This window comes from Talpa europaea (genome assembly GCF_964194135.1).
Source record: "Talpa europaea genome assembly, chromosome: 9".
In the NCBI taxonomy this organism is placed as follows: domain Eukaryota; kingdom Metazoa; phylum Chordata; class Mammalia; order Eulipotyphla; family Talpidae; genus Talpa; species Talpa europaea.
In genome coordinates, this window is record NC_140076.1 from 13,911,209 (window position 1) to 14,019,137 (window position 107,929).

The 107,929-nt window shown below is 54.5% G+C and overlaps 1 protein-coding gene across 1 annotated transcript; it reads right to left on the bottom strand.

Moving 5' to 3' along the window:
* Positions 1-28,322: 28,322 nt before the first annotated feature.
* Positions 28,323-81,534, bottom strand: RUNX3 (RUNX family transcription factor 3; the record flags this gene model as incomplete). Its single annotated transcript, XM_084242598.1, has 6 exons — positions 81,462-81,534; positions 51,692-51,954; positions 49,665-49,821; positions 42,138-42,242; positions 33,754-33,909; positions 28,323-28,858 (listed from the first exon to the last, which is right to left on the bottom strand). The coding sequence occupies exons 1-6, from the start codon at positions 81,517-81,519 to the stop codon at positions 28,323-28,325; spliced, it is 1,275 nt and encodes a 424-aa protein (XP_084098724.1). The 5' UTR covers positions 81,520-81,534.
* Positions 81,535-107,929: the final 26,395 nt, after the last annotated feature.

A 107,929-nucleotide genomic window follows, 5' to 3' on the forward strand; every position in this document is an offset into this window, starting at 1 on the left:
AGTGTATTTCAGTAGATCTGCCTGTTCTGCTCCCTGTCTTTGGTGAGTCCTCTCACCCCCACATCTCTGGCCTGTACCCCGGCTCTTGTACGCATAAATAAATCTTAAAAAAAAATACCAATTATATTCTCTGACCATAACAGAATTAATGATTGAAATTAATGATTGAAAAATGGCAAGAAAATCCCCAGAATAAGGTACCAGTTACAGCGACAAGCCTACAACCTACACTGAAGATTTTAAGGACATTAACAAACATACTTTTTATGGGCCAGGAGCTATTCTAAGCGCTTTACATATTTTAACTATGATTCCCAACCATTTAATTATGGTTGGAAACTGAGGCAAGACAGAAACTGGCTTACTCCAGGGGCAGGAAGGACACAGGGCAGTTTTCTGATCCAGCAGACCGGGTAAAGGAGGACTCAGAGTCCTCAGTGGTCTTTGCAGGTCTTTTATTTAGATTTACCAGGCACACGGCAGGCAGGGGTGCTGGGGGGCCAGGAGGCTGGCAGGCCTCCCAGCCCCCAGCAAGTCTTCACTCTATCTGGGCTCTCGGGCCTTCCTTAGTGTTCTCTCTGCTTCTCTGCTCTCCTGCTTCCATTCATTCTTGGTTTCTGCTGGCGTCCCCGTGACGCCGCCCTTATAAACTCAGTCTCTCAGCGCAGGTGGACCCACTCCAGGTGCCCGCCATCAGGCATGTGTTCAGGACCACAGGGTTCCCTCATCTATCCTAATGGTGGGAGGGCAGAAAAGCCTGATACTTTTACCTTCCCCTACAATCCACGCCCTCAGGGTTTTCTGCCAGACAGTCTATACAAGTCGTATATGTTTTTCTTGGCAACAGAACACTGCAGCCATGGCCCACAAAAACAAATAATACACATCACAATAGAACAACAAAATACATAAAATACAACAGAACACAAAGAAGTCCAGGCAGGGCCCCAACCTAGTGGCAAAAGACAATTATTGGTACCAGCAGATGAGCCACCAAATCTGCTGCCGAAGGCACTGCTCATACGAGACAGGGGAACCACTCACGGCATCTACTGTAACACACCAGGAGCCGTCGGGCTTCCTGGTCTTCTCTGGCTGTAGTCTCGGCTACAAGCCACACACCGCATCCACCCCCAGGATGCACTACCTCTATTCTGTTGGGGGTAATCGCCAACCCTCAGGGTTTCTGTCTGCTGTCGCTCCAACACTCGGCCTTCATAGCCACCCATGCGACTCACAGACCCCTGCACTCAGGCCAACCTACTGCACAAGCACAAGGGTCGGGGACCCACAATCCACATGTGGCCTCTCTTGAGTCCCCTCTTTGGCTTGGGCTCCACCCCAAGCCATGTTCCCCACCCGTCCCCCAAGGACAGGTTCCTCAGCTCCTCACCCTCACTCAAGAACGAGCAGGGCATCACCCACAGGTGATTTTAAGAAACTCACCGGTCTTCAGCATACTCAGGCTGCTTAACAGCCTCTCAGGGCTTCTCAACTTAGCACCAGCTTTTGCCTTCTCAAAACTGGCTTTTCTCCTCCGCCTGGCTGCTGGGCATACACAGGCTGCTTTTGGCCACTGAGGTCCACTGGCCACCCCCAGATTCCCAAAAAACATAACCTGCCAAGGTCCTACACCTTCTGGGGGGATTGTCAGTCCAAGTCCATTAGTCCCAAGTCCACAGGCTTCTTGCTTGTGTCAGCACCGGCGAGCTCTGGATCGTGGTCCTCTTTCTTTCCCCAACAATTCTGTTGCCTTGGGGGTTGTTGGCTGGTCCTCTTGGGCGTCTCCTCCATGCGAGTTCTCGGCCCGCAGCTCCTGGACCTTGTCCATCTCCTGTGCTGCCATGACACCTCCAGCATCGTCACAGGCAAACACAGTCTGTTACTCCTGAGTCTCTCCAGGTCTTCGGAGGCCTCCACACCCGTCTGCAGGGATCATCTTGCCAACTTACACCAATTGTAGGGGCAGGAAGGGGCACTGAGCAGGTTTTCTGATCCAGCAGACCGGGTAAAGGAGGACTCAGAGTCCTCAGTGGTCTTTGCAGGTCTTTTATTTAGATTTACCAGGTACACGGCAGGCAGGGGTGCTGGGGGGCCAGAAGGCTGGCAGGCCTCCCAGCCCCCAGCAACTCTTCACTCTGTCTGGGCTCTCGGGCCTTCTCTAGTGTTCTCTCTGCATCTCTGCTCTCCTGCTTCCATTCGTTCTTGGCTTCTGCTGGCGTCCCCGTGACGCGGCTCCTATAATCTCAGTCTCTCAGCCCAGGTGTCCCCACGCCAGGTGCCCGCCATCAGGCATGCATTCAGGACCACAGGGTTCCCTCATCTATCCTAATGGTGGGAGGGCAGAAAAGCCTGATACTTTTTCCTTCCCCTGCAGGGCACACAGCTGGTTAATGACAAAGCCAAGACTGGAACCCAAGGAAGGTGGGCACGTGCAGATCTTGCTCTGCAATGGACTGGGTTTCTGGCTCCTCATTCTCCTGGCTTTGGCTCATCCGCCCTCAAGCGGCGGGGTACCTGGGTCTCCAGGAAGGCAGAACACCTGTGTTTGTTCCCGGGGCAGGGCTCCTGAAACGAGCAGCAGCCAGAGCCCGTGTCACCGGGTCAGCTGAGCCCCGCAGGGGGCGGAGGGCAGACGCGCAGCCTGCGGGAGGCTCGGCCCTGCGGCGGGTCCCAGAGGCCTCCCGACTGGCCGCCAGGGGGCGCCCGCGCCCGCCTCCCGCCCCGACGGCGCGCGCGGCGGCAGCTGCAGGACCCGCCGGTTTGGCGAGTTGTCAGCTCTGTGCAGCCCGCCGTGGGCTTCCTTCCTCTTTATCAGATCTGTGAGGGCTGCTGCGCGCTGTGGAGGCACCTCCGGCCTCCTGGCCTCCTTCCCCTCCTTCCTGTGTCGAACGGACGCTCGCGCGCAGCCCCCGGCACACACCTTCGCGCCCGCGCGCCCCGCCCCGTCCCGCCCGCGCGCGCCCTGGGGGTGGCGTGAGGGGCCCCGCTTTGAAGTCCGGTTGCCCCCAGCTTCGGCTTCCGTCCGATCCAGGGCCCGGCGTGCGCCTTGAGCGCGTCAGCCTTGCACACCCTGCGCCCTTCTGCAAGCCTGAGCTCTGCGGGCCCCGGGCGCGCGGAGAGGAAGCGCCTCGGAAGCAAAACTAACAGGTCTGGTGGCGGTTGGGTCGAGGCAGACGAGGGGCTCTGCTGCGGTTAGTGCCGGGGCTCCCTCCTCCTCGCCTGCCCCAGGGGGTGCAGAGGCCCCTCCACGCCCTCCTGGCCGAGCCTTTCGCGGGGGCCTGCTGCTGCGCGCGCCCCCGGGCCAGGGCCGTGTGCCCCGCGATCCCCGCGGACAGCGCGCGCCCCGGGAGCAGGGACCCGGCGCGGCGCCCCAAGAGGAGGCTCTGTGGGGAAAGAGGTTCCCAGAGGGGACTGGCTCCCCACCGGTAGGCTTCCCGGGAGGGAGGGGGGCTTGCAGGGAGGGGGGCTTGCAGGGAGGGGGGCTTGCAGGGAGGGGGCTTGCAGGGAGGCGAGCTTGCAGGGGCGCCGCGGGAGGAAAGCGGGAAAACCATCCTGCACTTCTGATCCGGTTTCTTGTGACTCTGAGCTGCATCGACGTCGTTCCTGCGAGCGTTCCCGCTGTCGCTGATTGCCCCAGCCAAATAATAAATACGTTTCATTAAACACTTCGTGCCAGCCACTGAACTGTACATATAATGCAAATAAAAATGCGTGCTGTAAATATTTATTATTTAAAAGCATGCATCTCAGATATGCTTCAAATCTCTTATCAAAGGCCGGTTGAGGTAGGATGGTTACCAACCTCCCCCCTTTTTTTTAGATAAGGACACTTGAGTATGAGGAGTTTGAATAGCTTGCCAAGGTCACATGCCAGGAACTGAGGAGCAGGGTGACCCCAGAGCTGAACCCCTGCACCTACTGTCACCCCCACTGTGTCTGGGGGCTCAGGTGGTCAGGCAAGAGGCTGATTTCTTGGTCCAGGGGTGGAGCGGCCAAGAGGACTTTCCCAGTGGGAAGCTCAGGGCTCCCTGGCTGTGCGCCCAGCTCCGTGTTCTGGGGAGAAGGAAGGGTCCTGTTTGGCGGGATGGGGCTCAGGGAGGCCAGGGACAGCAGAAGGGGCCTCTCCAGCTCCTCAGCTCAGAGAGAGGCAGCAGCACCCTGTGGCCTCAGCCCTCACTGTGAGCGGGCGGGCACCAGCCTGCTGCGGGTGTGAGGAGCTTCCTGACCCAGGAAGAGGCAGGGAGAAGTCCAGGTCTCTCCCCCCATGGAAACACTGATATTTCGGTGATTTCATCTCATTCTCTTAAACAGTTGACTGCACCGGAAATGTTCCTAATCGCTACAGATTCCAAGAATCCTATAGTCCTTGCCTCCATCTTGAGGTCGCTTATTGTCATCGAGTTATTTTTTAATTGACCATAAAGGCAAAAATACAAATAAAAGAAGCCGAGCCCAAAACACGGTAGACTTTGCAGAGGTTGGGTTTGATCATCAACAATTTTTTTTTGAACAAGAATTCTGCCATGTGTGAGAGATACCTTTCAACTTGATGTTCTAAACCAACTTTCATTATCAGGTGCTTTTTTGATAGCAAGCTGTCCCTACCCCAGCAGCCCTGGCCCAAGGAAAGAACTAAGGGTGAGCGAGGCACCCATCTAGGCCCTGGTTAGCTGCAGAAGGGGGGTTCCTAGGCCAGTGAATCAGCGGGTGCTGCCCCCAGGTGGGGGGAGAGTTGCCGTGGAGGCACATCTTGGTCCTCTCCTTGGCTTCTGAGGCTGTCCCTGACTCCTAAACCATGGGCTTAACAACCCTGGCGCCCACACCCTTTATCTCATGTTAACCATTCTTTATCTCATGTTCAGAGACACTGAACTGGGCCTCCCTGGTGGTGCAAGGAGTTAAGTTTCAGGCTCTATGAAGCTATCTGCAGCCACTGCAGCACGAGTTCGATCCCCAGCCTGGGAGCTACCCACATGACTCAGCAGACCTCTCCTGACTCGCCCGCTGCTCCCTTCAGCAGTGTATGTCAGTAGATCTGCCTGTTCGGTTCCCCACTCTGTCTCTGGTGAATCCTCTCACCCACCACACCTCAGGCCTACACTCCGGTTCTTCTATGCATAAATAAGTAAAATAAATCTTAAAAAAAAAAAAAAGACACTGAACTGTAGGAGGTGCTCAGTCATTAAAAAATAACAGCGTTCAGTGTCCCCTGGGTGCAAAGCACTGGCTGAATGGGACTGAGTAGAGTCACGTGACAATCAGCCTTCCAGGAGCTTCCAGGCTCACAAGGGAGAACAGAGAAACACAAATAGCCAGGCAATAAAAGCAGGTGAGAAACAATTCACAAGAGACTTAGAAGTGCTGTTCATTCATTCACTCATGAATATTTATTGCACCTACCTTCTGCCCCCTCATAAAGGGAATAATGGCTTTCCTTAGGAAAATCAACAGTGAATGGGGAGAGTAGGGCTTTTTGAAAAAGGTTTTAACTACTTAAATAATTATCAGAATAATTCTACTCAGGAAGAAATTTTGGAATATTCAGAAAAGAGGAAAGAAGCTCATAATACAAATTTCCCCCCAATTCACCACCCACAGGCAACCAGTTTATGTTTTCCAACCATGTTAGCTGGAATTCTTTTTTCCTTTAAGAATTTTGGGGCTTACTTTCTATTGTAAATCTATGACGTCAGAAGCATTTTCTCACGTCATCTGAACGCTCGCTGACGAGACTGTTGCTCCCGCGTTGTTCACAATCCCAGAAGCGCTGCAGCTGCTCCCGGGAAGGCCGCTCCTGCTCCAGCTTCTCATGCTCCTGCATCCGCATCTGCAGCGGGAATCCCTGTACGTGCATTTTCCGCCGTTTTCAGCTTCTAGGTTCAGAGGAAATAATCAGAAATGTAAAGAAAATGTACGAGCATCTTAAGAAATTGATTAATATCATCAAGTTCTTCGCCGGAAAGTTTCTAAGGAAATGGCTTTTTAAAAATGAGGACAAAAGGAAGGAACATTTTCAGGCTTCTGATAAATGTCACCGCGGCTTACCAGAACCATTTCACCAGTACGTCCCCCCTGACCCCCCGCACCTGTGCGGATGTCACCTCTCCAGCGCCAGCGAGTGGGGAGCGGCCTCTCCCCTAACGCCCCGTTATCTCGCTGCTATCTGCTTTTCTTTGGTCTTAGAGCACCCCCCACCCCCAAATGCTTTTTTGGCCCTTCCATGGGCTTTTGAGTATGTCCTTTGCCCTTTTATCCACAGGCATCTTTGTGTGTCCCCCAACGTATGTGGGTTCTGTCTAAATTGAGGGTTCTACCCAACTCTCTGTGGTCTCGGCTGCAAACATCTTTCCAGTTTATCTCTTTAATTTGCTTGTGTTTTTTAATCACACCGGAATTTTTTGTTTTTAGGTAGCACGAATCTGTCAAACATTTCCTCTGTGGTTTCTTCCACAAACGTAGACACTTCGAAAGGCCTTCCCCAGTGGAGGTGAGTGAGTGAAGGGAGTTCCCAGGGAGGGCACAGAGGGGTCTCGGCCTGGAGGCCCAGGCGGCAGATACTGGGAGCACGGGTTGCACTTGTATTTGGGGGGCAGACCAGAGACCCCTTTTAAGGCTGTCAGCGGGGTTCCAGGGTGGGAAGCTCCCCGGTTTTGGAGCTGGGAGAAGGAAGGCCTCTGAGAAAGTTCCAAAATATCCGTGTCCTCAGGACTCAACCAGAATACTGGAGTATTTCATTTCTGCCGAGAACTGTGTGGCACCCCTTGTGGAAAGCCACCAGGGGAAATCCCAAATTCACGGCTCAGTGAAACTAAAGAATTTTCTCTGCTATCTTCTGAATCTGCAGCTGCGTCAAGGTGATGTCTGCCCTGATTCTGTCCTGCCAGTCCCGGGAAGGCGCCCCCAGGCCTGCAAATTCCCTTCTTCCTTCACTGCAAATTGCTGCTTAGGGTCTCTTGGTGCATCCTGCTGCCGAGCCTTCTCCCTGCCCTGGGGGTTCCAGGTCCCGCCCCCCATGGGCAGCCACCTCTATGCCTTCATGAAAACGGTCGTTTCAAGAACCCACTCGCTAGAGAAACCGCACTTGAACAATTTGTAAAATCTCTGGGAAGGAGCTATTCTGGGTGGCCGGATTTTTGGTGAATAAGAAGCTTACTCCTTAGAGGACTGTATTTTAGTTTAGTTTCTGGTTAGACATCCTGTGGAAATGAATTCTACCTCCTGGCCTTTTTTTTTTTTTTTTTTTTCATTCTCTTTCACAACACAGAATTATATATTCTTCAATGAAAAATGGCAAGGTTTGTAAGGCACCGGGACTACCTGCCTCCCTGCACAGACATTTTGTTTTTTTCCATCCTACCTCCCTGTGTGCATTTTACAAGCTGCAGATCCGGGGGCAGGCTCCTGAGGTCCTGCCCTTTTCTCTGACCACAGCATCTAGATTCTATACACAGTGCATAAAATCATCATTGAAATTTTGGGGAGGCGGAACCAGAGTGCACAAATCATTCATGTGCAGCTTGATGAATTTCTGCAAACTAAATATATCCATGACCTAAACCAAACTGCCAAACATCAGAGCGAGAGCAGTGCTGGGCCCTCCTGACCATGCCCAGCCATTGACCTCCCCCAACCAACCCCAAACTTCTGGGGCCCACAGCCATTTTGGCTGTTTCAGACCTTTGATTCACTAAGATCCCCTCGGTAAGCGGCTTCTTGCGCTGAGCATGACAGTTGTGAAATCCATCCACCCTGCTGTGAGCTAGTCCATTCTACGGGGCCTTGTCTACTTATTGCTGTGCGCCAAATTACCCCAAACCTGTGACTTGGAACAACAGCATTTATTATCTCTCGTCGTTTCTGTGGGTTAAGGATTTCAGGAGCAGCTTCATGGGGCGGTTCCAGATCAGGGACTGTGATGGGTCACTCTGGGATGCCAGGCCAGCTGGGGTGACTGAAGTCTTGGGGGTGTCCACTCCCTGGCTGCTGGCAGGAGGCCTCCCTCCTTCACGCACGCTCCTCCCCACTTGCTCCTCTGGTCGGCTTGAGCCTTCCTGAGGATGGCTGGCTTCCCCAAAGTAAGCGATCATGAGCCTGAGGCAGGAGGTGCGACATGTCTTATGGGGTCTCCTTGGGGTCACACGGGGTCCTTCCCCAGCACCCTGCTGGCCACCAACAGCACTGTGCCCTGTGCAGAGGGGCTTCACCAGGAAGGACCACCGGGAGCTGAGCAACGCGGGGGCCTGGAGGAGGCTGGCCAGCGCCTGGGTGGGCGGGTTCTCTGGTGTAAAAGGCCGCTTTTTACAGCGTCTCCCGTCACCTGGCTGCGATATGAATTGTTGGTATAGCTAATACTGACAAAAGCTGCTTCACGCGGGTGGCTTTTTACGTTGGCCTACATTGTTCTTAGAACATATCCCTGGGAGTGGAATTCCTGAGCCCAAAGGCGCCAACCTGCTTGTAATGCCCTTTCCACTGCTACCCGTTCCCCCCTGAAGGGAGGCATCAATTTTCAGAGCTGCTGACCATGGGCGTGGACCGAGTCCTCCTCAGCTTTGCCTGCTCCCGGCCCTCACACCGCCGACAAAGCCTTGTACTGGAGGGAAAGTGATTCCTCCTCATCAAGAAACTAGCAAAACGACAGACACCCTTCAAACATCTGGGCTACAGAGGAGGAGCCCCGGGGGGCCTGTTTCATGAATGATGTAATATTTCACAGCCAGGCCCCCGATATTAGGTAGCCTGGTTTTGAAACCCAACCAGGTTTTTTTTTGTAAGTTTTATTTTATTTATACAAGAGCTGGGGTACAGGCCAGAGTTGCAGGAGGGTGAGAGGATTCACCAGAGACAGAGCAGGGAGCAGAATAGGCAGATGGACCGAAATACACTGCTGAGGGGAGCAGCAGGGAGACAGAAGGGGTCTGCTGCGCCATGTGGGACCCTCGCTGGCTGGCTGGGGTCGAACCGGCGCTGCAGAGGCTGCGGACAGCTTCACAGCACTGCGCTCAACCCGCTGCGCCACCAGGGAGGCCCTAAACCCAACCAGTTTTGAAGCAGCGTTTTCTGCCATGATGTGGAGAGGGACTGTGGTGAGTGAAAAGAGCAAGTTGCCTTCTTTGCACGTGACTCGGTTTCCCTGTGTGTAAAATGGGGATCACGGCACCAAACTCCCAGGGTACTTGTGAGGCTGGAGGAGGTGATGGAGGTAGCAGGCCTCCACCCCACACATCGCAAGCCCCTGACAACTGTTTGCTGCTCCTTCCCCCATTTCCTCTTCCTGGTTTAATAAGGGGTACGCATTTTACCCCTTGGCTGAAATATTTCCTGTCTTCGGTTTCTCCTGGAGGGAAAAAAAAAAAAAGCCCAGTATTTTTATTCTAATTGTAACAGCGATGCCTGTTTGCCAAATAAAAATTTGGAAACTGGGCCTCCCCGGTGGCGCAGCGGTTGAGCGCTGGGTTGCGAAGCTGCCCGCGGCCTCTGCGGCGCCGGTTCGATCCCCGGCTGCTCCCCGGCCAGCGGAGGAGGGTCCCGCATGGCGCGCAGACCTCTCCTGCCGCCCGCTGCTCCCCTCAGCAGTGTACTTCGGTCCTTCTGCCTGCTCTGCTCCCCGCTCTGGCTCTGGTGAATTCTCTCGCCCTCCCGCACTTCTGACTGTACCCAGTGCTTGTGTAAACAAAACAAACAAACAAATAAATAAATAAAAAAAAAAAAAAAAAAAAAAAAATTTGGAAACTGTGGGAAAGTACAAAGAAGGAAATAAAAATCACCCACAATTTCACGCCCCAGATCTGCCTCTGCTCACATTTGGGTGTGTTTCCTCCGGGGTGTTGGGCCACCTATTCTCAGAATCGGCGGGTGTGGCTCCAGGCAGCGTGCCACCTCGGTCCAGGTGGGGATGGGGTGAACTGGCGGGGTCCTCAGGGCGGCCCCCCTTTTGCTGCACATGGGGAAGCAGCTAGAATGTCAAGACTCAGGCCTCGGCCCCGGGAGAGTAAAACCAAGAGCACCGGGGTGGACAGCCTGGCTCGACTCTTCCTCTTCTGCCAGCCCCGGCCAAACTCATCCAGCTGGGCCACTTTCTGTCTTGGGGCCTCGGTTTCCTCATCTGCCAGCTGAGCAGCTGGCCCTGGTTTCCACGTGCGCACGAGAGGGGACTGTGAAAGGGAAAGTGCTTTTTTTTTTGTGGCTTGCAGGGTCCTGGCTGTCTCTATTCCCTGGGCACCCTCTCCTTCTCCCTCTCAGAAGAGGGCAACCTCCCCCAGCTTCAGGTGCCCAGGCCGTCTCACCTCTCACATCGGTCTAATCACCTGCTCGAGGAAAGGAATCCCCTAGAGCCTTGGGAGGAGTAAGTGAAACCACACACAGAGAGCTCTGAGGTGACACCATGGAGTTGTTGTTGTGGTTCCATTGTGGAGAGGCACGGCTGAGGTTCAAATCCCAGCTCTGCCACTTGCGGGCTGTGTGGCCTTGGGCACGATACCTAAGTGTTCTGTGCCTCCTTCATCTCTCTACCAGGAAAGATGGCGATAAGAAAGTCCTATTAGATTGCAGCTGTAGTAAATTGTAATTGTAGTAAATGGTGGCCGAGCAGGGGCTGGAGGACGGCCCTTGGCCAATGCAGATCTAGGTTCTGGGGGCAGCAGGGCCAGCCGGCTGCACAGCCACTGCCCATGGGGCCTCCAGGGCCAGCACGCTGGGCTCGGTGGTGGAGTCAGGTGGATCTGATCCCTGCCCAGTTCCAGCAACAGCACTTTGCACGGTGCTCACGCTGTGCCCCCGCATCTGGCAATCCTGGAGGAGGTGGCGGGGCAGAGTGGGGGCTGACTGGAGACCAGGGTGCTGCTGACACAGCAGTGGTGCAAGTGCAGCTGGAGCTTATGTGGTATCTGTACCTCTAGGAGGGAGAGCACAGGCTCAGGGAGGCACCTTATTTCCCAGGCCCCAACCTGCAGCTACCGCCCACTGCCCAGATCTTAGCTTGGGGGCCGCAGGCTGGGACCAGCACATCCTTCTGGCAGAACCTCCTGTTATGGACAAATTCCATATTCACCACAGAGGCCCCAGAGTTTGGGGGGGTGCCAAGGACTAGGTGCAGCGTCGGATCATTCAGACACGCACTTAAAAACCTGTACCAGGTGCTGTGGGCTGCACCTGAGCTCAGCGCTGTTCTCAGGTGTCAAGTAGGGTAAGGTGCTGTGCACCTGGGCAGAGAAGAAATCAGACAGGGCTGAAGGGAGATCAGGCAGCAGAACAGATCCTGTGTTCTCCCTCCTCCACGCTCAGATGGCGCTCTTGTCCACACCCAATTTTCTTCCCTGGCGGCCAGTGTGCGTGACCTGCAGTGACTTCAACCCCACACCAGCTTCCTCCATGGCATGAGGCCTCACCCTGTGGGGGTGCTGGCCTGGGCCCTTGGGGTAGGCCCTGCTGGGCTCTGCTCCCCTCTCCCACCCTGGCCATGCCTGCTCCGGCTGCCTGTTCTCCCCTCCCCATGCACCCTCAGGCCCTCCTGAGACCCCTGCAGATGATAATAACAGTGATATGTAGACAACACCTCCAGCTACCGAGACTGCCCAGTGCCCCAGAGCCCCACAAGTGGGGGGGGACTGTCTCCTTCAGTAGCCCGGCGGGTGGAAGCTGGAAACCTTGGAAAACACGGAGGGCTTTGGGAGGGCATGGCCACCAATCAAGGTGTGCCCCCCACAGCCTCCCCAGAAGGAGAGAAATCAGTGTAGTGCGTGTAAATGAGTGTGAGTTCGTGCGTGTGCATGTGTGTGTGTGTGAGAGAGACAAAGAGGCAGAGAGACAGACAAAGGGACCATGTCTTGCACCAGGCCAGCTCCTAGGCCCTCCGGGGTAGGGGCAGTGGGAGACACAAAGTGAGGCCCCAGTGTCCCCAGGTGACTGTGAGCCTGGGGAGTTTTCAGGAGCTGCTGGGCATCCAGTGGGGAAACCTCTCCTTCCCTCGCTGCCCCAGCTCGTCCATGGAAGGCTCTCCACAAAGGCTCCTCTATGGGGGGGCAGATTTCTCACCTGGCAGGGTACATTCCCCAAACCCCTTTTCTCAGGCCTGAGCCCTGTGTGTGTGTGTGTGTGTGTGTAGCCAGCACATATGCCTTCTACCCTGGTCCTTCACCCCGCTCCCTGCAGCTCCTCAGCTCCCCTCCCTAAACTTTCCTGAGTCATCCTCCCTGGGACCAGACACTGAGGGAGCATTGGCAGGTAACCCTGGCTCACCTTGCTTCCCTTCCCCCCTCTTTCCCCAAGGCCTGAGCTTCTCCCCTGTATTTGGCCAGATCTGTAAAATAAATACATCCTCTGTGTGGGAGGAAACGACCTCTGGGTTTGGGGTCTCTTTAATGGGGCCTGAGTGCTGCTGACAGCTCCATGCTCCCTGGTTTTACCACCTCACCGTTGGAGACTCTGAGGGTCTGGGCACCTCAGAGCTGGGGTGTTTGGGGACCCCCTCACAGAGCCATTCAGTCATCCTGTTTCTCACCAGCCTTACCTCTATCTCTGGACTTCCGCTGGCTCTGTTTATTTTTCTAGAAACAGAAGAAATGCATGTGTGTCTCTAAAGCCATAAACAGGTAGACCTCTAGCTTGACTCTCCCTCCCGGCAGGAGACCTTGCTTATGACAGGCCCTTCGTGGAGGTCAACGAGCAAGAAGAAGACAGCAGCGCCCGTCCAGCACGGGCTCATGTCCAAAAGATATGAGGAACTCCGACAGCTCTGCATCAGAAAGACAACCCAAACCAAAAGTGAACAAAAGACCCAACAGACACATCTCCCAACACGTACAGATGGGCTGGGCCACAGGTGTGTGTACGCATGTGCACGCGCGCGCACACACACCACACACACACACATCCTCCCCACACCACACACACACACACACACACACACACCCTCCCCATACCCCACACATACACACACACACACACCCTCCCCATACCCCACACATACACGCACACACACACCCTCCCCATACCACACACACACACCCTCACACTACATACACACCACATACCACACACATACCATACACACACCCCCACACCCTCCCCACACCACACACCACACACATACTCACACACGCCCTTCTCACATCACATACCACACACAGCCACACACCCTCCCCACTCCACACACACATACACACACACACCCTCCTCACACCACACCCCACACACATCCCCCCCACACCCTCCTCTCCCTACACACACACATCACACACCACACCGCACACACCCCCACACCCTCCCCACACCCTCCCCACACCCTCCCCACACCACACCACATACATCCTCCCACACCCCCCTCACACCACACACACACCACACAACCCCCACACCACACACCCCACACCATACACACAGCCCTTCACACCCTACTCCACACACCCCCACACTACACTCACACACCCCCACACCACACACACCACACCCCTCCATACCACATACCACACACACACACCACATATCCTCCACACCACACACTACACACACACATACCACACACATACCACACACCCCCCACACCACACAATCCACACACACACACCCCACCCCACCTACCCCGCCCCCCACACACATGCATTGCTCAGTGTCACCTCTCAGGAGGGATGCAAAACATGATGGGCTGTCGCCTCACCCCAATGAGTGTTATTTTTAAAAAGATTGGAAAAGCAGCGTTGGGGAAGGTGTGGAGGAAAAGGAACTTTTGTACGCTGTGGGTGGCGATGTCCATTGGTGCAGCCTCTATGGAAAACGGTACGGAAAATTCTTAAAAAGCGGATAATGGAAAGAACATAAGATCCAGAAATGCCACTTTCAGGTCTTTACCCAGAGAATATGGAAAACAGAATTCCAGAAGATTTTGGCCTCCTGAGCTCCGAGCAGCGCTCCTCACAGGGGCCCAGACCCGCAGCCAACCTAGATGCCCGTGGACAGAGGGGCGGGCTGGCCACGGGGACTCAGCCACTACTGTGATCCCCACTTCGCAGAGGGAGAATCTGAAGCCCCGTGGGAGGGCGCCCGGGCCACTCACCTCGCAAGAGACAGAGCCAGCTGGGATCTGAACCTGGGGCCACGTGGGCGCCCCAGCACAGCAGGGGGGCTGCGAGCTTCTGTCCCAGCCCGGGCTCAGCCCAGCACTGACCCGAGAGGCTCTTCCCGCAGCCACTTCTCTATTCTCAAATGACCTGAGGCGGGCTGGGCGGAGGGTCTAATCACGATCCACAGATGTTTCAATGTGTGGAAGTGGGGTGTTAGCTCAGGTGCATGCTGAGTTGGCTCCCCGTTTTCTGTTTCCCTTGGACGCCTCGCCCAGCCATGGCCTGTGGCTCTGAGAGGTCTCTGGCGGAGGGTGCACCACCTTCACCTTCTCCCCAGTGCGTTCTGTCACGCCAGGTCCCTGCTGGCCTGCTCTTCTGCAGATCCCGCTGGCAGGGGCTGGGGCGGGGGCAAGGGTGGGGGCTGTCAGCAGGGACCCCAGCCAAGCAGCCCCTCCTGAGTTCCCAGCCTGGAGCTAGAATGAGCCACACCCAGTATTACTTTCATCTTCCCGACAGCTCCAAGAGGTAGAGGTAGTATTGTCCATACTTGAGAGAGACCAGGGCCCAGAGGAGGGCGCTGACTTGCTCAAGGTCACACAGGGCAAATCCTCGCCTGTAACCAGGCCTTGGGCTCCTGGTCCTGTGTTCTCACCACCTCTTGGGAGCACCTATGAAACGTACACGTTGCTAGATGCCAACAGGCCTAGGACATCACTGGGTGTACAAAGCACTATTTACACCCCCCAGGAAATAATCACACTGTCAATTAAATGAAGATACAGTACTGTCTTATCACATGGCATTTTTTTCCACACTTAGGAAAAAGCTCTTTTAATCCCAGGTCTTGCATAGACATGAAAGGATTCTTTCTATGAAAATAAATTCATATGGAAGGAAACTATGCTTATATAAAAATAAAGTATAACATTAACCACCACCATAAATAAAGCATAACACTAATCTCCAGCATAACACCAACCACCACTGGGATCCGGAGAGACATTTCCAGCACCTCTGTGCCCTCCCAACCCCCCTCCACCGAGGGCATCACTCTGAAGCAGGATTTCTTAGAATCCACAGAGGACCTGGAGTCCCTGGTGCTGGACCCTGCCTGGCTCTGCTCCCCATTTTTGACTCCCAGGTGAGGAATGCAACAGAACAGGTCTGATTCCAGCTTCCCGCCCTGTCCCCACCACCACTTGGTTTCTAGAGGTTAGAAGAATACTCTTCTATTGTCTCCAAGATTTTCTTCCAAGCCACAGAAACCCATTCTAGAGTGATATCTGGCATGTGCAGGCAGTGACAACTCTATCCAGAGGGCCTCTGGCCAAGGGCTAATGTGAGACACACCCAGGTTCGGAGATATTCAAGTATGAGAAACAGTGCCTCTTAGAATCTATGTTTCCCTTTGAAGCCCAGCGCCCCGCCCCACTGACCCAGGGCAGGGCCGTGAGTGATGTCAGGCCTTGAGGGGAGAGACTTCATCCTGACGCCTGCCTGGGTGAAGGTCCTCTCTGCAAATCCCCAGGAGCAGGCTCAGTGTGAGCCTGTCCATCATCCTTACGTGATCCTTTTGGAGACCTCAGGACCTCAGTGGGCCAGGCTGACGCCTGCTCTGGGGCTGAGGAATTGGGTGGCACTAAGCAGGATGCAGAGCGGTGGGTGTAGATAAACCTCCAAGTGGGTTGGGAGATTGGAATGAGCTTGCAGAGGATGGAGTGAGGGGGTTGAAGTGTGGGGTGTGTGGAATGGACCTAAGTGTGTCTCAGGGACTGTGGGGAACACCAAGGGACGCGTGTCTGCTCCTGCCTGGCACAGACTACTTCGGCTCTAGTCCCAGACCTGCCACGTCCCGTTCTAGACTCCAGGTAGCTACTGCCTTCTCTGGGCCTCGGTTTCCCCAGCTGGATAACCAAGATAACCCAGGATTAACTGGGAATAATTGAAGCATGCTCGGGGTGGGGATACTGAACCCTTGCTCTGCGTGTGACCCAGGGCACTTTACATGGATTAGTTTAGTGGTTTTCAAAGTGTGGTCCAGAGCTCAGCAGCATCCACATTACTGGGGAACTTATAGGAAATAAAAATTAAAAATTAAACCCAATAAAAATTATTGGGTTCCTGTTGACTCTGAATCTGGCTAGTAATGTGGCTAGTAATGTGTATTTTAACAAGCCTTCCAGGAGATTCTGCAGAAACCTAAACTTGGAGAACCACAGCACTTGCTCCTCAGGCTGCCCATGAGCAGGGAGGTGTTGCTGTCTCTCCCCACTCCCTCCTCCTCCCACCCTTGAAAACCACTAATCTATGGCCTGTCTCTCTGGATTTTTATATTCTGGATATTTAATACAAATAGAATCTTATGTGTGATATTTTGTTTCACTTAGGAAAGCATAATGTCTCCAGGGTTCATCATGTTGTAGCAGGTATCAGTACTTCTTTTCATTTTCGGGGCAAATAATATTCCTTTGAATGGATCTACCACAGTTTGTTTACCCCTTCATCCAGTAATGGGCACTTGGGTTGTTTCTGTTATTTGCTATTTCCACGTATACTGATATACAATCCAGTAGCATTTAACACATTTACAATGTTGTATAACCATCACCTCTACTTCCAAAACATGCCCTATATCCATCAAACAGTCACTCCTCTTCCACCATCTTCTAGAAACCTCTAACATGCTTTCTGTCTCCATGGATTTAATTATTCTGGATATTTCATATAAATGAATCATACAATAAGTGATCTTTTGTGTCTAACTTATTTGACTTGGTAAAATATTTCAAGTTTATCTGTTGTAATGTCATTCCTTTTTACTGATGAATTACATTAGCTTTGTCCATTAATCCACTGATAGACATTTGGATTATCTTTACATTCTGGATCATCTCTACTGAGAATAGTGCTGTTACGATTGTTTGTGTGTAAAGAGTATAAGTAGATTCTTTATTCTTCAATTACAGCCATTTTGGTGGATGTGACATGGCATCTCGTTGCGGTTTTCTGGTTTTCACTCTCATTTCCCTTTATTGCTGATGTTGAGCTTCTTTTCATGTCCTCCTTGGCCTCTTGTTTATCTTCTTTGGATAAATGTCTAGTTAAGTTCTTGGCTCATTTTTGAATTGGGTTGTTTTTGTTGTTGTTGAGTTTTAAGAGTTCTGTCATTAGTCTGGATATTAATTCCTTATCAGATATTTGTCTTGTAAATGTTTTCCCCACTTCTGTGGGTTGCCTTTTTATTCTATTGCTAATGTCTCTTGAAACACAAATTAATTTTGATGAAGTCCAATTTATCTATTTTTTTCCCTTTGTTGCTTGTTCTGTGGCACCATAGCTAAGAATCCATTGACAAATTCAGGGTTTGAAGATTTAATCTCTACATTTTCTTCTGAGAGTTTTATAGCTCTAGTGCTTTTTCAGTTTCACATTTAGGTCTTTGATCCTTTTTTAAAAAAAATTATTTATTTATGCATACAAGAGCTGGGGTACTGGTAAGAGATGTGGGGGGTGAGAGGATATTCCAGAGACAGAGTGGGGAACAGAACAGGAGACTGACTGAAACACACTGCTGAGGGGAGCAGCGGGTGAAACAGGAGAGGTCTGTGCCATGTGGGTAGCTCCTTGGCCAGGGATCGAACTTGTGCTGCAGAGGCTGCGGATTGCTTCATAGTGCGGTGCTTAACCCCTTGCGCCACCAGGGAGGCCCTCTTTAATCTATTTTGAGTTGGCTTTTGCATGTGGTCTGAGGTAGGGACCCACCTTCCCTCTTCCTTGCATGTGGACTTCCAGTTGCCCCAACACTTTTTGTTGAAGAGACCAAGAAGAGGCAACATTGCAAAGGAAAAATGTCAAGGAAAACACTAATGTGACTGATATGGGCCAGATACGACAAAGAGCAGAAAGGTAGGATTCGAGTGAATGAAGTTTGGGGAGCTGCTGTTTCTAGAGGGTTCTTGCTCCTTGAAGATTTCCTCCGCTCTGGGTTGATGCTCCTCTATGGCCACGGGTCTTTGGCTCAGGTCACCAGTGTGGCAAGACCCCAACCAGGCTGCTCCTCCTCTGCTCTTCATAGACCACATTCACGGACAAGGGGTCTTGGGAACAAAGAGTACAATTCCCCTCTTTGCTTGCCTGGTACCCAGATGCTCTCGTGTCTTCCCTTCACTGGGCCTTGGCCCAACTGCCAGCCCCGGCACCTCTCCCATATGGCACGATGTGGTTCCAAAAACAACTTCAGGAACATTTGGATATGTTTTCCACCTCAGACTGGTGGTGCTCCTGTCCACAACCCAGACCAGGTTCCTGCTGGGTGGGGCGGCAGCTCCTCACTCCTGGAAGGAGGTGCGAGTGTGTGGTTTTTCCTTTTCTCGTTTCTTTTTTGGAACGTAAGTGTCTTTCCGAGTCTCTTGGCCAGATGATGGTGGTGCGGGCCTGCTGGCCTCCTGGACAAAGCCGGGTGGCTCTGTGCTCGTCCCCATCCTACAGATGTCCCCAGATGCATTTGTTTCCCAGAATTATTTGTAACAAAGTGCATCCAATGGAGTGGCTTAAAAGAACAGATATGTAATAGCTCACAGTTTTGAGAGCTAGAAATCTGAAATCAAGGTGTTGGCAGAGTCATTCTTTCTGAGGCCTGGGGGTACGCTGCTCCCTGCTTCTCTCCTGGCTTTGGGTGGTGCCGGCCTCGGTGTCTTCTGACTTGTAGACATATCCTTTCAAGGCTGCCTTCTTCACAGGGCCTTCTCCCCATTCTCTGTCTCAGGATCGCCTCTCCTTGGTGAGGACGGCAGCCATATTGGATAAAGGGCCCAGTCGGACTTCATCTGAACTGATTCCATCAGCAGGGACCCGATTTCCACGTAAGGTCACATTCTGGGGTTCCGAAAAGGACACATGTTTAGAGGGGGTCACTATGTAAACCAGCATATCAGGCAATGCCAAGAGCAAAACCGGGAGGAAGGCTGTGGAAGACACCCATTACTGTGAGCCCCTACATGCCCTTGCTTCTAACAGCCTGCACCTGGGTTTCTAGCGGCCTCTGCTTGAGCAACTAGAGCTGCTTTGAGCATGATGCACTCGTGCAAGCACGCATGCATGCACGCACACACACACACAGTGCCTGGGTATTGATGTCCCCTAGGGTGGCCGTAGCATGATAACAACTAACAGTTATGCAGGCAGCGCATGAAAGCCCAGCTCACTTGCTTGGGGTTAGGAGCAAACTCTGAGCCCCCACACTGCAGGGGCCCCTCTGCCTCTCAGGCCAGCCTCACCCTGGCTTTCTTGTGTTCCCTGGCAGCTCATGGTTTCTCAAAGGAGCACTTCAAGAAATTCACTTTCATATGAATCCTCTTCTCAACTCTGCCCCGGGCAGCCCAGCTGAAGACAGGTACCCATAGGGGGTGTGGGGGGCAGGCCTGACAGGCGGGAAAGCCTTGAAGGGACCTGCCTCACAGGGCCTTGTGATTCTTCATGGGCTGCATCTTTGAGCCTCTGGCATGCATGGGGGTCACTCTCCAGTAGTGTCCACTACAATGTCCTTGGTTGTCTTGACATTCCGTGGCCTCACTCAGGCCCACCATGTTGGCATCAGTAGCCTTGGCTGCTGGCAGCTCATATCTGCCACCTTCTCTGGAGGACTGAGCTCCTCCAAATCGCAGGGCTCTCCCCAGGGATGTCGTACCCCTCCAGGACCCACCTGCCACACAGTCTGGCTGACTGACAGGAGCACAGCAGGTTGGTTCCAGGAGGCCACCCAGGTGGCACAGTTCTTGCTCCAGAGGTCACCGTGGGACCGGCCTGAGGATAGCCTCCAGCCTAGCGATACCACGATTATCTGTCTGCCAGTGCGCTGTCCTGCTTTTCTCATGCCACGTCTCCTGAAAGCCCACTCCACAAAACCCCCACCTCTGGATCCAGGGAGCCTACCTAAGATGGCCGCTGTGATGACACCTTGACAGGGAGCGGAGGTGCGGGCCATGGGCAGGGCACAGAGGTGTCTGCTGTGCCACAGGCAAAGTGCAGCTGCCTCGGCGCCTCTGCTGTGCCCGTCACAAGGACTCTCAGCCAAGCCAAGAGCTGCATTCCCAGTTCCAGGCGCTGTTGACCAGCCCCGGAAAAGCAGCCCCTGCAGCACGCTAGCCGGGCCTGCTGTACCTGCTCAGTCACGGCGCCCACAGACACCTCCTGAGAGGCTTTGCCTGACCCATGAGCCACCATTGCCATCTTCCTCCATCGTTCCCGTTTATTTCTTATTGTGCTCTTCCTCCCTGAAGTCATGTCCTAATCGTCAGGTCTGCACAGGGCCGTTCTCTCCAACCTGTGGTTAAGTGCCGGTCGGGGGGGTGCAGCAGTTAAGCTTCCTGCACCCAACACCCAGCACCACACAGGGGCCCAACCAGTATGTATCGACCAAATAAAAGCACAGGCTCGTGTTCTTTTGCTTAAAGTAGACAGAGGGAAAGAGAGAGCGGGGTTTTCTGTGGAGTTTCTAAAGGGGAGGCCATTTTGGGGGGCCACTGGGGTGGGAGAAAGCAGGTCAAGGTGGGCTGTCTTCCAGGTGGTGAAAGTCCCTTGGCCTGTGCCAGCCCCTCACCGGTCGGTCTTCTTGTTGGGTCTGGCACAGCCCTCAAGGAAACATAACATTTTTAATAAAACCTCAGAGTCAATAAAGCAGAATGGTCTCGGTGCCTCTCCTGCCCGCCCCAGCTGTTGACTTTAGAAGTCAAGAGGTTGGGGTGTTGCCCAATTCCCGTGTAGTTCAGGGAGATATAAGCTGGAAGGGCCTGGCCCATTTTATATGAAAAAAACAAAACAAAACAAAACTCCCTGAGTCCTGGAAAGATTCCACCGCCAGCCAGAATCAAAGGTCCATTCAGAGCGACAGAACTCCTCACATTCGCGCTAATGAAAACCAAATTTCTTGTCCCTCTGAGCCTTCTCTGGGGCTGCGACTGGAAGGGGTTGCCATGGCCTCCCGGCCACCCCTTCTGCCACCAAGAGGGCCCCGCCGTGTTAAAATAGTTTTATGATAATATGGACCTCGTATTTTTCTAATTTCAGGCGTCAGTGATTGAGGACTGAGTTGTTTTCATGGGAAAAGAAACAGAACTTGTTTGAGGCAGAGAGAGGCTGCCACCTCGGCAGATACTCCCACTGTGCGCAGAGCGGGGAGTGTGGCCCTGCCAGCAAGGCCCGGGCCATCTCCAGGAGGCCTCCCCCCAGGGCACCCTCCACTGGCGTCGCCGGAGGGGACAGGGTGATTTCTGTCTTTCCATCCTGTGCTCTGAGAAGCCTGACAAGGGGGTGGGCACGTTACCCCAAAGCCTCGTGTCCTCGCTGCTCCTGCTTATGGAAAAGACAGTCCTCACCTCTTTTGATCAGACTTGATAGCAAGTCTGAGGCAGCCAGCACAAACTCAGGTGTGCTTTTGCCTAAAGCTGACTTAATTCATGTGCCAAGCCTCCAGGACCTTTAGCTGATGGGAAATTAAAACTCCACCTTTTGGGGTATTGTTCTGCCTCGATTAGGACTGGGAAGGAATTCTGTGCTCACCCTTCAGTCTGCAAAATAGATATAATGACAGTACGTGCCCCAATGAGCTGAGTGTAAAAAGGCAAAATACTTTATAATAGTGACTGGCATGTAGTATTAGCTGTTATTTTATTATAATTATTCTAAAGATGCAAAGAGAAGGCACCAAACCCAGCATGGGTTATCAGGGAGGGCTCCCTGGAAGAGGTGACACCTGAGTTAATTACAAGCATGCACTGAACACCTCTGCCTGCGTATGTATCAAGGTCTAGGCGTCTAATGAACTAGACCCCTAAGAAATGTGCTCATTTTAGAAAACTTATAAAACAGAAAAATATAACGATGCAACAGAAACAGCTATAATCCCATCATTCCAGTGTTCCCATTCTTTGACTTTACTTTTTATTTCTGTTTGAATTACACTAATTGATTTACTGTATATGTACTATATATAGACTGACTAGAAAAGTGTTTATTCCTAGAAAAACATTCACATATTTATAGATTAAAAAAAAGAGTTGGATGGGGGAAAACCTGAAAATATTATCAGTTGTTCTCTTTGGAGGGGGGGTGAAACTATGGTTAGTTTTTCCTGTGTCCTTTTTGGTGGTCTGTATATCCATTTTTTTCTCTAATACCTCTATATTATTTTGTGTAGTTTGGAAATGTGTTCTTCAAATTTAATACCTAGAGCTCAGGAACCTCGGATTCAGGGCCTTATTTATAATCATAACATCCTTGGGCCGTGGAGAGTGCGGTGTCTGGATTGAACTCAGTCCTGAATCCTTAAGTGTGAGGGGCTGTGTGTGGCCATGGGTGTGATCTGAGGGTGGGCATGCAATGGGGCCAGTGGGCCCAGGCTTCCTGGGGGAGGGGGCAAAGCCAAAAACTATCATTAAGACCTGATCCCAGGGCCTCCCCTGGTGGCGCAGCGGGTTGAGCGCTGCACTGTGAAGCTGTCCGCAGCCTCTGCAGCGCGGGTTTGATCCTGGCAGCCCGGCGAGGCTCCCGCATGGCGCAGCAGACCTCTCCTGACTCGACCGCTGCTCCCCTCAGCAGTGTGTTTCGTCAGTCTACCTGTTTTGCTCCCCGCTCTGTCTCTGGTGAACCGTCTCACCCTCCCGCAATTCTGGCCTGTACCCTGGTTCTTGTATAAATAAATAAATCAATCTTAAAAAAAAAAGGACCCGATCCCAGTGGCTCCATCTCCTGCCAGGAGCCCTGAGCACCAGAGAGGCTTCGCCCTGAGGTTTCGGCTGGGTCTTTCCTGTGACTCTAATGCTAACGAGGCTGTAGGGATGTTAGCTCCTCCTCCTACCACTTGGCCTGGGCTGCTTCACAGCCTGTGGGCAGGTCTCTGCGCCTCTGCACCCCATGCACCACGGCGATGCCCTCCAGCACACAGCTACCTCAGTGTGCCAACGCCCCATAGCCTGACTCCCTGGTGCCCGCAGCCCCCAATCCAAGTCCCACAGCTCGACCTCCAGTGCCCAGACCCACACCTGCACCTGCCCCATCCCGTTACCATGACTCCACTGCCGCTCTGCCTTCTGCCTCGCACCACATCCCTGTCCTCCAGGCCTTGGCCCACAGGGCTCCCTCCCCTTAGAAGGCCCTCCTGCTGCACCTCTGCCCTGAGAATTTCTACTCATCTTTCCATCTCTTATCTACACCAGGTAGCCCAAGGCTCAGCGTACCTGTTTGCCGGCCCTCCTGCCCTAGGAGCTCTTCCAGGGCTCGGCAGTGACTTATTCTTGTGGTCCTCACTGTCTAGCACCTGGGGTGGCATGGGCTTGGGCCTTTGTTTGGCAAAGAACTGTGGTCAGGGCCTGCAGACACCAAGCTCGAAAGCGGGGTGGTGTGGCCCAAACAGCTGCTGCCCATTAGGACACCAAAGAGGCCACAACTGTTTCCAGCAGTGGGCGTGGGCCCAAAGGGAGAGAGGCTCCAGCAAGCTGGCTCGAGGGTGCTCTGCTCCCCACCACCGGAGGGCTTCCTCCGGGCTGGGCTCAGGGCAGGCGCTCTCTGCGGGTGAATATAAATATATAAAACAAACAGTGTGCATTTAGCTGCAAAACTAAAAATAGGAAGCCTGGAATCCGGCTCCCCCGACTCCTCGAGCTGCTGGACCACACAGGTGTGGATGCGGATATTGGGGGGGATGTGGCTCCTCACCCCCTCCCAGCTCCCAGCCCTCATGGGGAGGAGTGGGGGGCATTCTGGGTTTCCGTGAGGAACAGTCCATTCTTTCACTCTGGCTCCCCCCATCCCCATCTGCTTGACAGCTCATTTCATTTACGATCCCAAAATGAACCGACCTACCGAGATGCAGTCCCCACTCACGGGGCCGGCCGGCTGGTGTCTGCTGCGGCTGAGGGCTGTGCGCTGGCCATGCTGGGGGGCGGGGCTGGGGCCGAATGGCTGTGTTTATGGGCTACAGCCTGGGGCAATTCCTCATATCAGCAGCATCTGACCCAACTCCCCCCTTGTGCGCATGCCATTAACTCAGGCCTGAAAACCCCCTAGGATGTCCGTTTCTCTGAATAAAAGCTCAGGTTATCTCTGCAGCTGGAAGCCCAGCAGTGCAGGGCTGCTCCCTAAGCCTGGAGGGGTGAGGGCAGGTTTCCCTGGAGGTTACCGCAACTTTAGGAGGTGCCTAGAACAGCCTTGGGGCCAGGATGCTACTCTGGGAGCCCCGAGGCCTGCACCAGGCCAGCTGTGGGCCGTGAGTGAACTGGTGAGACTACAGGCATTGCTAAAACTGAGGGACTCCTATCATCTTTAAAATGGAATTCCCAGTCTCAGATGCTGGAGCAAAATGGCTGCCTCTCTCTGGATCGGCTGCTTCTGGTCCTAAGCTCCAGCTGGTGGCTTGGGTGGTGGATGAACCCGGGTCCTGGCTCCAGGTGGCTGGGGTTGCTAGACTGGGATGTCAACCCTGCCTTTAAGTCAACCTTTCTTTTAAGTCGGGTAAACCCCTATTCAAAGCAGGGCTTTAGGACCTGTGATTCTACTATCCGCCTGCCACATAGCAGGTGTTCATGTCACAGATGAATTAAAAGGGAGGCGCAGAAAGGGACAGGGATCTCCGGCAGCCACGAGCTAAAGAAGGAAGGACACTTCCTACATACCAAGACGTCTCCGGGTCCTTCCAGGGATGAAACTGCGGAGGGCTGGAAGGTCTAATACCTGACCTGAATTCTGGCAGCTAAGTCTTCAAGGCACGGCGCACTTGTCCCACCTGCTGCCACCTGCAGGCTGCTTTGGTTACTGCGCACTTAGGCCCACAGCCCTCCTACTCTCACCCAGGCCAGCCCCGGACATCCCTGAGCGCTGTTTTCCACTTAGGAGGCTGGTGCTGGTCTGTGTGGCTCTGTGCCTGCTGAGGTGAAAGTGATGGGGCTTTGGGTCAAGAGTTCCGGAGGCCACAGTTCCTCTCCCGTCGGCTGTGGCTCCAAAATGTGGCCAGTGGGGAGACTTACACTGTGGTCCCCTCCAGTCCCTATCACTTCCTACAAAGTCACTCCAAATAAATACATATATGGAAGCAGAGTTTTGACCTGTCGATGCTGCTTCAGGATTAGCACTGCTCGCCCAGGCAGACACCACACAGAGCTGCCCACAGAGAATCTGAGGCCCCTGGGCCAGGCTGCTGCTGGGGTGAGGCCAGGGACTGGGGTCTAAACGTGACCATGAGCCTTCACTGCTTTTTGGTTGTTGGGTTTAGGCAGACCAAGCCAAGTGAACAGGGCACAGATGTAGCAGCAGGTTTTGAAATATTTTCACTTGAAAATAAGGTCTATTTTATGAAAATCCGCCCCCCCCACCCCCGTCCAGACCTCCCTGCTGGCAGGATGGGGGTAGGGTGAGAAGGCAAGACTATCATCACACCCCAGCTCCCATCATCAGCCACAAACAACTCCAGAGAGATGTGGAGCCAGATGACACCCCCTCTTTGCACCTCGGTGGCCTCATCTGCAAAACGAGGGAGCTGATGTAGCTGCTTGCTTTGTAGTTCTGACTGCTGCGAGCTTGCCACTGTTCCAGCAAACATGGGCCTCCTCTCACCCAGGCTGCTTTATGCTCCCCACTCCCCCCCAACTCTGAGGCTGGGGACCAAGCTGGAAGAGGGGCGCTACTTCTATTTGCTTGTGAAAAAACCAGGGCTGCATGTGTGGGCACTTGAAGACTTGACATCCCTCTGGGTTTCCAGCCCCCCAACCCCTCTGCCCAGGCTAGTCTCTGTGGCAGGTGCTGATGGAGGTGGACGCAGAGAAGTCAAGGCACTGGTGGGGGCAGAGGGTCTCCAAAACATTGGGTTTTGTCCTTCCCTTGCCCCCAGGCCCTGCCTCAGGGACAGTGGGAGGTGCTGTCCTCGCCCACCCCATGCACACAGCCCAGAAGCCTGGCATTGGGATCCTTCAACATCTCAGTTATATTATTGTAACAAATCAGTCAAAATTCCATCTTACAGTTAAATAGTACAGAAGACAGACAGTTTACTGTACAAGCAAGTTGTGCATTAAAAACAAACACACCAAGCAAATTATAGTGCAAAGCAATTTCCACCCCTCCCCACCCTCTTCCCAGTTCTGGGATGGAAGAGCCGAGTGTAGCAGGTGCCATGGACACCGTGGCATGACAATATGTCACAAAGGCTCCGCACCCACCACCAACAGGCTTAGAGGGAGACCAGAGCCTCTCTGCTTCCTTGTGCTTTCTAAGTCAGGGTGCTTGCCCGGTACAGCTTCACAGCAGCCTTGTAAGGAAGGACCCGTCTCCCAGGCCAGCCGTCCGCACCGGCCATGGGCCTTCAGACAGACTGAGCAGGCTGCTATCACTTTTAGTCAGGGGTGGAAGGAGGGAGGGTGGCTTATTCCTGCCCCTGGCCCCACCAGGGCCTGGATGTCAGGAAGGGGTAGTAATCTGGGGTGGGGCTACAAAGTGCTGGGCACTGGGAACCCAAGGGCGGCCCCATGCGGGCCTGGGGCCAGTTTGCAACCACAGAGAAGGGGAGCAAAGAAGGCAGCGGGGCAATGGGTAGTAGCCGCTTCCTGAGAAGGGGTGGAGAGCTTCCTGGGTGAAGGGAGCCAGCAGGACACCCCCGGCAGCTATATGGAAGAGATGGAGACTGCTTTTTCCAGTGAGGGCCAGACAAGAGAAACTGCAGCAAGAGGGGTTCGAGTAAGACCATCAGAATGACTTCCTAGCCTGCCAGAGTGCACAAAGGTGTGCACTTCGCCCTTGTTCCAGGTTGGGGAGGGGGTGCAGCAGGGCAGGTGCTATTACAGGGGCAACCACTGGGACCTTGGGGGGGGCAGCTTCCACATCCACAGAGGACCCATCTGAAACAATTCTGAAAACCACGTGCTGTCTAGCTCTCATGAGAGCTTTCTTGTCCTTTTCCATGTAAGCCTTTCGGGAACTAAAGAACTCAGACCAGAGAATTCATGCAGCCTGAACCCTCGACAAGGCCTGCTTTTCCCCCTGCAAACCAAGGGGCACCCTGCACCTCAGAGCCTGGGGCGGGAGGGGGGCAGGCAGAACTGACCACTGAGGCCTCGTCACTCCACCACCCGCACCTGCCTCTCCTGGGGCACCGGCCCTGCCACATGTGTGATGTGCTGGCACTGCCCGTGGTGCCCAGCAGGGTCAGCCGGTGCTGGAAGTTGGCTGGACGCTGCTGAAGGGACGCAGCCCTAGAGGCGGCACCGAGAGCCTTGCCGGATAGGGGAAGGGTCTTGTTCATGACAAAGGGCTTTACCTGTCAGAGGTCATGTGTTTGAACATGTTTGACTGAAGCTTCTTTTCCTCAGATCAGCTTTAAAACTGAATTCTGTCAAGGCTGCGCTGGAGCACAGACTGACGTGAGACGGGAGCACTGGCACTCCTGCTGCTGCTAGGACCTAGCTGGTCCCATGCTCTCCAACAATGGCGAGTGTGAGACCAGCCTCGGAGAAGGGGGATCCCCAGCCCCCCACTAAGAGATCAGAGGGTGAATGCCTTGGGCTGGTAAAGTGCATGGAGAACCCACCTGCAGGCTTCCCCCTACTTGGAGGTGCCTGATGCCGTAGGCTGCTCTACTCTGAGGCCTGGGGCCCACGACCACTGGGACGGGACGGGCTTCTGAGCTGTCAGGACTTGGGGGGAAGCAGATCTGGGAATACTGGCGGAGGAGGGGAGGGTTGTGTTTTCACCCCATCTCTGCCACTGACTCCCTGGGTCCTCTGGATGGGCCCATCCCATCGACAAAATGAATGAAGGGAACCCCTCTTGGGGGCGGGGACCTTCCAGTTCTGACTCAATTTGTGTAAATGCAGAGGGAGGGTTGGGTCCAGGGGGTGCAGGGTCTCTGAGGAAGGTGGAGGGTGAGAGAGTCTCCCCAGGGCCCCTGGCCGCTCTCCCTGGAGCAGAGATGACCAATCAGGTCATTCCAGGGGAGAGGAGAGGAAGAGGAACATTCCTCAGGAACGTGGGATGAGATGACTAGGATGTGGCTGGGCCTGGTGTCCTGGGGGAGGTCCTGGCCCCTCTGTAAAAAGACATGGCCGGGGCGCTGGATGCTTCAGAGCCGCCCACAGCTCAGGGTACCCCTGCCCTGGGCCCATGGTCGCCCGAAGCCTAAGTCCCATTCCTGCCCTGAGCCTCAGAGCAGGGCCAGCCACTTGTTGGGAAAGTCCTTGGGGTCCCTGCCGCCGCCGGGGGCCATCCGCTTCCACCCGGCAGTCAGTAGGGCCGCCACACGGCCTCGTCCATGCGGCCTGGCGTGCTCAGCGCGGTAGGCGAGTTGCTGTGGCTGCCGTCAGCCTCCACGCCGTCACTCTGGCCACCCAGGCTGGGGTTCATGAGGTTGCCGGCGGCCACGGAGGCGGCGCTGCTGGTGCAGGAGGCCAGCATGCGGGTGGGGGAGCGGTCGCCCCCGCTGCTGCTGCCCGCCACCATGGAGAACTGATAGGAGCCGGAGGACGCGCCGTAGTAGAGGTGGTAGGGGGACGGGTTGGCCTGGAAGGGCCCGCTCTGGTTCTGCGGGGCCCCGGGGTAGGGGGGCGGGAGGTAGGTGTGGTGGAAGCGGCTGGTGGCCGGCATGCTGAGGCTGCTGATGCTCGTGCCCGAGGGCGTGGCGCTGTAGGGGAAGGCGGCCGACATGGCACCAGGATAATGCATCCTGGGGTCTGGGAAGCGGCTCTCTGTGAGGGTTGGCAGTGCCGGGAAGGAGCGGTCAAACTGGCGGGGGTCGGAGAAAGGGTTCAGGTCCGAGGTGCCTGTGGGACAGCAAAGAGCATGGTCAGTTGCAGCCTGACGCCACCCTGGGGGTCTTTCTCCACGGACGACCTCTGAGGGCTGGTTGACCAGGCCTGTTTGGGGACCCCTGATTCTAAAGCTGGCTCTGCGGGCTCTGCCAAGGGCTGCTCGGAAGCTGGAGCCAGCTTGACTCAGAACAGGACCCCACCTGGGGGCAGGTGGCTCAGGTGCCTGGGCCAGAAGGGGCCGTGCGGCCTTCCCACCTGGGAGAGCAGGGGGAGGAGGAGGAAGATTTTCTTCCTCCTTGTGGAATCGTCTTCACACCTAGCAGAGCACAGGCCTGTTGAAATGGTGAAGGTAGGACCCCAGTTGGACTGTTGGGAATGGGGAACACTGAGCAAAGACAGGTCAGGCCTCCCAGCAGGCCTGGCCCAGCAGTTTCTACCTCTCTCGGCTCGTGGTTAAGAGCTGGCAAGACAACACAGGGGTGGATTAATGAGATGTGGTATATCTGCATGATGGAATACTACTAAGCCATAAAAAAGATGAGCTCTTGCCATTTGCCACAACATGGGTGGAACTAGAGGTGATGAGGGAGGGGATGATGCGAAGCCAAAGTCAGAAGGAGGAAGACAAAGATGGGATTTCACGCGTATGTGGAATACAGAGAAACAAAACAAAGGAACTGGCAAACCTAAACCAAAACAAACCCTAGAGAGATGACTGCAGAACTGAGGCTGCTAGAGGGGAAGAGAGGGTGGGATGGGGGCCAATGGGAAGTGACCCAATGGTCTGGGCTAAAGGACCATGGGTGCTCTGGTGACATGCACAGGACGAGGTATGGGCCCGTACCTTAAACCATGTAGTGCTGTAAAGCAATGTTTCCTCAATAAAACAAAAGAGTTACAAGACCGGGGGTGTGAAGAGGGTCTCCAGTGACTCAGTGAGATTGGGGATTGGACCTTGCTTTTTCAGATAAGGAAACTGAGGCAGAGAGAGAAAGCTCATGATGCTGTATAGAAAGGACTGGAACTAATCACGAGGTCTCTCGGGGGCCCTCTCCTGGCCAGGTAGAGCTCAGCTGGGTTATAGGAACTTGTGTTTGTGTTGTGGGGGCAGCTCTGTCTGATTCCCCATGCCTGGCCTGTATCTCCTGCGCTCCCCATAGGCTGGAGCTGACCGGTGGCCAATGATGAGAAGCACTCCCGCCTGCCTCAGGAGCAGAGCAAGACAGTAGCTACTGGGGCTTAGTGGTCCAGACCCTGCCTGTCACCTTGTCACGGAGAGACCCAGTGTCCAGCGCAGGCCGGGCCCCGGCCCCCCTGGAGCATGACTTCTCACTAGGCTCCAAGGCAAGAGCTTCCCAACCTCTGCCTCAGCCCCGGGATCAGACACCCCCGAAACCTTAGCATTCTGAGTCTTCAGGACCTAGTCTAACCCCCTTTAGGAGGAAAGTTGAGGCCCAGCAAAGGTGCAGCACCTATCTAAGGGTCACACAGCACACTGACCTGGCACAAAGCCCCAGGCCCTCTGGTCCTGAGCCCCACACATGCCTGATGGGCAGCTGTCCCACTTTGAGGGCTCCCAGAATGGAGGCTAACTGTGTGGTCTCTGCAACTGGATACTTATCCTGGTCCCGCCACTTACTACCTGTGTGTCCCTGGGCTAGTCATGTAACCCTCTCTGTGCATCTGCCTTCCCATAAGAACAATGGAGACAATAACAGCTCCTGGGGTTTCATTAGCTGATACATGGGACAGCACTTCGAGGGAGCACAGAGGCTGGTGGGGCCTGCGCTGCTGTGGTGGCCGTGACACCTGGGGAGCTGGAGCAAGGCCTGTTCAGGGCCCTCCTTATACCCTCCCAAAGGGGTGACCCTGGGCAGTGCTGGGGGGGGGGTGGGCAGCCCCAGCAGCGGTCCTGAGGTAAAGTTAGTCTGGCTCGAACCCCAGGACACACAGGGCTGGGAGAGACCTCAGGAGATCCGCCTCTGGCCCCAGTGTCCCAGATGGGCACTGTCTGCAGTAGCTGAGGACTTGCTGAGGATGGAGAGCGGTGGGTGCCCTCAGGCCTCTGATTTCCCCAGATCTGCTGGAGGTGGCATGTGGCCTCAGGTCAGACATCACTTGTGTGGGCTTCCAGGTCTTCCTGACGCAGCTGGGGGTGTTTTCTTAGCATCAGGCTCTGAGTCAGAATAGAATGATGCTTTGGGGCTCAAGGTGGGGAGATGTGGGTGAGGGTCCGGTGCCTGGGGCCTTCTGGAACACATTGGTCCCTCCCTATAAGGTCAGAGGGGCTTGGCCTGCATCTCAGAGCCCCCGGGGAGAAGGCCTTGTCGGCAGTACCTGGCACCCCAAGTACAGTGGGCATGAGGTAGACACCTCCTCTCTGGGCCCTGAAAGTGAGTGCTGCCTACCTGACAGGAACGCCATTCACAAAACAAAGGAAACCCAGACAGGGCCCCAGGATTGGAGGGCAGGAGGCACAGCACCACAGCTGGTGGGCTTAGGTGGGTAGGCAGGCTCACCTGGAATGCGGGCTCTGCGCTGACCTGCCCAGGCCTGCCGTTGACCCCTGGGGCCTCCTGCTCGGGTCCCCCACTCCTCCTCCAGGGTGGCGGGGAAGTGACTGCCCTCCTGTCCCCTGCACCCCCAGCCCAGTAGCCCTGGGAAACCCGAGCCCGCCGGATTGCTGTCGAGCAGCCAATCCCAACACTGGAAGGAAATGTTTATTTTCTTCTCCAAATTGCCCCAGCTGCTGCGTGGCTGAATGAGCCCTTTGAGCGGTGAGAAGCCCCCATTGTGGGCGGCCACAGCCTGGGGGCCGGGGCCCGGGCATGGAGGCTTTGGGGCCTCCGTACTGCTTGCCAGTGACCAAAGCTGGGGGTCATAGCTATTAACAGGCACCAAGAGGTGGTGGGGTGTCTTAAGGGGGATGTCCAGGATGGAGTCTGAGGGCAGAGGCTTCTCCCACCAGTGAGAAGATCCCTAAACCTGGTTCTGCCAACACCACTCTGGAGCAGGTATTCCCTTCTTCCCACTTTACAGATGAGAAAACTGAGGCTCAGGGAGGTGAAGTAACTTGTCCAGGGCCACACAGCCAGTGCCTGGCAGCCACAACTCCTAGCCAGGTCCATCTGGCTGCAAAGTTCATGCTCCTTCCCTGGCCCTGGTTGTCAAGAGCCCTTCTTCTTGCTCCAAAGGGGACAGGCCAGGGGAGAGGAAGGCCTGGCTGGAGCAGAGGGCGACACAGGCTACTGAGGCCTGGTGCAGTGGATGTTAGGGGTGCTGGGGGTGCCCACTCAGGATGTGGCAGAAGGGGCAGGACTGAATCAGCCATGCCCCACAGGTCCTCTCTTCTCCTCCCAGTCCAGAGTGGAAGCAGGGATCTGGCTGCTACTGAGATAGCCGGGCCCTGTGGAGCTGGCTGAGGGCTGGGAGACCTGCCTCAGGCTCCTCTGTGCACGGGTCCCCAAGCCACAGGGGGGCTTTCCTTCCAAAGGAGCTGCTGGACAGGCAGCCACTATTCTCGCTGTCAGCTGGGTCCTGGGGTTCCATGGCTGGGCCCTCATATCCCACTGGTTCCCATGAAGGGCCGGGTCTGGAGTGAGAGGCTACTGTACCTTGACAAATGCCACCCATGGGGCTGGGCAGCTTTGGGGCAGGCAGGCATGAGCCCAGAGGGCAGACACTCCCGAAGCACCTTAAGGTCAGACCACCCCAGGCTCAAGAGCTGCCGGGGGACCCAAATTCGCTAGCCCTTGGGCTCTGAGAGGCTGAGCCTGGGCCTCTCCACCCCAGGGGTCTCAGCAGGACCAAAGTCCAGCTCCCTGAGCCCAGGCTAGAAAGGGAGGGACTTCTCTCCATGCCCAGGGGCTGCACCAAGCATGCGTGGCCAGGGCAGAGACCCAGTAGGCCCAGGGAGCTGGGGCATGGAGAAGGGAGGGGAGCAGGCGAGAATTGGTTTGCACCTCGTTGCCCTCAAAAGTACAGGTTGATGCTGGGGGCAGGTGCTCTGGAGACTGGGACCTGGTCACTGGTGGGCTCAGTATACTCTCTGCAAATGGGCTCTAACCAGGCCCCGGAGGACCACCGGCAAGGCAGCAGCCAGCCTTCCTGCCTCTGCCCAGTTCTGCTGACACGCGCTCTCTGCCCCCTGCTGAGGGACCCCCAGCAGGCACTCCTGCACCCCACCCATCAGGGGAGAGAGCCTGGAAAACATATTCACCATCCAGCCACCTACGGAGCACCTGCCCTATGCCAGGTCTCTGTGTACCGGGAAGGCACCTCAATTGTGCCTGCTCTTTCCATCTTGCGATGGGGACAAGCATGGGCCCCAGCCCGAGACCGTCCTCCTCAGAGGCCTGTTGAAAGGCGTCTGGGGCAGGTGGGGGACCTTTCCCAGGTGACGCTGCGGGTCTCTCCTCCAGGGCCGCAACATCTATTTCAGTTTACGAAGTTGGTTTGAGGGCAGCAATAGCATGTGAATGTCACCCCAGCCCTGGACAGAGGCATCCACCAGCTCCCCCACTTTCAGATGAGAAAGCTGGGGCTGGTGGGGCAGTGTCCTCAGTAGGTCATTTCTCTTGCCCACAGGCTCCCTGAGCCAGTCATGCCCAGGGTTGATGATGCTTTACCAGGTTAATGCCCATGTGCCCTGGAGACAGGGAGCTCAGGGCGGGGACTGTGTCTGTTCTTCATGCAGACCCTGGGCCCAGCACAGCAATGGCTCGAGGTAGGTGTCAATGATTGCTGAGTGAATGAATGAAGGGCTCGGTCCAGGACTGGGCACACAGTAGGGCCTCAGGAAGCATCTGCAGGGTTTGGTGAGCACCAGCGGCCTCCTTTATAAACAGGCAGATGGACAACGCCCAGGACCCGTCCGCCTCCCCCCTGGCGCCCCCGCTGTGCCCTACCTTGGATGGGGGTCTGGGCCTGGCTGCTGAAGTGGCTTGTGGTGCTGAGCGAGCCTCGGGGGCTGGGTGTGCTGGGTGTCACCCGCATGCGCAGCCGTTCCAGCTCCCCGAAGCGGTCAGGAAATGCCTTCTGGTCCTCCAGCTTCTGCCGGTGCCCTGCAGAGCAAGGGGAGCCTATCAGCAGCTGGTTCTGGGGTGGGGTGGAGGCATGTCCCTGTTCCTACTTGCCACCTTCATGGGGCTGCAGTTCACGCCAGCATGCCAGGTGTTTCCAAAGTCCCTCAACTACTCCCTGCCAGGCAAGGCCCCGGCTATCCCTGTTCACCCCCGTGCGTCTGGGATTTCTGCAGGACAGATGCTAGGAATAGAGGTTCAGTCGAAGGGCCCAGCATTCCTGGGTTCCAGAGCTCAGCCTGACACCTAGGCTGGCCTATTTTGTCCTGCACGAGGCATGAAGGAGGGGCTGGCAGGCAGCATGGCCAGGCTCTCTTTCTACAGCCACGAGAACTGCAGCCCAGAGAGGTGAGGAGGCTGTCCAAGGTCACACGGCCAGGGAGGGGAGAGGATTTCCTGGACCTGGGACCCCTTGGAAAAGAAGTGTGGGGAAGGGGCTCAGAGAGAGGAGGTCTTGCCTGAGTCTGCAGTGACATGGAATTGTCTAGATTGACAGGAAAAGAAGAAGAAATAGGTGGAAGGTACCATAGAGTCTTCAGGTCATTCCCCAGGCCTGGGAAATGCCTCCTGGGAGCCTGGAAGGTGTGAGATGATCGCTGAGTACTGGTGGGCATGAGGACAGTCAGAGGCCTTTTCAAAACGGGAGAGCAATGGATTCTGGTATCCATAGGCCCCCCAGGCTCCCTACACACATGTCTCAGAGCCTCAGTGGGTATCTGGGGATGGGGAGTCCATGTAGGAGCCACAGCAGGCTCAGAAGGCCATCGGGAACCAGGGAACCCCACATTGTCCTCCAAAGAGGCCACAGGCTCGGGTCCCAGGCTGCAGCCTCTCAGGACCTTGGCAACAAAGGGGAAAGGAGTTGGGGAGTTTGGCTGGCGCTGAGGCTGCAAACTCAGATGCCTTCGGGGACTGGACAAATCTGTAACCGAGGCAAGTGGGGTGGGGGCAGGAAGGAGAGGGGGTGCCTCACAGAAGGGCCAGCTGCTATCCGTCCAGCTGACTGGTGCCATGATGGGGGTGACCAGTGTTGCCAGAGCTTCCAATTTACCAGGAGCTTCCAATTTACACATCACGTCTGCCCAAATCTTATGTATTGGCAATTAATTCAAACACTGAAAACAAACAAACAACTGCTCTGAGGGATGTGTCCTGCCAGCCAAGGCCGAGATTTCATTATCCAGCCACCAAGGACTGGAGAACAGATGCCCCTCGGGAGGCACCTCCAGGGGTGCCCCCCAGGGCTCAGACACCAGCCTGGACAAGCCTTGGATGAGGGGCTGCTACCCCAGCTACTGAGGTGGAACGGGCAGGGGCCGGTGAGGTCAGGACAGTCTCATCAGGCAGGCAGGCAGCCGGATGGACGTGTAGGCTGACTTGGGAGCAGCCTGGGTGCAAAGGATCTGGGTGTCGCAGTCAACCACAAGCTTGGAGAGAGCTGACGGGGTCACACAAAAGCCAGCGCTAACCTCAGGCCTGTCGCTATCATCACTGGCGAGTGAAGTCTCATTTCTGAGTCACACCGTTTACAAAGTGTTCACAGTTACTCCCGAGGCACAGCGGAAGGAGGGCGGGTTCACAGTCAGCCTGGGTTCAAGGAGGGCCCTGCTGCTTGCAGCCCCGGGGGCCTCCTCCACCAACCCCCACCCCCCCAGCTGCAGCGTCCCAGCCAAGGCACCGGCTCACAGGCTACATGCTAGCTGAACAAGTTCTGCACCGTGTGGGTGACCCATCCGAGGGATGGGGCAGGGAGTCCTGGAGCCACAGCCTCTCAGCAAGGCGGCAGGGAGGAGGGACTGTGTCCCCCAGGTTCAGGACCAGGCTGCTACATACGCTGTGTCTGGGCCACAGTGGGGCGAGTGCAGGGCAGACCCCGACTCCAGTCCAGCCCTCTTCCTCGTGACACTGTCTTTTTCTGCTCTGACTGTACAGATGGGGCCACGGAGGCTTCAAGGTGAGACTATGCTAAGCAGCTGGTGTGAGGCCCAGGGTCTGAACCGCTCACAGGTCCACCACACTGTGCCCTGTTCACGGGGCTGCTGTCCTGGAGGAGGGGGGCTCTAACAGCGCTGGGAGCTGCTCCTTTGTTACCAAGGAAGCTGGAGCCAGTGCCAGGGAGGGGCGACTGGAAGCTCGGCACCTCCACGTGGCCAGGGCGCCAGAGAGTCTCGGAGCCACGGGGCCAGGGCCTTTGCACTGCGGGCAGGACGGAACTTCCTGTGCCCGAGGAAAGGAGATGGCCTGTGGAAAAGACCTCTTTCTTTCGGCCGCCCACAGCCGGAGCTGGGTAGGAGCTCTGGGCTAGCTCACTTGGTCACCTGAGGCCCAGCTCTTTCATGCTCCATGCCTCAGTTTCCCCTGTGTACAGCCTGCTCACAGAGGCCGTTCTAGCTCTGGGAGTCCCTGACGTGGGGGTAAGGACCAGTCACTGGTCCAACTGGGGACCCCGAAGGAGAGGACAGGATTCTTGCTCCATGGCCCACCTGTCACCTCCAGTCGCTGCTGCTCCCAGTATTTCTTGAATATTCTCTGCCTCCCACGCTTCAGAGCCTCAGTGTAGGCACAGCCCCCGCCAAGAGTGTTTTCTTGTCCTTTTGGCCTCAGCCCTTAGCCTCGCCTCCAAGAAGACCTCATCGTTGTTGTCACTCCCCGCCCTCCCCACACATCACCTCTGCAGGCTAAGAGGGTCCTGAGAACAGTGGGAGGTATCACCCCGAGGGAGGCCTGCACTGTTCCTATTGCACAGATGAGAAAACCAAGGCTCAGTGACAGTCAGTGACACACTCAGGGCCTCACAGAAGGCACCTGGTCACTTTCTCTTCCTGCAGCCCATCCTTTAGGAGAGGAGCCTGGGTTTTGAAAATTGGGGGTTCCAGACGATGGGTGCTAGGGCCCAGCCCAGGCCCAGGGCAGAGCTGCCCTCTGCATGTCCAGAGGACAGGCTGGAGGAGAGGTGGCTGAGCGTTCTCAGTGGACCCCATCAGGGGCTCTGCCCTGCTCTGAGGCTGAATCCAGCTCCCTAATCACACCCTGCTGTGACCCTCCAAGTCCATCTCCTTCTCCCGGCCGCAGTTTCCACGTTTGAATTATAGCTGATCCCCGAGGGTGAGGATGAGCTGAAGGGCAGGTCACAAGTGCTCCAAAGTGGAGCAGAGAATGTGCTGTCTAGCCACACGCTTGGCCTTGGCCAGCCTCTAGAACAGGACCTGCCTGGGCTGCCCGACAGCCTCCAACAGCGGGATTCACATCACACACAGCCCCTCTGTGTCACCTTGACTACTGCCCTGACCCTCCTTTACCTTCCTTTGTGTCTGCCCAGCCCGCCCCAGCAGGGCCCAGGGGCCCAGGCCTGCCCAGACAGTGCACACCCGCTGGTGCTCTGGGCAAGCCACCTTCTTCCTCTGGGCCTCAGCGGTCTCATCTGTAAAATGAAGAGCACAGCCCGGGACTCCCAGGGTGAGGACAGGCCGTGAGGACGAAACAGGGCCCTTGAGGGAGACGTTCTGGGCTGCCCACTGCTCCTCAACACCTCTGTGCAGCGGGCTGCCCTAGCACATAGGTCTGGCGGTCACGTGGGGAAGAGCGCCGGGGCCCGGCCAGGCTCACACACGTGGGAACAGAGGACAGAGCTAGATCACAGGCTGGGGGTCCCTTACCACTATCCCCAGGACATCCCTCAGCACAACATGCCAGGAGGGGGTCTCCGCACCTGCCAGGTACCGAGTACTGCTGGGGGAACCAGAGGGTCCTCAGGCCATCCCTCTGCCTCCACCCCAGCCAACACGAGTCCCTGAGATGAGAGAGGCAACTGCTTCAGCAGGCGTCGAGGCTGTGCCCCCAGGCTCTGTGCCAGCTGGGCCACCGATATATTCTCTGAAGGGCTGCTACCATCACCCCATTTTACAGATGGAAAGCGGAGGCATGAGGCCTGGTACTGTCAGCATGACCGGCAGCTTGGCTGCTAAGCCCTCCAGGAGAGGAGGGGGTCGCCTGGGCATGAGGCCCAGCTGGCAGAGCCCAGCTCAGAGTCCTGCCTCAGCTGGCCGGGAGGGGGCAGGAAGCCAATAGGACCAGAGAGTGGGGAGCAGCAGAGCTGGGCGGGGCCGCAGGGACAGCATCCAGAGAACAATGTGGGCCCCAAATATGGGCTTCTTCACCCATCTGAAGCCACTGGCCCGCCTCGGCTGCCCGGCCCGGCCTTGGTGCGGCCACAGCCCAGACACAGCAGCCACTGTCTGCCCAGCCGTGGGGTGGGGCACCCGGGCCCAAGGCCTGCTCTGCGGCCTGTCAGGAGATTTACACCCGACTCTTAACAACCGCGCGGAATCACAGGCGGGTGCAGGGCCCGGGGTGGTCTGCCGTGAATCGGCCCCCTGTGAGCAGATGAAAGCTGGTCGGTGGCTGGGCAGGGAAACAGGCTGGCGGGGGGCCAGCGGACAGGGAGGCAAACAGCTCCCTCCCAGGGCTGCAATTGGGGTTTCCAGTGGCCTGGGGTTGATTAGGGGAACCAGGAGGTCTGAGGTTAACCCCTTCCCTCCTGCTGGGAAGACTTCCCTGGGGATCGTGGGGGACCTGGGAGCTGGGCACAGGAGCAGGAGCCTCCGCTCAGCCCCACCGCCCCTCGACCTCGCCTGACCTGGAGCTAAGGAAGAAACCTTCAAAGACCCAGCACCCACTAAGGCTCTGTCTGTGTCCTGGGGTCCATACCAGGGCCCACAAAGCAGAGGCAAGAATCTGCCCCACGGCACGTCTACAATAGTGGGGCATGAGGTACTGAATGGCATAAACCACATCTTAGAAGGTGATAAGGCTCAGGGTAAAATGAAAACCAGGAAGGATTGGGGGGCGGGTTTTATGTGTGATCTGCTGGGTGCTCGGGAACGGGAGCACGGAGAAGTCTGAGGAAAGACTTCAGGGTGGGAAGGGGCAAGCCACAAATCTGGGGGTGCTGCGGAAGGAGTGTCCTAGGTGGGGGCAAAAGGGGTGCAAAATGCAAAGGCCCTGAGGCAGGAATGTGGTTGGCATATTTAAAGAGCAGAGTGGGGTGAGGGAGGAGGGTGAGGGAGAGGGAGCAGGGGGGCGGTGGGCACCGATCTGTGGGGTGGTGAGAGCCACAGCAGAAGAGACCCAGGGGGCCACAGCCCACCTGCAGATTTCACTATGGGGTGTCCAGCCTCTAGAACAGGACCTGCCTGGCACATGGGAGAGGCCCAGGACAGTTATTTGTTGAAATTCCATGTACATTTAGGAAGAAAGGGCCCACAGGTCACCCACTCTGCCTCAGGCGGGGTTACGAACCTGGGTCCTGCCCTTTCAGGTACCAGCAAGTGTTAAAACTGGGAGAGGGAGTTAGTGGATCCCTGATCTTGGTCCCTGCTAGAGTGGCCAGGCCTTGCATCGCCTCTGCCCATGCCCTGGATTGCACCAGCCACCTGCTTTTCAACCAGCCCCCAGTGACTGTGAGGGACACCAGCCCTAGAACCTCAAAACCGAGGCCACACAGGCAGGAAGCCACCAAGCCAGCCTCCAAACCCAGCCGGCCACCTGGCTGCAGCTCGGGCACACTCTGAAAAGCACTGGAGGGGAACGACCCGGCCACAGAACCCACAGGCGGGCCTTGGGGAGCCGAAGCCCCCACTCCCTGGCCCGCACTCCCACCCCAGCCCACAGGAAGCTCAGCCCTCCACGAGGTGGTGGGCCGGACAGCAGGAGGAAAGCTGGGAAGGGAACACTCTGCTGACCCATGGGCATGTGCAAACTCCTAATCCGCATGACACCCCCAGGCGCAGATGCTAACAATACCACACCATCCCCACTTTACACATGAGCCCATGAGGTGGGAAGGCCCCCTGAGCCCCAGCCTGGAGCCTACAACCTCATCCGTGGGCAGGCGGCTTGGCTTCCTGGCCTTCCTGGCCTTCCTGGCCCGTACCCCGCTGCCCCCTCCCTGCCCCATTCCTGGGGCAGCTGAGGCTCAGCTTGTGGAAAGTCTCAGGTAGGGAGCCCGAGGCCCAGATAGGGGAGGATTTGTCAAGGTCATGGCTGAAGGCCAGGGTGCTGGGAGACCTGCACCAAACACTAGGTGGGCAGGAGCAAGCAGGCCTCGGTGGCAGCCCGAGAGATGTCCCTCCACCTCTGCTCTCTTGTACAGATGAGCTTCTGCTAAGATTTTGCTAGAACAGTTGCCCTAAAACCACTGACTTCACCTATGCCAAGGCCCAGAGGGGGATGCCGCCTGCCTCATCCACACAGCAAGCCTGGCTCTCCCTGCGATTTACCTCCTGGTCCAGCTTCTTTCCCTTCTCTCGCTGCCTCCTCTCAACCCCAGCTGCCTAATCCTGTGTCATCCCTTCTCCCAACAGCTTACCCTGAGAAAGAGCGATCTCAGGTCTGGAGGACTCCAAGAAGGGCAGGAAGGACTCCTGGGACCAGGGGCTTCCGAGGGCAGGGCTGAGCCTCCTGCCTCTTCCAGGGGCTGCCGTGGGGCAGAGTGGGCAGCTGGCTCTGGGTCGGGCAGGGCTGAACATGGAGGGCTCTAAGGGCTCTAAGGGATCCAGGCGCCGCCCTTGGGATCTTCCCACTGGGCTCTGAGGCCCGTGCTCACAGGCACTGCTGCCTCTGCTCCTTGGCATGGCCCTAAGGGCCGCACCGTCATGCTGAGCCCAGCTGTGGCTCCTGTCCATTCCATGCTGTGCCTGGAGACGATCACCTCCTTCAATGGGACCTTATACCTCTGTGACCACGGCTGGGGCTCTCAGCAGGCACCCTGCTGCTGACCAAAAGCGTTCACCCTCCACCATCTAATGGTGGCGGTGGTGGGAGGCAAGAGAGTTCCGGGTGCCAAGATGACAGAACACCATGGCTCCAACCACACAAGTCACTGATCCTCGTGTCTACAAGGAGGGTGGTATTTCCCCCCTTCCTAGAGGGAGGAGCTGGGGCCAGACACATCGGTGACTTGCCCAAGGTCCCCCGGCCAGGCAAGCTCGCTCAGCATCTGCTCTCCACACCACAGTGGCCTGTGGCTTACTAGGGCTTCCCAACCATCACCACTGACTGGGCTGACAGATGACAACGCTGAGGCCAAAAGCTAGCCCAGGGCCCCAAAGCCTAGCTCACGGACGACCCTTGCAGGAATGTGGCCAAAGTAGGTCCCGGCTGGGAGCTGCATGCCCAGTGGGGTGAGGAGCTCAGGAGAGGCCAGGCTCCCAGAGCCTGGCCAAACTTTAGAGGCTCTGTCCAGGCTGCCCCTAAACCAGGATTTCTTCTCACCAGAACTGAGGTCACTCTGTGTCTCGTAAGACAATAATGTGAAAACATTTTCTAGACTTCAAAGGGTCACGGTTGCAAAGAAAGAGGACAGGGCAGCTCTCAATACATGCAGCCCAAGCCTGCCACGAAAGGGGCCAGTGCAGACAAGAGTGGCCAGTCCAGAGACAGCCAGGGGTTCTTTGTTCACTCACTCACTCACTCACTCACTCACTCACTCACTCACTCACTCACTCACTCATTCAGTGGACACAGAATTCTGTGGCAGCTGTCCCTCCAGTTTCCCAAATCTTAACCTGCAAGCTCAGTCTTCCAGCAGGCACAAGCAATTAAATACAGACATTCCTTTTCATGCTAAAATGCAGGCGTGAAGGCTCCCTGCACATAGTAGGCACTCAAGAAATACTGGCAGAATCAAATTTGCATTCCCGATCTGAAGAGTGGGGGGGTCCCCGCATTAGAGGGCCTGGGCCGGTGTGACTTGAGCAAGTCATGTACTGAGAGTCAGAGAGAGTTTCAAGGCGGGGTACCTGGCCTCCCAGTCAGACCAGCTCCCGCTTCGCTGGCTCCCATTGGCAGGAGAGGCTGGAGCAGAGAGGAGCCAAGCTGGGCCAGCCTCTGTCCCCAAACACACGTACATACTCCACTAACACCCAGTCTGAAACCTTTCTATCCTCTTCCTTAGCAGATGCAGATCCCAAGGGGCCACCCGCCGGGAGGGGATGAGTCCCAGCCTCCTTACTAGCCTCCCGCTGGCTCAGGCTAAGTCCAGAGGGCTGAGGCCTTTGCTGGCCAATGCACAGTATGGGGGTGTAGAGTGGATGTCTGAAAAATCCCATGGGATTGGTGCTCTTGGGATGCAGCAGGCCCTGGCTGCTGTCCATCCCCCACTGGACCCTCCTCCCAACCCAGGGGCCTCGGCGGGTGGTGCTGGCACTTACGTCTGGGCTCCCGGGGTCCATCCACGGTCACCTTGATGGCTCGGTGGTAGGTGGCCACTTGGGTGGGGTTGGTGAACACGGTGATAGTCAGTGTGAAACTCTTACCTGGGGGATAGGGAATAAAGGCAGGAGGTTGGCACCTGGAGCTCTTCACAAAACCCTGATATCCCCACCCTGATGACCCCAACACTCCAGAAGGGGCTCGTTTCTCTCCTTTGAACCTGGGCAAACAGAGGAGCTCTGGGTGAATCAAGCTGCAGGCCCCAGTTCGCTGGCCTTCCCTGCCCTGTGTCCCGGCCGCCTAGCTCACGTCCCGCTGCTTCCCTGTGTCTAGCTGTTCCTCTCTGCAGAGACCCCCTGCGATCTGGGGCGGGGAACAGTGGACGGGCAAGTGTATTTTTATTTCTGAAAGTGACTGGTGATCTTTGTAGAAAAATCCGAGGACACAGAGACTATCTTTTTAAGAAGAGAAAAAAAGGAAAAGAAAGGAAAAGGCCCGTCGTCCCCCAGCCAGAGATAAACAGGCCAGCACGTGGGTGTCTGCTCTCGGATGTCGCAGAGACACAAGACACAGACAGTCTCTCCCTGTGTCTTCCTGCATGGAACATTATTTCATATGCACGTCCCATGTCATTAGAAATTCCCTCTAAACTTCGCTTTGAATGACTGCAAAATGCCTCCACTCAAGGAACCCTCATCTTTTGTTTCTCCCTCCCCTCTCTCTCTCTCAGGCATGGCTGTGGCTGCTTATTTCTTATTGGTGTGTGCAGCCAGGCGAGGGCTGGAGAAGGACTAGATTGGGGAGCTGCAGACGTTTCATTTGTAGACACAACTGTTATTTCCAGAACTCGGTTCTATTTTTAGATAGACATTTGGCTCCAAAGTCTCCATTCAAAATTCCTGCGAGGGGAAAAAAACTTTTAAAATAATAATTTTTTTTTGCCATTTAAAATAAAACGAAAATGACCTTCTCTTTTTAATAATCTTTGCCTACATTTCTGCTTATTTCCTTAGAATCGATTCCAAGAAGTGGTGAGTGATTTCACGGCATCAGAGGGCTGGGCCCGCGCCCGAGACGTTGGTCTTGAGTCATGGGTGTGAGGCTGCGTCAGGATGAGGAGGCTTCTATCAGGATGGAAGATCTCCTAAACACTTTGACTTCACTGGTTTTTCACCAGGGACTAGTGAGATTGAATTTTTTCTCCATTTATTAGCTGTCCTAATAGCATCCAACTATGCAACATGAATTATTGCTTTGGTTTCTTTTATACTTTCCTATGAATGCTTTTGTGCCTCGAAAAAAGTCACTCTCGGGCCTCCCTGGTGGGCAAGGGGGTGTTAAGCATGAGTTCAAATTCGATCCCCCACCAGCCAGGGAGCTACCCACATGGCGCAGCAGACCTCTCCTTTCTCGCCCACTGCTCCCCTCAGCAGTGTATTTCGGTCAGTCTGCCTGTTCTGCTCCCTGCTCTGTCTCTGGTGAATCCTTGCACCTCTGGCCTGTGCCCCAGTTCTTGTATGCATAAATAAATAAATCTTAAAAAAAAAAGAAAAAAAAAGTCACTCTCTGTTACTACTTTCCACGGCCTGTTTGTGGCCATCAGTTTCCCAGCTCACCAGCCCTTACATTTCGCTTTCTGACACTGAGCTGTTTTGCATTTTCAGTTCTACCTAACTCACGTTCGTGATTGTTCCTATCATGTTTCAGACGGGTTTCCCCATAGAAAGGGCAGATGAAATGTTGCCTTTCATAAGCGGTGTGCTCTCTGCTTTCCACATTTCATTCTTGGAGCCAACTGGGGGTTGACTTGTTGGTAGGCTGACTTAAAGGGCTTTCCTTAAAGGGCACCCCAATTTTCACAGCACCTTCCCTAAGTAAGAGCCTCTTGACCTCCATTACAATCTGAAGCCTTCATGCTGTACGAGTTTGGGGGGGAAGTGTGATCCCCCCAAGTCAAACTTTACCTTTTCTCCTCTGCCTCTGAACCCCCCAGTTAGAGGCCTGAACTCCCCGAGGGCAGGAGAGGCCCCCCAGCACTTGTGTCCCCAGGGCTACTGAGGGTGGTCACCGAGGGAGGCTGCCGGTGACCTCCTAGCAACTCTGCAGCAGGCAGGCAGTTTCCACACCCCCACTTCACAGGTGGGGAATGGAACGGGGGGGGGGGGCACTGATAGCTCATATACTCTCTACATGGTGCTGCTTGTTGATCCAGTGATAAGTGAAAACTCTAACACCCAAAATAGGAGAAAACCCAGCCAGGCTGCCAGGGCCACACCAAGGACCCCAAGGGCTTCTGAGATAGGAGGTGGAGGAGATTGGAGGGTGAGTCAACTGGGGTGTTAACTCAAACTGGGAAAAGGGGCGAAATTCTTCCTGAGCCAGCCCTTAAAGTCAGGGATGGAAATACAAACCACATTTGCCCCTGGGGTTCTGGGTCATGGCAAATCTGGGCCCTCATTCTCAGACCAGCGGCACTGGCCACAATTTCTGGAAACAGAAAGTGCAGAAGGTCCAGGAACATGTCAGGCTGTGGCCTCGGCTCCTCGCCCACCCCTCCGAGAACCTCCTCCCTTCCCTGGCCCTGATGTCATTTCTCTCCTGGACACTCCCCTCTAACCCTGGTTCTTGGCCTCCTGGTGCTGCTGGGTACCATGCTGAGGGGGAATGGAGGTAACCGCCCAGAGTTGAGCGGCCAGGTGTCAGCAAGGAGGGCACAGCAGGGAAGCCCTGATGCCCCGTGGGACTACAAAGCACCCATTGTTTCTTAAGTCACTTCCTTTGGGTCTCTGCTAAAAAGCCATCTTCTTGGGGGCCCCTCCCTGGCCACTTATCTAAAGTAGGTGTTTTTAATTTTTGCATTGTGGGTCCCTCTTCAAATTGAGCAGCCCATGAACTGGGATAGGAAAAAAAGTGACAATCGCATTGCCCCTAACCTCTAGATGAAATTTAGCATATCTTTCAAGTGTGAACGTGGGCAAGAAACCACAGAGGCATTTTAGCAGTCCCTGTGACCTTGTCACCAACAGACGTCACGTATCACGTTACAGACCTTGCAGAGTTCTCTAAATATCCTTAATGCCCGTCACTACTTCAAAATCACGGTCATCATCAGACCCATCACTCGATCTTATTACTGAACACATTAAGAGACCACAGTAAAAATAAAACGTTTTGCTATGTTTTAAGCTCATTCGTTTCACTGCAATCCTTTGTTTATTTAGTCTTCAAAAACATCCTCTTGAGAAAAGCATATGGGCTTTTGCAGATTGTCAAAGGCATCCATTGGGGAAAAAAAGGTTAAGAAGCTCAGTCAGAAGCATCAGAGGCTCTCCTGCCCCACTCCCACTCTACCTGCCTGTATGCTAATGACTCCTAATTATCTACTTGTTTATTTTGTCTCTTTCTACTAGATTATAAGCTCGCTGGGCCTTTTTTTTTTTTTTTTAATTTTTTGTCTTGTTCACTGTTGTACCTCCAGTCCCAGGGACAGCATCTGGCATAGAGTAGGTAAGATTACTGCTACCATTTTTCTGGTGAGTTGGGATAGTGAGTTGCCCAGGTAGGACCCAGAAAGGTCAGAATGTGCTAGAGCCTGCCTCTCCACATGGATACTGAGGCCCTGCTCCTGGGGACAGAGACACCCCCAACTCCCCATGCAGCAAATCACAGGCCATCCCTGAAGTCTGCAGCCTCCCTCAATGTCTCTGCCTGGTTTTCAGTCTGGCAGGCCACCCCTCCCAGAGATGGGGAGGGAGGGAGAGAAGGGAAGGCTGGGACGTGGGAGGGGCAGGAGTCCGGTACCACAGGAAGCAGGGACCTGTGACCCCAGGGGTGGAAAAAAGCTGTCCCCCTGGGCACAACCCCATCTATGCTTTCTCTTCTCCAGTTAGAGCAGGAAGTCCATAGCTCTGTGCAGGAAGCCGGGCAAACCTGCAATGGGCCAGGAGTCAGGAATTGCAAATCAAGGCACCTGAGGGCTGGCTCTGGTTGGAGGAGAAGTCCTAATCTGGGAAATTAGGTTCGCTCTCAGTGGCCCCAGACAGCCCCACAGGACCCAAGGCCCTGGACCCATCAGCTCACATAGCCCAGCTCAACAGTGTGGCATTGGGCAAGTCCCTGCCCCTCTCAGCCCTGGGTCCTAAGTGCTAAGTCCCACCCCTAGGTGCTACACAGGCTGAGGAGGCCTCTGGGTTCTTAACACTAGCCAAGAAGCCATCTATCTCCTCCCCCATCAGGAACCCCCCCCCCACTTTGCTCCCCAGCCTGCATCTATACATCTCCCTTACCCCAAACCTCTCCCCACATACTAGTTTTCTTTGAACCCAGAACATGGCAGGTAGGAACCATGATCTTTTCATGTTCACCTAGGCCAGAGGCCCCTGCTGGAGGGCATCATGGTGATTTGTGGTGTGGGGTCCTCAAGGGGGGACAGGTGGGAAGGGGGGAAGCAAATTCCAGACATGGACAGGACAGCAAAATCTCTGGGCCAAGACTCTAACTCAATTTTACAGAAAACAAGGAACATTCAACAGCTATTGCGTTTTCTAGGAGAGGAGGGAGCGGAGACAGGTTTTTTTTTTTTTTTTTTTTTAATGCGTTCAAAACTTAGCCACTAACTCTGCAGACTTCAGAAAATCATGTCATTCACAGCAAAGCCGAGTTCAGGCATGAGGCACAAACCCCTCCCCTGTGCAGCTACACTGGCCACCGTGGGACTCCCGCAGACAGGTGCAAGCTCCCCAGTGTCCCCTCGCCCCAGTGAGGCCGAATTCAGACAGATGCTGCACTGTGCACTGCTTCCCCTCCCCCCACCCCATGATAGCGCTGGAATTATATCAAGCTTGAAACTGTATGAAACCGGTAGGATGGAAAATGGCACGTTACAAAATTTCTGTTATTGGAAGGGGGTGCTGCGTCTGGCAGGAGGGTGGGGGCACCTTAGCCCTGACCATGTGGGAGACACACCAAGATTTGCTTTCCTTTCCTTCCTCTCCTTGGTTCACACCTTCTGGCTTACCAGAACTTTATGGTGGCGGTGCCCGCGTGTCTTTCTCGGAAAACTTTCTCCCCAAAATTAAGACAGAATCAAGGAATAAAAAGCAAGGAAAGTAGCAGAAGTTTCCATCTGACTTAGTCTTGGCAGCAGTCAGGGAGCCAGGGAAAGGCTCTGGGTCCCAAACCCCAACCTGTCCGACTTCTAAAGTGGCTCAAACTGTACGTGTCAATCACAGATGTGTTCTCCGCGATGGGAATTCCCAGTCCTGGGATGGGCACAGCAGACACGCAGCCGCCTGCCCCAGGACCCCTGCGCCCTCTTTCCTCGCTGCTGGGCCGCCTCCACTTCTCCCACTCAACAATTCAAACCTCCTGGGTTTCCCCCACCCCCGCCCAAACCACACCATAATCAGAGAATCAGTGACTGTCACCACTCAAAGGGACTTCAGAGACATCCTCTGGTCCCCCCGTCCCGGACATTTGAAGTAACAGAATCTCTAACAAGTATCAGCTCTCAAGAGGGTACGCTTGTATCCATTTCCTTCATCTTAACAAAACCCTGTGAAGCGGGAACCATTAGGATCCCCACTTTAGAGATGAGGGAACTGAGGCACAGTGCAGCTGAGCAATGTGCCCAGTGTCCCCAGCAAGCCCCCAACAGAGCCAGACTGAAATCCAGGAGGGCTGGTTGTAGGACCCAGGCTGCTGAAGACTGTGAACTCCTAGATGAGTTCCACAGGGACACAACTTGGCACAACTCACGCTCAGGCCTCCTCCTGCCTCCCAGGACGACTGAGACCAGTGAAGGAATGGGGACCGGTAAAGGAATGGCTTTTAGGCTCAGCCTCCTGCACCCTCAGCCCCCTGCATCTCATGGAGGAGCCATAAATCCAGCCTCAGGGGTGCCCTCTCCAACAGCATGCTGCTAAGCGACCCTTGGAACCCATCTACCTCCCTGCAGGCACCGGTGGGGTGGCCACAGGTCTGCGGGCATGAATGCCACAAAGAAATCATTTTCAACAGCAGAATGACAAGGTCTCAGTAACTCAACAGGAGGAGGGAGCCGCAGATGGGCTTCCAGGACTGACCCCCTCTTCACCTGCTTCACAAGGGGATGCAGCTCAAGTGGGTCTTCAGGGTTCCCACATCTACCTGGGGAAGCACTTTCCGGGCGCCGCCCCCCCTCTGAGGGGCTGCCACCCCAGCCACCACCGACCAGTGGCCGGTGACCCTGCATTCTGAGCTAGGGCTGGGATTAAGTTGCAAAAGGCTTGAGAGATTGGGGATGACAAAAGGGCTTGGAGACTAATTAGGAGCAGCAATGAAAGCTTAATTCATAAAAGCAAACATTTTCCATCCATCAACCTGCAACCAGTTAAGGGCAACGTTTGAAAGAAATCTGTGCATGGGGAAGGGAGCCAACAGGAACAGGAAATGTTTGAAAGAATGTAAACTATTTCGGTTTCATAAAAAGTAACAAGTAAACAGTTATTACATGCAAATAATGCCCTGGTTTTAATTAATGCTGAAAAGTCAAAATATGTTTGACATTTGTATGTATACATTGAATGGTTGGAGAGGGAAAAAATGGTGCCCAGATGCCCATTTCTGAGCGGGGCTGGCGGCTTAGAGGGAACTAAAAGCTTGGGTCTTGTTTATTGGTGATGAAAAGTGCAATTCTGCCTCAGCCCGGGCAGAGACCAGGGGCAGCGGAACCTGGCTGACTCCCTACACAAAGCTGGAGGGGCAAGCCGGGTGCCTGGAAGGGCACTCCCCACTTTTCAGAAGGCTCTTCTTAAAGGGCCAGTGAGCTCTCCAGGCTCCATTTCGCCCAGGGAGGGTTTCGAGAACTTCTCCACCCAGAAGTGATGGTGGGAGTCAGGTCCTCCCTTCCTTCACACAGCCCAGGTGGATCAGACTACCTGGCCCTGGTTCTGGGGCGGGAGACAGCAGCCTCAGGCGATGCTTTCCAATATTCAGCATCCTGCCCTGCACTGTTTCTTTTCTAAACTACCTTGAGGCACAAAGGGCTGGGGAAACTGTGGCTTCTGGAGACCACAGCAGGGGAGAGGTAGCCTCAAAGCTTGGGGCGGGGGAGGGAGCTTCTGCCCCAGTTGGGAGAGTGGCTGGGGTGCTTCGGCACCCCGCAGGCCAAGGATCTGTCCTCTAATCTCAGCGGCCCAAAGACCTCCAAGGCCCCTTTTTGGGTCTGTCAATCCACGATCTTTTGTGAGACCAGGTACTTGCTTACCCGGGAAAGACAGATGGCACAGAAGACTCCAGGAATTAGTAAACCTCAGAAACTGGGAGAAAACTGTCTTTTACTGGCAAGAAACTCTCACTTTCCTCACATCTTAAAAGCGGTCTGTAACACCCTAAGGGATTACAACCACTGTTTTACACTGAGCTGGGCCTGAGGATCTGTTTCTGGAGCCCCCAGTTTCTGGACCCCAGGGCGGCTCCCCCAGCTTGCTTCCCCCCCACCTTCGCCACCATCAGTGCGGGGCTGGCGCAGTCCCTCTGCCGCTCACCTCGCCCGCTGCGGCCCACAAAGCGAAGGTCGTTGAACCTGGCCACCTGGTTCTTCATGACGGCCGAGGCGTTGCGCAGCTCCGCGGAGTAGTTCTCGTCATTGCCGGCCATCACAGTCACCACCGTTCCGTCCGGCACGTCCCCCATCGCCACCACCTGAGGGCACCGGCAGGCAGACCGCTTAGAAAGGTAGGGGGAGGCTGGGGGGAGGAGGGGAGGGGCAGGGCTGGGCAGCTCCCCTAGGTCCTAGGCGCACTGCGGATTTCTCAAAGGCATCTCTAATGCTGGGTGGAGAAGAGGCTTCAAAGCAATAGAGACCTTCTCCCAAAGAGAACAAAAACAAGAAGACCAATCTGTACCTTCCGCACCCAGATCCTAGGTCAACTGTTTAAGCTCGATCTAGAGGAATTACCCTTTTGATTTCATTAACTCTAAGGACGAGCTGTGACTTGGTCCAGCACCGTGATGTGGGGTACAGTTCCCCTCTCCCCTTCCGTTTGCTTAAAAGAGGAATCAACATGCTCCTAGCAACCAAGTGGCTAAGTGAAAATAACAACAATAATAATAACGGGACTGATTCACACACAATGAACTCCAGAGGCGTGCAGGGTACAAAATTTGGCCCTGGAAGGTAGCACAGGCTCAGCCTGTCCCCCTCGGCAGAGTCTGAATTCGTTATGCAGCGAAAATGCAAAATGCAAAACAAACTGGTGTTTTGAGAAGGGTTGTACAGAAAGCTCCTTTAAAGTGAAGGGGGACTTTTAGGAGGAGGATGCACCTGCTGGGAATTGCAGGACGGCTCCGGTGGAGGGTCCCCCCACCCAACCGGCCTACCCCACCCCCCACTCCAAGGAGCTCGGAGAGGCAGATGCCTTTTGAAAAGGAATCAGACTGCAAAACGCAGTCACAGCCATTTAAACGTGGCCACCGCGTGCAGGGACTAGGGATCCAGATGGTAAAAATTTCAAGGAGAAAATGTTTGGGGTCTGATTAAAAAGGCCAGATTTCCTGTCAACATGCTGTCTTCTTTTAATTTCAAAGATTCCTTTTAAGCTCCAAGTGACAGTAAAACCTCCGATCTCAGGATTAAAGTCACACGGGCCTCCCCCCAGCTCCAACCCGGGAGATTTCCCCCACTGGTATTTTAAGATGTCACCCGGGAGACCTCAAAGAGCCACTCATCTTTTTTTTTTTTTTCCAATTTGGAGTCGTCTTAATGGGAGCAAGGACGGTCTCAGCTGCCAGGAGCTGCTCTTTCCAGTCACCTCGGGCAGAGCCACCCCCGGCCGCCGGCCCTTCCTGCCCTGCCCTTTCTCACGGCAGCTGTGAGAGGTTTAGGGGAAAACCAAGACTTTTTCGTTTCATCTCGCTGCCCCCTTAAAAAAATGAAAATGAAACAGTCGCCTACTCCCTGGCAAAGAGAAAAAGATCCTCGGAACGACTGGGGTCTACCAGGGGTGGGGGCGCCCCCAATCCGCCTGAGATTCTGGATCCCTGCGGCAGCCGCTTAGGGTGCAGTGCCCCCAACCCGGCCCAGAGCCGCCGGGTGTAAAATTTCAGAAGCCAGAGGTTGAGGGTGTGAGCAGGAAGTGCTTCTGAAGCGGTGCCGGGGAGGGGTGCCGCCGCGGAGCTAGGCCCCGCTCCCCCTCTCCACCCACCTCCGCTCCTCGCCCGGCCGGCGAGCCTCTCCCCGGGGCCCGCAGGGCTGTGTCTGGGGGATCCGGGCTGGAGGGCGGCAGAGCCCCCACTGCCCGTTTCCGAACCACAGCCTCATCGCAGGGCTCCCCGAAGATGGAGAGGGAGACCCCCCCGAAAGTCATCTGCGCGGGGTGCACCCCAAAAAGGGGCCACAGAAGCCCCCGGGCGGTGCAGGCGGTGCGCGCCGGGAGACCGAAAGCGCCCTCGGTGGGGCAGCCGGGCTCCGGCCGCCGGGGGTTCCTCCTTCCCCTCCCCCGAGCCGGGCTCCTGCAGCCGAGACTCGCGGCGCCCCGGGGCCCGCGCCCGCCCGCCGGGGCCCTGCACTCACCTTGAAGGCGACGGGCAGCGTCTTGTTGCAGCGCCAGTGCGAGGGCAGCACGGAGCAGAGGAAGTTGGGGCTGTCGGTGCGCACGAGCTCGCCCGCGTGGTCCGCCAGCACGTCCACCATTGAGCGCACCTCGGGCCGGGCGCGCCCGCCGGGCCCCACGGCCGCCTGCGCGCTCAGCGCGCCGCTGTTCTCGCCCATCTTGGCGCCGCCGCCGCAGGGGAAGGCCGTGGAGGGAGGTGTGAAGCGGCGGCTGGTGCTCGGGTCTACGGGAATACGCATAACAGCGGCCGTCAGGGCGCCGGGCGGGCGGCGGCGCGCGGCTCCCCGGGGGCGGCCGGCGCGCGCGCCTCCTCGGCCGCCGCTGCCGCGAGAAGCGGGAAAGCAGAAGCGGCGGGGCCGCGGCCTCAGGGCGCAGGGGGCGGCGCCCGGGGACGCCCCGCCGGGGCCCGCCCGCTGGGGGGCCTGGCCGCCCCGACGGCCGCGCGCAACCTGCCGGCTAGCCCCGCATCCCGGGCGCGCGGCCCGCGCACGGCCGCCCCGGCGTCCCGCTGCCCGGTGCGCGGCGGGGCCCGCGCGGGCTGTGCCGCCCGGCGCCTCCCGCGCCCGCCCCCGCTCGCGGCCGCCACACGGGCTCCGCGGTCGCCGCCCCGGAGCAAATCCTCGAGAATCAAGTGGCGGCGCCGCGGCCGCCCGCGCGGGGTTAGTACCCCGGGGCCCGCGAGGGCGGGGCCGGCCGAGCGACGCGTCGCGCAGCCAATCGGAGCCCCCATCGCCGCCACCTCTCGGGGGAGGATCGGGGACCGCGCGGGCCGCCCAACGGGGAGGGGCGGGAGGCCCCGCCCCGCCGAGGGCGCCCCGGGTCCGGGGCCCCGCGCGAGGGTCTCGGGCTCCTCGGGGGTTCTGGGGAGCCGGGGGCCGATGCTCAAATTTTGCCCAAGACAGCCGGGCCCTGCGGAAGGCGCCTGTGCCGCGCTCTCGGGGGTCGCGTCTCCCCGACGCGGGGGCCGCCGCGTCCCTCCTCTGGCTTTTCCCGCCACCCGCGGGCGAGCCTCCCGGGCTCCCGCTGCTTTCTGCCGCCGGTGCCTGCACCCCTCGCTGGGGCCCGTAAGCGCCCAGGCCGGTGACAGTAAGCAGGGGCGGCCCCACACAGACGCCTCACTCCACCGCCTCACAAATTATTTTGACCCAAGAGCTTCCACCGCGCGCGAAATGACGCGCGCGCCGTCTGGCCCGGACCCGATCCGCGCGCCAGCGGCCTCTGCAACTCCCAGCCTTGCGGGGTTTGGATCCCAGCCTCCGCGGCCCCGGTGCCAAGGTGGGAACAGAGGGAAGGGTGCCTTCCCGGGCACCCGTCGGGCGCGGGGCGACTAACTCCCCTCCTCCCGGGTCTCCCCTCCAAACAACTTTCAGGATCGCGCAGGCCTCACAGCAGCCTTCCTCGTTGTGGTGACCTGTGGCTCTTTGAAAAACACGGTGGGGCCTGGAAATCGGGACTGTGTTTTGCCCTGGCTGTTTTCCTCCGCGCGCGTAACCACGGTTCTGCATCGTGGACGAGGACGCGCGTTGACGGTGAGAAGAAAACTGTGCGGAGAACGGAGAACGCGGGATGGCAGCTGGGAAGATAAGGGCCGGGTTTCCAAAAGAGGATTTTCTGCCTCCCCGCGGGTGCACACCGGTCCCCACAGGCCCAGCCTGCGTCTTCCCCGTCGCCGGGACGCAGGCGGCGCTGCCAAGGCGCTGTCTGCCCGCGGCCTCGGGTCCTGGCGCCCGCTCCGGGCCGCGTGGCCCAACCAGTGCAGGATTTCACCGCAGACAAGTCCTTCCCCGCGCGCCTGCTAGGCCCGGAGAGGGCCTGGAGACCGGCTACCGCGGGGAGGGGAGCTGAAAAGAGCAAAGCCCGGTTCTCTCTAGACGCCACCGGCCCAGACGCACGCCCCGGGCTCTCGGGAACGAACGCGTGTGGAGTCTCCCCGCCGTCTTGGAGAGTGGGTCGGACTTTCGTTGCTCTCGGGGGCGACAGGTGCAAAACGACGACGCCCAAGCCTCGGGAGCAAAGCAGCACAGGATTCGACGGTGGCCGCAAGATTGCGCCCTGGATCTGACCCCTGCCCAGTGCGAGCCATTTCGTCGTCGTCAAACGAAATCGAGCCCCGCGTGCGCCCTAGGGCAGACGCGCCCTGACCCAACCTCCAGCAGCAGGAGCGCTCTCCCTACCCTTCAGGAGCCTCTCGTCAGTCCTTCTGGCCATTTCGAAGGCAGGATGTCCAGTGCCCTTTACTAGACCATGTTAGAGCGCCTACACCTCGGAGTTGCAGACGCCCGGCCCGGGCGAGCGCTCTCCGAAGGGCTGGCACCACCAGCAGAACCAGAGGAAAGCGCGGGACCCAGGCCTCGAGTGGCCGACCCCGGGGACCTTCCCGCGGATAGGCCCAGCGGTGGCCAGGTAGGGCCCGGGAGGGCGGGCATCGCGGGCTGAGCTGGATGGCTGTGGGGCCCGGACCCGCTGGTCTGGGGGTTGTAAATTCGATTCGGGGAGTGGTTTCGATTTGCACGGTTGCCCTTACTAGTCCCTCCGCCTGATTTCTCGCTCTCCCCCTGCGGTGGGTTTACAAACGGGCTTCCTGAGAACGGGGCTCCTGTGGGGCTCCGAACCTGGCACCGAACCCGTTGCGGCTGCAGCGCCGGGGAGGGCGCGCGCTGCAGGAGGGCGCCGGGCCGCGGCCGCTGCGTGGGTGGCTCGTGGCCCCCAGTCCCAGGTCGCCCGGCCGCCGGGGCAGGCGCAGTTCCGGGAGCCACCGCTAGTTGGCGCCTGCACCCTTCCAGCTGCGCCGCCACCGGCCGGGCCCCGCGCACAGATGTGCGCCAGCTGCGGCCCCCTGTCCCAGCCGCGGGCCACCTCGTCTGCGCGGCCCTTTCTGAAAAGACGCGCAGTCCGAGTCTTCACCATCTGTGCGCCCACGTCTCGGACAAACCAATGGACAGAGGCTGCCCTAACCACCCCTGATGGACGCGTAAATTTTCTGATTTTGCCTCTCTGGCCCCTGAGGGGTCCCTGCGTCCTCAGACCCTCAGAATGTGCTCCCTGGCAGAAACGTAGCCCTTTTCTTTCCCGTTTGGGAGGAGGTGGTAGGGGTAAGAAGGCCACACAGAAAAAACAGCTGGGTCCCAGTTTCGACCTGCCATGAACCTACTTCCCCTCAGACTGACAGACCTAGGGGCACATCTCCCTCCCTCCCCACCCCTCTTTCTCAGCTGGATAGTTCCCACTCCCCTCCCTGGGAAAATCGGATTCCCTACCCTTCCCTAACTGGTGTGGACAGGTATCTTCTCCTGCTCTTCCAACCCACTCATGTACAAATTTCTCTCTAATGACCCCCGCCTAAGAGCACCCTAAGTTATCCACAGCAGGGTGATGAAGCCAGAAGGTCTGGGCCAACCATGAAACCAATATGGGGTCCCCAGAGCCTGATTCTGGGGCCGTTGCTGCATCCTCCCCTGTGAGGGGAGTTCAGGGGGTCAGAGCCACACTATGTTGGGGTGCCTCTTCCTGATGCCCAAGGGAGTTTAGGGGTGAACTCTGAGTGTGTTCCTGGGAGTGAGGTGCCTTGAAAGTGTCCCTCCACTGGTCAGAGTGCTTCCAAGGGTGGGTCTGGTTCCTAGGGATTCCCGGTATTGGGTGGGGGGGCGGTGGTCCCCAAGTGTGCCAGACAATGGACATAGATGCTCTGGAAAACCTTCCAAGAACTCCACTGGCTGTGGAAGGAGTCTGGGTCTGCAGTTTCACTGCCTGTTTGTCTTCTGCCACCTATCGTGATCAGGGGAAATTGTCCAACATCTCTCTGAGCCTCATCTGTTTCCTCTGTAAAGTGGGGACAGTAATCCTCATAGAATCACATGTGAAGTGGTGACACAGGCCTGGCACATAGGAGGTGCTGTCACTCTTGTGATATTGAAAAAAATAAGGTTGGATCACCCCTTGTTGGGGACCTTGAGCAAGTCCCACACTTCCCATTTGTGAAATATACAATCTTATGCTCAAAGCTTGCCAGGACAGGACCTAGGCCGGGGCTATCCCACCCCCCTTGGTTCTCTAGGGCTGCTTGGGGGAGGGGAGTGCCGTCTGTGACCTGCCTCCAGGCTGAGGCAGCTTGCAGGAGCTTTCAGCAATCATGGAAGGGCTGCCTGAACCCCAATTGCCACTTGCCTTCCCCGAGGCTCTCAGGCCCTCACTCTGGAGACCCCTCACCCTCCAGGCAGACACTTTGCTGGGTAGAAACTGGCCTCAGCAGACACTCCCAGGAGTTACCTATTCCCTTTTCCCAAGTCTCAGGGGAGCTTCAATCCAGCACCCCACAAAGGACCCCCTTGCAGAAGCTAATGACTTCTCCCCGTTGGCCTCCAAGGCCCGTTCAGGAGAAACCAGTATCCTGCTTCATGCCCTGGAACTCAAGGGGGGGGGTGCATTCAGGTCCCTCACTCAGCCTCAGTTTCCTCTTCATGCATGGAGGGCCTTCTACTCACCCCACAGCCCTAAGAATTAGACTCCATCTCGGAGAGGCGGGGCACTGTGCTTCAGGGAATCTGGAAGCCATCAATTGTTCCATGTAAAAAAACGCTGCCAATGAAACCAGGACTTGCCTATGTCCCAGTTTCAGGTATCTGTGTGCACAGATATACAATATAAAATTACAAATCATATACATGTTTTGTGCACTACACCTGTAACATACGTATTATGTTATATGTAACATACACTTGTATGTGTACACATGACTGGTGGGAAGTGGAGTGAAAAACAGTGATACAGTCAGGGCTTGGCACCTGCAGGATTGGGGGCCCGCACTCTGGGGCATCCCTCCTGGAAGCCTCTCAGGAAGGCTCCTGACTGAGCAAGAGGACAAGTGAGCTTCTCAAATTACAGGGAACATTTTTTGCTTGTTTGTTTTGTCGTGGAAAGGGCCAGACTCCCAGGGAAAAGAGGAGGGAGCTGGGGAGAGCACTGAGGTGAAGACACAGCCACTGGCTCTGCCATTGACCGGCTGTGTCATTTCTGCCTAGGGTCTGCACCTCTCTGAGCCCCGGCCCCCTGGTTGGTAAATTCGGAAGGATGGGCAGTGCCCAGCTGCTCAGGCTTTGCTGGATCCAGGCAATGTGTTTGGGCTGTGCCCATTTAAATGAAGAGGCACCGCCTGGCTACTGGTTGTGCACAGCCCTCCCTTCCCACTGAATGAAAGCAACGGAAATGCCCAGCTGAACGGGCTCGAGCAGTGTGTGCTACAGGCAGTAAAATCTGTTCAACAGCCATGGACTGGGAAATCAGCAGACATGCCTGACCTTGGTTGGAAGACAGGAAGGGCTTGTGGGGGGTCCTCTGCTGAGGCCCACCTGCTTTGGGCTCCCCTTCTATCTCAAAAGAGGCCCCCAAGGAGGCAGACTCCACTATAGTCCCTAATCTACAGATGGGAACACTGAACCCAGAAAGGGGGAGACACTGGTCATCAAGGAAGAAGCCAGGCTCAACCTGAGCTTGGGCAAGGCCAGGGGGCAGCAAGGCCTGACCGTGGCCCCCCTGCTGGAATCCACAGGCAGAGCCCAGGGCCTGAGGCCAGCTCAATGTGCCGCAGGCGCCATCTCCGGCAAGCGCCCAGCACCCAGCGCCCAGTACTGGAGGCGATGTGCCATCTCATCTGAACCCCCATAGTCCCCATCTGAACCATGGGGGTGCACCTCCTGTCCTAGTGGGGGGAGGCTCCCTGCAGGACTCCAGATGCATTTCATTGTGCCCTAGGCTAGAGCTCTAGGGCTCCTTCTCCCCAGTTTGCCCCTTGCCAGCTAGGCCGTGGGAACAGGAGAGAGTGGGGAGGAGGGGCAAGCTGGCCTGTGCCTGAGCCTGGCAATAGTGGAGGAGGCAGCGCATCCGTAGCAGGGAAGTAGCCTCTGGTTTTGGCTCCTGCACCAGGTCTGGCCTTCCCATGGCTCTCCCGTCCCTCACCTGGGTCATGCGCAACACAGGCAACTGTTCTGGCTGAGCCTTTTTGGGCTTGACTAGTCATCGCTAGTCAAGTAAAAGCAATTGCTTGACTAGTAAAAATGCCCTCATGGTGCTTTTGCAAGTAGAGACTTATTTTTTGCAGATGGGGACATTGAGGCTCAGAGAGTAAAGAGCTTCCCGCCTCTGGGCCTCAGAACTTGAGAAGTTCAAACCACAAAGTTGAGGTCCTTCTTTCAGCATGATCCTTCTCTGGGCTATCTCTGCTCTGCTCGCAGGCCACAGTGCCTCAGCCCCTCCGCCACGGTGTGGATGGGTGCAGAGCCGCCTGGTGGCAGAGCCATCAAGTCAGGAGCAGAGGGCCGTGGGGAGATGAACCCTGGTAACCTGGAGCCCCAGGGGGCCTCTGGGAAGGCATGTGCCCTCTCCCCAGCCCCAGCACGGGCTCCAGGCCTGGGGGTCAGGGAGAGAAAGGGTTTCTCAAGTGGCTGTTGCCTCTTGCTTCCCCTGCAGTGGAGTAAAAGGGGTAATTCCAGGTTTGCAAGTGCCTCTAAACCTTAATGAGGTGGCAAGGATAGGAGCAAGTCCGAAACCAACTTTTGGAATAGGATCAGAACCACGAGATTAGAATCCTGAGTTCTATTAATCATCACTGACAACAGTCAAACTCGGATGGCCAGGCCTCAGCTCACACTTAACACACATGAGTATTTGTATGGGGGAGCGACGGTTCTCACTCCCATTGTACAGGTGAGAAAACTGAAGACAGAGAGGTTAAGTAACTTGCCCAAGGTCACACAGCAACGTTGTGGAGCTGGGGTTCCAAGCAGGCAACCTGGCCCCTGACCACCACACTCTGTTCTCATGGACCAGAATCAGATGCTTGTAGCTACAGTCATGGAAAAGAATTAGAATCCTGGCATGAGGATTGTGGGCAGAATTCAGAATTTTAAAATGTCAGACTCAACAGGGATCTGTGATATCATATTCAAATCTCCCTTTTATCAAACCGAGGCACCGAGGCCCAGGGAAGGGAAGGGTCTTACCTGGGCCAGGGGCATGGAGCCAGCTCCCCGCTGCCTCCTGCCGACTCTGGCTAGGGTGTCATCACCATAGCAGCCCCCCTCACCCACCACCCACCCGGTGGCTCCTGGCTCAGCCAGCCCCATTAGGGATTTTCCACCTCCCCAAAAAGGTCCTAATGACTGTCAGTCTTTGTGAAGCCTTAATTAATCTCAGAGGCCGATGGCTCGGAGGAGACCCGGGGCTCTGGCCTTACGCAGATGAAGATTACGGCTCCATTTCATGTGGCGGTGAAGGAACGCCTCAGACATTCCTGCCAGCAATAAAAGCCACATGGCTTTCCAACATTGCCCTTGGAAAAGAAAAAAGCGCAGCCCTTTGCGGAAAGAAATCAACTATGTGCTGTATGCATGGCATGAGATAAAAACCGGGCATAACGAGGTGGAGAACAGTTGATCTTTTATGCTGCCTCCGATGGCCACCGCGAGTGGAGGGCCCAGCGGTCACGATCCAGCTGCAGCCCTGGGGAGGGTGGCCCTCGGCAGAAGGGGGAAGCCACAGTGCAAGGGCCTCAGCCCCTCCACCTGAACTTGCAGGGCTGGCGCCTGGGCCTGTGTCCTGTGCTTCGTTTAATGCTCTGCCATTGCTACCTTGAAATTGGTAATTCCTTTGAGAAGGGGCTTACCGTTCTCATTTTGTATTGGGTCTCCCAAGTGATATAACCCATCCTGCCCCCAGATCACTCTGTCAGCTGATCGCCACATCTCTCCTGGCCCCCACCTCGTGCCCAGGCCTGGGGACTAGTGTTTCTTGAGCGTCTGTGGTACACCTTGCTTTATGTGCTCTGAGATGAATTTCAGAACAATCCTGTGAATTGGGCAGATGTGGAAACTGAGGCTCAGCGAGGCTTCCATGTGGCTAGGAAGTCTAGTTTGCAGCCCAGATCCCTGTGACTCCAAAGCGAGTGCTCGTGGCCACACCACACTCTGCAGTAGCTCATCTCTGCCGTGTCTCACACTTTTTTTATTTCCAAATAACAGAAAGGATTACTGAGGCCAGCGAGCCAAGGTGTTCAAGGTCAAACATGGTCACTAGGGGACGGAGCTTTGTGGTGGTGAACCTGGGCCTGGGTCCACGGCCAGGGGTGGGGGTGTCCCAGTTTTATAGTTGTTTGTTCCACTTGTTGTGGATTTATTGGTGCTCTCTATGTGGGTCACTGCCTTGAGTCTGGCCTGAATGTAGTGGGAGTCCTGCCTGCCCCCACTAACTCCTCGCTCTGAACATCTGGAAGTTCTTCTAATGCCTTCCTCCACTCTTATGCTCCAGTTCTCTCTGCCATTCTTATTTGTTGGGGGAGCAGTTGTGCCTTGAATGATGCAACAGAATCCCACTCCTCGAGGGATCCTGGAAAGTTGGGGCTGAGTGGAGCCTACGATGGTCATGACTTATAACCTGGGCTGGAGCTGAGGCTCATGGGCCTGACTACATACGACCCCTGGAGAGCTGGCCTCTTATCTCTTTCTTGGTGACCCTGGGCAAGTCACTTCCCTCTCTGGGGCTCAGACACCCCATCAGGGAGTTAAGTTGTATATCTCCAGTAGGGCTGTCCACCTTCAATATTCTAGACTTCCATGTTAATCTATGACAAGTCTGGGTAAACTGAGGCCCAGGAGAGGTCAGGGAGGTCAACTGCTCAAGGTCATAACGCATGCTCTCAGGAAGCAGGGCCTGGCTTCAAGGCTCCTACCTGCAAGCCCAGCTCACCCTTGTCCTCTTCCTCCTCCTCCCCGACCTTGGCTTACCAGAGGGTCCTTGATGAAACTAAAGACTTTCTTAGAAAAAAATGCACCCGATGATGGCAACAACTTTTTCCCTACTCATGCTTAGATTGTGTCGCTGTGTCCATGATAAAGTCCTCTTTCCCAGGGTCATTATCTGGCTAGGAAATGGGGAGAAGGGTCAGACCCCAGGACCCCATGGACAGGCGAGAGAGAAAGTGCTGGAGACCAGGGTGAGGAAGATTCTGCTGGGTCCCAGCAGACAGGGCGTGCACGCACACACACGAGCACATGTTCTCGGGCACACACACACACACTCATCTCACCCACACATCTGTGTGGACAGACCCCCATGAAGCTCCCGCTGTCACATGCAGCCACACATGTAAACAGTTCAGTGCGTGTGCAAAGACCTTCTCATAAGCGGCTGCATCCTACCTGTGTCCACACCACAGCCTCACTAGTGTTGACATGGCTGGGCTTCCACCAAGGGCTGTATGGATACACGCACGGCAGAGGGGAACATCCAGGCTGTGTGAACACTGAACATCCTGTGTGCAAATCTACACACTAACTTCGAGGCAGGTATGGAATCAGGACACAAAACTCTGAATTTGTTTTCCAGGTCAGTCCTGGCAGGAGCTGGACCTTAGCTCTGGAAGATTCTTCTTCTTAATTCAGAGGCATCAACTTCCTAGATGGTTTGATAGTCTGCAACTTCCAGATTCCTCCCCAGCATCTGACTTTTAACCTCTTCCCATCCCAAATGTTCCATGAAAGTGAGGACAGCCTGCCCCCTGGCCCAAAGAAAGGGGGCACCAATAGGGGGGTTGCAGGCAGGACTCCCATGGTAACCCAGGCTGGAGACAAAGGCTCCATCTGGAGCTCAAAGTCCTGAGTTCAGGTTCAGGTTCAGAGACCGTGGTTCTGCCATATCATCTCCCTTAACTTCACTGCCTCACCTGTAAAATGGGGGTGATTACTGCTGCTCAATGGTGTGGTGACAGGGCTGCTGTCCTGCAGTAGAGCTTAGAAATAGCAGCTGCCCCTCCCCCACCACCCTGGTGGGAGAGCCAGTGCCCTCTTGTGAGGGCCTTGGTGACTCCCACAGGGACCGCAGCTTGAGGGTGTGTGTTAAAGCCACGCTACACGATGGGACTGTCAAAGCAACTCTGTTTTCGGACCAATGAAGAATTCCCGGGTGGCAGGGACCACATGGAAGCTAGTGATGGAGCTAGGGCCAGCGGGACTGGGCCCTTACAAGGACAATAGGATTGAGAGCCAGCCAGAGACACACCCCTCCAGAGGTAGAGAGCTCCCCATCACGAGAGGTGTTCAAGCTGAGGCCAGTGTCTCGTAGAGGGAGTTCAAGTGTCAGTGGTGCTGGAGTCTCGATATTGGGCAAAAGAGAGTGAAACCAAAACTCTCTTTATGACCTGACAGCAGGCCAGCACCGAGCAGGTGACATTGTCACTTGCTAGTGTTGTGACCTCGCTCCCCCCGCCTCAGTCTGCTCATCTGTAAAATGAGGAGACTTCACCTTCTTTTGTGCGCTTCCTCCCTATGTCAACTCCTCAGTAGCTCCTGTCCCCTGTTGCCAGCCTTGCACCTGTCCCCCAGGGGCTGCGCTATCCATGGAAAATGACACAGAGCAGAAAGGCATACAGACAAGAAGAGAATGACTAATGCCCAGACCAGGGCAGTGGGAGGGCAGTGAGCAGGAGGGAAGGGGGTGGGGTGGGTGCGCTGGTGGAGGGCCAGGCCCAGAGAGTGTTGTTTTGTAAAGCCAGGGGGTGGGTACCTGGGTGTTCATTTTGTTATTACTCATACAGACAATCTTTATATTTTAAATGCTCTTTTGTTACTATATTTTACAATAGAATATTTTAAAAGAAAAGCGAAAGATGAAAAATAGGAAAAAACAGAAAAAGCCTCCCCTCCCCGAAACCTCTGAGGAACAAGGCACCAAAACGCTCCATTTGCATAGAGTTGCAGAACTGAGCTGGGGCGCTTAGAAGCTGGGAGTGTTTATTCTTGGCTAACCCGCTGTTTCAGACAGACCGTCCTGTCCTGTCTGGTGGCCCTGGAAGCCTTCCTCACCACGGCAGCTCCTCCCCCAAGGTGGAGCAGTCCTGGGTACCCAGCCCCTACTAAGCATGCACCTTACCGAGCCCCTAAAAGCCTTACTGAGCCCCTAAAAGGAGGAGTAAAACAGACGGCAGAGGCTGCTCACTTCCAAGAAGGGGTTAAGACGGGGCTGATTTAGCTGCAGGCTCTGGCCAGGCACCAGACAGCCATGGGGGGCCCCAAAAGCCTTCTAGGTACCTTACTGGGCCAACTTTACAGGTGAGGAGCTGAGTAAGTCTCCTGGCCCCAGCCAGGAAGATGCAGAACTGGGACTCGGACTAAGATCTGTTAGTGCAGTAATTGTGCCCAGTGTCTGCAGCGGCCTCACCCCAGGGCCCAGGCCGCTTCATTGGAATAACTGAACTATCTCCACTTTACTGTAATATTTCACTTCATCCTATCAGACATGTTAGGTGTTAGATGTCCTCATTGTCATGCCCAGTATACCAGCAGGAGGCTGAGGCGTCGGAGGGCTTGCTACTTGCCCCTGTTCACTGCACAGGTGATTTCAGAGCTGGGCTTCGACCCAAGGCAACCTGTGCTGCCAGCCTGACCCCTCGGGTGCACAGACACTGTGGGAGCCAGGCAGAATGGCGGCCCAGAGTCCACAGATGGCCTTTAGGGACCAAAGGCCAGCAGAAGTGGGTGGCCGGGTGAGGGATGCAGCCAGGAAGAAGGGCTCCCAGCGTGACACCAGCCCTCCCCGCCTGCCAGGCCCCAGGCCCCTGGAGAGGGACTGAGGATGTGGGCAGCCACGAATAAAGGCTGGAACAGGCTCATAAATCCATGCCTGGTGAGCCCCGGCCACAGGCGCAGACACTGGGCACTCTCTGTCACTGGCTATTGGCCTGAGTTTGCCACGGGCAACAATGTGATGTTTGTCACCTGTGCATGCGTCTCTGGTGGCCCCTAAGTGGGCTCCGGGGGGATCCTAGAATGTGGTGAGACCCAAGGTGGGACCGGACGCTCTGTCTGCACCGTCTCTGAACTCTGGTCAAATCAGCAGTGGACCTGACGACCCCAAGGTCCTTTAGCTCACAGAGGCCTGAACCCAGCCCAGGCGTGCAAGAGGACATGTCCCCCCTTGTCCTCAGGGAGCCCTGCGCCTGGGGGTGAGGGGGAGATGGACTGAAGGAAAAGGAGGAGTGAACAGATGGCAGAGGCTGCTCACTTCCGAGCTGGGGCTGATTTAGCTGCAGGCTCTGGCCAGGCATGAGACAGCCATGGGGGGCCCCCGGAGCTGTGACCCCAGCAAGGGGGACAGAAGACCAGCAAGGAGGCAGATGAACCAACAGACCAATACTTGAGAATGTCCCAGGAGGCTGAAGAAAACAGACTGAGCAAAAGGATAGCGAGTGCCTGGGCGAGTGGATGGGGCGAGGGGTGGTCTCTGATACTTTCCATGGGTGCCCAGGGCTCTCAGAGGAGGTGACATCTGAGCTGATGCCCGAAAGCTGAAGCTCCAGGTCAAGGCAGGGAAAGCAGAGGGGGCGGGGCAGCCCTCTGCCTGGTGGGAACCTGCTTTCTCCCTCCACCCCTCCCTCCACCCCTGGACAAGTACCAGGCTTGTCCACTCTTTCTAAAACTTTTTCTTCTCCCTTTTATCTCTTGCTTCTCCCACAACAGCCCCAAGAGCCAGATGAGATGGGTTTAAGTAGCCCAAGGGGCAGCTGAAGAAACTGAGGTAGTGCTGGAAGAGGCCTGTGTAACTTACTTGGCATCCGAATGCCAGGGCCAACCTGGGCCCCTGCCCCCCACCTGGTGCTTGTGGGGGCCACCCCACGGTGGCCAAGGCCGGGCAGCCAGACTGGAGTCAGGTCCTGGGCACCATTCTGCAGGGGTCACGGGGCTGGAAATGTGGGCTGCCGGGCAGGGCCCCCCGGGTTGGGGGGGACATTGGCTTGGGGCTGGGCGGGGGTCCGGAGCGGAAGGCGCCCAGCCCTGATTGGAACAAGGTGGCGGCACTGGGAGCCCAGCCGGGCTGCATTGATCTTGCCCGGTGTTCCAGCCACCGGGCGGGGCCAGCGCTGGGCAGGCTGCCGGTTTTCCCAGGTGTGGGGACACCCTGGGGGAATGGCTTTTCATGTGGTTGTGGGGTGGGCATGCCACCCAGCACGTGGGGGAGGCCAGGGCGTCAGGGGCACACTGGCAGTGGGGGGTTGGGTCGGAGCTGGAGACTTGGAATCCCACAGCCGGCAAATGTCAGGCTCCTGGAGACAGGGTCATAGACTTGAGACTCTGAGAATATTCGGGTCTTTGTCATCAGAGCTCGTGTTTATTGAGCTTACCGCGTGTCCACAGTTCTGAACACTTTACAGGGTTTAACTCCTTTCATCCTCATTCCAACCTAGGAGGTGGATTCTGTGATCATCCTCACTTGCAGATGGGGAAACTGAGGCTCAGTGGGGTTAAATGACTTATAAGGTCCTAGAGGTTTTTGTCTTAGAATGTGAGATGCCAAGGGTGGGAATTCTGGCTGGTCAATGCTAGCAGGACCTTGAAGGTGGTTGAGTTCAGTTCCCCTGTGTTGGAGAAGTAGGGCTGAGAGGGACGTCCCTTCCTGAGGCAGCAGGATGGTCGGTGGCCGGGGGCAGTCCAAGGTTGGGACTCCCCACCCTCCAGGTCATCTTGGGCACTGGCTCCCTGCTCTAGCTTCACTGGCCTCTACCCTCATCCTCAAACATGCCAGTTGTATCCCTGCCACAGGGCCTTTGCATACACTTTCCCCTCCACCTGGAGGGCCCTTCGCATTCTGCCTGCATGGCTCAAATTCCTGCTCATTCAGATCCCTGATCCTTCCCGCAATGTACTCTCTTTCCTGAGTCCCTGTGGTAGGCAGAACGATGGCCCCCAAAGATGCCCTCATCTCAGTCTCTGAAACCTGTCATTGTTATCTTACATGGTGCAAGGGACTTTGCAGATCTGGTGAAGGTTAAGGACTGAGCTGGGGAAATTATTCTGGATTATCCAAGAGTCCTTACAAGGACGCAGGAGGCAGGACAAGACATCTGAAGAAGATGTGGGATGGAATAGGAACTGATTGGAGAAGCAGAGATGGTAGCATGAGAAGGACTTGGCCCAATGGTTCTGACTTTGAAGATAGAGGAAGGGGCCGCAAGCCAGGGAGAGCAGGCAGCCTTTAGAAGCTGGGCAAGGCAAGGACATGGATTCTCTCACAATCTCCAGAAAGAAACGCAGCCTTGCCGACATCGTGATCTGAGCCTAGTGAGGGTCACGTCAGACTGCTGACCCCAGAACAGTAAGGTAGTGAGTTTGTGTTCCACGGTGATGTGGTATAGCAATCTTGAAAATGAAGACACCCCCTTGCTGGGTTCTACATCATCACACGTTTTTCATTGCCTGATAAAGTGTGCCTTTATGAATTGTCTCTTTACTGCATAAAATACCCCCTCTAAGGTGGCAGGTCTTGCTTTTTCATTTGGTGTTTCATTTCTAGTTAGCGTGCCAGAGTTAGCAAATAAAAATACAGAATGCCTAGTTACACTGAACTTCAGATAAACAATGAACACTTTTTAAGGGGAAAGCTGTCCCAACTGTTGCAATTATTCGTTATTTATCTGAAATTCAAACAATTGGAGGATTCTCTAACAATGCTAGCCCGAGTGCCTGGGTGCCTACCAAGATCTCAGTATCTGTTAAATGAGTGAAATAAATAAATGACATTAACATTAATTCCTAACTTCGAATCCTCTTGATTTCCAGAATGCCCACTAAAGAATGTGCAAATAACGTCAAGTCATATAAGCAAACCATTTTACATTTCAGGTGGCAGTGCAATTATTAGCTCACTGCATTTTTGCGGTAACCCAATGAGATCATCAGCCCATTTTCCAAAATAGGATGCCGAGGCCCAGGAGGCTTAGTCACTTGCTCAAATCACACAGCCATCGAGCGGCATCAGGCAACTCCACTCCCTGGAAGAACCTGGTCCGCAGAATAGTCACGCTCCCCTCGCACACAGTGATCCTCTCTCTAACAGCCCATGGTGCCTCTGCTGGGGTGCCGGCTCCCTTCTCCAATGGCAGAACTCTTGCTCTTGCACCAAAGGCCTGTCCTAACTTTCCTCATTTGTGAAACCAACTCTGAGGATCCCGGGAGGACGAACCCTTGTCCAAAGGTATTGTAAGGACCTCCTGTGGTGTTCTTTACCCCCCAGACTGTGACCTCCCTGAGGACAGAGATGGTCACTTTCAGGTCTTTGCCCATGGAATTTAGAACTGGGCCGGCCTCTAGGGGGATTTCCAGAAGCATCTGAGGGTGAATGAGCAAGTGAATGAATGAATGAGTGGACGAGTGAGTGAGGGAACATCTTTTCCTCTCTGGGTCTCAGTTTTAGAGTCTATGAAAGGGGAAGAACCATTCCTCATCGTCTCTCCCTCCCTATTTCTTAAAACAAAACACATTTTTTTCTGATTATAAAAATAATACACATTCATTAAAGAAAAATTAGAAAATAAAATTATGAAGAAGAAAATTAAAACCACCCATAAAACCACCCATAACCCTACCACCCAGAACAATTGTTCACATTTTGGTCTCTAGCCTTCTGGTGTTCTTACCGTAGGTATAGATTTAATATCTTCTCTCCCCGCCTTCCTTGTCTTTTATGACTTTGGAAACATATAGTACGTGTTTTTTGAACCTGCCTCTGAAACTCACTGACCTACTATATACACCCCAGTGTCACTAACCCTGGGGTTGGGGATCACTGATGCGCTAGGCGGGGGTAGGAGGATGGACCCCCCCACCCCTGCAGTGTTCCCTCGAGGTCTATCCTTTTAGGGTGTTTCTGGATTTCTGTTCTCTGAAGACACTGCCGGGAACTCTGGCTTGGGCGACCCTGATTCCTCCCGAGCACTGGGATGGTGGAGCCCAGTGTGGACGCTGCTGGCTCCCCACGCTGCCTCCGAGCTGCTCCCTAGCCCTACTCCCACCAAGAGCCTCGGCTTCTCTGCTTGGCAGGAAACCAGGGAATTATTCGACCTCCTTAGATGAAAAGCCCTGTCTACACCCAGGCTGTCACTGGTTCCATCTGTGTTGAAAAGACTCATTCACTCAGCCATTTGTCCACATTACGGTCTAAGGCTTATGATTTCCATCTCAGACACTGGGTTCCAACCCAAGCAGGCTCAGAGATGGTCACGGCAGAGGGTGCTGGTAACCCCAGGCCTGTGTAGACTCCAGACGTGTTGATAATTCATTGACTGACCTTGCCGTGTCAGTGGGTGCGCAAGGTCCCCTCGGAAGAAGGGGTGTCTGCCTCCCATCTTACAGAGGAGAGCACTGAGGCTCTGAGAACTGAGGCTTGGCCAAGGTCACAGAACTGGGAGGCGGGATACCCGGATCCACCCAGGCTGGCCCAACTCTCCCACCTGCGTCCTCTAGGCGGGGGTCACAGCCATCCAGACTGCTGATGCAGCCCCCTGGAGCTATAGCCCTGTAATCTGGGGAGCGTAAAGACCACCCCATTACCCTGCTGTCTGCTACCCGATGGGAGTCTGGTCCCAGCATGACCAGGAAGCAAGCAAGGACTGAGCTTTGACCTACAAGCTGGGTAGATCCTGCCCCATCCTCGCTCCTGGTGTGCCCCACCCTGTCTATCCATATAACGGGAGCAGGGCTGGCCTCATGGAGCGTGGCTGCCTGAGCAGGGGGTGATGGAGTGCTGAGTCAAAGGGAGAAAGCCCCGTCAGACAGGCCACTCACCGCAGCAGACAAGCCTCGTCCCTGGGGGGTGGCTCAGGCAGGTCTCAGACCCAGGCTGGGTTGGGAGGACCTGGGGCCTCACATGGAGCCCAGCCACAGCAGCACCAGCAGATGGAAGTCTATTTTTGAATCAACTTCAGAGGAAGAAGAGGCCAGAAATGAGTTCAGGGGGTTAACTCATGTCCCTGGGGACTCTTCCTATTTGCATCCTGGCCCTCCACCCACCCCGCCACCACCACCTAGGGAGTTGTGTGGACTTCATCTGGAACTCCTGGAGCGTCCAGAGCTTCCAGCAGATCAGACTGTTGGGGCTGGGAGGTCCCTGAGGGGCCCCCATGTGAAGGGGCAGGGCACCGAGCCCAGGAAGGTCGAGCCAGGTCTGCCTTCCTCACTGCCCCCTCTGCTGTGTGTCTCCACCAGGCTAGGCCACCTCCTCGGCCACCACCTTCCTGAGGTGACCATGGCAGGTCTCTCTACCTCTCAGCCTCAGTTTACCTATCTTTCAGGAAATGCGTCCCTCCTGGGTATCTCTGAGGCCTCTCTCTGCCGGGAACCTCATTCTAGGCTGTGGCCTGAACTCTGACCCATCCAGCCTGAGTTCCCGGGAGGCTCCATCCCTCCCAAAGCATCAGTGTCCAGGGCCCAGTGGCAGGTGTCTAGGGCTCTTCAAGAAGAGGAGGGACTCCTTGGCCAGAGAAGTCTGGGTAGGGGCACAGCAGCTTCCTCCTGTGGCCTCCCTCAGACCACACCAGCAGGCGTCCCCTGGTCCCCACAGGCAGGGGTTCCTGAAAAGTTGGGTGTCTGTCACAGAGGGTGCAGCCTCTGATGTGTGTTTGCCTGTGTGAGTGCTCGCGGGCATGGTGGAGGTGGGCGCTGTGGGGTTGGTAGGTGTAAGGCAGAGACGACAGGCTTTGGTTGCTGAGCTGGTGCAGCTTGTGACAGAGGCCTCGCTGTACCCACAATCCTACCCTCAGAGCCCCTTAACTGGTTCTAGTCTAACCTGGGGGAGGGGTGCATGAGGAAGAGGGGTGAATGGAGGGGGGAGGGAGCTGGGGCAGGTCCCATGTTGCTGACAGGGCTTCTGGGAAGCAGGGACCCCAGTGAATGCTTGAGGGGAGCTAACTTGGACTTGGCTTATTTTATTTATTGTCTATTTAAAACAATACTGTTAGTAAATAACACTAATTGAATCTCCCCCCACCACACACACACACACACACACACACACACTGTGATACACATAATATGAACACCATGAAAAAACTTGGGAAATCAGAACAACACTTAAGAAGTGTTGAAGCCAGAAACCTTGGCACCACAGGGCAAGGGTCTTGGGCTCTTTCTCATCCACCATCATCTAATTCTCAAGCACTGACATCTCGCTGGGGCCGCTGGCAGAGCTCAGCGCGTCCCTGTCGCCTGAGTTGATTCTCTGCTCTGTTACTCTCCCCGCTGGACCCGTGAGGACACGGAATGGAAGGGGGTTTTGATATCTGCCCTGGGGAGCAAGTGGCGAGCCAAAATTCCAACACACGTCTTGCTAATTTGAAGGTGCAGACCCCCCCACAGCAAGTGCAGAGCCTTAAACCCAAGAGCCCCAGCTCCTCCTGAGCTCGGAGCCCTGAGTCCCCCATGGGTGGCAGCCCTTGAAGGTGGCCTGCCTGTGGGCAGGACCCAGCTTAGACAGGAGGGTCTGCCCCTCAACTCCACCCCTGCACCAAGGCCCTGCCATGCAGGGGTGCCAGGGCTGGTGGGGTGCGTACTGGTGGAGTGTACATGCAGGAGCTACTGTTTACGGGCTGGCTGTGCCCCAGGGCACTCAGCCTGGTCTGAACCCCAGCCCCAGCACTTTTAAACCATGTGAACCAGGCAAGTGACTTCACTTCACTTGACCTCACTTTCCTCCTGTGCAAAATGGGGACAGAAATACTGACCTTGTGGGTTTTGAGAATTAGCTTAGGCTGGCACACAGTCCCTCACAGAGGTGACCTAAGGCAGAGGGGTATGAGTCTAGGGCACGCACAGGGATCCATGAACAAGGCAGGGTGTGTGTGTCCATGTCACCCCATGTGGGCACCCCAGAGGGAGATTCCAGGGAACTCGTGCAGGATGCCCGGGACAGTAGGCCTGGAATGTAATGCTGGGTAAACAGAACCTGCACTAATTGGGAGGGAACCCCAGGAGAGCTGGGGGCCTAGAGGGAGTGACCTGGGGGACAATCCCTGCCACGGTGCCCAAGATACAGTTATGAAAGGGTGACAGTGCGGTCAGACAAAGGGGCAAGAAGTGCCTTGCTTCTGCCTGTGTGGGCCTGGCCAGCGCAGGTTTCCACACAACTCCTCGGGGTGTTCTCCAAGCTCAGCTTTGACCATCCCCCATGCCTCAGTTTCCCCGGCCATGCCCTGGTGAAGGAGAGACCATGATATATCAAGTGCCTTCTGAGTGGACCAGGCTCTGTGTTTTACACACGACCCCTCTCTCGGTCCTCAGATGACAGCGCATTTCCCAGATGAGTAACATGAGGTCGGAAGAAGGCAATGGCTCACCCAGTAAGAAAGCAACAGAGGCCCTTCTCATCAGCGTCCCCCACGCCCGCCGCCCTGTAAGTCTCTCTAATCTTCCTGGATGAGACTGGAGGACTCGTGAGCCCGCCTGTGGCTGTGCTCTTCCCAGGAAGGAGGCGCTGGAGGCTGAGGATGGTCCTTGACCCGGGGAACCTCTAATATTTCCGAGCACTGTGCTGCGGTGGGGTGCGCTGGCCCCGGATGTAGGCTTCCTGGGTTTGAACCCCAGCTGGGTGACCTTTGGCTGGTGGTTTAACCTCTCCGGGCTTCAGTTTCCTCATCTATAAAATGGGCTTGGTAGTAGCGTTTGTCTTGTAAGGGTCTGGGCGTTAAATGAGGCAAACTAGGTAGGACTCTTAGTGCCTGGCATATAATATGAGCTTTGTTAAGTGTTTAGCGCTAGTATTATTCCTATTTAGCAACTATATTTTCTGGACAACTGGACAATATTTAATTTTGTACCTTCTCTTTTTGTATTTAGGATCCAGCAAATGTCCCCTTCCAGAGTCATAGAATTTCCTCAGCCCTTGAAAAGATCATTCTTTTTTCAGCGGCACGGGGCTGCCCTCCTGGATTTAATAGCCTGCCCTTAGGCACCTTTTCCCAGAGTGGGTTCCTCAGCACCCCAGAAGCCTGTGCTCATTAGCATATTAAAGGGTCACTCTTGAACACTGCTTGATACAGCCATTCCTGATCTAGTTTGGGCACAGAGCCCCCTTTATTTCTGCTCAACACCTGAAAACATCTGCTGAGCGCATGTTGGGACATGGCCCCCTCATTTCCTGGTTTCTAGGAAATGGTAGACAGGGGCGAGTGTGGTGAGGAACGCCCCTCAGAGACAGTAGTTCCACCCTGCAGAAGTCATCTCTGGTAACCAAGGGGCACTCGGTTCTTGCTCTCACCTTCACTTCTGATTCAGTCCTCACAGCAGCCTGGGGAGGTCAGCAGTGACAATATCCCCACCTTACAGATGAGGAAATTGGAGTTCAGGGAGCATAAATGGCCACACAGCCGTAAATGCAGATCTGGGCGACAAACCCACAGCTTCTGGCTCCCACCCCACATTCTCTCTCCTGTGCACTGATAGGAAAAGTGAAAATAGACCCCACCCGCCGGGATCAATCTTCCCTGGCGATAGGCTTTTAAAAATCTAAAGTTTCTCTCCCATAGGATTGAATATATTAAAAACTTAAAATCTTGAGAGCAGTTTTCTTGTGATTAAATAAACTCTTTAAACATTTTGAGCTGGAAAATGAAAAACTCCATCATTACACCTCAAGAAATAACTCGAGTTCACAGTTGGGCACCCACACTTCTAGATCTGCATGGTCCAACAAGGTAGCCATTAGCCACATTTAAATGAGCCATATTTAAATTAAAATAGTTAGAAAGAAATAAGATTAAGAATTCAGGCCTAGTTGTAGACCTGGGTCACATGTTCCAAGTCCTCAATATTTGCATGCAGCTAGAAGCTACCATATTGGACCTCACAGACCAGAACCTTTTCATCATCCAGAAAGTTCTATGGGACAGCACTGCTCTAGAGTCTTCCCAGACATATCCTGATTTATGTGCATAATCACTTTCATATTCTGGATGTCACCTGTCTCTGTGTGGCCTCACCCAAGGAGCATGAGACCCTCTAGAGGCAAGAACCAGACATGGGGGAAGTAATAGTGGTTTTCTCTGGGTCTTGAGATCACACCGTGCACTTTTAAATTCTCCAGACCCTTCAGAGGAGCTGCAATGAATAGACAGGTGGGCTGTGGCTCTTGCTTGGATTGATATGTTCCCTGCTGTGCTTGCTGGTGCTAAACTCTTCAAGGTGTGATCTTGCCTGAGGCTTAATTTCTTCTTCTTCTTCTTAAAATGGAAGGGGAAGGGGGTCCTGCACAATCAAAGGAATGAGGCTCAAAAGCAAAGCAGACGGAGGTTTGTTTTTGGACCGAGGGGCCCTCCAGCCTCGAACTGCTCTGGGCGGGACCTGCTTCATAGATATGGAAGCCCACAGTCCTTCGCGGCTGCTGGCTGAGAAGAGCCTGCACTGGGTTCGGTACCTGTGGTCACCCTCCTGAAATTCTTAGTAATTTTTGAACAAACCCAGCCTCTTCCTTTTGCACTGTGTCCTGCAAATTGTGTCTCTGGCATTGGTGCTGGCGCTCTCCCTGGGACGGGCCTCTGAACCATCACCCTTGTCCTCATGGACCCTAGAGTTGGCTTCCACGGGCACGAGGTCTTCCGCCGTGCCTGAGAACAGTGTGTCTCGCTGCTTGTTCGTGTCTAGTGAGTGATAAAAATAGGGCTCTGGAGAGAGTGCATGGGGCCCTGTGGTCTTTGTTCACACACGTACATGTACTCAAGGAGCACGTACGTCTAGCAGCTGGAGGCCAACACCCCACAGCCCCAAGAAGTGCCCCCCACCCTGAGGATTTCCCTTTCTCTTCCTGCAGTGAACCTGAGACCAGGCCCCTCGTGGAGGAAGCAGGGGTTGAAGGCTAGACCTGCTGAAGCCCCTCCCACACCTCTGGGGGCCCTCAACTTTAAGAAGTGCATCATGGGAGAGTGCTCACTGCTGGGACCCCCTGCCTCGAAGGCCACTCCTGACACCACGCCTGGCTCACCAGCTTGCCAGCTTCCTCTCGCTTGACCTCTCCACAGGACCCACAAACTCCCATCTTTAAGAAATCCCCTCTACATGGTCTTTGCCCATGCCATCGTTCTTCCGGGGCCTCTGATACTGATTCCTTCCCAGATCTACCCACCTTAGATTCCCTCCTTTCTGGCAGGCCTTCTGGAAGTATGGGAGAAGGGCCTGAAGGTGCTCTGGGTGCACAAAGGAGGATATCACTCACTTTGCCTGGAGGAATCAGGGAGGGCTCCACAGAGGTGGTGAGCCTAGGCCTTAAAGAAGACACATTTGCCAGGGAGGGAGAATTTGTTGGGCTGGCTTTGTTGTCAGATTCCGACATGAATTTGGGCTTTGCCAGTTACTAGTTGCATGATCTTGGGTGAGTTCCTCCCCTTTGCTGAGCCTCAGTTTCCCCACTAGTAAAGCAGGGAATGGGGTAGTGACCATTACACTTACCACACGGATTGTTATAGAGGTGGCGTGAGCTGAGACCTGCTGAACCACCACAGCCTGGCACACAGTCGGTCACCAACAGATGTGGTCCCCTGGCTCCTCCCTCCATGCCTCCCTTCTCTTAAATGCTAGTTTCAGTGGGTCACCCCATCGCTGAGCCTGCTTGGTTTCCATCTCTGCCATTGAGGTATCGATTCTCAGCAGACAGAACTGTGATGAGGATTGCAGGGGGTGTGGGTGCTTCTGTAGGGTTCCAGAGGGCTGGGATTCCCTTAGGTAGAAAGGGGACTGGCCCATCTCACTGGGGTGTTTTCCCTGTGGGGGGGGGTCTCTCTCCACATGTCATGCCGGAGGGGCAGACACTTATGTCTGTTTTGTTCACTTCTGAACCCCAGTACCTAGAACAGTGCTTGGCACAGAGTTGGTGCTCAACAGATGCCCATTAAATGATGCCCAGACCAGCTCACCACAGGTTCGTGGGCACTGGGAACATGAGGGACTACTGGGGGCCCAGCCCGTCCAGGGAAGCCATCTCCTGGCTGGGCCCACAGCTTGGGCATTTGTCTGATGGGTGAACTCTGCACAGCCCTTGTCCACGGCCCACAGGGCAGCCCCTGGGAGGAAGATGACAGACACAGCCACCTGGGAGAGGGAGCAAGGAGGGGCCGCCAGACCCCATGCTGCATCTGAGTGACAGGAGGCCCAGTTCACCTGCTCTGCGAGGGTGGGGCTGCCTCTTCCTCTTTTTTTCTTTGCAAAAAAAATTTTCCCTTTAATCCTACAACTAATGCGTGTTCAATGTTTAAAGGTCAAAAAACACATAATCGCCAAGTAAATTAAAAATAAAGATTCCTTGTCGTAACCGCACTGTGCAGCATCTCCTATGATGTTTTAGCATTTTTCCACCCAGCCTTTCTCTAAGGTTGCCATGTTCTCAGATGTGACTTCCTTTTCTCCTTGGGAAGGATATGGCTGGTCTGTGGGGGAAAACCAGACTCTCCCTGTGGACCCCAAGACCTCCCCGCAACAGAGGCTGCTTACTCTAGCCGTCCTAGACTGACAGGTCTTCCCAAGATTTGAGGGTCACCAGCACTGTGGGAGGGGCTTCAGCAGGGTTCATTGAGGGGGAAAGAAAGGAAAATCCTTAGGTTGGGGGCACTAGTTGGGGCTGTGGGGTATTGTCCTCGGCTGCTGGGCTCTTAGGCGAGTCAAGTTTGGGGCGGAGACATGACCAAAATCGACCTCCCTCTCTTCTGCATCCTCTTTCACTCCATCCTCTTTTCCAAGTCTACTGGGAAGCTTTCAGTCCCCCTAATACCTCTGCTTGCTCTACCCCCCAGCCACTTTCCACCTCTCAATGAAGGAAAACACATCAGGTGCACTCACTCACACTCGAGTGTGCGTGACTAGAAGGTCCCTGCATTTTAAAAAAGTCCAGATGGGCAATGTTTTGCCCCAAAGGGGCTAAATGTCTATGCAGAATTTCAGTCACCATGTCACACAACGAAAGGCATTTTGACGGGGACTGACTTTGGTCACCCCTGCAAATCATAAGTTATGGCTGACCGCCCACACTGAAGTCTGAACCTTTTGCCAAAAACCTTGTTCCCAGACGCGAAAGAAAACCCCAAAGAGGAACCTAAACCTTCACGCTGCTGTGCCGATGGGACCCCAGCATCAGACTCTCAACTGCAGGCATCTCAAAGAAAAAGCCAGACGGCAAAGGGGGAAGTGGGGGGGAAACTGGAACCTCAGGCTGGCAGTCCTGGGCTTCATTCATCCTCGCTCTCCCCAATCCCCTTGTGAGCCAGACCTGCTCCTGGGAGCACCGTCCTGATGCTTGCTCCCACATATATAATCTCATCAAATCCACCCAAAAGCCTCGAGGTGGCAACTATTTCTTTTCCCATTTTACAGATGAGAAAACTGAGCTCAGAGAGAAGCATCCAGAGTGAGGAAGGTCACGGAGTGAGGAAGTGGTGGGCTCTGGTGCAGCCTGGGCTCATAACTGCATTTTATGTTGCCTCCTCCCCAAAGAACCCCTTCCTCTCCGCCCCAGGAGCCGTTGACAGGGTCCTGACAGTCACTCTACAGTCTCGCTTGCTCACTCCTCCCTGGACTGAGAGAACAGGCATGGGAATGTCTGCCAAGTGCAAGGGGCATGCTGGGGGCACAGCCGAGGCTGAATGCGAGCGCTCACTACCTGTCAGGTATCACGTGCAGGGCTGCAGGGCAAGGCCTTTCCTCTCTGCAACCACCCTTGCAGATCAGTGGTCCTCTCCTGTCACGCACAGGAGGAAACTGAGACTCGAGGGGGTGGGTTAAGGTATCCGGCCACCCGCTCCCTAAGCAGATTGAGCCTGGGTGTCTGGCTCAGACTGGCTGCAAGGCCGCGGGGTGGTCCCTGGTAGCCAAGAAAAGTCCTTTTTCCTACCCCTGAATTTGACTTTACACAAGACTGTGGCCCTCTTTAGACCCCAGTTTCCCCATCTATAAAATGAGATGGCCCTCGCCAGCTCCTGCGTTCTCCTGAATGGGCACACTGTTCCTTGTTCTGAGGGTCCTCTCGGCAATCCCAGCCTCCTGCCTCCAGGGGCTTCCTCCAGGAGGGGCTTCCTCCAGGGGGGGCTATTTCAAGGCCATTGGCGGAGGACCTGGGCTTCAAATCCATGAAGGCCAAAGCCCTTCCTTCTCCCGCCCCTCGCCCCTCCCAGCACTGCAGCATGGAGGGTGCAGGACTGGCTGAGTCCCATGGCTGGCCCCGGGCCTGGAAACTCAGAGTTCAGGGCTCCCTGTGGCTGTAGGTGGTCCCCACGGAAACCAGAGGGGTGGTTGAGCTCAGTCTTGAAGATGGGGAGAAACTCCCCAACTACTCACGGGCACTCTGGGAGGCAGACTGGAGGAGGGCCATCTCATTTTATAGATGAGGGGCACTCTGGGAGGCAGATTGGATGCGGCACCGCTGGAGATGGAGGAAAAAACTGGGGTTCTGCTGCATGCCCCCTCCCTACCCCCACCAAAGCAGGCCCCAGTTTCTTCACCTATTCATGAGACTGGCCTGGTTCAGAGGTGAGGCTGGGGTCAGTGGATGTTGCTCTCTCCCTGCCTCCAGGGCCCTTTGGAAGGCCCTGCTTCTTAGAAGATCAGACTCCTGGCCCGCCTCCCCTCCATAAATCCCCACCCTCTCAGGTAACCCAGCAGGCCCCAGCTTTGATGCGGCCATCTCCAGGCTGCTGCGTCAATGGGCCTTCTATGTGATCAGTGGGGCCGCCAGCCGGCCATTGTGGGCACGGGTGAGGCCTGGACACACAGTCCCACTGTGTGGGGCCTGCGCATGCCCGCCCAGAACTTGTGGCCAGTGGGGGGCTCTCAGGAATGTCTTTCCAGCCTGGGGGGGCACTTTGGACAGGCAGGGTGGTCTGGGAAGACGGGTATATGCAGGGTAGCCTCTGGAGCCGCTGTCAAAGGGGCCCAGGAGACGTGGCGCCAGGCAAGCGCCATGGAGGGCACGGGAGGCTGGCGGTCAGTCCGTTCCTCTCCCGTTGCTGGGGGAAGGGAGGCGCCTCCGTGCACCATAAGGGTGACCTCCTCCCTGGGGTGCCTGGGGCTTGGACTTTCATTACTCAAACTGGAAGAGTCCCCTGTTGTTGGTCACTGCCCAGAGCTTAGGAAAGGACACAACAACTGACCTCTCAGGTCTGGACAGCTTCCTCCCTGTTCATTGACCTCTGAGTCAGACCATCCAGCTAGGCCTGCCCAGAGTGATGTCCACCCCTCTGCACAGGCCCTCCTCATGCCCAGGAAGCCACGCTCCGTATCTCCAGGTACCTCAGGGGAGGAGCTGCTGCACAACTACCCAACCACGGCTAAGCGGACGGTGGCCAAACAGTGGAGGCCGCACGCATGCCAGGCCCCTTCCACTTGTTTCCCAGAACTCTCTGCTCTGCACCAGGCCCCCTGCCTATTCAGGGCTGCCCAGAGCCCTCATTCTCTCCTGCCTCCATACCTCTGACAGTCCATTCCCTGGGTCTCGTACGCTCTTTCTCCCTCTGTCATCTCCTCACCCTGCAAGTCCCAGCTGGGGGTGTTGCCTCTTCCTCCAGGGGGGCCAGTGCCCCTCCTGATGTCCCCCATCATAATACTGATCACACCCCATGCACACTGTGGTCTACTGATCTCTTTCCTCGCCAGGCTGTGAGCCCTTCAAGGCCAGAGAGCCTGACGCAGTCACCCGTGTTCCGCACGTCCCCGCACCAGGCCAGGCGCATAAAAGAACGACAGTTCCCTGCTCACTTCCTTCCCTCCAGAGCCCCCCGGGTTGGTGGCATCATCATTCCATTTCACAGATGGGGAAGCAGAGGCATGAGAGCAACTTGCCCCAGGCTACACAGCTGGTGAAGGGCAGAGTGGCGTCTTGAAGTGGAACAATCTATTCCAGAGTCCAAGTTTAAGTCTCTGTACGCTGCTCCTAACGTGCTTTTGTGGAATTACTGAATAAATGAAAGCTTTGCCTCCTAGGACCACCCCTAGCCCCTGCATGGGGCAGTTTAGATGCAGTTCCTTTCCTGGAGGGGTACCCTTCCTCAGCATGCCCGGGGGGCATGCTCTTGTCTGTATGGGCACAGTGTAGGGGTGCTGTGAGGGGGGTCTGCCACCAGGGGAGCACCACAGAGGTGCAGAGAAGGGCCTCATGGGGCAGATTGAGGATAAAGGTGAGACCCTCAATGGAACTGTGGATGGAACTTTGGGCCTGCGTTTGCCAGATGGGGAAACTGAGACTCACAGAGAAGAAGGGACACACCATAGTCATGCAGTATGTCTGTCGTTAGGCCTCAGCTTCCCCATTTTTCAAAGAGAGGAATAAATACCCCTGTCCCGCCTGGGGGAGTCCTGCCTGCCACTCCGCTGCCTCAGTTCTGCCATCAGGTGCCAGCAGGGTGGGTGAAGCGGTGCCTCCTTTGTCTCCCCCTGAGCCATGGCTGCAGGGGTGTCACTGCTGCTCCACCCTCATCCCAAACCTCTCTATGCTGAGAGAAGTTCTGGAATCCAGATTCTAGGTTCTCAAAAGCTCTCTGGGGTGAGGTCTTGGGACCCACTGGCTCCATCACATCCTGCTGAAATGAAGGGCTGTAGTTCTGTTTGCACAGAATGCGGGGTGTACGTACGTGGGCAGGAAACACAGCAACTTGCCTTTCACTGACCTATAATTGAAATTTAGCATCTTTTTTCCGTGTAATTTTGTCACTGGCGGAAATCACAGCTATTCTTCGGTTTCATTAGGCTTGTCACTGCAGCCATTACTGAGCCCATGAGGTCTTTTCTCTCCATGTATCACTAAAAGGCACGGGGTCACCGCCTTCCACACTTGCTTTTTACAGTTGGAGAACTATTTCTCTAGATTTGGTTTCCTTCATACGTCGGTGGACTTTGTTCATGCATTTAAAGCAAAGCGGCACCTAAGCTTCCTGGGGTCCCCGGAAGGTCTGTGATCTAGGACAGCTTAAGGGCCCTGCGTGGCGGGGTGGAGCTGAGCGTGGCAGGACCCAGAGGTTAGATCTCTTTGGGGGCAGAATCAGTAACTGCAGCCCCTTGAACCTCCTGGGCCAGAATTTGGGGTCAGATTCCCCTCCCTGGCACCCCAAGTGAACATACTATAGTGAAGCACGGGGACTGGAGCTGGAGGGGAAGCTGGACATGTGCACAGAACTTCCCCACGGAATTGCAGGGAAAGCCTCAGACCTCGGCCCCTGGGGCCTCCCTGTCTGTGGGCACCCACTGGGCCCAGTGCCGCCCGCTCTCCCCTCTCCCCCTGTGTCTCTGTCTGCCACCTCTGGGCTCCACGGCATCTGGAGCTCCACGGCATCTGGAGCCCAGCCCAGGCCGGCTGACCCCTTAGTCCTGTCTCCCAAGTTTTCTTTGCTTTAAAATCTACATTTCTCCATCTTGCTCATGGAAGGAGAAATACAGATTACAAAAACTCGGCAAATGGTTTTTATAAACTCTTATTTTCTTGCCGCAGAACTGCCTTTAATTAGCTCTGAGGACTACAAAGGGAGCTGCAGCAGAGTTGGGGCAGCGTGAAGGAAGGAGCCGTGGCTCTCAGCTCCTGGCTGGGCTGTTGCTTGCCCCCCAGCTACGCCAGGTCCGGCCACAGGGACGGCAGCCCCCCGCGTCCCCCAGTCAGTCCCCTCTGCAGCCACACAGCCTGCCGGCTTCTCCCAGGGAGGACAGTCCCACACAGCTGTGTCTCGGCCCTGCTCAGAGCCAGCTGCAGGACAGGCAGACGGGCAGACAGACAGACCAACTTCTGCATCTCAGCTGACCACCTCAGCTGAGAAAAGGCAGCAGCCGCCCCCCAAGCGCTAAAGTCCAAGATGCCACTCAGCCCCTCTGTTCTGGAGGAGAACAGACCCCCTCTGTACAGTCCCGAGGCACTGCCCTCCTCACAGCCATTTCCAGCCTCAGACAGTTAGAACGTCACAATTGGAGGGGCCTCTGTTTGGGCACAGAGAGGTTAAGCAACTTGTCTAAGGCCACTCAGCAAGGTGGTCACTGAGCTGGGACTCTTAACTCCCAGACTCGGGTGCCACAGTCCTGTCTGAGAGGAAGGCAGCAGGGAGCTGTGTGAGGCCAGGACATGTCAGCCTGAACCCCACACCAAGGAGGGAAAGTCTCCCCTCGAGTTCCAGTCTCAATCAGAGGCCCCCAGGGAGGGAAACCGAGAAGCTATGCCTGTGGGGGGAGACCACCCAGACCTCTGTGTCCCTCTAGCCAAGCGGAGAGGCAAAAGCCACCCAGAAACACTTTCTTTTCCCCTGTGACCAAGTCGACAAACCTTCCCGAGACCCACTTTCCTCCCCCACCCCCACGGGTCCAGTCTCAGTGCGGCCCAGAGCTGAGCAAGTTCCCAACAAGAGCCTGCAGCCTCCTTCTCCCCGTTTCCCTCACCCCAGGGATTACTCCAAAAACGTGGGAGAAGGTCCTCAGGAAGAGCTCTGAGTGCTGAGGGGCAGCTATGCCCCCGCACTCCTCTGCCCCCCTGCCCTCGTCAGAAGCCGGCGAGTCTCCCCGTACAGGGTCGCGTTCCGGGGTAGCCCAGGGGCTGGGGCTACTGGGCCCAGGAGCCCCATCAGTGAGGCAGGAAGCCATGGGTCACAGGGACACCCTCCCATCCTCTCCAGCCCAAGACCCTCCGAGGCCTGGCCTTTGAGGTCTTGAGGTCTTGTGGTACCCGTTGTCCCCACCGCTAACTGTCCCCACCAGCTGAGGATGAAAGTCCCACAACAATGTTCCACTCCAGGAGACCACGCAGGCCACCAACCCCTCGTCCCACCTCGGGCTTTCAGAGGCCAGCACATTCAGGCAGACAGGTCGTGCTTAAGGCTGCCAGGGCAGCCGGCGGAGGGATGTTGGTCCGGGGCCTGACCACAGCTCCCCACCCGAGAAGGCAGGCCCAGGGCCCCGGGCAATCGTTACTCACCACGGATGAAGGTCGGCGAGTAGGTCGGGAAGGAATCGAAGATGCTGTTCGATGCCATGCCCCGCTCTGAGAAGGCGAGAATTCAGCCCTTCAGGGGGTTGGGTTGGGATTGACTTGGTTGGCTGTTGTTTTATTTTTTCCTAGCTACTTTTGAAAATAAAGGGGGGGTGGTGGTGGTGGTGTTGCTTTTTGTTTGTTTTGTTTTGTTTTGTTTTGTCTCTTTTTTTCCCCCTACTGCTACGAAAAAGAAAAAAGGAAAGAACGCGAGAGCGTGTGTGAGCGAGAGAGAAAAAAATCCCCAAGGAAAGTAAGTTTCTGTTTGTACCCAAGAATTTGGATTCCCGGTCCCACAGGAATGTCTAGCCACAAATTTTCAACAGAAGCGTGTGCAGTGTATCATTAGATGGCGGGAAGGGGCCTTCAGCAGCCAGGGCGGAGGAGCTCGCTGGGCCGAGAGAGCAAAGCCAGGCCGGGCATCAGGCTGGGGAATGAATGAATGAGGCTCACCCCCGACAGAGCCCAGGCTCAGTGGGTGCGAGGGCGGCCAGGGGGTGGGGAGCACCAGGAGCCAACCAGCTCCCGAGCAGGGCCCTGAAGGCGGCTGAGGGCCTGGCCTTGTGGTTCTGTGGTTGAGGGACCAGGCCTTCACAGTGTCAACCCAACCTCAGCTCACAGGATGCAAGAAGCCAGCTGGCGGCCCGGGCCCATTGGCTGAGCTGTGGTCACCTGGGCGTGATGTCACGGCCTCTTAGAAGCGCTTGTTGCTGCCTCTTTCTCTTTTTTGGAAAAAAAGAAAGAAAGAGAAAGAGAGAGAGAAAAAAAGTGATGGCTTTTATTTGTGGGGCTGGTCTCAGCACGCGGCCCGAGACGCAGAGCTGAAAGCCATTGGAGCGCGGGTGGCTGGGCGGTGGCTTGGATCCTGTGGGAGACTCCTAAATTAAGGCCAGCGTTGGCCTGGGCGGGCTGGGAGTCCCACCGGGCCCTCACCGGCACTGGGCTTCCCTGAGAACCCCACCACCAGGGTTGCAGCTGCACCCTGCTGCTCTGCACCCCATGCTGCCAGGGAGCGGCATCCTCGTGTGTGGCTGGGTGGCGCTTCAGGAGGATTTAATGGGAGTTGGGATTACGCACAAATGGGAAACACATGCAGCGGCATCACCGCACTCACACTCCGCCCAGGTCTGCCTGTGAGAGCTGCTCACCGGGAAAAGCCTTCCTCGTGGAAGTTGGGGCACGGCCATGCAGAGCTGGCTTCTGAGGCCTGCGCCTGTCGGGCAAGACTCTGGTCGTTTTGCTCACCTGTGCGTCCCCTTGGGCGTCTCTGCTGCGGCCTGATGTGCCCAGGCCCCCTGCCTCCAGGCCTTTGCTCGTGTCGCCTCCGGCACACCCCATGAGGGTCTTTGGAGGGTCTTTGTCAGTTGTCCCCTCTTTGGACTCTTTATCCCAGACTCTCAGAGGGACTCGAAAAGAGAAAAGACATGGAAGATGAAACTACATTACACTTCTGTACTTGTAGAACCCGGCCAGGCCTGGGGCAATGTGGTGGCTTTTACCACATTTTCCCTTGCAGGCTCTACTCTCCCATTTTGCAGGTCAGACCACTGAGGCCCAGGAAGATGAAGTCAGCTTGTGCAAGGCCATAGGGTGTTCTGAGTGGAATTAGAATGTCAGCCTCTGACTCACCAGCCAGGGGCCTCCACAGCGCCCTCTAAGCTAACTCCTGAGACTGAAAGCTCTCTGCAGCCTAGGAACCAGCACCCGCCTCTCCAGGGAGCCCACGCTGGGGCCAGGCTGCAGCCCCAGCCTCAGTCTCTTGTGGTCCCAGTAGGCCAACACAAGCAGGAGGGACTTCCAGGAGGAAGAGGGACTTTAAGACCCCACAGTGAGGCCACACAGGGGAGCGGTACGCCCTTGGAAACACACTGTGCGTCATCTGGGATCCCCAGACAGTTCCATCTTCTGTCCCTGAATGGCAGGTTGAGGGGTGTATTTGTGGGGGCTTGGCTCTGAGTTGCTCAGGAGAAAACATGCTTATGGTGAAAGCACAGGGCTCTGGAATCCCTGCTGCACGCTGCACCAGCTGGGGGGCCAACCCAAGTCCTCAGGGATGTTCCCTCTGCTTCCCCAGGCAGCTCCAGAGGTTCCCTCCAAGTGTGGCACTTACTTCCCTTCTCTAGATCTCAGCTTCCTTCCCCATAAATAATACCTTCCCCAGTAAGGTGCCCCAGACGCTGGTTTCCTTGCCTGAGTCTGGTGACTGACGTAATGTGGGCTCCATTATGAGTAAGCTCAGGTAAGGACCCATCACCGTCACTAGGGGGGCAGGCCGCCCTGGTTGTAAGCCCCTCAGCCTCCAGCCATGGGGGCTCAGCCGCACAGGTGGAGCCTGCCAGGGGGCCCATGTCTCCTGGTAAATTCGGAGCGTTTTGGAGTCCACCTGCTGTGAAATCAGAGATAGATGCGGCTACAAAGACCCCTTAAACAGAGGTGGAAACTGAGGCCCCCCCAAAGGACAAGCTTACCCAGTGAGTCAGTGGAACCTGGGGCCCCGCGCTTCCCGGCTTGGGAGTTGTTTCCACTCTAGTGACACCACCTCCAGTTTTTAACACACCACCCTACGCACTGTGCTGTTTGTTTCACGTGTGAGAGTGACCCCCCATAACACCTGTAAGTCAATCACCCTGAGGGACTCCCCCTCCCTGCGAAGCTGAGTCCAGGCCCAGGAGTAAGAGGGCTCCTGGGCCCATCTGGGCAGCCAGCAGCTCGATGCATTCTTGGGGCACTGGAGCAAACACTCACTGGGGACCAGGTCTGCTCCTGCCCTCAAGTAGCTTAGAATCTACATGTGCCACCTTGGAGCATGTGCAGGAGATGGAAAGAACCCTGGAGGTTGCCCAGGGAGGCAGAAGGAAACGTCCGGAAGCCTGACTTCGGCCCTTATTAGCTGTGGAAATGTGAGCAAGAGGCCTTATTCTGCTGAACCTGCTTCCTTTCATGCTGGAGGGGCCAATAGTGATACCCATTTTTTTTTTTTAAAGATTTATCTATTTATACAGGCACTGGGTGCAGTCAGAGGTGTGGGAGGATGAGAGAATTCACCAGAGCCAGAGCGGAGGGCAGAATAGCAGAGAAATGAAGTACACTGCTGAGGGGAGCAGCGGGCAGCAGGAGAGGTCTGCGCCCCATGTGGGACCCTTGCCTGGCGGCCGGGGATTGAACCGGCGCTGCAGAGGCTGTGGGTAGCTTCGCAACCCAGCGCTCAACCGCTGCGCCACCGGGGAGGCCCGATACCCACTTCTTAAAATTGAAGGGGGGTTCAATGAGAAAACGCCGTACATGTGCCTGGCATGTCATGGGTGCCCACTTCCCAGGGACTTCCTTCCCTTCGACTTCTGATGGGCAGTCTCTTGGCATGCAGTGGACAGTCAGGGTTATTCTTGTTCTCTGCTGGAAAAAAAATAATCCAATAGCACAGAAGGCTCTGAACCAATTAGATGAGGTTAATCAAAAAATCTGATTGAAGAAGGCCTCCCTGGTGGCACAGGCAGTTGAGCACCGCACCGTGAAGCTGTCCACAGCCTCTGCAGCACGGGTTCGATCCCAGCTGGCCGGTGAGAATCCCACATGGCACAGCAGACCTCTCCTGTCTCGCCCGCCGCTCCCCTCAGCAGTGTATTTCGTCAGTCTGCCTGTTCTGTTCCCTGCTCTGTCTCTGGTGAATCCTCTCGCCCTTCTGCGCATCTCTCTTAGACCCCGGTTCTTGTATAAATAAATAAATCTTTAAAAAAATTTGATTTGTGTTCCTTAAACTCTTTAATTGCACTTTAAACTCTTAGACGTGCATTCAGTGCCTTTTCTCCTGTTCTAGCTAAAGTCAACCCAGAAAGCGTCTCCTACAACTTCCAGTTTTATTTTCTTTAAAGCAGAACATGAATGTGAAGATGCTCATGAAGCCGCCCACATCCAGTTATATATAGATTTTACTGCTTTCCCCGATCATTTACAATGTCCTGTATCTAATTCAACTTACTTTTTCGCTACCTGCCTCTTTTCAAAGTCCTCAAGTGAGATGTCATGGAAGCAGACATTGCTGTTGGCGTCACAACCCGGATAATGGCGTCGCCAGTGGTGAGGGGCCGCTCGGGAAAACAGAGCCCCTTTGAGTGATGGTTCAGGGGCTGCTGACAACACAGGGGATGGAAGAGCTGAGGGGCCAAACAAAGATGGCGAGGAGCCCCGCGATCAGCCAGAGCAGGAAACCACCACCCCTTTTGGCAGTAGGGATGCAGACTGGTGTGCCCAGAACCCCCACCCCGCTCCCTGGCAGCAGGGCGAGGTAGACCTGCCGAGCTTTGCTGGGGTTTGCTGGGGCCACCGAGGAGACGAGCAAACATGGCCCCATGAGAAGTATCTCCACCTCTGGAGAGAGAAGATGAACACCTGGCTTCTCTGCTCCTCCTGTGCCTCAGTCTCCTCACAGTGCCTCCCACTGGCGGATGGGCTTCCAGCCAGCTTACTTAGGGACTTGGGGAATGCAGCCTGAGGAATCAGAGGGACCCCACACTCTAGAGCCAAGAGGGGAAGGGGTGGCGAGGACCCCAGGGCACACTGGCCCAGGGCTGGTGTAATGTCCAGTGACGTTCTGTAGCCACAAATCCCTACTGGTGCAGATACATTTGGGAACCAACCAAATGGATGTTTGGCAAGTTGGCGGCTCAGGGGCTAGTGGGAGCAGACAGGGTGGGATCATGGCACGGCACCTGCTTGCCAAGGGTGTGGATTGGCTGTCCCAGCAGTTGCACCAGTGCACCCCATGGCACCTGCTATGAATGGTGATGACATCTGCTTTCTTAAGCTGTGCGCGGAGTCTGTTTGCACTGTCACCGTGGGAGACTATGACTGGGGAGGTACTGGCTGCCAAGCCCATTATGAGCTTTACAGCTTCACAGTCAGTACCCCTGTTAACCCCACACTCATAGGGCAGGTGTGGCTCCCTTCACTTTTCCAAGAGGCAGTGACCAATCCTTGGGACTGACCCGCTAATTAGCCTCCCGGATGTCGGTGTGGCCAACTTGGACCAAACTAGCGGCATAGCTGAGGTGGGCCCTGGTCTTGGAGTTCACATTCTGGCTTCCTGCAGGAGTATGGGAGTGCTTGGCGCAAGGAAGGTGACACCTGCTACAGGCTGGCTAAGGGGCTCCACTTGCAGGGCCCAGCATGGTGTCCAAGATAAGATGCACCTCGCCTCCTGCTCCCCAGTCAGCCCCCACCCCCCTATTGCTCTGGTGCAGTGTGCATGCAGGCAGAGTAGGGGCCTGCAGGGTCACACAGCTGCCCAGGCCCAGTGAAGGGGCCATGGCCAAGGACCTGGCATGTGAGGCGCACACACTGAGAGCTTTACACACAGTGTGTCCACTGCTGCCAAGTGTCTTCCTGCCAGTTTCCAGGGACAGCTTGACAGGTGGAGGGGCTGCCCCAGGTCACCCAGGCTGCAGGTGGCGGGGGCTGGGGGGGCAGGATTCAAACCCAGCCTGCCCTTTAGCTATTTTCTGGGCTCCTTCTCCCCTCCCTACCCCCAGCCTCTGTCTTTCCTGTTGTTTGTTCTAAAACTGCTCAGGGTGCCCCCTTCAGAACCAAGCCCCTCCCTCTTCTACCCCATCTTCCTGCCTCAGCCCCCTCCTCCAGGACCCTCCCTTTGCTGGACCCTTCACTGTCATCGCCACTGCGTTGTCACAGCTTATGCCATGGGTTTAGTGGCATATGACTGTCTGCACCCACAGCGTCTGCTGCACCAGGGTCCCCAACAGCTCCAGCCTTTCCACCTGTCTGAAATGCTACCATTAGGAATTTCAGTCTTAAGTCCTTTGTTATAAAGGCAGATAGGATTGGGTGGAGGCAGTGGAGCCCCTGAGGGGGTGTCAGCCAACCGGGAAGAGCACAGCCTGGCTTTCACTCAGCCCCACGTCTCCCCTTTAAAAGAAGGACCCATGCCACTCGCCATCCCACTACCACCTCTGTACAGGCAGAGCAGAGCTGGATCTCTCCGTTTTATAGCTGGGGAAATTGAGGCTTGTGGAAGGAAGGGCCTCATGTGCACTCACATGAGTGAATTAGAGGGGTGCAGCGGCAGTTCTGCTGGGTCTCATCAGCTGCCCCTCGGTTCCTTTTCTCTCCCTCAAGTTCCCTGCAGGGAGGTTGGGGTGCTGAGGCCTTGGCGTCCGACGAGTCTGCTCCCAAAGCTACCCAGCTTTGGCACTTCTGAGCCATGCTGTGTCACCTGGGCCCACCAGAATCTCCCTTTTGTCACCTGTCAACACCCTCTCTGCCCCTGCAAGCCCTCTCCTCTCCCAGGTGTGTGGGTGAGGCGGGAAGCCCTGGGAAATCACATGGCAGACACTTGCCTGGGGTGCATAAAGTCTCCAGGGCACTTGGTGCCCCCAAGACTCCTGCCCTCACACCCAGTCCCAGCAAGACTCTGTGGCAAGAGGCTCTGCTCTGCCAGCTGCCGGGGAGCCCCCCAGCCAAGGGCTGCCTGAGCCTGGGGCCAGGAGCAGTCAGCGCCCCTCTCCACAGTTGGTCAGGCCCCTTGTGCTCCTTTGAAATCTGGAATATGCCCCCTTCCCCCAGAGTCCCAGCCCCTCAGAAGAAGAAAGAAAACCCCACTCTGTAGCCCCTTTTGGCTCATAAAACCCTTTCTCTGGGTCTTTCCTTGGAATAATCTATTTTTAGCATCAAAGAGCTCTGCCAGGGGCTTAGACCTGCTGAGGGCCGACCACAAGCTGGGCCTGAGCAGGCGCTTCTCAGTGGGGTGTGGCGGGAGGAAGGTGTGCCCACTCCCAGGGCCCACAGACGGGGCGGGAGGCCTCTGACCATGCTCCAGACACCTCCCTCCCATTCAGTCAGCGTCAGGGCCAGGCCTGGGGCCCGCCCTCCGCACCCCGTTTCCTCTCAGTGCATCCTTACCACAAACCTAATAATAATAACAATAATCATGAACCAGCACTGGTGCAGCTCTCACCGCGTGCCAGGCACTCTCCCAAGAACCTTATGTAAATTAGTCAGGATTTGAACCCAGACAGCGGATCTTACCACCATCTCCTTTTATAATCGAGAAAACAGGCTCCGAGAAACACATGGCTTTTTCAGAGGGACTAGATAAAAACCGTGAGGTCAGGGTTCAGGACGGGGCTGTCTGACCAGGGCCCTCTGGCTTGAACTCACCTGACCTCTGGGCTTCCAGGCGTGGCACCTATGACCTCAGTTAACCTGGGGTTAACTCGGGTGCACAGTAGGAGGGGGTGCATGGCTGGCTCACAAAGTCTCCAGGGTATTTGGTGGCCCCAAGACTCCTGCCCTCATACCCAGTCCCAGCAAAGGGTGTGTGTGGAGGACTCTTACTCTCCCCACCTCCCTTTCCACTGAGAAGAAAAGGGGAATCCGCTGAGGTTCAGAGCTAGGACCTGGCGGAGCTGGGTTTTGAACCACCTCTGCGAGGATTCCTGAAGCCTTCCCTAGAAGCTGCCATCTCAACAGTCACCCCCCTCTGCCCCCAGCCCCCTGCTGCTTCTCCTGAGGGGATGGGCCCCAGAAGCAGCCAGATCCAGTTGTCATTTTCTGAATATATTCGATCTTAATGTTTTCTCCCCTCTCTTCCTCCCTCCCCTTCTCTCTCTCTCTCTCTCTCTCTCTCTCTCTCTCTCTCTCTCATCATGGCCCCATTTGCAGGGGTGTGCCGGCCAGCAAATTTGCTGACCCAGGCAAAAGGAAAGGGGGGTGTCATTATGTGGTTGGGAAATGGTGGGGCATTTTGTATGCCACCGACCTAGCATCCCAGGAATTCCAGCAGCCCTCAAGGCAATGAGAGAATTAGCTACTATCCAGGGCTGCGGCCTCCTTACCACATATGTGCATTTTCTTGACTTTAAAGGAAGAGGCTTTTAGCCTCTGTACCTAAGAGGTAGCCCTGTAGGAAAAGAGGTTTCCTGAGGTAAGAAGAGAGCCCTGGCCAGTGAGGCTACAGGCCAAGGCTGACACTTGGGGCAACCCAGCCCCAGGGCAGGCCTAGCCCTAGGCTAAAACCTACCCCAACGGGCCTGGTGTGCTGCTCTTGCCATGAAGCCAGTCTCTGTGAGTAACTTGCTGCATGAGGTTAGACAGGTTCTTCTTCCTCTCTGGGACGGTCCTCATCTAGGAAAGGAAAAGGTGAACTCACTGTCTTAGTCTGTGTTGCTCCAAAGACAGATCTTGAGTCTAAGAAATAAGATGTGAGCAGTTTAGTTGGGAAGTGATCCCAGGAAGCGAGGGTGAGGGAAGGAGAAATGACTTAGGACAGGGAATTCAGCCCATACCAGGTGACCAGGTGTGGGAATGAGCAGCTTAGGGCTTGGACATCTGTAGCTCAACCCCATGAGACCCCTCTGAGGAACTGGGTGGAATAAGGTCTGTACCTGCTCCCCAGGGGGTGAGGGAGTGTCTGCCAACTCCCATCACTCACTGGTTGAGGGCTGTACTAGGAATGATGACCCCAGCAATGCCTGCTGCTTCCCCCCCCCCACCCCCCACCCCCGCCCCGGCAAAGCTCACTCAGGGTCTAGAACATGCTCAGGCTGCTCTGTCCTTTAGGGGAACTGTTTGGATTTCTGTATTTCACAGACATTGCCTTCAGACTCCTTTCAACCCTCTGAGCTGCTGCGCCATTAAGGAAGTGGTGTGTTGGCATAGCAGGTGGGGTGCAAGAGCACCCCCTCACCATTTGTCCCAGGGCCCGAGAGCCCACTGTCCATGCTTCAGTATGTTGGACGTTGGTTTTTAACAGTGTCCACTGGAACCCTGGAAACAGTGCCTCAGGGTGCCCCAAGGAGGGAGATGAAAAGGATTAGGCTGAGTTGGGAGAAGAAGTGGTGTGTTCCCCACCACTTCCACCAGAGAAGCCTACTTTGTCTTTTTACTTTTGGCTTTAATTTATTTTAGCTTTAATTTATTTCTTCAATGTTATAAATGCTGTGATTTAAACAGACATTGCTATAAGACTCTCCTATTTCTCTGAGAAAACCACTTCCAACTCCTTTAACTGTTTCTTTTAGTACTTACTCTATTTCATTAAACACTGTGTTTACCAAGTTCATGATGACTTTTCAATTTTAGACATTACCTATTGACTTTCCACTATGGAAGAAGATTGGTTCCCTTTACCTGGCCTTTTCCTTACCATTCACCCTTTCTTGGTTTACCCCCGTGATTTGATGAAGCACCTCTTCCAATAGTCTCCCAAGAAAGGGTACGTGGAAGTTAGATTTATTTGTGAACTTGCCACACTTGATGATGTCTTTAGTCATACTTCTTGGGTAGTCTGGTTGGGTATAGAAATCATGGCTGAACTGTTTACAATAGCTAAGCTTTGGAAACAGCCCAAATGTCCAAAAATAGATGACTGGATCAAGAAGATGTGGTACATATATACCATGGAATATTACTCAGCATTCAAAAAAGATAAACACATGCAATTTGCAGCAACATGGATGGCGCTGGAAGGGATCATGCTCAGCAAAATAAGCCAAAAAGAAAAAGAAAAATACCGGATGGTCTCACTCATAGCAGGAATCTAGAAAACTTAAATAAGGGACCAGGAAAATGAATATAAGAAAGTGAAAATCAAAATCAACAAAAAACTATGAACCAGAGACACTTTTTGGGGGGTGGGGGGCGGGAGGGGAAGGATTGGGGTCAGAATGGGGCGTTTGCAATTGTATGGGGGAATATAAAAATAAAATTTAATATTAAAAAAAAAAAGAAATCATGGCTGAAATAAATCCCCCCCCATAATCCCGCCCCCCATCAAAGGTATTTCTCCATTGTCTTCTTGCTTTTGTACTGTTATTGATAAGCCCAAAAAAATCCTGATTCTTAATTTTTGACCATTGTCTGTTTCTCTCTCTCTTTCTCAAAACTTCGGAGATACTCTCTGTCCCAAGTGCTCTGAAATTCCACAATGAGATGCCTTTGTGTGTGTCTATTTTTATCCATCGCTGCGGACATTCAATGAGTTCTATGACTGAATCACCTCATGGTGATCAATTTTGAGCAGTCTTCATGAATTATTTCTTTGACTTTTTTTTCTCATTCTTTCTTTTCTTTAACTTATTAACTTTTTTATTGGAGTAATATCGGTTAACAACACTGTATATGATGTAGGGGAATAGGTTCACACCTCCTCAGCTGTTGCCACACCCATTACCAAAGTTCCATAGTCCTTTACCACAGATCATTGGGCTGCCTCCCCCTCCCTTGGTTCCCTATTTCTGTGAAGAATTCCATTGAAACTTCAATACAAATTGCATTGAGTCTATATATTGGGGAAGATGGACATTTTAACAGTGTTAAATCTTCTAATCCAGAAGCTTAGAATGTCTTTCCATTTCCTTCTGTCTTCTATTTCTTTTAGCAATGTCTTATAGTTTTCATTAAATAGGTCTTTTACTTCCTTTGTTAAGTTTATTTGTAGGTATTAAATTTTTATTTATTTATTTATTTATTTGTTTGTTTATTTATTTATTTATTTACATCAGGTGTAGTCCCCATGGTATTAAATATTTTTGGATGCAACTGTAAATCAGATTGTTTTCTTGATTTCTTTCTCTTTTGGTTCATTGTTTACATTATAGGAATGGAACAGACTTTTGTATATTGATTTTATAACCTGCCACTTTACTATGTTGTTTATTGCTTCCAATAGTTTTTTAGTGGAATCTTTAGAGTTTTTTGTGTATATTACTATGTCATCTGCAAATAGTGATTGTTTTACTTTTTTTCCAATTTGGATTCCTTTTATATCTTCCCGTTACCTAATTGCTTGAGCAATTAGGACTTCCAATACTACAGTATGTTGAGCAGTAGTGGTGACAATGTACATTCTTGTCCTGTGCTTGGTCTCAGAGGAAAAGCTTTCAGTTTCTCATCATTGAGTATGATATTAGCTGAGTTTTGGCATATATGGTATTTATGATGTTGAGGTATGTTCCTTCTAAACCCATTTTGCTGAGAGGTGTTTGTTTTTCATAAATGAATCTTTTCAAATGATTTTTCTGTATCTATTGATATGATCATATGATTTTTGTCTTTCCTTTTATTGATATGGGGAATTATATTGATTTGTATATCTTGAGCCATCCTTGCGTCCCTGGAATAAATCCCACTTGGTCGTGTTCTTTTGTGTGTGTGATGTCCTTGTCTATTTTTGGTATCGGAGTAAAGTTGGCCTCACAAAATGTGTTTGAGAGAATTCCTTCTTCCTAGATTTTTGGAGGAAGATGTTCATAGTAGTTTCACAATTATCTATATTTCTGAGATATCTATTGTAATTTCTGCTCTTATTTATTAAAGTTTTCTCCCTTTTTTCATAGTGAGCCTAGCTAGAGGTCCATCTATTTTGTTTCTTTTTTCTTTTTTTTTTTTTAAGATTTATTTATTTATTTATACAAGCACTGGGTACAGTCAGAAGCGCGGGAGGGTGCGAGAATACACCAGAGCCAGAGCCAGAACCGGCGCTGCAGAGGCTGCAGGCAGCTTTGCAACGGGTCTGCGTGCCATGTGGGACCCTCGCCCCTGGCAAGGGTTCGAACCAGTGCTGCAGAGGCTGTGGGCAGCTTCGCAACCCAGTGCTCAACCACTGCGCCACCGGGGAGGCCCTGTTTTGTTTATTTTTTCAACCAACTTTTAGTTTCATTGATGTTTTGAACTGTCTTTTTGACTTCTATGTCATTTATTTCTACTCTAATTTTTATTATTTCCTTCTTTTTACTGAATTTTGACTTCATTGTTCTTTTTCTAGTTCCTTCAGGTATCATGTTAGATTTTTTATTTGAGATATTTCTTGCTTCTTGACGTAGGCCTGTATTGTTATATACTTCCCTCATAGTCCTTCTTTTACTCCATCCATAGGTTCTGGTAGATTGTGTCTTCATGTTTGTATGTTCCTAGGTATTTTTTTAATTTCTTCTTTGATTTCCTCATTAGCCCAATAGTCATTCAGTAGTGTATTGTTCAGTCTCTGCATATTAGATGTTTTTACAGCCTTCTTTGGGGGTTGACTTCTAGTTTGATACCATTATGATAGGAGAAGTTATTTGATATCACTCAGTCTTTATGAATTTATTGACACTTGTTTTGTGACCCAACATGTGGTTGTTCATGTGTGCTTGAGAAGAATGTGTGCTTAGCTTTTGGGGACTGTAGTGCCCTATAAATATCTAGTAGGCCCATCCTCACTTAAGGCTATTGTTTCCTTGTTGATTTTCTGTCTGGTTGATCTGTCCGTTGATGTAAGTGGGGTGCTGAAGTCCTCCGCCACTATTGTGTGGTGGCCAAAGTCTGTGTGTTTCTTTCTTCAAAATCGAACCTCAAATATTCTACTGGGTTGGTAGAGAGGATCTGGAGGCCTAAGTACTTTTTATCGACTTCCAAATATTGCTCCTCAGTTCCTTCTTAACCCCCATCTCCTGACATCTCTTGTGCTGCCAGTCCTTGGATCAAAGAGTTTTTGCCCTCAGTGTAAGAAATTGAATTGCTTCCTCAGCTTTCCCTGCTGCTGGATCTATGGGGACTCAGACCTCTCTGGTTGACCAAGTTGGTGTCATCTTAAACAGATGCTTTTCAGTTTCCTGCAACCTGTTGCTGTTATCTTTTCTTCTGTTCTCTTTGACCTTATAGGTGTATGTCCCCAAACCAAAAAAAAAAAAAAAGAAAAAAAAACAACAACAACAAAAAAAACATGACACCACCACCCAACCCACAACAATACCTTGTAGATAGGAAGCCAAGGTAAATGTATGCCTTCAATCTACTCTGCTGATTTCTAGATTGTAAGGGAAGATTTTGTTGAAACAAGGACTCCAGGTACATCTTGTGTATGTTTGAGAAGACTCAATTTTTAAAAATTAAAATTCTCCCTAAAGTAATTTATACATTATATTAACGATTTGAATCAAACTTTTTCTAAAGCTCATGTGAAAGAATAAATTGTGAAGAAAAGCCAAGACAATTCTGTAAAAGTAGAGGAAGGGGGTGGGTCCCTCCACCAAATACCAGGATCTGGGCTGGCTATGTTGTCATGAAATCAGACAGGTTCTGACACAAGGCTGCACCGTTAGACAATGAAACCGAATTAAGGATCCAGAAACTGATGCCTTCATCTAGGGTCAGGATCCCACAGGAAACAGATGTACCTCAGTGCTGTTTACACGCGTCTTAATAAGAAGGAAACAAAAGGAGGTAACAGAAAAGAGGAGGAGCAGAAAAGAGTGAGGTAGTCACCAGTCAGGGAAGGCCAGCAGCTGCCAGAAGCAGGAAGAGGCAAAGAAGGGACTCTCGTCTATAGTGTGCAGAGTGAGTTCATCCCTGTCAGCACTGATTCCAAAGTCTCCAGCACGCTGAGAGAATACATTTCTGTTGTCAGTCATGCAATGTGTGGTTGTTTTGGTAGAAAACCAATATGCAGCTGAGACCTCCCACTTGCTGGTTGGAATCCCAAACTGGCCAGCTGAGGCTCTGTCCAGGGGTCTATTGGCATGGGCCTCACTGTGTGAGGTGTCACAAGGCCAAGGGGGAGGTAGCTAGGTGGGATTTCAGGCATTGGGCACAGAGGAGAGGGAAAGATCTTTCCAGCAACATAGAGTCAGCTGCTGTGATGGCTTCAGGGAACTGGCTCCGATGTAATTCTGGAACCTGCCACTCCTGGTGGCCAAATACTGACAGTCCAGCACCCACTGTCCCAGCCCTGGCTGAGCTTGCAATTGTGTTTCCAAGGCAGAGCAGCCAGAAGCAAGAGAGAAATCAAGACACTTCCCTTGCCTGCTCTGTCAACTCTGCACATTAAGGCACATCAGATAAGCCTCTTTTCTTGCATGTGGTAGAGGTGTCAGACAGGCAGGCTGCTGTCTGCTTCCCTCCGTGGTTCTCACTACTTATCTGGGCCTCTGGGAAACCTGGGGAGGGTGTAGGTAGAGGCTACTCATTCATGGAGCTCAAGTTGGCTTCAATGACTCAGCCCCATTGTAGCTCCAAAGGGTGCAAAATGCCTGGTCCTCTCCTGGTGTACAGTCTTTCATGGCTCCCTAGGACCCACATCACCTCTACAGTCCTTAGTCTGGAGCTTGAGTTCTGCCAGGTAAACTCCTTGCCAGTGTTCGTAACACATCTTGCACTGGCCAGGATGAAATAGGCTCTGCACCTTTCAACTTCCAGATCATTGCTCACAGATATTTCTCACCCTAGACATTCTCCCCTTTTTTCTGCCATTGTCTAAATCCTGCTTATTCTTCATGACCTGTCTTCAGTGTGCCTCCTCCAGGAAGTGCCCAGCTGCCAACCTCATTCTTCTAGTCCTCTGTGCTCTTTGTAACAGAGACGTTGGCTTTGACTTCCTTAGTGCCTGGCATGGGGTGGTAGGTGGCATGAGCATCAGTAAATGCAGTCATCGAATTTTCTAGTCAGATTTAGTTCACTTCTATTAAAGCACCAGTTACACACAGGCCTTACATTTCACATACCTGGCGTCCTTAAATTTGCACATTGATGTGGTTATGTTAGTACCACTGTATCTATTTTCCATGTCAGGGAACTGACCTCAGAGAGGCTAAGCCCACACTCACACAGCCAACCGGTATTACAGTTGGCACTATAACTCTGAGGTCTTCCCAAGTTCAGGACCCAAGTGTTCTAGTCCCTGCTTTTTCCTTCCAGCTGGAACACCCTGAGGCTTTTCCAGCAAATGGGGCCACAGAGGAAATAGAGAGGTGTCTGCTATCTTCACACTGACTTTGATTTCAATCTACTCTTTCTTCTTAATATTTTTTTCTTATAAAAAAAGAAGTTTGTCTTCAGTTGTGACTCTTAAACCCAGTGCACTTTCCAAGATACTTTATTGCTTCTAAACCAGGTAAAGCCCCTGAGCCAAGGGAGGACAAAAAGGTCTCCTGGCCCATCCTCCTGCCTCTAGTCAGGACACTTTTGGTTATTACAAGTGACAGAAACCCAACTCTGTTGATTTATTTTATGTGTCAATTTGGCTAGGCAATAGTACCCAGATTTGATCAAATTAGCCTAGATGGTGCTAGGGAAGTAGTTTTTCAATAAGCTCAACATTTAAATCCATAGCATTCATGTACAGCAGATTTCCCTCCCTCATATGGGTGGGCCTCGTCTAATCAGTTGAAGACCGTGAGGAAAAAGACTGACTTCTGCCAACGGATTGCCTTTGGCATTGAGCTACAACATCAGTGCTTCCCTGGGTCTCTGACTTTCTGACCTTCCCTGCAGATTTTGAACTTGGCCAGTGTTCACAATAAAGTGAACCAATTCCTTAAAATCTCTCTTTCCTTTCACTTCTGCTTCGTCTGTGTTGGTTTCATTCACGAGCAGGCTCTCTCTCATCTTAGGAGGTGAAAAGGAGGCTGCCAGCAGTTTTGACTTACTGTCTAAGCTTAGCAAACCTTAGAAAGGGAGGATTTCTTTTTTAATAATTTCAGCCAAAGTGCTAGGGTTGATGCTTACTGGACCAGCTCTGGCCTTGTGGCTATTCCCGACTCAGCTGCTGAGATACCGACTGGCTAGGGAGCCAGGCAACTAACTCTACTTTCTATGGTCTGACAGTGCTCCCTGCCTTGAGGCAGACCCAGGGAACAGAAGCATCCTGAAATGGGAATTGCAGATCTAAAGAAAAGCACACCAGAACAGGGAGTCATCTGAATAGGGTTGCAGGTAGGGCTAAGTTTCAAACATCCCTTGGGGAGCCCTTTAGCTGAACCAGACATCTCCTGTGAATAGCCTCATAACTCCTCCTCATCCACCATGGAGCTCAGGAGTCTTTAGTTCCTGCCTCTGCCCAATACTCAAACTCCTTCTATAGTGTTCCCAAGTAGCTGTGCACCTCCAGGGTCAGGGAGTTCAGTACTTCTCAAGGCAACTCATGACACTCTTTGGTGAGCTCTGACCGGGGCCTTTGCCTGTGTTGTTCTGTGGTTTTTCTACCCCCTAGAACAGTATCTGGTGCTTACACTTAATGAGTATTTGTTGAATGAATGAGTGAAACAGGCTGTAGCTCCATCAGTTGAGACACTGTAGCCATCCTCAAATAAGGCCACTTCAGGGATCACAAAGGTGATCAGGCTCCTACTGCTTTGCACAGGGAAGACAAGAGCCTCACTAAAGCCACCTCAGCCATCCCCTGATAAGGCCACTTAGCCATCCCCTGATAAGGCCATCCCCTGATAAGGCCTACATTTGACCCCTTCCTGTTGGGCCACACGTGACAGTTGTATATTAGCACCAACCATGTGCTAAGCACACACGGGATCTTCACACCAACAATCTCACTTCATCCTCTGTCCCCTTAAGAGTCCCACGAGGCAGACATGATACCTTCTTCTTTGGCAGATGAGGAAGACCGGGGCTCAGAGAGGTGATGCAACTTACCCAAGGCCACACAGCCAGGACACGTGGAGCTAATATTTGAACCCACACAAAGGGACAAGGTTAGTGCCCCATCCCAAATGGCAGCCGCAATCATGCAAACATATAGTGAGCATGCATTATGTGTGACGCGTCATACTAAAGGTTTTACATGTATCAGCTCACTTCATTTAGTCTTTATAGGAACTCTGTGCCATTATATTCCACTTGACTGATGAGAAAATTGAGGCTCAAAGAAGTTAAGTGACGTGCCCAAGATAACATGACAGTAAGTAGCTGGGCTGGGATATAAATCCAGGATTGTTTGATTCTAGCTCCTTCACACTACACAGTGCTGTCTCTCCCAGCAGGCTCCCTCCTGCTCCACAAGCTGACCCTGACCTAGTGACTGTCAGGCACTGTTATAGGCACTGAAGACACCGTTTTAAGCAGAGTGGACAAAGATCCCTGCTGTCACCAATGACACTCTAGTGGGAGCCAAAGAGACAGCGGTGACAATTCACAAAGCACAAATGTTGATAAAATGGAAAATATCGGGGGCAAAGAGCATTAGAAAGGAAACAGTGTGTGGGATAGAGGACTGAAAAAGTCCCACAGGCCGTCAGGAAAGGCCTCTCTGATTAAGAGGTGGATATCTGAGTAGACACCTGAATGAAATGAGTGAGTGAGTGAGCTGTACCATTATCTGAAGGAAAAGCACTCCGGGTAGAGGAGCAGCATGTGCAAAGGCCCTGAGGTAGAAGCAGGAGTGGCACATTCCAGCAACAGTGAAGGGAACAGTGTGACGTGAGTGAGTGAGTGAAGGCAAGGCCCGGTCCATTGACTGCTCAACAATATGGTAAGGCTGGCAGGGACGATCACACTCACTTTTAGATCAGAAAACAGTCTCAGATTAATGCCTTATCACACAGTGAGCCCAGGTCTGAGTCTGAAAAAAATGTGAGACATCAGGAAGGAAGAAACAAGCAGTTATATTAAGCAGAACTAGTGAAAAGTGACAGAAAAAAAACAACTCTCAACTGGCTTAAGCAAAACAAAATAAAAAGTCCAGGAATGGAAGCTTCAGGACTAGCTGGATCCAGGGGCTCAAATGACATCATCTCAAATCCCCTTTGGCCCCCCTCAATTCTGATCTCCTTTGCTTTGCTGCATTCTTAGGGGGGCTTCTCTAAGTCCATCAGTTTGGTTTTCATCCTATCAGCTTCCACCCTGGTGGGAAGAGAACATCTGTTGGCTGAAAGCACAGCAACAATGGTCCCAGGAACACGGCCCTGAATCAACCTGGGTCATATCCCCCCCCCAGGGGAACTCAGGAGAGGGCTAGTCCCCCTGGAACCACATGGAGGGAGCATGAAGGTGGCAAGGGGGTGGTGGGGGGTGGCATTGCCCAAAAAAATCCAGATATTGCTTTCAAAGGGAGCGGGGAGAGACTCTAGGGGTGCCCAGATCAATGGTGTTCTACACAGGGGAGGGGGCAGCTCTGTAGAGGGGGGCTGGCGTGTGCAGAGAGGGGCTCCCAGGAGGGAGCCAGCTGTTTAGTGCCGCTCCTCTTCCCGCTTCCTCTCTCTTCTGCTGGGTGATGCAAAGATGTCCTGTCTCAGGCGTTCAAGGAAGGGTCTGTCTTCTCTTTCCTGCTTTCCTGCCCTCCCTTCCAGCCACTCGCTGCTTCTGAACATCCTCTGCCCAGTCCACCCTGCACCCCCAGGCCTCTGCCTGTGCTATTTCCCCTTCCTGGAATGGCCTCCTGACCATCTCCATGTATTACAATCCTGACATCCTGCAAAGGGGATCACACCGCATTGCAACTGGCTGCTGCCGGTGCCGGCAAGATCCTCCAGGGCAAGAGGAACTTGTTGCTTTTCTATGTCCTCATCACCCAGGCTGGGCAGGTGGGCAGGAAACAGTGGCTGAATAATGAATGATCGCATTATAATTGAATGGGAAAGGGAGAAATGGAGGGAGGGAGGGAGGGAGAACATCCTAATCCACACGTGTCCTCCCTTGGAAGCTTCCCCTGATTGCCGTGTTTCAATGCCACATGCCATTTATTCCTTAGTGCCAGTCATTTCTGGATATGCTGCCTCATCTGTCCTGCCTATAAGTCTAGGCACCAGGTCTTAATCATCGCCATCATTTTCTCTTGTGTCCCCTCCCTCCTTATCCCCTCCTTGCAATATTGGGCTAACAAAGGGCTTAATAACTACGGAATGAAAATGGGCAGGGCCTTATCAGTGCACCAGTGTCCTCCCCCACCAGGAAGGTCAGCGTTTTCTACTGAACGAGTGTAAGGCGTAAGTCCTTTTTCCTCTAGCCAGAGAACCTCTGACCTAAAGAGGAAGTGAAGAGAGTAAAAGATGACAGTTTTCTCAGTCCAAGAGAAGATGGCATATGTCGGGTGCAGCTGTAGGCAGGCTCTCCGTGTACGCTCTGAATTTATCTCCCCAACAGCCTTGTGAGATGGGTATTAGCCTTCTCAGTGCGTAGGTAGAGATACTGAGGATCAGAGGTAGAGTGACAAGACCAAGGTCACACAGCTGTTGCGAGACATGCTTGGAAATGGACCCCAGATAGTTATAAACTGATTCCCAGGGGAAAAAAAAAAAGGAAAATAAAAGCTCTGATTTGTTGTGTTTGCCAATTTCTATGGTGTAAATACTCCCACCAAGGCCAACTGCAGACTGCTGACAATGGGCCTGCAGATTCCCCCGTGTTCCATGACTGTCTGTTGCAAGCTAGCAGCAGCCCACACAGGCTGGGTCCAGCACCGTCCAGGCCCAGCACAGCACTCAGGGTCTGTCTCACACCCAAGGAGGCCCCTCCCACTGCCTGGACAAGGTAGAGGCAGGAGGACAGGCCGGCGGAACTTAGGTGGGATGAGGGAGGTCCTGGAGCAAGAATAGGGCCTCCCACCAACCTCAAACTTTCCCCAAGCCTTTCTGTCTTGCTGGCTCCCCATGGTCCACTCTGCTGCCACTGCAGCTGCTGCTTCTCCACACCGATCCTCCTCCCAGAAGCATCTCCGCTCACTTTCTCTTTTTTCTGATTCTTTGTTCCTCTGACGTGTTTTCCCTCCTATTTCTATCTGCAGGTTTCTGTAAGTCTCCTTTTCGTGAATGCTCCCTCCCTCTCAGGAAATATTTCAAAGTCTGTTTAAAAAACAACACAGTGACTGACTTTACAGGTTTTTTTCCCCACTTCTTGAGAACAGGACGTGAGAGGGCCAGGTTGAATTTCCTGTGTGAAGTATGTGTGGGGTTTCTGAGCAAAACAAGGGTCAGGCTGTGGTCCTGGAGGAGCCAATGCCAAGGTCACCTGGACTCAGGCCTCAGACAGTCCAGCCCACAGGTTGCCCAGGCACTCCTGCCCTCCCCGGGGACATGTGCTGGGAGAGCGATGGGACAAGCACAGAACATTCCACCGCACGCCGCAGTTGCGCCCCATTTATCCAGGCCCTCACCACAGGCCAAGGTGGGGTGGGGGGCTCCCAACAGTCCGGCCCCGCTACACCTATTCCCGCTATGGGTGTGACCTGGGATGAGACACTGCTTATCCAGGCCTCAGTTTCCTCGTCTGTACAATGGGGATGATGAGGCCAAGTTTGGAGTTTTGCCAATGAGACTAAATGTAGACTCAGCAGAAAGCCTGGCAAGTAGGTGGTGCTGAGGTCACATTAGTTATCTGTCCAGCAGGGAGGAAGCGGAAAGGGAGGTGTTTTGTATAAATGCTCCCCAAGTCTGCCCTGTTAAATTACAAAACCATGGTTAAGTGAAATCATCTTGAAATTTCCAATCATGTGCTACTGGGCCTTAGGCGAGTTACGTATTTGTACCTCAGTTCCCTAATCTATAAAATGGGATCTGTGATAGAACCCACCACATGGGGGTATTGTGTGATTAAATGAATTATTGCCTGATAAGTGCTTAGAGCCATGTCGGATAGGTTGCAAGTACTTAATGGATGTCAACTGTTATTATTATTCCCTGCAGCCATGCAACAGGAGAACAGCGCTGCTCCTCGCTCCTCGGGTCCATCGAAGGAGGCCTGTGATGGGACACCCTCCAGACATCTCCCCTGCAGCCATCACCCCTGGGTTCTTAAACTCCTAGCAGCCCAGCAGCACTCATCTGCCACTTGGGTCAGTAACAGTGCTCGCCTGATATGGTGGGTGGGAGTATCCCTGGAGCAGCGCAATGGTGGTGGCGATTATTTCCTTTACCTGGTGGTTCAGGGTGTTGTGCACACAGGGCATTGCTTTCCTGCCGGCATCACCTCCGGGATGGGCCAGCCCGCGGGGCCCGGACCACCCTGGCCATGCCCTCACCTCCAGCCTGACTCCTGGCCACCCAGGGCTGCCCTGATTGGTTTGCAAGTGGACTTGTGACTCCAGCTGGGCCAAGGAGAGTCTGACTCTCTGTCCAGGTGGAGGAAGCCCATTCCGCGTTGTGCCAAGATTTGTGCAAATTTCAGTGACGCTTCTGCACACTATTCTCATTTTGCAGATGGAAACAGGAGTGAAAAAGCCTGACTCCTGTGCTGGTTCTGGCAGTGACTCACGCTGATCTTGGAGAAGTCTGCTCTCTTACGTGCTCAGCAGAAGACTCAGAGCCAAGTGCTGCGAATAATAACAATCAATAACATTTACTGAGCCCTCACTGCATCCCAGTGCGGCTCACAACTCTTTACTCTGTTATTCCCATTTCACAGGTAGGAAGCCCGAGGCACAAAAAGTGCACACAGCTGATAGGTGGAAGAGCCACAAAGTGAACCAGCTGTCTGATTCATCATCCAGGCCCTTCCTTACTAACGACACCCCTCTACTGAAGGTGGCAGCACCCCTTTACCTGCAAAGCAAGGCAGGTAAGGGTGGTGGCCCTTGGCCCCTCTCTCTGGTTTCTTGCTTGGTTCTGGTGTTAAGAAGGCAGAGTGGGGTGGGAATTCCAGGTCTTGCATCACTCAGGTGTGACCCTGGCAGGTCTTGGCTCCTGCCTAAGCTTGCTTTCCAGCATCAGTGAGATGAGTCTTCGTAGACGATGCTCCGAGTTCTTTCCACCTTCTGAGAATAGCTGGACTCTTAGCCCCCCTCCACCTCTCTTCCCTTCCCCATTCTGTCTGTCCCTCCCCTCTTGGAAGCCCTCCCTCTGGAGGGATAGCTAGAACTGGTGGACTGCATCTCTTCTGGCCTCCCGCTTCTAATGGAGGGGAGAGAGACAACCAGGGCAGGCAGGATCCAAAGGCCTGGGGTGGGTATAGATCCACCAGCCCCCCAAGCCTGTCTGGTCTGGCAAGGGCAGGCTGCTTCTATTGATCAGTGCTCTCAGCATGGGGAAAGCAGCTGTTTTCCTTCAAATCTGAAATCGATGGGACTCAACCTAGCAGATGGGGGCAGAGTTTGGAGCCAGGAAATAGTTTTCCTTGCATTTCGGAAACACTTTGGTTGGAGGGTCAGCTAGCATGGCTGAGCTGCAAAGCATGCTGGGAAGTTCCAGCCAGTGGGGAGTACTTGCCAGGCTCAGGGCCAGTCCAGATGCGCTGGCTACTTTGTGCTTCAGCTCCTTGCTGTCTTCCCCAGCCCTGGACTCTGAACGCAGACCTGGGTGGGCTGGCTTGTCCCCTTGGCCTGGCGTCATCAGTCTGGCTTCCGCCTCCGTTCTGACACTGATCTTCCGTGTAGCCTTGCACAAGTCTCTGTCCATCTCTGAGCTTCAGTTTCCACAGGAGCCAAAGGAGGAGGTGGTCCAACCAATGATCAGTATGGACAGTTCAGCCCTGCCCTCAATATTCCTTGCTGTCTGGGCATGTTGCACTTCCCAGGAGGGTTTAGGGAGTGGCATGGCCCTAACAGGGGCATAACTGGCCACTTCACACTTTGTTCCCTGTCGTCAGTACTGACCCCTTCCCACACACTCACAGCCCTTCCTGCAAGTCCCTGTCAAAAGATCTCACGATACCCTGCCACCTACGCCCAACAATCCCTGGGACCTGCCCCTTGAGGGAGGCTGCAGCTCCCCATGGGGGCAGGGGACTGGGCCCTGGATCTTTGCTTATCTCTATGGAGATGGGACTAGCCCCCAGGGAGGGAACCTCGGGGCCTGCAGAGAGTGTCCCCATGATGGGCCCTGGAGCTTGGCACCAGCATTTGCTGGGCAAGGTATACCAGACTGGGTCCTAAGCCTTCATTTCTGGTCCCCCAATTGCAGAAGGGGCGATATACATGCTCTCTAGCCCTGTTCTCCCCATATTTTGACTCTCCTCTCTTTCTGCCTCCTTTCCCCTCTTTCTGCTGACCCCGACCCCTCCCCCTTCTCCTCCCCCCCCCTCCCGCCCCGCATCTCCTCCTGCCTTCTATCTCTTGTGACCTCTGACCCAAGCTAGCCTGCTTTTCCCTGTTCTACTCTATCCTTAAAGATCTTCTTTTTTTGGGCCTCCCCGGTGGCGCAGCGGTTGAGCGCTGGGTTGCGAAGCTGCCCACAGCCTCTGCAGCGCCAGTTCGATCCCCGGCTGCTCCCCGGCTATGGGAGGAGGGTCCCACATGGCGCGCAGACCTCTCCTGCCGCCCGCCGCCCGCCGCCCGCTGCCCCCCTCAGCAGTGCACTTCGGTCCTTCTGCCTGCTCTGCTCCCCGCCCTGGCTGTGGTGAATTCTCTCACCCTCCCGCGCTTCTGACTGTACCCAGTGCATGTATAAATAAATAAATAAATAAATATAAATCTTAAAAAAAAAAAAAAGATCTTCTTTTTAAATAAATTTTATTTTTATATTCCCCATACAATTGCAACCCCTTTATTTTGACCCCAATCCCTCCCCTCCCCACCCCCCACCCTCCATAGCATGTCTCTGGTTTATAGTATTTGTTGATTTTGATTTTCACTTTCTTATAGTTATTCATTTTCCTGGTCCCTTATTTAGGTTTTCTAGATTCCTGCTATGAGTGAGACCATCCGGTATTTTTCTTTTTCTTTCTGGCTTATTTCGCTGAGCATGATCCCTTCCAGCTCCATCCATGTTGCTGCAAATCGCATGTGTTTATCTTTTTTGAAGGCTGAGTAATATTCCATGGTGTATATGTACCACATCTTCTTGATCCAGTCATCTATTTTTGGGCATTTGGGCTGTTTCCAAAGCTTAGTTATTGTAAACAGTGCTACTTTTAAAGCATGTTTCTGATCAGACCCTGCCCTGCTCAGCAACCTTCCCAGCTCCCCGTGCCAGACACAGAAATCCAGTCCTCCAGGCACCTTCAGGGCCCTCATCGCTCCTCTCTCAGCCAGCCCTTCCATTTTTGTCTCTCCCCACCACCCCAGGCTTCCCACTGGTCAAGTATTGCTGTGCCTCCCACCTCTAGGCCTTCCTGCTTGAACTGCACCTGCCTATGATGCCTCCCTGCCTTCTCCTGTGGGCACACCTTGCTCAGTGTTCCAGGTCTGCACACAGGTTGTGTCAAACATGGTGGAGCCCCTGCAGACTCTCCCATCTTGCAGGGCTGTGGCCCACACAGGGAGGGCTCTTCCTGGCATGGAGGCTGTTGCCTCCTCCCTAACTTGGGGGGATGGTGAGGTCCCTGAGGACAGGGCCTAGGTCTTCTTCATCACTCTCTTCAGGGACTTGTTTGACACGGAAAAAAAAGTCAGTTTAGTAACCCATGGGAAGGACCTGGACGGGCGGGAGGCGTAGTGCATTGGGAGCTGGGTTGGGCTAACAGGAACGAGCTGGATTGGGAGGATTTATCCTTAAATCAATCAGATTTAGTTGAGTTAGATGGGCTGGCCACCCAGGCTGGGTTGGGCATCGTCATCTGGGTTCAATAAGATTAGTTAAGCTGAGTTAATTGGATTGAACTAGTTATTTTGGTGGGTTGGCTGAGCTGGACTGGACTGGTTGGCGAAATACCTTGGTTAGTTGAATTGGGATGAGTTAGTTGGATTGGGAAAGCTGAGTGGACTTGAGGGAGGAAATTGAGTTGGCTTGGACTGGTTGAGCTGAGCTCTTGGGTTGGTTTAGGCTGGTTTAACTGGATTTGACTCATTAGTTGGATTTAGTTAGGTTGGCTGTGTTGGGCAGCTGCTGAGTCGAGGCTGGTTAGTTCTGCTATAGCACAGACTGGGTGACTTAAGTTTTTTCTTTCTCACATTTCTGCAGGTAGGAAGTCTAAGACCAGGGTGTCAGCGTGGTCAGGCTCTTGGTGAAGGCTCTTCCTGGCTTACAGATGGCTGTCTTCTTGTGTGATCTCACGTGGCGGAGAGCTCTGCTCTCTTTACCACCCTCATAAGGGTGCTCATTCCAGCGTGACGACTCCAGCCTCATGACCTGATTGTCTCCCAATGACTCCTCATCAAATATCTCCACTTTGGGGATTTAGGCTTCAGCGCACAAACCCGGGGGGACAGATATAGTCCGTATACTTGAACTGGGTCAACTGAGTTGGGCTGACTCGCTGAGTAAGCTAGATTAGGGGGTGGGGAAGGGCTACTTCAGTTAGTCTGGTTGGCTGAGTTAGGCTTGGTTAGACGGGTTATTCATTACTTGGGTTGGGCAAGTTGGTTGGGTGACTGGTTTGGGTTGGCGTGGGTAGGGTTAGTTGAGTAGCGCTAGTGGGATAGGATGGGTTACTTGGGTTTCTAGAGCTGGCTAGCCTAGGTAGGGTGGTTGGTTGGTTTGGCTGGCTTGGGATAGGCTGGCTTGGTGGGCCGGGTTATAGGCTGTCCTGGTCTGGCCTGGGTTCCGGGTTGGCGGCAGGGGTAGCCACAGTGTTCTGAGTTCTGCTCAGTCGCCAGCTCTGAGCCAAGGCGGGTGGGCGGGGGTGTGGGGGTGGGGGGCTTGGCCACAAATAGCTGTGGGGAACACAAACAGTTTGGTCTTCAAAGACCTCAGTGGTGGCGGCTGTAACTTTCCACACGGCCCCAGCAAGCACGTCGCTAGGCCTCATGTTCGGGCCCAGCTGCTGCTTCCTCTGTGAGCAAACCACAATGTGGGGGGCGGGAGAGGTGGGGAGCATGGGGGCTCGGAGCCCCTCCTTGCCAGGCATCCCCCAGCTCAGATGCCAGGTGTTCTCTCAGAGAGAGAAAGATTGACTCCACCGTGGGGAGCATCCCCCTGCTCCCGCAGCCTTGCGTGGGGTTTGGCAGGGGAGGCTGAGACCACAGAGGACCAGCGAGGTGGCGGCAGAGGTGGGCGCCATGGTTGAGCTACAGGCCTGAGAAGCTCAGAGTTCCCTGGGACTGGTTTCTGCACAGCTGTGGTCAGAGCTGGGCTGAAAGTTCATTCATTCAAAAAACGATTTCTGGAGCTCTCACTGAGTGCAGAGACCGTGCACACAGGAGTCCCAGGCAGGAGTGAGTGATGGTGACAGCCACAAAGATGAAGGTCCCCAGGCTTCCTGAGGGCCTTGGGGCCCTGCCTCCCTCCAGCCCCCCATCCCACTCCCTCTGTTCTCCTCTGAATGCACCCACTGTGAGAAGCTCAGCATCTTCTGTGCCTGTGGATAGAGCTTGATGCCGGCCAAGCCTGGACAGCAGTGCCTGGCACTCAGCGGCCAGTCCCCCGCCCCAGCTCCCCCACCTCTGGCTTCAGAGGCACTCCACCTCCCCCCCATGCTAGCCCAGCGAACCCCACCCTGGTCCCTGGGAAGGGAGAACATCGAAACCCAAGAGACCTCAGAAGTTGTCAAACTTGAACCCACACTTCAGAAATGAGGAAATCAGGGCGCAGAATTGGGGAGTGACTTTCCCAGGACACCCAGCACCTGGAAGGCAGGGCTCAGCTCAGCCCAGGGGTCCTGCTTCCCTCCAGGCAGCCAGGTGGCTCGCTGGAAAGTCCGTGTGTTGGCGATTCACACAGCCCCGTGCTTGCTGTCTGTGGCCTAGGGAAGTAGCTTAATCTCTCAGCATCTCTTTCCTCTGGGAAGAAGGTTCTCAACCCTGGGCGATAATCCCCCCTAGGAAAACTTTTGGAAATGTCTGGAGAAAGTTTTGGTTGTCACAACTTGGGGGTGCAACTAACACCTAGTGG